General features: G+C 42.4%; 2 protein-coding genes and 1 long non-coding RNA gene across 7 annotated transcripts in view; 2 read left to right on the top strand and 1 right to left on the bottom strand.

The window, feature by feature from the left end:
• Positions 1–10,189, bottom strand: part of CALM1 (calmodulin 1) — an 11,242-nt gene extending 1,053 nt beyond the window's left edge. The window contains exons 1-5 of the mRNA XM_084631332.1: positions 10,004–10,189; positions 6,140–6,170; positions 4,932–5,075; positions 1,742–1,848; positions 138–273 (exon numbers count right to left, since the gene is read on the bottom strand). Of these exons, the coding sequence (XP_084487458.1) occupies positions 138–273; positions 1,742–1,848; positions 4,932–5,075; positions 6,140–6,170; positions 10,004–10,006 (421 nt within the window). The 5' untranslated portion in view covers positions 10,007–10,189. The remainder of the gene's footprint in view (positions 1–137; positions 274–1,741; positions 1,849–4,931; positions 5,076–6,139; positions 6,171–10,003) is intronic.
• Positions 10,190–22,377: 12,188 nt separating this feature from the next.
• LOC311522235 lies at positions 22,378–29,431 on the top strand. The gene is made up of 3 exons (XR_014712086.1): positions 22,378–22,801; positions 23,378–23,424; positions 28,178–29,431. It is a non-coding gene; the product is annotated as an uncharacterized lncRNA (long non-coding RNA).
• Positions 29,432–62,132: 32,701 nt separating this feature from the next.
• On the top strand, positions 62,133–132,563 carry NRDE2 (NRDE-2, necessary for RNA interference, domain containing). Of its 5 annotated transcripts, none has more exons than XR_014712095.1 (14): positions 62,133–62,282; positions 78,859–78,967; positions 85,347–85,577; positions 87,657–87,806; positions 95,189–95,645; positions 95,926–96,331; positions 101,608–101,741; positions 104,952–105,075; positions 110,008–110,180; positions 117,605–117,988; positions 119,187–120,115; positions 122,074–122,168; positions 129,231–129,302; positions 129,960–132,563. XR_014712095.1 is itself a non-coding variant. In XM_084631486.1 (14 exons), exons 1-14 carry the CDS (start codon positions 62,204–62,206, stop codon positions 130,083–130,085), a joined length of 3,510 nt encoding a protein of 1,169 aa, XP_084487612.1. In that variant the 5' UTR covers positions 62,133–62,203; the 3' UTR covers positions 130,086–132,563. The 5 variants fall into 5 exon arrangements, 2 of the variants coding, with proteins under 2 accessions (XP_084487612.1, XP_084487611.1); XM_084631486.1 differs by having other exon boundaries at positions 85,350–85,577; positions 122,074–122,212; XM_084631485.1 differs by having other exon boundaries at positions 122,074–122,212.
• Positions 132,564–132,965: the final 402 nt, after the last annotated feature.

Raw genomic sequence — 132,965 nt, 5'->3', positions numbered from 1 at the left:
AATGTAGATAGTTTAGTGAATTGTTAGAGTAATTCAAACTCCAAAATTATCAAGTTTTTTTTTTTTTTTTAACATCCAGCAAGCTTTACTTAAGAGTTTGTAAGTGATTGCACAAACAGAAGAGCATCTTTTTCTACCTTCATAGTTCACTTGTCCATCTCCATCGATATCTGCTTCTCTGATCATTTCATCTACTTCTTCATCTGTTAGCTTTTCTCCTAAGTTTGTCATAACATGACGTAGTTCTGCTGCACTGATATAACCATTGCCATCCTGTAAGGAAGATAGTTGCATAGGTTTGAAAATGACAATTCAGAAGATGAACATAAAGCCTAGCTGAGATGGTTCTACATTAAACTTATTCTCCCAGATGCCCTGAGGCATCAGTAACCTAGTACCCAGCCTGGAGGCCTGGTGCACTGTTCATTTTATCCAACCACAGAAAATGCTATAGTCATGCCTTCTAAAGCATAGAGGATGGAGCCATTACACAAGGAGGACTGTGTGTTCCAGAACAAAAGTGAAGTCTGCTATACTTATTTGGACCAGGTAAGTAGCCTTACCTGATTTGGTCTTTGTATGCCTCATACACATCTTTGACTCTTTCACCCAGGTAAGCACACACATCTACATTTGTATCATATTTATTAGTTTGGAGGTGTGATTCTTAGAAGTTCTGAATGCTTCCAGACACTTTCTGAAAGTCTCCAGTACCCTGGAGAACAGAATGGTAATTTATCTTTTAATTTGGGTTTCTTTAATTTCAGTATGTCAGCCCAGTGTTTTCAATAACTTAATTCCTCCTGCCAACAGAATGCAAGAGCAGCAAGTTGACCTTTTGTAGCATCACATCCTCAACCAACTGCTGGTTTCCCTAGAGTGTCTTCCTGGGCAATAAGATCTAGAGTACAAAAAGCACATTGAGAAATGATCCAAAACTCCACCTACTAGCTGCAGTACAGAACCTAGAATGGCAGAGGAGGACTTGAAGCTGGTGTTCTCCAGTGTCCCCAATACTTGAGCTAGTGGAGAGAAACTGTTCTAGTAATGCTCTAGATCTATTCTGGATTTGGGTAATTATTTCTTTTACTAGCTATGGCTATTAAGGCTGTCCTGTTAAGTCTAGTGATGTGAAGATAGTTATCTTACACAATCAAAGGGGGGGAAACCATGCCCTCTGTCAAGTAGAGGGAAGAGGATGTTCTTGTGCTTATGTCTGTCTTTTGAGAAAAAATGGAGAGCCTCTGCTTCTGGTAACAAGCTTTCCATAAGCAGAACAGAGAGACTACTAAGCTTCACCTCCTCATGCATATTAGAAGTTGAACAGGGGATCTCAACTTTATGAAAGGTCTACATACAGGTGAGCAAAGCCCTCTGCACCTGTTTTCAGGTACTTTAGGTCATGAGACTGGGGGGGGGGGGGGGGGGGAGAAAGAGTGGAGACACCTTTCATACCGAAATAGGTAACAAGTCTAATCATCCCAGTTTCTTGAGAGAATGGCTACCAGGGATTCCAGCATGAAAGAGCCTCAGCTGCCACCGTGCCTCCCCCCCCGGCCAATTCTCCTGGCGGAGCAGTTTCAGCAAGCCTACTCTATAATATCCAAAATAAGTTTTCCTCCTGCTGCTGGTAGAAGGGCTTATACCCACCTTCCAGACAAGCACAGGGCAATGCTAGGAGTAAGAGGCTCATCATTAAAAATTGTTCAAAAAAGTCTGAAGCTTTGGATTCTAGCAGTACCTTGTCAAAGACTCTGAATGCCTCACGGATTTCTTCCTCGCTGTCAGTGTCCTTCATTTTTCTGGCCATCATGGTTAAGAACTCAGGGAAATCAATAGTGCCATTGCCTTAAACACAGAAATGAATCTGTACTTTAGAGTCCCATCATTTCCCTGATACCAAAGCTAGCTTTAGAGTTAGGAAGGGACAAGTCTCATTACTGATCAAGTATTTAAGAGCTACCTTCCATTTTTACACTAAAACCAGAGAAGCTTCCAAGAACTTTGTAAGTGGTCACGCTTAGGTCACTCCTCTTCCCCTAAAATGCTAATATAGCATTTTTAGCTCTAGTATGCTCAAGCAACCACTGAAAACATGGAAGTAATGAGGACTATTGTATGGACTGCTACTTTCCCTCCAGACCCACACCCCAGAATTCATCAATTCATCATCCTAGGGGCTATATTTTTGACCATGTCCATTTACTGTTAAAAGTGTTTTAATGTGACCAGAGACATGCCTTGTAATGCTGGCAAAACAAGGCGTCAGCTCCTGCTAAGGTCCCCTTGCCTCACTGGACTATTGACAGATGGCTAACTGGGATCAGTCTGGTTCATGTGTGTCAGTATTGTTAAAATATGTATTAGAGTTAGAAAAATTTGCTTATTGTTTAATGCATGCAGCAACTTAAAAGCATTCAATAAAGTCTAATCTCACCTATAACATCTGTATCCCATATTATAAGGCAATGCTTGAGCACTTGCACTGTGAGCGCCTAACTGCACAAGTCACCAGACAGGAGAGAAACATTAACTACGACAGGTTTCAGAGTAGCAGCCATGTTAGTCTGTATTCGCAAAAAAAAAAAAAAAAAAAAAAAAAGGAGTACTAGTGGCACCTTAGAGACTAACAAATTTATCTGAGCATAAGCTTTCATGAGCTACAGCTCACTTCATCAACTTCATCCGATGAAGTGAACTGTAGCTCATGAAAGCTTATGCTCAGATAAATTTGTTAGTGGCACCTTAGAGACTAGTACTCCTTTTCTATTAACTACTATGAAATGCGAAGGTGTTTATCATGCCCAACAAAGAAGGCCCATTGATATATTCTACAATAGTTCATCCAGTGTCAAAGAGGACAAGAGACTGTCGATTGCTCACTTTCACAACTTTTGTTGATCATGAGGAGCTGAAGGGAGAAATTCTTTCATCAGATAAATTTGCAGCTCAAAGCACAAGAGAAAAGGGAATAAAAATCCCTAACAAGGAGGAACTGTATCTCTATGCTGTTGGGGCTCTGAGGGGCAAGGATTACTAAGCATAAGCAAAAGATCCCCAGCGTTTAACCTGGATTAGTTCTTAAGGACATACAGAAGTTGTTCATTACAGCTTATTTTTTTAAACAATTGAACTCATTTATATGTGTATGTGCACCTTAACCTTGTAAATAACTCTTATTAATAAGTCTTTAATTTATTATAGGATTGGCTACAAGCATGGTCTTTGGTGAGAGATCTAAGGTACAACTGACCTGAGATAAATGGACTGGGAGTAACTTGAATATTGCTGTGATCTTTGGTGTAAAGAACCATCTATCACAAAGGTAAGCTTACCTGGGTGGCCAGACAGATTGAAGTACCCAAGGCAACTATCTGTGACTACATGTTAAGGCTGTTCTACTGCCTGAGAAGTTTACACTTGGTAACTGGTTGGCGAAATCTACATATAGAACTCACAACCAATTTGGGGTTTGTGCCTCATTTCCTCACAGTCTGCCCCAATGCTGGTACCCAAAGTCTTGTGTCAAGCCATCCTGCTGTGGCACATCTATTACATCAAGGTTTGCACTCATGTTTTATTAGCCTTGTTGCTGTTCTAACAGTTTCCAATCTTGGTTTTTTAGTGTTTAAGAATTCCTTTAGAGGGCCAACAGTGTTTAGACAGCTATATTGATTTTGAAGCTTACTTTTACATCACATAACAAAAAAAGTTACCCATTTTCAATTCTTGGAAGATTCTTAATGGTTGGCACAATCTGTCAATTAAGTTGATTGCCACCCCAAAAAAAGATTAAAGTAGATTGCAAGCTTTTAAGAAGCGACCATTGCAGGGGGTTATGGCACATCATCCTAGTACAAAAAGTAGCACAAGTTAAATTTAATTAAAGGGATAGAATATGCTCACTATATTGGAGCCCTGAGATTCAGACTCATTTAATTTTCAGGCTAGATTTCATGACACTGATTAGTGACTTGTCTAATTCTTCTATTACACTTGCCTCAGCAACCAAAAGTGGAAGGTGATTCTTTGACACTTGTGCCTTAAGCAATTTGCAAGTAATTTTATCCTGCACTTCACAAGTAGTTTTGGTTTTGATTTTGAGTCTCTTCACAAAGGTCAAATAATCACTTCGCCTTTCAACACACTTTATACCCTTGTCAGAGACACTAAAGAATTTGCTATTATATTGGTAATACCATAGTAGTTAAAATTTTCCTCTCATGACAGAGCCAGTATGAAGCACCTTCCCTTTGCACATCCATGAATCTGAAGCAAGTTTTGAACACAGTTCTTGTGTTACCCTTTCTGGCATCCATTTACCCAAGTCAATCTCCCTATCAGTCTACTAAATAAAGCCTAACTCCTAACCCAGTTTAAGAGAAGAGGAAAAAGTCAGTTTTTACTACATGGCCAATACAATGGATTAAAATATATAAATTAAAGATTATGTTGCCACTGAGACCAATATGGGATGGGTAACTGAATAGATATGGGAAAGCTACTTGGTACTCCAGAGAACTATAGGTTGCAGTAATTCAAGAGGTGAAAAAAAAAAACCCCAAGTTTTTGATGCGGAAGGAAACTGAACCCTGGATAGAAGCAGCGAGCAGGACACAGATGCAGAAGCCCTGATCAGTATTATATTTTGACTCTGACTATCCCATATTCACATGCCTACTGGTATAGTTAATGACAACAACTATGTTCATATTAAACTTAATGTGAAATCAAGTGGTTGTTTTATGTTGATAGGTAAAAAAACAACCCCCCCCACCCCTACACTGTTTTTGGACCAGATTTTAATGGAATACTGTCAAAGGAAAGAGGGGGACTTTAGAGGCTGCATTACCCAGCTCAAACCCAAGCTTGTAGGGTGTGCACACTCACCATGAGTAAAACACTGCCAACTGCATCTTCCCCACACTTACCATCAGCATCTACCTCGTTGATCATATCCTGTAATTCGGCTTCTGTTGGGTTTTGACCCAATGACCTCATGACAGTCCCAAGCTCTTTTGTTGTGATGGTGCCATCTCCATCTTTGTCAAATAGGGAGAAAGCTTCCTTGAACTCTGAAGACAGAAACAGCCCAATCATTAAGTACTATGAACACCATCAAAACAGTACCAAAATAATACTTTGTGACAAGACGGACCCCAATGTCCATGCTGTAGGATTTTAAAATGCACTTTGTCTGCAGTCTGTACCAGAAGACTAGTGTTTTTAGACTTGTATTTTCTGACAAATGTCTCACAAGTCCAAGCCACTGCCCTCTAACCACACTCCCTAGCCTGTACATTACATCAGGCTGTGCAAGTTTTGGATAAGCACATGCTACCCTGTTTATGAGCAACCCAGTTGGGTCAAGTTCATTTCTCATCAATAGCAGTTATTTGTGGGGGAGTGAGTAATGAATAACACAATATTTCAAATAGTTTGTGCACAATACTCTGAGCAAAGATTAGAGAAACAAGGGAGTTAGCCAGACATGCCTGACAGAGATGCCTTTGTCATTTATCAGTTATTTTTGAATTACTAAAATGATAATAGGCTCCCAAAAGTTTAGACCCCATGCTTTACCCTCTTAACCATTTCCTCTAATTTAGAAAGGCAGTGTTAGATTAGAGATGATTTAAGAGAAAAAAGTTTCCTTACATATGTTGCCAACACAAGAGAACTCAAAAGTTTTAAAGATTCTGTTGATTTGGCTTGTGAAAGCAAATGGTAGCAAGTGAAGTTGAGTGCACACGTGTCAGTTCCACTTTCAATCTCAGGAAAGATTGAACTTTTGGAACGTTGCAATATTTGGATTCCAAACTTTGGAAGGGATTATTTAGCTTCGTTTTGAATTAAGATTTGTTTTTAAAAGTCACACCAGACCTAGGTGCTGGGCCTCAATTATCCAAAGAAGTGTTCCTTCAGCTTCTTTAAACACAATTTCTCAAGTGAAATAAGAGGGAAGAGCAATTATGTGCCAAAACTTTTAAAGACTTAATGCAGATTGCCTGTATTGCTTGTTGACTGATATTCAAACTCAGGAGAGAACATGCAGCAGTGTTTTAGAAATATTTTCCAACATTCAAAGGAGATGTTGGCTCTCTTTTGGCTCACCAATTTTCTTAATTGGGATACTTACCAGCAATTTGTTCTTCAGTCAGCTGATCAGCCTACATGAAGAGTAGAAAAGTTATTTTAGAAAATGGTTTTCCTATAGCTCTGTCAAGCAATGGAGATGCAATACAGACTTTGTAAGGAAGTTTAATGTATTACCTTTATACTGCACCTTTCAGTCCCAGAAATCCAGGAGTACTCAATACACAGAAGAATGATTTCACCCACCAATGGCATGCAGCAACATCTAAGACTCAGTGTAATAGCTAATGCTACAAAGAGACTACACATTTTAGGACTAGTTAAGAATGCCATAGCCAGATCAAGTTTATGGAGAAATCCAATATGGCCAAGTTTAAGGCACAAAGCAGAAATCCCCTAGTGATTCAACATAACCCAAGTGTTTCCTGGAGATATTCCATCACAATATTGACCTAGCAGTTTTTTAGCTTGCGATAGGATAATACCATGATTGCAAGATCTGGATTTATGCCATGTTCTTAGAATTACATGCTTTTCTGTCAACATCTCATTTGTTATGCCTTTTAACTAAAGTAACAGTTCCATTAGGTAGGAATGTTACCATGCAATGAAAGGTCTCTAAGCTATAATTTCTTAGGTTTATGCCATTTACAATATGTAAATACTGTGTCTTGAGACCACCAATACATCTGAAATCAGCAGATAACTGCATGTGTGTTTTGTTGGGCCCATAATGGAACCAAACATGTTCCTTTAACACAAGACATTTCATCCTTAGCTTCAAAAAGGGTTTTATTTTTAACCACCCCCAAAAAAGCTCTCCATCCCACAGGTTCAGAGAACAATATATAACAGAGTTCAAAACGGAACTAGGCAAGTTCATGGAGGATAGGCCCATCAGTGGCTATTAGCCAGGATGGACAGCGATGGTGTCCCTAGCCTCTGTTTGGCGGAAGCTGGGAATGGGTGACTAGGGATGGATCACATGGTGATTACCTGTTCTGTTCATTCCCTCTGGGGCACCTGGCATTGGCCACTTTCTGAAGACAGGATACTGGGCTAGATGGATCTTTGGTCTGACCCAGTATGGCCATTTTCTTATGTTCTAAGAACTGTGTAGACCCTTTATCTTCCTTTAGAGACAGGAAAAACCCACTTAATTGGTTTCAGTATTTTTAGAGGATTGCATGGTATCAGGTTAATCATATTTGTTTCCTAGCACCCTGTGCTTTTAACTCTATTGTTTTAATAAAAATAAATTTTTACACCAAATTGAGAAACAAAAACATAACAAAAAGTTTAACTGATCAGTTAGGAAGGATACCAAGATGCTTATAATTTCTCCTGTGAAACAGCAATAATTTTAAGTCTGGTGCAGTTAGCTACACTAACGTAGCTCTTTTTATGAGGAAATTGTGTCAAATGCTAGTGTGAAATAAGCTGTATATGTGTTACACTCTGTGTTGGTCTCTGGACAATGGGGTTGAAAGGTTGTGTACATTATATATACACACACATACACCCCCAAAAGCACTTCCATCTGTAGTTAGACTACTTTTATGGATAATATTACAAAAGGATAGTGATTGAAAGAAATTATTTCTACTAATTATTTAATTGGAGCCTCATATGGACAAAGCTTTTGTGTGTGTGTGTTTAAGAATATTAAAACATAACTGAGGGTATGTGGGCCAGGGCTCACTTTGTATTAACCCCACCCTCCTCACTACAGTCCCAGTAAAGAGATTCTCTTTTAGTAAGTGAAACTGAAAAGGTCATTTACATAGCATGACATATCAGAGCAATGCTCTGCAGAACAGGAAATAGAGCCACACCTCAATAGAGAGGAACTCAGATCCCCAGCACCAGTTTGAAGCCCCCCCCCCCAATTTGAAACTTACAATATTCTGGTCTTCAAGCAGCATTTATGTCTATTTTTAAAAAGCTGACCTTGCAGGTGATCCAGTTCACCCTCCTAAGCAACAGGCACAAACACTGTCTGATCACCCCAGCTACCAGGGCAAAGGTACCTACACCAGAGAAATCACCCCACCCAGCCAAGTCATAAAATCCTGTCCCAGTGATCTCAGCCTTCACCCAACAGGAAGGGGGAAGTGGAGGGGGTAGGGTGGGGAACACCCAGCATGACCCACAATCATATTTGGTAATCTGCACCCCAGCTGTCACGGCTCCTATGGGAAGCAAAAACTGCAGGGAGGGGAGACTCTCTCAACCCAGTGTCATTAAGAGTCCAGGGTTGCAGTCCAGCAACCCGATGTTCAGAGCAGACCGAACACAGCCTAGTCTATGCACAAGTGATGCACTTTTAAAGTAAACATGGATAGCACGGATGTTAAAAATCCAGGTCAGTGTGAAAGAAAACCCAAGGAAGGCGAGCCCCTCTTCTCCTAGAGCGCCACAGGCACCCCTCCCCACCAAACCACGGGATCAGCAGCCATGTACTGCAGCAGCACCGCCCGCCCCCAAACAGAAGCAGCTACTCTCGCTATTGTCCAATATCCCGTCTTCGTCCTTCGGTGAGGAGCGTGATTCAAGTGTGGAATCTCTCTGCCATCCCCAGACGCCTGCCCATCCCCTTCAGCTCCCAGGTCCCCCTGAAACCCCTCATTCAGGGAGCCAAGCAGCTACTCCTCAGGAGCCACCCGTTCCCATGCGCACCCAGAGTCCTGTCTCCAATGAGGAAGCCAGGCCCCTTCCGGAAAGATAAAGGCTCCAGAATTGTAGCAGCTGCTCTCCTCCCACTAACCCCGAGCAGAAACGGGGAAGTTTCTAATGGAAACGACGCACACTGCGGCCCTGTCTCACCCTCCTGGGGCTGGCGAGGAAGAGGAGGAGACATGATGTAATGCAGCCTGCGAAGGATTTTGGCGTTCCTGCGTTTAAGGATTGGGGGGGTAAAAGCGCAGCAGCCGCAGAGCCCTCGCCTCCCCCACCCCAGCCACCCTGCGCAGTGCAGCTGGTGCTGAAATTGGGATTGGTACCTTCATCCCTAGTGCCCCCCTCGGGAGCCCTAGTCCCAGCCCGAGCGGGGAGGGGAGCAGGGAGCCTGGGGGTGCCCTCGCCCACCCCAGCAATGGAGGGAGGGGCTCTGCTGTCCCCCGCCCCGCTAAGGAGAAGGCCACCCACGTCCGGCATCCGCCCCTTCCCACCCAGGGGCGCTGGGCAGAGCCCCGGAGCAGCCGCTGCAGCCGGCGGCACAGGGCGCCCCGCACCTCCTGCCCCAGCGGCGGCTCAGCCACTCCTCTCCCCCGGCGCTGCAGCGCAGACTGCCCGCTCCGGGGCGGCATCCCAGCCAGCCGCCCCAGGCACCCTGCTGGCACCGCCAGCTGCCCAGCGGGACCGGCCCCAGCACTCGGTAAGGGGAGGGAAGCGGGCACTGCCAGCAGCCGCGGGAGTGACAGCTTCCTAGCCACCGCGTCCCGCAGCTCCCAGCCCTCGCGGAGAGCGAGCGGCAGCGGGTCCCATCGCTGCGCGATGCAAGGAACCGCGGCCACGCGGCGCAGGGAAACAGCCTGGGGGAGGGGGGGGTCTGCAGGCTTCAGCCCGGCTGCCCAGTCTCGCCTCACACTGGGGGGGGGGGCGATCAGCCGCCCCCCTAAACCCCCGCCGCTCACCCACCCCGCTGCTGGGTCCCCTGCAGCCCCTAAGCCAGCCTCGCTCCCACCCAATTCCCCACTGCGGGTGGGCAAGCAGAGGAAGCCGGGCTCCAAGCCCAACGCCACGCGGCTGCCCCAGCCCCTCGCAGCGGCAAGGAAGCTCAGCAGCAGCTCGTCACAAGCCAGCCATCTCCACTGCGATGGCAAATCCAGATGTGTCCAGCCCCCCTCCCCCCGTCCAGGCCAGCTCCAAAGTCTGCCCTACCGGCCGCTGCACGCCAGCTACCTACCATTGCGCGGGGTGGCTGGGCTGGGGCTGCTACACTGGCTGCTCGAGCAAAGGAGCAGGAGCTGCTGCGGCTGCTACCTCCTCCGAGCGGCTCCCCCCTGACAAATGCTGTAGGTGTGAGCCTGCACCTCCCTGCTATATATGTAGGGCTGTATCCCTCCGCCGGAGCAGCGCCTCTCTCTCTTTCCTCCCAGCCTCTGCCTGTGTGAGAGTGACTGCAGCGGGCAGCCCAGCCCCCATGCTCAGCCCCTCCCCGCCAGGCTCACTCCCCTCCGCCAGCCCAGCTGGCAAGCGGGGCAGGCTTTCCCTCTCCCCAGCAGGCGCCGTGCAGGGACAGCAGCGCACGCTGCCTGCCAGGGGTGCAGCACACGCTCACCAGCGGTTAGGCATGGATTGGCCGGATTTAATTCAGCTATAGAATGATCTCTCACCAGGGCGGCCCCCGGGCAGCTGAGGACCCTGGGGGGTGGCAGGTGCCTTGCTACCCAAACCCTCAATCAGAAGTCCCACAATGGAAGCAGCGGTAAGAGCCACATTCTCGACATATTATACAGGTGGCAGCAAAGACTGAATGGTCAGGAAGGTGAAAGTGTTTTCACAATCCTGGAAAGACTGTGCAGTCCCCTATTTGATGCTCATAGGGGCTCATGTGACACCCATTCAACCCTTTCTTTGTGCCATGCTGTAAACTGGCGCGCTGCTGTTTTATTTATCCCTTTTCCCAATCTCATCAGCCTCCACTGCAATAGTTTAGTGGAGAGGAGGAGGGGCAGGGAGCACACACTTGCCAATGTCTAAATTTTAGCCATTTCCATCTGTTCACCTGTGCTCTGAATCAAAGTGTACTAGGTAGGGAAAGAGCTGCAAAATTGTGTCACCTGTGAAATGCACTAAATAGCACAAAGTGGTATATAAGGGAAAAAATGATTTCCCGCTGGAGACCATACCGTCAAAATCCTCCTTCACAGGCTTTATCCCCTCTCCTTCTCTACAAAATTAAAACCTGGAGAGGATTATAGGATTTAAAAAAAACAAGAAACAAACAGCATTACTTCTGGTTTCAGAGTAACAGCCGTGTTAGTCTGTATCCCCAAAAAGGAGGACTTGTGGCACCATAGAGACTAACAAATGTATTTGAACATAAGCTTTCGTGAGCTACAGCTGACTTCATTGGATGCATTCAGTGGAAAATACAGTGGGGAGCTTTATATACATAGAGAACATGAAACAATGGGTGTTACCATACACACTGTAAGGAGAGTGATCAGGTAAGAAGAAAAGGAGGACTTGTGGCACCTTAGAAACTAACCAATTTATTTGAGCATAAGCTTTCGTGAGCTACAGCTCATTTATGCTCAAATAAATTGGTTAGTCTCTAAGGTGCCACAAGTACTCCTTTTCTTTTTGCAAATACAGACTAACACTGCTGTTACTCTGAAACCTGATCAGGTAAGGTGAGCTATTACCAGCAGAAGAGGGGGGGTTGGGGGGGGCTGGAACCTTTTGTAGTGATAATCAAGGTGGGCCATTTCCAGCAATTGACAAGAACAAATGAGGAACAGTGGGGGAGGGGGGAAAATAAACATGGGGAAATAGTTTTACTTTGTGTAATGACCCATCCACTACCAGTCTCTATTCAAGCCTAAGTTAATTGTACCCAGTTTGCAAATTAATTCCAATTCAGCTGTCTCTCGTTGGAGTCTGTTTTTGAAGTTTTTTTGTTGAAGAATTGCCACTTTTAGGTCTGTAATCGAGTGACCAGAGAGACTGAAGTGTTCTCCGACTGGTTTTTGAATGTTATAATTCTTGATGTCTGATATGTGTCCATTTATTCTTTTACGTAGAGACTGTCCAGTTTGGCCAATGTACATGGCAGAGGGGTATTGCTGGCACATGATAGCATATATCACATTAGTAGATGTGCAGGTGAATGAGCCTCTGATAGTGTGGCTGATGTGATTAGGCCCTATGATGGTGTCCCCTGAATAGATATGTGGACACAGTTGGCAATGGGCTTTGTTGCAAGGATAGGTTTCTGGGTTAGTGGTTCTGTTGTGTAGTGTGTGGTTGCAGGTGAGTATTTGCTTCAGGTTGTGGGGCTGTCTGTAAGCAAGGGGCTGTCTGTCTCCCAAGATCTGTGAGAGTGATGCGTCGTCCTTCAGGATAGGTTGTCTGTCTGCTCTGTCTGCCACTACTCCCCTGTACTCTGTCCAATGTGCAGGAAAAGGGAACTTGGGAAAGGGCTGACTGTCCAGACAGGAATTTACATTTCTCAAGAAAACTTTTTAGGACTATTTGATTAAAAGGAGTCGGATATGCCTGGAGTTTGAAGGAGAAGGTAAAACTGGGGTGCAGGGAGTGGGCATGTCTATGATTGCCTTTTTTCAAAATAGGGTAACCAGATGTCCCGATTTTATAGGGATAGTTCTGATATTTGGGGCTTTTTCTTACATAGGCGCTTATTACTCCTCACCCCGTATCCTGATTTTTCACACTTGCTATCTGGTCACCCTATTTCAAAACCATATTTTTTTTGTCAAGAACCAACTAGATCACAATAAAGTCCTGACCCAGAATCGGATTGTCTACTAATGATTTAGCACTAGGATCCCTTCCCCACAAAGGTCCAATGTACTACAGATGAGAGGCATCACCATACTGTCCATGTCCTGATTCCAAAGTGCATGGCTTCTCTGCACTAGCCCTACATCTATTTTTTGTGGTTTGTTTCCTAATGTGGTATAAAATATCCCTGATAAATATTTTATGTGCATTCGCACCATGTATTCTGTACCTGTATGGAGACTTAAGAGTAGAGATGGGTCTAAATTAGGATGTAGGATGTTGGTTCCATTCACTAAAAGGTACCCTCTGGATTTGAGCTCATTCTCATAGCTCAAGATTTTATATCTGAGGTTTGGGTTTGGGCCCATCTTTTAAAAGGAGAGTGTCAGATACTTCCAATAAGTGTCTCAATTCTGATTTGTTTGTAATATCTTCTTAAAAGCCTTAAAATACAATTTTTCCTTATTGATTTTTGCTTTTCTTTTTGAAAAACCTCATTTGCTTCTAATGTTTTAAATAAAGGCAAAAACAGGTTGTTGTTATTGTTTAACAACACATTTTTGTTATGTAACTATTTATTTGTTAGTTTCTATGGAATGGAACAGTAGATTTGCACACACAACCTTTAGATATTTAAGATCTGGAAGACTTTCCCCAACAGATTCAACAGTAGCTTTTTAATATGTCACATTTTGGTCCCAAAACTTTAGTAACAGTCCTGTAAGATGCAGTATTTGAAATAGTGTCAAAAATCATTTGCAACTAAAGATTTCACAAATAGGGGGTGGTTTTACTTAAGCTGCAGAATATGTTTTTACTACTAATCACAAAAGTTTTATTTCTTGCAGAGGAAAAACATGAACACTGATCTTTTGTTTACAAAGCTAGAGCAACAATTTTAAACTATTATTTTCTTATTCTTCCTATGATACATAGCAGAATCTTCAATTGGCCTGGGCTGCTGGAAAATATTTTGCTTGGATAAGTGAGTCTTGGATATATGAGTCTTGTAGGATGTCTGAAAGAAGAATGTTAATGTACAAATACTGTCCTTATTCAGATAAAGTTCTCATTTATTGGATCAAGAATCATACTCAAACATTGGATTAAGGGATTTGCATGATTATCCTCTGACGTCAAATATTAAGTCCAATCCTGCAGTTTTTGGCCAAAATTTTGACATGTGGGAGCTTGAAATTAATAGCTGCAGGGTATGCTTAGGATCTCTGAAAGTCAGGCTACGTGTGTATTTGCCTAAATATAAATGTAGATGCCTAACTTTAGTCCCATATCTGTAAGTTTCCCTTTTTGTGCACATATGTTCTCCATTGATGTAAAAACTTAGTCCCATTAAAAGTGATGGGAGTGAGGTGTACACATCGATCAGGGAATGTGTGTGGAATATATGGAATTAGACAAAATGAAAATAATCTCAAAGAATATTAATATTATAATGTTTAGTACTTCTGTGAAGAAATTCAGAAATGCTATAGTAAAATACTACTAAAAGCAATACTCACTTGCCAAAGATTAAATAAAAAGACTTGGAGAGGAAGGGTTATTGTATATTTATGTATAAATCATTTCACAAATTTACTTTTTTAAATCTTTACCTTGTTCATGGCTGCTTATACTAAATATGTATGTTATATATACCAGTTTATAATAAAATAGTATTTTAAAAATAAAGTTACATTTGTGTATTTTTAATATAGGTGTCTCATTTTACTTTAGGATGGAACAGCTTCAATTTTAATAATCAAGAGTCAGTTCTGATCTGTAATAGTTTCTGCAAAATTGCATGATTCTGTATTTGAAAATCTTGCAATGTTAATCCTCAAAATAACGTTCTTACTTACTCTAAGCCCTATCATCTGTCTAGTCCTTGCAAATTTGCTTTCACCCGATTGTACAACTATTGTACAACTAAGTCTTGATCCTGTATTTCTTGTGCATCTAAAACTTAGGGCTTGTCTAGACTACCATGCGGGGTTGATCTAAGATATGCAACTTCAGCTACGTGAATAGCATAGCTGAAGTCAACGTACTTAGATCTACTTACCGCGGTGTCTTCACTGCGCTAAGTTGACAGCTGATGCTCTCCCGTCTGCTCTCCTTACACTTCTCTTTTTGGTGGAGTACCGGAGTCGACGAGAGAGCGCTTAGCAGTTGATTTATTGTGTCTATACTTACTCTGAGAGTTTGGGCATGCAAGGAATGCAGGATTATTCCCTAGTTTGACTAACATACAAGAAGGTCAAATGACTTGCCCAAGATCTTACATATAAACTGATCCAACTCCAACTGAAGCCAAAGGGAGTCCTTCCATTGCCTGCAATGGGAGCTGGATTGGGTCAGTAAGTCAGGCAATGTTTGTGTATTTTGTGTATTGTGAATTTAGTACCCCATAGCTATTAGTTTTTTTGCTCTGGACAGTAAGGTAGGCTATGACTGTTATAATGAATAAACTATTTATGACTGGGCGACATTTGCTCTTTTAAATTGTTATTACTACATGATTTAATTATCTAATACTTGTACTGATTAAAAATGTATAATTTGTAATATTAGCAAACTATTACTGTAGCTATACTAGTCAGTGTAACAGACAATTCTGAATCTATACTATCTCCTATTATATTATTTAAAATTGACTTACTATAACAGTAAGATTACAATTTTAGGTCTGCTCCTGTGAAGACTGGTGTGCCTACTTTCTCAGGGACTGGGCCAAGACTGTGGAATGGACTCCCACAGGAACTAAGGACCATCACAAAGCTCAGCACCTTCTGCTCTAAGTTCAAGGCTCCTTTCTTTGATGTTGCCTTCTCTAACATAAGCATCTAGCAAAACGTAGTATATATTATTTTTTAAAATCCAAACCAAAACATTCCACTGCACACACTACTTCCCCTGCGGAGAGGATGGGAGAACAAATATGTGACAGATGTTACTCATGTTGCTTAATTCACTACTGAAAGGCACTCAGATCCTATGGCAATGTGCACGGCATAAAAACCTATATAGAATAGAACTTTAACCATATGAATTGTCCTATTGAAGTCAATGGAATTACTTACATACTCAAAGATAAGCATATGCATTAATGATTGTGGGATTGGGGCCATGCGTTCAAATTCACTCCTGTATTCACTAATGTAAATTCATTAATATCAATTAAGTTGCACTTTTGCACGCTAGGTTTGAATTTGTTCAAGAGAAAACCATTCAGCATCCTTTTAAGTCAACTGGAGTTGTGTGGACATATCTGATAGCATAGCTGGGATCACTACATTCTTAATATTGAATACAGCTCAGAGTTTAAAAGCTAAGAGATCTGGGCACCCAATTCCCATTAAAGTTAAGGAAAAGTAAAAAAAGGAGATTAAACCTAACCCTCTCATATCTCTGATTATTTTCCTGTATTCCCCCACTGTTGCATAGGGAAAAGTATGTGCAATTATAGATCTTCACAAGGAAATAACAGCACAAAATCTTGTATATAGAAACTGATTAAGATTGTTATTATGCCGCTATTTAGTTCCATAAATAATTCTAAAATGAGTGCACATGTGTAAAACTGATTAGTCAATTGCTTGAAACTGTATTATTTTTTAATTTAAATTATTGTATGTTTGTGTGTATTGCTATGTAAATTGACCTCATTGAGGACTAACTACTTAGAAAGTTTCATCTTGTAAATCTCAGGCATTTTTGATTTACTGTTTATGCTAATGGGGCTGAAAGACCCTAATCTAACAAAGATATGTATGTGGCAGTTATGGAAATATTCACATGCACACAGCTAAGTGCATGTATACGTTGTCACAGGTTTAGGGTTACAGTCTTTTTTAATAGAAATATTTTTTCATTCTTCTACAGTTAAATGGGGTGAACAGATTTTGCTCTAACTTGAAAAAAACCCCTCACTTTATGGCTGGGATCACATATGGAAAATTCCAGATGATAGGAAGAATTTTCCAGAAAGTTATGAGCATGTGAAAACAAGGGCTTATAAGGCAAGAGTCAGCCTTCACAACCATCAAAAACTAATTCATGCTACAAACAAATGAGTCTGCTATTGAATCATATTTCTTTAAATGCTGATATACATTTTTCTTCTTGGTGGTGAGACTAGACACCAAATAATATAAATTATATTTCAGAAACCAAACACAGAGGTGGGCAGAATTTGTATCTTGTTATTAACTATGTATCTCACATTTCCATAGGTAACACTATTAAACACACTTGGTATTTCAGGCTATTTACTGTTGGTTTACATTCATTCAAATCAGATTCTCTGAGAACCATTATAAGTAATAAACCTGTCAAAAGAAATTAAGTGTTTTACCACAGACTATTTAAAAATATTTTACATAAAAAGATGCATGAGACAGCATTCACTCCAACTACTGAAAATTTTAGTTTTTAACTTTTGTAACTATGAACCACACAAAATTATAGCATATGGATACCATATAATAAACAACCAAAAAACAGATTGTCAAATTGCATTTTGAGGATGGTTTTGTATCATCTCCTCTCTCGAGAACACATCAGAAACTTTAGTGAGCCAGCAAACTGGTTTACTTTGTACTTTCAAATTTCTGTGCGGTAACCAATTTATAAAAGCTGAACCATTGTAGCTGTTAGCAAGACATTTTAAACAATTTGTAATTTAAAATAATCTAATACACAATGACAAACAAATAATGTTTCAGAATTTAAAGTCCTAAAAACAAGTTGCAGAGAAAGAGTAATTAGTTTTACTCAGTTCTTTCTTACTCATTTTTGTTTTCATCAATCAACACTGAAATAAGAAAAAAATTCAAAGTTAACTGAGATTATTTTTTTTAACCATGGAAATCCTTAAAAGTTATTTTTTTGCATTGTTTTTGCAACCCACTTTTCACACAAGTGATCCTTATTCATCTGAGTATTTCCATCCGGCCAAATTGGGAGATATAGTCCCACTTGAATTTAATGATAAGTTCTGCTGAAAAAATAGATGCTATAGCTCTCACTGACTTTAGTGGGGCTAATGGCACGTGTAAGGAATAGGCACATGAGTGAAAGGCCCCAATATCATACAAACATAAATGAAAAAGCCTTTTCATATTGTGCTTGTTTGTGATGCTTTGATAGCAATTCAGAACTCAATGAATAGAAATGACATGGAGGTGAACAACACAGGCATCAGAGTGGTAGCCATGTTAGTCTGTATCAGTAAAAAGAACGAGGAGTACTTGTGGCACTTAGAGACTAACAAATGTATTTGGGCATAAGCTTTCATGGGCTAAAACTCACTTAATCAGATGCATAGGATCACAGGCATAGATCCTATGCATAGATCACAGGCATAGGAAATCCACAGATATTGATCCCAGTGGCCAGACCTGTTGCTCTCCTCGACTTGTATCCCAATTCTATAGTAACTCTGAGTTCTATTATTTTCTGAAAAGTAGAGAGGAAGGGCTAACATAAACATAGAAGCTAAGAAACATAAGAGAACATCTAACAACATGGCATATACATTTCAATCAATACCACTTTTAAATTAGAAGTGTAATCTCTAGGGCAGCAAATCCTCAGCTAGTGTGAATTGTCACAGCTTCCTTCGTTTAAATCAATAGAGCTATGACAATTCACACCAGCTGAGGATCTATCCCTCTGTTTCTAACAAATAAGGTGTCTCTATCACAATTTGCACAAAACCACATCAATAGGCTGTGGGGTGGGGCCAGGAATGAGGAATTCAGGGTGTGGGAGGGGGTCAGGGCTCTGGGCTGGGGGTGCAGGCTCTGGGGTGGGGCCTGGGATGAGGGGTTTGGGGTACAGGAAGGGGCTCTGGGTTTGAGGGGGCTCAGGGCTGGGGCAGAGGATTGGGGTGCAGGGTTGGGGCATGGGCTTACCTCGGACAGCTCCTGGTCAGCAGTGCAGCAGGGATGCTAAGGCAGGCTTCCTGCCTGTTCTGGCACCGCAGACCACACTGCGCCCCAGAAGCGGCCAGCAGCAGGTCCGGCTCCTAGGCGAAGCGCAACCAGCTCTACGTGGCTCTCACCGGCAGGCACCACCCCCCAGCTCCCATTGGCTGGTGCTTTGAGCGGGGGCAGCACATGGAGCCCTGTGGTCCCCCCACCTAGGAGCCGGACCTGCTGCTGGCCACTTCTGGGGTGCAGCGTGGTGTCAGAACAGGTAGGGACTAGCCTGCCTTAGCAAGGCAGCACTGCCAACAGGACTTTTAATGGCCCGGTTGGCAGTGCTGACCAGAGTCGCCGCAACCCAGTGCCTTACATTCCACGACGACCTGCAGTTTGAAAACCACTGTTCTAGACAACTGATCTACTGTACCTCACTTATTCTGTTGTACTAAGTGCATGAAGAAAGTTATGCAATCATACCACTTCTCTGGGCAGCCACTTTATGGTATCTGGCCCCACAAAAAGTTACAAGCAAGTCATGCAGGAAAAGTCTGACCAAACCCTAAATTTTCTAGCAACCTGCCAGCGAAACATCTAACTCTATCAGATTGGGAAACTGTCAAAAAATACTCTGCTCTCCCTCAGTGCCACCAGCCTGTCTCTCCCTTGCCTATCTGAGATGGCAGCATCTCGGAATCATAGCACTTTAATCTTCTGAGACTTGAGGCTTTTTAGTAGAAAGGACTAAACTGGATATGACAGGAACCCCTGAAGCCTCCTAAAACCTAGTTTTAAACTCCCTATTTAAATAGTTCCTTTGTCCACCTTGGAGTCCAGTAGCTGGTTTTCTAATTGCTTGGAACCAAAAGTACTCATCCTTGAGAATTGTAGTTTGTGCACTGTCCATTCTCTTATAATAATTGTGACCCTCAGGACGTACGGTCCTTCCCATACTTAAGGACCTCCGATCACTGCTGCGGCTCTAGAGGTTGTGTACAGAAAGAGAAACTCCCGTCCTTTCTGGGAACAGGAAAAACAGAGCTGGCCCAGTTTGGCTGATTTTCCCAAATTCTTTGTGTGGGTGTTGCTGTCAATAGCTATTGTATCTCTATCTAAATCTCTATCCTGCTATCTTTATTCTGAGACTGACAAAATCTCAGCCTCTCTGGACTGAGGAAATGCCTAAAATTCAACTATGATCCAGGCATCTCACGCACTTGCAAACAGTGTGACCATCCCCTCCACAGGGCTATTTTCTTGTTATTTCTGTTGTGGCAGAAGTGAGCAATATGCTTAGGAGGCATTTATTTTCAGTAAATTTATGGCTAGTTTCTGGACTTGAGGTTAGCAGTGATAGTATTGCAGAGCACAAGCATAACACGAAGGTGCATTGCATCAAGACTGGGATTTGTATGCATTAGAGATAAATCTGATTAGTTTAGTTTGGTTAGTCTTCCGGTTTAGTCTTGGGTTTGCCTGTACTGCGATAAATTTTCCAGTCACGGAGAATCAGGTCACGCTCTTTTTTTCACTACTCTGGGCCTAACTCAGTACTTCAGATCATTTCATTTTGGCATCCACTCTGCTTCTGCTCTCTTGCCTTCTCTGTAAACTATTTTAGGTGCAGTTAGGGTACCAATCTCCTTAATGGAAACACAGGTTAACAAAAATTCAACATTGAATAAGCAAAAATGTAAAGGACTTGAAATGCACTCTTTTTTTTATTGTGGGGTTAAGCCTTTTAAACATGAATACTTTCCCTCTCTTCCTTCTTCTCTTTTTCTTCAATCTGTATCTTTTTGCTCTCTCTCATCTTCAGATACATAGTAATGCAGATACACAGGTTTTGCAAAAAGTGGGGTTTTGCACTAAACTCTCTACAGGGTTCATTATGGTAATCTAGTTTGACCTCCTGCATAACACAGGCTGTAGAACTTTATCATGGGAGTCTCGTATCAATCCCATAATTTCTGCTGGAGCTAAAAAATATCTTTTAGAACTACAACCAATCTGGGCATGACTTAGACTCAGGCTGATCCCTCCCTTCAGTTGCTCAAGAAGCTAAGAGCATGGCTACACTTGCAGATGTAGAGCGCTTTAAGTTAAACCAGCTTTCATAGAGCGTAGTAGGGAAAGCGCTACAATCTGTCCACACTAATAGCTACAAGCGCATTGGTGTGGCCACATCTGCGGCACTTGCAGCGGCATTGGGAGCGGTGCATTATGGGCAGCTATCCCAGCATGCAAGTGGCTGCAACGTGCTTTTCAAATGGGGGCGTGGGGTGGAGTGTGACAGGGAGTGTGTTGTGTGTATGTGGGGTAGAGAGAGTGGGGTTTTGGGGGGCTGAGAGCATGTCAGCATGCTGTCTTATAAGTTTAGACAGCAGCAGACTGCCCTCGCGCCCCCCCCCCCACCTCTCTCTCTCCCACACAGCATTCTACACTAATGGTTGCTTTGTCTCAGAGCAGATAAGCAGCTGGCTGTCAGAAACGGAGCTTTCAAAGGGCATTTCTGCATTCCTACAGCCGATTCCAAACAATGACAAGAATGGCCACTTGACTTAAGGGGATTATGGGATGTTTCCAGAGGCTGCATCAGAGAGCAGTAAAGCAACACCTCGTTCACACTTGCCAGTGTGGATGGGTAGTGAGCTAGTGCACCCAGGCTCCTTTGTTGCGTTGTAACTCGCAAGTGTAGCCAAGCCTTTAGACTCAGCACTGACTGAATGCCTTACTACCTAGTATTATAAATACTTCTCACCATCCCCAATGGAGGTACAGTTAGCATTAGAAATGCACTGAAGACAACCAACAGCTCCAAATTTTGTTACAAACAAATGGAATTGTGTGGCTGGGCAGTAACGGAGATGGAACTTCTCCAACATCCCTTTAAACTCTGCTTGCATCAAGATTTTCAGGGGCAAATCTCAGACTCTCATGTCTCCATAGTGGGGCACCCATTACTTTACAGTGGCAACGTGAGCTGACCTCAAGAAGCACATTTATCTTTATTCCCCAAAATTGCATTTAAGCTTGGCAAAGTTTCTGTGTGAGATTAAAAGGGAAGCAGCTTTGTAAAGAAACAGAGACTCGGCGTCCAATCAGCAAACAAGGAGGCTACAAACTGTTGGAAGTGGATTTACATGGGGGTGTGCGTGTAGGGATTGAGTTAACATCAGAAAGGGCAGGCTATAGGATTTCTATTTTTGCAAGGGGGTTTCTTTATGGCTGCTGTTGGAGTTGCAGAAATGAGCGGCATACAGAGACTTTGCCCCCAAGCACTGAAACATGCGTGCTGATCATTGCCTGCAGCTGTTTTAAATGCAGCCAACTCCCACAAAGCTGAGAGGACGGAAGCAAGTGCACCCTCAGCTGCAATGGTCTCAAAGCCAGACCTGACAACGTGCCTGGTACCGGGCAGAAGCGATCCGCTCGCACGTGAATTAATTGAAGGCAGGGATTATATCCTCCAGCGGAGGGTTACCAACCTCTCGTGCTCTGCCACAACGCATAACGTAACTGAAAGCTGCTGATGCGTCTGCGGGGAGCATTTTGTCAAGGGCTCTCCGATTGGCCGAAGGGACCCTGCAATGGTTTTTCGGAAAGAGCCGAGCCTCCTGATTGGTTGCGTTGCACCTGCAATGCGTCAAGTAATGATGCCCGAAAGTAAGGGTGCTGGGGCTTGGCTTTCCTGTGAATGGCTGTCGCGCAGCGGCGGGGGAGTGGCGCCTTTCAGACGCGGGAGCTGGCTGCAGAGCGGCTCGCGAGGGGGCAGAAGCTGGGCGCGCGCCTTTGGGGGGAGGATGCGCGTGCAGATCCAGCAAGCTCTGATACTTGCAGCGGTGGCAGGGACTGGGCTCAGGCGAAGTATCAGGTGTGGCCGGAGGGAGCTTTTCTCCTTCCAGACCCAATCCTCCCCCACCTTTAAAAAAACAAAAAACAAAAAACCTCAGCTTCTGCTTTAGAAAGCAGCCAAAAGACAGGAACAGCCTGTCGTCTGAGCGCGCCCCTGTCCAAACACACAGAGCTCCAAGAGCTGCAAACTGGGGGGATAGCTCAGTGGTTTGAGCATTGGCCTGCTAAATCTAGGGTTGTGAGTTCAATCCTTTGAGGGGGCCATTTGGGGCAAAAATTGGGGATTGGTCCTGCTTCAAGCAGGGGGTTGGACTAGATGACCTCCTGAGGTCCCTTCTAATCCTGATATTCTATGTGTATGTCTGGGCGTTAAAATCTCTCTTACTCCCCTGCTGCTGTGGGTGCAAGAAGCATTTACTGGAGGGGTTTTCAGACTGTGGCAATGGGAACGACAGGTGAGGATCTGTACACTGAAGTCAAAAGATGTACAGCCTTGTGACTATCCTATTGAAACACTGCAAAAACCTTCATCGCAAGGAGATGCTTTGGCAAAATTAGAGCCAAATTGAAACTCTCTGCAAACAAATGAGAACTTGTCATATGGTTATTTAAGACACCTAACAGCATCCAAAAATCTCAAACTCGTTGGCCCTGGCTAGAGATCATAGCTGTATATTGCCTAATAAGCTACAAGATAAGGCTGCTAACCTGTGACAGTTTGACATTAAGAAAAAAAGAAAGAGGAGCTAGTTTTTTAAATCATGTAATCCTAGTCTAATACAAATGTTTAATTAAAACACACATGCTGCAAAATATTCTTTATTATTAGAGGAAGATGCTTTTAAAAACTGGCTTAATATTGATCCAAAATGATTGAATTTCTCATCAAATAAGCAACAATTTGTTGGCATGTCTGCAAAAGCTAGCTACAGGAAAGAATCTAAACATGGGGGTAGTTTACAGAGGCTTATTATTTTATTGAAAGACTTAAGTAATTTTTGTTATTTGAGGCTTTTTTATTGCCCTTTCAGAATCCTGTTGTGGAAGGGTGAGTCAGCAACAAGTCTGTGAACACAAGGTAGGAAGTTGTATTTTAAATGAGGCTTCACTACTAATACATTAGTAAAAGCATGTTTGCATATGAAGAATCCTACTGCGTCAATTGCAACATTGAATAGGAACATGGGTCCTGACCGCCCAGTTCCTTGACTTAGTGGGAGTTTTGCCTAAGTACAGAATGCAAGGCTCGTGTTCTGCTGCAAGCATTTTAAGGTTAAATAATTTTGAATTTTTTTATTCCTTTTGCTCACTATGAAATGAATGTATTTTTATTTTAAAATTGTCATGATTTCCTTTTCACAGCTTTGCTGCTATGAACACTTTTTACTGTATTTTTTCCCCAGAAGAATTGTCTCTAAAATTTTCAAGAATCTAAGCACATTGTAGCTTCCAGCCAACTGGAACAAATAGAATGAAACCTTTATTGGAAAATGATATGCCTGTGCAATTATAATTATAATATTTGTGGGTGAAGCAAGGTTTGCTAAAATAAAACATAAAAGCAAGATTATGAGCTCATTCCTTTTCTCACTTGGCCTTTTTGAGTATGAGAGCATCGCTTGGCAATATCATATCTGAAAAACTTGGGTCTAAAACAACTATAGGGTCTTCAGCAAAGGAATCTAAGGGTATAAAATAATAGGGAACCTTGTTTCTAAGTGATCTCTTTCTTTGAGAACAACTGTGTACTAGTAATTATTTGTACTAGAAATTATTCATTTTAATAAAAATGTAATTATGCTGAATTCAATACAATGACTAAAGTATGAGTGTCAGACTGAATCTGAAAAGGTATTTATAAATTAACATTTTACTGAGGAAATAAGCATGTACATTTTAGGGTTTAAAATTATTTGTTGCTGCGGTCTCGAATACATTTAGATAAATTTTACATAACAAGAAATATTTGTTTGAAAGGAAAACACTAATGCTCTGAAGATGGAAAAAAATGATGGGTGTTGTTTTGTGATAATATATGTAAAGCAAGAGCTAGTTTACTTGGTTGTTGAAGATGAGTAAGTACAAATAATTGTAAATTATTCCTATATTAAAAATAGGTCACTGATTTAGTTAAACCCACCAGTGTTAGTTATATAGCTCAGTTTTGGATTATCTTATCAAATAATAATGTACTCTGTGATTCTGCTCCAAAAGCCGTAGTAACCATAGAAAACACCATGGATTGTAAATAATGGACTCTTATTTGCATCCTTTCTATATTTCCAAGTGTGTCATTGTAAAAAATATTCTGATTTGAAGGAAAGTTTTTCCTACGTCTGGTGTTATTAGCCACTGCATATAACATGTAGCATCTGTTTTAAAACAACCAATGTATGTTCACTGCAATGGTTATCACACTGAAAACTAATATATACAGGTCTGCCATCTTATGGACTGTGAATGGTACTACCAAAACATTGGGTACAGCATTATTTTATTAGGATCAGGAGAATACTTGTTTACAGTTTTTTCCTTTCAGATGCGTTCTTTCTACTGGAAGTTGTCCCAGCATTTTGACCAATTATTTTTATCTGCTTTTTCATAGCGATTGTACATATATCTATATATAATCACTATGAGATTTTTGTGCATGCCCACACACGCCCCCCTCCCAAACTAATTCACTACATAAGAACATTATTAAAGTTAAAGACAAGCACTCAAAAGTTAGGAAATGCTAGAATTAAGGGTGCCTGTGCAACCTTAATTTGGTCCCCTTTTGCATGTGTGTTGTGAGAGAGTCTTTAATTACATGCTTACAGACAAATTTTTTTCACAGGATCCCTATCTTATTCATTGCACAGGATGGACAGTACCTATGTAATTAGAGGTTATTCCGTGTTTTGTTTTCTCCTTACTGTTCAATGTGTGGGCCCATGCCTTATTTACTGCACTCTATTCAAACCCTGTTCTGAAGACAGAATTATTAATTTTCTCATGGGCTTTTCTGTGGTGCTCCCCTTCAGTAGACAGAGTGATTTACAAACATAAATTAATTAATCTTCATGACACCCCTGTGAGGTGAGTGGGGGGTATTATTTCCATTTTACAGATAGGGAACCAAGTTACAGATGGATGAAGGTAAAAAGTTTTCACTAATTTTTGTTGGCCAACTTGAGACACCTAGAACCTGACTTTTTCAGAGTGCTTAGCATTATGTAGCACTTCCTGTGTTCAAAGCACAGCTTTCACTGATGTCCGTTGCAGCTGTGAGTACTCAGAACATCTGCAGATCAGACCCCAGGGTATCCTGTTAGCACCCAGAAAATTAGGAACACACAGTGACCACCTGTGAAAAAGTGTGGTTTATATGACTTGAGTAGCATCACAGAGGAACTCTGCCCCAGATTTGTAAAGGGATTTAGGTGCCTAACCAGGCAGATAAGTGTCCAAATCTACCATGTAGGCACCCCTGACATTTAAAAAGTCATAGCTCAGGTACAGCTTAACCTTTCTAGGCACGTAACTTTCCTCTGGTCAGCATTTTCAAAGCAACTAAGCATTCCTGCCACCCCACTGCTGACGAGCTGTGCAGAGCCCTAGTTTAAACTGGAGGCCCCAAAGCAGGATTCTCAAATGAGGCAGGGGAATGTCTGTCTCACCAATGGGGCCCGATCCCATAGACATGCCCTAAGGGAGGTGCCTAGCTCTGGCTCATCAGCCAGGTGTACCAGATAGATACCTAAGCCCCTTTCCTCCTGTAGGCCTAGTTTGACATGAGTAATTGGACATGGGTGAGGCCTTATATTTTGGGAGTCAGGATTAGGGAGGTAAATGGATCAGCAGGCGGGAAACAGAAGTCTGTACTAGCTAAATAAGAGAACATCCAGGGAACTATTTACAATGGACAAGATAACTGGATAAAATAAGCCTGGAATGCAAGATGAGGCAAAGAGTAAGTCGTGCATGGATAGAGTATGCTGTACACAGGTTGGTTTTTACAAAGTGACCAAGCCAATCCCAAAATGTGTGATGCAATGGAATGTGTAAATGTATATAAAGGAAGAGTTTTCATGCTGTGATGCTCTAGCATGTTTCTACTGAGGATGTGCAAACTGATCTTTTTTCAGTTTACAACTTGGCCAGTGGATTTTCACAGAGATGGCAAAAGGCACATCCTTGATAAAAAGCCACGTCTGTGCCTAATTTTAAGTCTTTGCTCCAAAGCCCAGCGGTATTTGAGCTCAGAGAAAAGGTTGCAAGATTATTTTAACATGGATAAAACAACATATTTTTCCATAATCTCATTCTTGGAAATGGCTGATCTGTTTTAGCTGATTTTTTTTTTTTTTAAATCAGCTTGAGGCAGACACCTGGCATAGAAAATTTCAGCCTGAATGGTTAAAATTTGGCAAAGTTATAAGAAAGGCCCTGTGTAAATCAGGATTTACTGGCTGGGCTCTTGGAGGAAGGAGGTGTGAGTGTCTGGGCTGGAGGGGCATGACTGGGCTCTGGGGGAGAAGTGGTGTGGGTGCACAGAAATTGTGAAAATACCCCAATACTGAGATTTTTTTTTTTAGTATTCTTAAAGAAAAAAAGTGTGAAATACTTTATATTTTATTACAAAAAATCACTTTGGCAAACTGTAATGCTCAGTTGTAACGTGTCTGTGTACTGTTCTTCTGCATGTGCAACACAGAGTGCTGTGTAATACTTTATTGCTGGGGGAATTCTGTGTCACTGTGCAATACAGAATTTTGCAGAAATGAATGTTGGGCATGCAGAATCCAATTTCTGTGGGGCAGGGGAGAAAGGTACTGCAGAGATGTTGGCTGCCACTAGGGGGTCACTTGACCTGGCACAGCCCAGCTCACAAATAGAAGACAAGGCCTGGGGGAGGGTTCCCAGCCGCTGCAGTTCCTAGCATACCCTGAAGGAAGGAGGCGGCTGCATGCAGGAAACTCCATGCAAGCCCAGGACCCAGCATCATGCTGTTTGCCCCCAGAGATCCAGAGGGAGATAGTCTGTGAGTGTCTGGGCTGAGCGGACCCCACAGCTGGGCTCAAGGGGGAAAGGGATGTGAGAGTCTGGGCCGTGGGGGCATGGCTGGGCTCTGGGGGAGAAGGGGTTGTGAGTGTCTGGCCCCCCACCTGGGCTGTGGGGGGAGAGGAGGCAGAGAACCAGGAACTGAGTCGTCATAGGGGTTTCTTTAACTCTCTACTCCTGGGGGAAAATTTGTGTGTGTCTCTATTGTTACAGACATACTTGCTGATAGGTATTTTGAAATAAATTACCAAAATAATTGAAACTGGCATGATTATGTATCTATGCAAATGAAGAAGTGGGTTTTTTACCCACAAAAGCTTATTCCCAAATAAATCTGTTAGTCTTTAAGGTGTCACCAGACTCCTCATTGTTTTTGTGGATACAGACTAACACGGCTACCCCTCTGATACATGATTATATAGTGTTATTTTGACCAATAAAATTTGCAGAATTTTAAAATGTGTGCAGAATTTTTAATTTTTGGCGCAGAATTCCCCCAGGAGTAGTAATAAATCAATCTAATTGCAGTCTAGGTGGGAAACACTGAAAGGAAGCCCAGTCCCACGCCCCCCCGAAGGCTGCCATGTTGGATCAACTCAGACTTTCCCCAGAGGTGTACTAGAGGAAGTTCCATGAGGAAGTGTTCCCAAAAGGGGACTGTCCACAGGCTGTTGCTTAATGGCTCTGTGATTTAGCCACTCACTGGCTGACCCTGGAAACCAAGACGATGGGTGACCTCACGGGTAGTATTATTTTAGAACAATATTTAAAAATTCTTCCCACAGTGGTAAGACCTGACTGTCGCTTCTACCCAGCAACCATTTCAGAGACCATAGAGACAATGAAGAGGTTTTTGGAAGCAGAGGTCTGGAGCATTGGGACGATTTCCCCTCCATGAGGTTCACTGGACCCAGACTGTGTTTTGGAGCTCCCAGAACAAGGAGGTGCCTGTGGTTCTGGGCCCCTTGGAGGGACAGAACCCCTACATCCCTGTGGATCTCCAGGGCCCAGTGCTCTAAGTTTCCAGGCCTCAAGGGGGCCTTCATCGACCATTCAAGAGGGCTTAGTCTTACATTATTATTATGAGCAACTGAGACACATGCAGCGAGAATGCCATGTGTTGGAGCGTGATTATCTTAGGTGTCACTTTGTCCAATAGGATAAGACCTTATGGCGACCTTTTTTAGCGGGTTTGAGAACCTTCTTGGTTCCCACCAAGATAAGACCACACTGGGCAGAAATGTTAATGGACTCTGGCTGTGGCCAAACAGTCATACGCTAAGACTTGCTCCAACTCAAAGTCCTTGAACCCAATCAAACAATCCAAATTGCCTGCATACGTGGTATGACATTATCTGATAAAAATATGACCATATAGATCATTGTTGCAAATGCTGTTATATATTTGCAACAAATCTTGTACAAAATATGGAATGTAAGATGTCTATGAAAAGGTTATGATTTGCTGGTTATGATTATGCTATCTGTATGCATGTATCTTTTGCATTTGAAGTTATGAATATTGGCTCTATACCTGGATTTCAAATGTTTGCTCCTGGGGTAATGCCCACAAGGTACTTAGCCAGCACATCTTGGAGGGACTATTCAAATTGAGTGGCCCATCAAAAGGACACTTAACTCACAATGGACCATGGGGACGCCTATCTACAGATAATGGTCTTTCCTGCTGTGACTAAGCAGAAATATGCATGGACATGTGACTTGCCCATATGATTCCAAACCCCATCTTGTCACCTGTGATTTTCCACTGGCTGTGCTGAGAGCTTTGTTTGGAAACAATGGGTTTCCCTCCACATGGCAGAAGCTACAAAAGGCCCTGGAAACATCTCCATTTTGCCTCTTTCCTGCTCAAACCTCTGGACTTTATACTAACAGGAGCATTCTAGCCAAGGGACTGAGGTCCTTCCAATGACTTGGAAGCAACCAGACTTATTAAGCCAGCAGTTTATTCCATCACTGCTACAAGCCTGAACCAAGAACTTTGCAATTACTGTATGTATTTGATTCCTTTAACCAATTTTAACTCACTTTTCTTTCTTTTTATGAATAAACCTTTAGATTTTAGGTACTAAAGGATTGGCAACAGTGTGATTTTTGGGTAACATCTGAGTATATATTGCCTTGGGTGTGTGGCTGGTCCTTTGGGGTCAGAAGAACCTTTTATTTGATGAGGCTGGCTGTAAAGAACCACTCATCTTTAAATCCAGTGTTTTCTGGGGTGTTAGAAGAACTGGAATACCTAAGGAAACTGCTTTTATAACTTCTTGTTAGCCAGTGTGGTGAGATAAAAGTTTACTTTTGTTGCTGGTTTGGTATATCTTATGGAGGAACAATATATAGGGAAGAAGTAGATTTTTGTCTGTCCTTCCCAGGCTGCCAGAAGGTAGTCCCTAAGGGATGAGGCTGCGTTCCCTTAATTCCCCCCCCCCATAACAAAACCATTTGAAAGGGTGGGGATTGATATCATAGGCCCCTTTGAGAAAAGGGCCTTGGGCCACAAATTTATTGTAGTACTTTGTGTTCCCTTGCGGTTTACTTAGATCATGACGTTTACTGTCTGGACCAGTGATGACCAAAATAGATCTACCATGTAAACTGCTTAAGCCTTGGAGGTCTCAGGAAAACCTCTTCCCATACAGAAGAAAGAGATGAGGATTTAGGACCCAGCTCACAGAACAGAGGAGTCAGCTCACAGAACCAACTGAGGTAGGGATTAAGGGGCTCCTGCGTGGGGATGGGTTGTCCACTGGTCGGAGAGAACAATTAGAGACCTGTTGCAGATGTACCAGGACATATTTTCCCCATTTCCAGGATGAACCTCTGTAATGGCCCACCAATCCATATAAAACCTGGGACCCAACCCAGTCAAAAGTCAGTATCCCATCCCAGAGGGGTTGAAGTCCTAGTTAGTATAAGAGGTCCATAAGATGTTAAACTAACTGTGATTGAGGAACTGAGAAGTCCCTGGTGTAGTCTGGTACTCCTTGTCCCTACACTGGATGGGACTGTTTGATTCTGCATAGACTTCCACCAAATCAATGTGAACTTTGACTTTGTTGCCCAGGCAGTGCCCCGAATTAATGTCCTGTTTAATTGGCTCAGCCAGACCTGATACATCTCTACACTAGACTTAACTAATGGCAATAGGCAGATCCTGCTCTCTCCTAATTCCCGTGCTGAGACAGCCTTCTCAACCTCTGTAGGTCTTTTCCAATTTGTTAATATGCCCTTTGGTTTATACATCAGCCTGGCCACCTTTCAAAGACTCTTGGACCAGGTGATGTGGCACCATCAACCCTGAGCAACAGCCTACTTGGATGATGTGGTAGTCTACAGTCCAGATTTAGCCACAGTTCTGCAGGCCCTGTGGGATGCCGATTTAACCATAAACCGAAAGAAATGCACATTAGGGAAGTGGCAGACCACATGCTTAGGGTACCTGGTGGGGAACAGTAAAGTGGAACTCTTGATTGGTAAAATGGAAGCCATAGCCAACACTCCTGTTCTGAAATCAAAAAAGCAAGTTTGGGCATTTCTTGGTCTGGTGTGGACCAGGGTTTTATAGAAAATTTGTATCCAAGTTTGGCTCTCTATTGACTCCCCTTACTGATCTCATTAAAAAAGCTGCTCTTTGCCAGGTCACTTGGTCTTCTGAATGTGATCGGGCATTCCTAGAAACTAAAAAAGTTCTCTAACAAACCAGTACTGCGTAGCCCTGATTTTACACATGGATGCCTCACAGTGGGCACTGTGAGCAGTGTTGTCCTAGATGCTCTACAGTCCGGAACATCCTATCCTGTATATAGGAGTAGGACACTCCAGGACTGTGAAACCCAGTATTTGGTCCTCAATAAGACGTGTCTAGCAATGCACTGGGCAGGGAAAGCCCTGCACTCTTATTTGTTTGGGACTCCCTATTTTCTTGTCACCAACTACGCAGCACTCTAACAGCTCCAGAAAATGCCTGGGTGACCCATTCGTACTTCACCTTACAGCCCTTTTGGTTTTGTATAGAGCATTGGCCTACTAAGGACCACCAGAATGCAGACGTTCAGTCCAGGATGAATGAAGTTATGCAGTGAGTGCCTTGACAGGCCTATTCAAAGCTTATAGTCAAATGCTTGAGGGATTACTGCTTAACTCAGTTCATTTTACCTGCTCACATAGTAGTCCTTGCTGGTGACAGCTGGAGGACCAATGTCTGAGACATAGACAAGCTAACAGCCACAGTCAAAAAGGTTTGTAAACATTGCTTAAGCAAAACATTGCATTTTAAAGAGTATCTGCAAAGCACAAGCTGTGGGTTTGAATCGTCCTAAAAATTATCCCCGGAACTAGGTAATGTTGACTGAAACAGGAGCTAAAATTAGAAGTGGCCCAGATATCTCGGTCTCAGGTTTGCCTTCTACCCATATCTGTCACCGGGGGCTTATATTTCCACATAAAACTCGAACAAAATAAAGGTACAACAGAATTTATAGAAGGGGTGGCAAGGACTGCCAGAATAAACAAGGTAAAACAGATAACAACCAGGCAGATAATAAAAATAAGGCAGGCTGTAACAATAGGGGGACTATGTACAGAAATATCCCCTACTCAAAGTAACCCTTGTGGGGTGAATGGCCTACCCTTAATTACCTGTTCTGTCTCAACCAGACTCTACCACTCAGATGGGCAGCAGCGATCTGATCTGAACACTGCCTTATATAGACACTCGGTCACTAGGCAGATTAGATGATTGACAGCCACTGTCTTTTCCCGCCTAAACAGAAAAAGGCACCAAACTGGGATGAGGAGGGGACAAGAAGGGCTCACAAAAATGGACGACTAGTTGTCCTTTAGAGGATCCAAGATGGCCTGAGGATTTTTACCTCTACAGTAAGATGGGATGGGGAAGCTGTTACACTACTGTTGCATACCATGCACAAGACATTACTTTTTACTCAAATTTTTTGGAAGGGGAAATTAAAATTACAACCAGTATTAAAGGAGCTAAAATGTCTGCTGGACATTCAGAAATGTTACAGAAACAACTTGACTTAATTGCAGGGTCTGGCAAATAGCTTGTTGATTTAATCAGATGGTTAGAAAGCCATGAGATTCGTGTTCATCAAGTGTACAATAAAGTTGTTGACTTAATCAGCACCTATTGAGCACTTAAAGTTGAGCAAGAAGGATTCAACACCAGTGTAAAAATTTCTACTGAAATTGCAGATAAGCTTACAAACTAGTGTCTCCCTGATCATGGTGAAAGAAAACCCTATTTTACTCAGATAGCACACCAGTTCCTTAAAGCAGTAACAGTGTTTGATTACACGCAAGTTTGTATGTTAAACTTTGATGCCCTCCCACTGGATTCCATACCTGGTTTCAACAAGAGCTTCAAAATTGAATTAGAAGGATACTGGGTTTATACAAAGGAAAGGACCAGTGACCTTTTGATGACTGCCTTTTGGAGGTCTGCAGAACCACACTTTCCCAACATTGCAAAACTGGCCAACCGATATTTGTCTGTTGTCCCCAAATCTGCATGCGAAGCAAAGCATTTCAGCATATGAGTAGGTTCAGACTGTACAGAGGCAATTCATGAAAGAGGAATGAGTGAACTGGCAAACGATGCTTAACTTTAATTCAAAAATATAAACAGAAATAACTGAACAGTTAGTGGACTGTATATATTTGTGTTTACTGTTGATTTTAGTTGTAAATAGGGCTGTCAAGCAATTAAAAAAATTAATTGCGCGATTAATCACAATGTTAAACAATAATAGAATACCATTTATTTTAAATATTTTTGGATGTTTTCTACATTTTCAAATATATTGATTTAAATTATAACACAGAATGCAAAGTGTACAGTGCTCACTTTATATTTATTTTTTATTACAAATATTTGCACTGTAAAAAACAAGATACAGTATTTTTCAATTCGCTTAATATGAGTACAGTAGTGCAATCTCTTTATCGCGAAAGTTGAACCTACAAATGTAGAATTAGGTACAAAAATATAACTGCATTCAAAAATAAAACAATGTAAAACTTCATAGCCTACAAGTCCATTCAGTCCTATTTCTAGTTCAGCCAATTGCTCAGACAAACAAGTTTGTTTACATTTGCAGGAGATAATGCTGCCTGCTTCTTGTTCACAATGTCACCTGAAAGTGAGAACAGGTCTTCTTATGGCTCTTTTGTAGCCAGCGTTGCAAGATATTTACATTCCAGATGCGCTAAAGATTCATATGTCCCTTCATGCTTCAGCCACCATTGCAGAGAACATGCGTCCATGCTGATGATGGGTTCTGCTCGATAACAGTCCAAAACAGTGTGGATTGACACATGTTCGTTTTCATCATCTGAGTCAGATGCCACCAGGAGAAGGTTGATTTTCTTTTTTGGTGGTTCAGGTTCTATAGTTTCCGCATTAGAGTGTTGCTCTTTTAAGACTTCTGAAAGCATGCTCCACACCTTGTCATTCTCAGATTTTGGAAGGTATTTCAGATTCTTAAACCTTGGGTTGAGGGCTGTGGCTATCTTTAGAAATTGTACATCGGTACCTTCTTTGTGTTTTATCAAATCTGCAGTGAAAGTGTTCTTAAAATGAACATGTGCTGAGTCACCATCCAAGACTAGTCACCATCCAAGACTACTGTAACATGAAATATATGGCAGAATGCAGGTAAAAAGACATACAATTCTCCCCCAAGGAGTTAAGTCACAAATTTAATTAACACTTTTTTTTTAACAAACGTCATCTTCATGGAAGCATGTCCTCTGGAATGGTGGCCGAAGCATGAAGGGGCATACGAATGTTTAGCATATCTGGCACGTAAATACCTTGCAATGCCGGCTACAAAAGTGCCATGCAAATGCCTGTTCTCACTTTCTGGTGACATTGTAAATAAGAAGAGGGCAGCATTATCTCCTTCAAATGTAAACAAGCTTGTTTGTCTTAGCGATTGGCTGAATGAGAAGTAGGACTGAGTGGACTTGTAGGCACTAAAGTTTTGCATTGTTTTGTTTTTGGGTGCAGTTATGTAACCAAAAAAAAAAATCTACATTTGTAAGTTGCACTTTCACGATAAAGAGATTGCACTACAGTACTTGCATGAGGTGAATTGAAAAATAGTTTCTTTTGTTTATCATTTTTACAGTGCAAATATTTGTAATAAAAAATAATATAAAGTGAGCCGCATACACTTTGTATTCTGTGTTGTAATTGAAATAAATATATTTGAAAATGTAGAAAAACATCCAAAATATTTAATAAATTTCAATTGGTATTCTGTTATTTAACAGTGCAATTAAAACTGCAATAAGTTGCGATTAATTTTTTTGAGTTATTCGTGTGAATTAACTGCAATTAATCGACAGCCCTAGTTGTAAAGTTAATTAAATTTAGTTATAAAATTAGTTCCATGTGTACTCTGTGAAATTATATATTTTGCCTTTTACATTGTTGTGAATTTTTTAAACAAAATTTGTAATTTACATGAAGCCCTGTTTACAAGCAATGGAAAACAAGATCTTATAATGGGAAGTGTCAGGTTACTTTAATAATTGGCTTTGCTATCAGCGCAATCTGTTGTACATTTGGGATAGCTAAGAAGAAATGCTATTTTGGCTACTATTAGTTTCCATGTTGCATATTATAATACAATAGCTTCTTTTTTATTTTAAACTGGGGTGCAAAATTTATTTAGCCAAAAAGGCTTTTTACTTTCCACAGGAGGTGCTTATGTCTTTACTATTGAATAAGCTTGCATTAGGATGAGTAGTAGCTGTTTACAGTGATTATTATAATTGCCATTCATTATCATGCAGGTATATCTTTTTATGAAGAATATGATCAGCAACTTCTCCATCACTGAAGAAGGTAAAAAGATTTTTATCATGCATCATGAGGGGATTTTAGTATACTGTATGTGGGGTTCTTAATATTGTTGCCCCTTTTCAATCCAGGTGGCTGGTTAGTGCAGTGACTCAAGCCTTGGCTACTGTGAGAAGAGGCAGAGGCAAACCAATACAATAGAGATCACCTTAAACCTTTTAAAGGAAAAACCCAGAAATTTGACAGGAACGATAATATGAATAATATGAAGTAAGATCAAATACTTGCTTAGGAAAGTAATAAACTGTCAATTACCAGCACAATCAATTAAGTTTTTTTCAACAACATGCTGTGTTACCCCAAGAGGGAATCAATTGCTATCCCGTTTTTGCCTCTCTCCAGTTTGTGATGCTTCTTTGCTTTGATGCTGCAATGACTGCACCTCTTTCCAATAGGTCCACCTGCAAATGACAGCTCCTCTCCCAGAGGGCTACACCTGTTCCCCAGGCAACCAAACTGTATTTCCTCTGTCAGTGTGACAACAGTCAACTTCATTGGTCATATGCTCTATGCCACTCGCGGCTGGGCTCCTTGAACACTGCCCTTTGTGGTCCAGCTTCCTCTAACACAGCTTTTTCTGGCCAGTCCCCTTTTCACCCCAGCGCAGTCTCTTTTCATCTCCTTCTCTAACTGCCTTCCAGCATCAATCTTTGGGCGATTCTGGGCTCCTCCTCCCCAGCTCGAGCTGCTCTCTCACGGGCTGTCTCTCTTCCCAGGACAGCCTTCTATGCTGCCGCATCATAGCTGCAGCAGGTGCTAGTGCCAGGGTTACTACACTAGTCAAAGTTTCGGGCCTTGTGGGTATTCCAGTTAGGAACAGAAATTGGTCGTAGTCAGGTATTTCTGTGATCAAAATTTGTTTACAAAGAATGTTCAAAGTCCTGAGTCTCTGAATGCAGAAGGAAACTAGGAACAGGTAACAGATTCTTTTGCTCACAACACCAAGAGTACTGAAGTAGCAGCCCTGACCCAAAAACCTCTCCTCAGATTTCTTCCAGGGACAGCCACGTTTTCAGCATCTCCTTCAGGCTGTCTGTGTCACTCTCTCCTCCTTTATTTTCTGCCTTCCCTATCACACACACTCCTACTCAAGAAGCGGCAAAGAGTCCTGTGGCACCTTATAGACTAACAGACGTATCGGAGCATGAGCTTTTGTGGGTGAATACCCACTTCGTCGGATGCATGTACTGGAAATTTCCAGAGGCAGGTATAAATATGCAAACAAGAATCAGGCTATGGATAATGAGGTTAGTTCAATCAGGGAGGATGAGGCCCTCTTCCAGCAGCTGAGGTGTGAACACCAAGGGAGGAGAAACTGCTTTTGTAGTTGGCTAGCCATTCACAGTTTTTGTTTAATCCTGAGCTGATGGTGTCAAATTTGCAAATGAACTGAAGCTCTACAGTTTCTCTTTGAAGTCTGGTCCTGAAGTTTTTTTGCTGCAGGATGACTACCTTTAAATCTGCTATTGTGTGTCCAGCGAGATTGAAGTGTTCTCCTACAGGTTTTTGTATATTGCCATTCCTAATATCTGATTTGTGTCCATTTATCCTTTTACGTAGGGACTGTCCAGTTTGGCCGATGTACATAGCAGAGGGGCATTGCTGGCACATGATGGTGTATATTACATTGGTGAATGAACCGGTGATGGTGTGGCTGATCTGGTTAGGTCCTGTGATGGTGTCACTGGTGTAGATATGTGGGCAGAGTTGGCATCGAGGTTTGTTGCATGGATTGGTTCCTGAGTTAGAGTTACTATGGTGCGGTGTGTCGTTGCTGGGGAGAATATGCTTCAGGTTGTCTGTGGGCGAGGACCGGCCTGCCTCCCGAGGGATTGTTGTCCAGGATGGGTTGTAGATCAGTGATGATGCGTTGGAGAGATTTTAGCTGAGGACTGTATGTGATGGCCAGTGGAGTTCTGTTGGTTTCTTTCTTGAGCTTGTCTTGCAGCAGGAGGCTTCTGAGTGCACGTCTGGCTCTGTTGGTCTGTTTCCTTATTTCCTCGTGTGGGTATCATAGTTTTGAGAATGCTTGGTGAAGATCTTGTAGGTGTTGGTCTCTGTCTGAGGGGTTGGAGCAAATGCGGTTGTACTCAGTGCTTGGCTGTAGACAGTGGATTGTGTGGTGTGTCCAGGGTGGAAGCTGGAGGCATGAAGGTAGGCATAGTGGTCGGTGGGTTTTCGGTATAGGGTGGTGTTAACGTGACCGTCACTTATTTGCACCATGGAGTCTAGTAAATGGACCTCCCATGTAGATTGGTCCAGGCTGAGGTTGATGGTGGGGTGGAAGCTGTTGAAATCGTGGTGGAATTTCCTTCCCATGGTTCCAGATGATGAAGAGGTCATCAATGTAACATAGGTAGAGAAGGGGCGTGAGTGGATGAGAGCTGAGGAAGCGTTGTTCCAGGTCAGCCATAAAAATGTTGGCATATTGTGGGGCCATGCGAGTGCCCATACTGGTGCCACTGGTCTGAAGGAATATATTGTCACCAAATTTGAAATAATTTTGCGTGAGGATAAAGTTACAGAGCTCAGCAACCAGTTGTGCTGTGGCATCATCAGGGATACTGTTCCTGACAGCTGGTATTCCAGCTGTGTGTGGGATGTTTGTGTAGAGAGCCTCTACATCCATGGTGGCTAGGATGGTGTTTTCTGGAAGATCACCAATGCATTGTAGTTTTCTCAGGAAATCGGTGTCATGGAGATAGCTGGGAGTGCTGGTGGCGTAGGGTCTGAGTAGAGAGTCCAAATATCCGGACAGTCCTTCAGTGAGAGTACCAATGCCTGAGATGATGGGGCGTCCAGGGTTTCCAGGTTTGTGGATCTAGGGTAGTAGATAGAATAACCCTGGTCAGGGCTCTAAGGGTATGTTGATTTGTTCCTGTGTTAGTGTAGGGAGTGTCCTGAGGAGATGGTGCAGTTTCTTAGTGTATTCCTCAGTGGGATCTGAGGAAAGTAGCCTGTAGAATTTGGTATTGGAGAGTTGTTTGGTGGCCTCCTTTTGGTAGTTAGACCTGTTCATGATGACAACAGCACCTCCTTTATCAGCCTCTTTGATTATAATGTCAGGGTTGTATCCGAGGCTGTGGATGGCATTGTGTTCTGCACGACTTAGGTTATGAGGCAAGCAATGTTGTTTTTCCACAATTTCTGCCTGTGCACGTCGGCGGAAGCATTCTATGTATAGGTCCAGACTGTCATTTCGACCCTCAGGAGGAGTCCATGTGGAGTTCTTCTTCTTGTGCTGTTGGTGGGAGGGTATTTGTGTATTAGTGTGCTGTTCAGTGTTATCTTGAAAGTATTCTTTGAGTCGAATACGGCAAAAGTAGGCTTCCAGATCACCGCAGAACTGTATCATGTTTGTGTGGGTGGCGAGGCAGAAAGAGAGTCCCCGAGATAGGACAGACTCTTCTGCTGGGCTGAGTGTGTAGCTGGATAGATTGACGATATTAACTCCTACTCAAAACAATCCTCAGCAAAAGCTCCTGGGCAGGTTCACATACCCCTTTCTGTGTTAGGTGGGGGCTTATCCTTACAGTTATGTTAATTAAAGGGTGCATTCACTTATTCATCTCAATGAAGTTTTAACTCAGCTCAGGTTTCATCCAGCTCATAGTAATATAGTGAATATGTGGATTTTATGACAGTGAAGGTGGACATTTTCATGAATTGTTCAAGACTCCAGCCCTGGAGCACCCATGGAGTCAGCGCCTCTGCTCTGGCTGCCCTCTCCCCTTGCCCTGTTTCTCTCCATTTACTCACAGACTCTCTGTTTCTCTGTCTCTCCCCTGCCTACCTCTGCCCCTCAACTCTTCTCTTCTCCACCTTTCGTCACCTCCTTCCACATTCCCAGAGGGAGGGGCTACATCCTCTCCATAGATCTATGACAATGAGTTCACCCTGAACACACCCTAATTTATATAACCCCATAAAGGGTTGAGTCCCTTGACCATATTTACATGAGGATGAGAACCACTGGAATACTCCCTCTGGTACAGAACCTCAGTGGAAACGAAGGTTAAACCAGAAGATTAAGTTTTGACATCAAGATACCGGCCTATTGGATGAATTTGAGAAAAATCTTTTGAAGAGAAAACCAAAGTGAACAACCCTGAAGACGAAATATCAGATGAATGAAACAGATGTGAGAGTTGTGAAGGAACAATGTAAATAAAGCTGATCTCACTGAGTCATAGGCTTGAAAAGATATTCGGCATAAAGCTGTCAGTATCAAGAGAACAGATTTGTCAGGAGAGACCCTAAGAGATTCATTGATCAGATTGATGTTAAAAGCAGAATAGGAAAAAATAGAGAGCCAATAAATAATGTGGAAGAGTTTCAGCACTACTGGATGGAAACTTGGTCTGAGGATGTACAACATAATCAGACAGCGGACTGGATTAAAAATTTGAGAGAAAAATGTAAAAAACACAGAATAGAGAAATACAAAGGGATATATAAGAAAGAAATAGATGAGGTACTGAGAGGAATGAAAAATTGGAAAGCACCCAGACCAGATGGGGTACCTGGATTCTGGCTAAAATACCTAACAACTCTCAATGATTGTTTACTTGAACAACGCAGTAACTGTTTGAAGAATGGATGTCCAAGGTGGATGGTGACAAGGAGAACCATCCACAGACAAAAAAAGAAAGAAGCCTGCAATGATCCTAGGAATTATAAACTGATCACGTGTTTACCAAGTATGTGGAAACTTCTAACAGTAATTCTGGCAAAGAAGATCTGGATAGTGCTAGCTCGCAATGGAATGCTGCCTCCTGAGCATAAAAGTTGCACAGTAAACATGAAAGGGACAAAAGACCATCTCAGGCTGAATAGGAAGACCACCGAAGGTGAAAAAACAAAGAAAGAAATACGTAGAGGTGGTATGGATAAACTACCAAAAAGCATATGACAGAGTCCTACGTTCGTGGATCATTGAAACACTGAAAATGCACAAGGTTCATCCAAAGATAATTTCCTTTCTGTAGCAATTTATGATTAACTGGAACACTCAACTCTCTCTAGAAGGGGCTCTCATGGATGAGGTCCAAATTAAAAGAGGACTCTTCCAAGGTGATTCCTTATCATCAGTGCTGTTTATGGTAGTGATGGTGCTGCTGCCATGGATACTCCTTGAGATAAACTGTGGTTATCATATCAGCAAAGAGCAACAACCAGTTAACCTTTTGTTACATATGGATGATCTGAAACTATATGGATAATCATAAAAATCAGAGATTGATGACGTATAGAAAAGTTTGGTGAAGATATAAAGCTATGGGTTGGGTTGGCTAAATATGCATTGGATGTCTGTAAAGAGGGGCACACTGGTACAATCAGATGGCATACAAGTTAACAAACATAGTATCCAAGGTATCTCTCAGGTTGGCCCCTACACGTACCCTGGACTCAGGGAACTGTTGGAGTTACAACATAAGGTAAGTCAAAGACAGAGTGAGGAAAGAATATTACAGATGAATAAGAACTACTCTAAGGACAAACCTCAGAAAATTTGATCGAAGCCATTAATACATTGGCAATACCAGCAATACGGGTACACTACCAGAGAGATCAAGTGGAAGCAAGAGGCAAAGAAAAAAATTGACACCCGAACAAGAAGGCTCTAAGCAATGCATAGAATAATGAATATCAATCAAGACATGGACAGGAGATATGTCTGATGATATGATGGAGGAAAAGGTCTGCTATCTGTGCACAGTACTATTAACAATAAAGACTATAATATCAATATATACAATAAGTCAGCCAGACTAAAAGATCATCTGGTCATGATAACTAGCGATGGCTGAAATGCATCCCAGCCCAAGAAAGCATAAAAGAAAGGGAAAAGCAAATTGCCAAAGAAAGACTTGAAAGATTTACACAGAAATCAATGTACAGACCGTGGTGGGGAAGAGATTGAACCCATTAATGACCAAAGATCCTCCAGACATGAGTTTGTTAATATCTCAAAAGAGAGACAGAGAGCCTCATTATGAGTGCACAAGAACAGTCCTTAAGGCTTAATTATGTTCAAAACAAAATGGACCAATGGAACTGCTCCCCAAGTGCAGAATGTTTTCAGAACATGTGTTGAGCTCCAGCAGGAGCCTGGCTGTGAGAGAATACGTGAACAGACAAAATGTGTGTCTGTGGCAAGTACAGATTTAAATGAACCGTGTTGTCAAGGTTCCTCCCCCACTCTGAACTCTAGGGTACAGATGTGGGGACCTGCATGAAAAACCTCCTAAGCTTATCTTTACCAGCTTAGGTCAAAACTTCCCCAAGGTACAAAATATTACCCCCGTTATCCTTGGAATGGCCGCTACCACCACCAAACTAATACTGGTTACTGGGGAAGAGCTGTTTGGACGCGTCCTTCCCCCCAAAATACTTCCCAAAACCTTGCACCCCACTTCCTGGACAAGGTTTGGTAAAAAGCCTCACCAATTTGCATAGGTGACCACAGACCCAAACCCTTGGATCTGAGAACAATGAAAAAGCATTCAGTGTTTTACAAGAAGACTTTTAATAAAAAATAGAAGTAAATAGAAATAAAGAAATTCCCCCTGTAAAATCAGGATGGTATATATCTTACAGGGTAATTAGATTCAAAAACATAGAGAACCCCTCTAGGCAAAACCTTAAGTTACAAAAAAGATACACAGACAGAAATAGTTATTCTATTCAGCACAATTCTTTTCTCAGCCATTTAAAGAAATCAGAATCTAACACATACCTAGCTAGATTACTTACTAAAAGTTCTAAGACTCCATTCCTGTTCTGTCCCCGGCCAAGACGACTACAGACAGACACACAAACCCTTTGTTTCTCTCCCTCCTCCCAGCTTTTGAAAGTATCTTGTCTCCTCATTGGTCATTTTGGTCAGGTGCCAGCGAGGTTACCTTTAGCTTCTTAACCCTGTACAGGTGAGAGGAGCTTTCCCCTGGCCAGGAGGGATTTCAAAGGGGTTTACCCTTCCCTTTATATTTATGACACGCCCCCCAAATCTCAGCTAGGGTGAAACACTGGCTGGGATTTCTTCCTGGAGCTCTAGGAAAACAGAGTTAATAAGACACACGCATCTCTAAATATACTACCAAGTACATAAAGACTAACAATATTTTCCACAACTCAAGGACGATTTTAACCAGTTGATTCTGGGAAACTTTCACGGGAGAGTGCATCAGCCACTTTGTTAGAAGCTCCTGAGATGTGTTGGATGTCGAAATCAAAATCTTGGAGAGCTAAACTCCACCGAAGAAGTTTTCTGTTAGTTTCTTTGACGGTGTGAAGCCACTTTAGTGCAGCATGGTCGGTTTGCAGGTGGAAACGCCGTCCCCAAACATATGGGCGTAGCTTTTCCAGAGCGTAGACAATGGCATAACATTCTTTTTCAGTGACTGACCAGTTGCTTTCCCTCTCAGACAGTTTTTTGCTGAGAAACACTACAGGGTGGAATTCTTGATCAGGTCCTTTCTGCATTAAAACTGCTCCCACACCACGCTCGGATGCATCTGTGGTTACTAGGAACGGTTTGTCAAAGTCTGGGGCCCTTAGTACAGGGTCAGACATGAGTGTCGCTTTAAGCTTGTTAAAGGCCTTCTGACACTTTCCGGTCCACTGAACAGCATTTGGCTGTTTCTTTTTGGTTAGGTCTGTCAGTGGGGCAGCGATTTGGCTGTAGTGCGGTACAAATCGTCTGTAATAACCGGCCAAGCCTAAGAAGGATTGAACCTGTTTCTTTGACTTTGGGACAGGCCACTTTTGGATAGCATCCACTTTGGCCTGTAGGGGGCTGATAGTTCCTTGACCCACCTGGTGTCCAAGGTAAGTCACTCTGTTTAGGCCTATTTGACACTTCTTAGCCTTAACAGTTAGTCCTGCCTCCCTTATGCGCTCAAGGACTTTTTGTAGATGTTCCAGGTGGTCTGCCCAGGAATCCGAAAATATGGCCACATCGTCAAGGTAGGCGACTGCATATTCTCCTAATCCCGCTAGGAGACCATCTACAAGTCTTTGGAAAGTGGCGGGTGCATTTCGCAGCCCGAAAGGGAGTACATTAAATTCATACAGCCCGAGATGTGTGATGAAGGCTGACCTTTCCTTGGCAGATTCATCTAGCGGTACCTGCCAGTACCCCTTGCTTAAGTCCAAGGTAGAGATGAACTGGGCCCTTCCCAGTTTCTCTAATAGTTCATCTGTGCGTGGCATGGGATAGTTGTCTGGGCGAGTTACAGCATTTAGCTTACGGTAGTCCACGCAAAAACGTATTTCCCCATCTGGTTTGGGAACTAGAACCACTGGAGATGCCCATGCACTTTCAGAGGGGCGGATTACACCCATCTGTAACATATCCTGGATCTCCCGTTCTATAGCAGTTTTAGCTTGAGGAGACACCCGGTAAGGTTGGACCCTAATTGGGTGAGCATTACCTGTGTCAATGGAGTGGTATGCCCGTTCAGTCAGTCCTGGGGTGGCTGAGAACGTTGGCGCGTAGCTAGTGCACAGCTCCTGGATCTGCTGTCGCTGCATACGCCCAAGGGTCATGGAGAGGTTCACCTCTTCCACACCACCAGCACATTTCCCTTCGTAGTAGACACCTTCAGGCCACTCAGCGTCGTCTCCTCCCTGGGCTGTAAACTGACAAACCTTTAATTCTCTGGAATAAAAGGGCTTTAGAGAATTAATATGATACACCTTAGGCTTTCGGTTGGAGGTGGGGAATGCTATGAGATAATTAACAGCTCCCAGGCGCTCCTGGACCACGAATGGCCCTTCCCACGATGCTTCCATTTTATGGGCCTGGAGCGCCTTTAAGACCATGACCTGGTCTCCTACTTTGAAGGAACGCTCTCTGGCATGTTTATCATACCAGGCTTTTTGCTCTTTTTGAGCATCCTGTAAGTTTTCTCTAGCAAGGGCTAAAGAGGTTCGGAGGGTGGTTTGTAGGTTGGTTACAAAGTCCAGAATGTTAGTTCCTGGAGAAGGTGTAAATCCCTCCCATTGCTGCTTCACCAACTGCAATGGCCCCTTAACCTCACGGCCATATACAAGTTCAAATGGGGAAAACCCTAAACTGGGATGTGGTACAGCTCTGTAGGCAAAGAGCAACTGCTGCAATACTAGGTCCCAATCATTGGAGTGCTCATTTACGAATGTACGTATCATGGCCCCCAAAGTTCCATTAAACTTCTCCACCATGCCATTTGTTTGATGATGGTAAGGAGTGGCAACCAAGTGATTTACCCCATGAGCTTCCCAAAGGTTTTTCATAGTTCCTGCCAGGAAATTAGTCCCTGCATCTGTGAGGATGTTGGAGGGCCAACCTACCCTGGCAAAAATGTCTGCTAGTGCCTGGCACACACTTTTAGCCCTGGTGTTGCTTAGAGCTACTGCTTCCGGCCATCGGGTGGCAAAATCCATGAAAGTCAGTATGTACTGCTTTCCTCTGGGTGTCTTTTTCGGAAAAGGACCCAGAATATCCACAGCTACTCGCTGAAATGGAACTTCAATGATGGGGAGTGGCTGGAGAGGAGCTTTGACCTGGTCTTGGGGTTTTCCCACTCTTTGGCACACCTCACAAGACTGGACATAGGTAGAAACATCCTTGCCCATTCCCTCCCAGTGGAATGACCCCCCCAAACGGTCTTTGGTCCTGTTCACCCCAGCATGGCCACTAGGGTGATCATGGGCTAAGCTCAAGAGCTTGGCCCGGTATTTAGTTGGAACTACCAACTGTCTCTGAGGATGCCAGTCTTCCTGGTGTCCCCCAGAAAGAGTTTCCTTGTATAAAAGTCCTCTTTCTACAACAAACCTGGATCGATTAGAAGAGCTGAGAGGCGGTGGGTTGCTCCGTGCCACCGTCCAAGCTCTCTGGAGGCTTTCATCTGCTTCTTGTTCGGTCTGGAACTGTTCCCTTGATGCTGGAGACATCAGTTCCTCATGGGATTGTGGACCTAGGCTTGGTCCCTCTGGAAGCGATATAGGGGATGGAGCTGTTTCTGTTGACTGTGAACCGCTCTCCGCTGGTGTACTATGTTGGGATTCAGGCTCCGGCTGAGCCTCTTGTGTAGGGTTATCGGCTGCTGCCAGTTCAGGTTCGGTGGGGCCCTCTGGTGTTGAGGTTGCAAGTACTGGATTCAGTGCTGACACGGGGTCTGGTGTTGGTTGTTCGGCTGGTTCCGGTTCTGGGACTGGTTCCGTCTGGGTCTCTGGGACTGGATCCACTACTGCTGTTGCAGACATTGGCCTGGGGTCCAGGTCCATCACCTCTGACTGGGTCCTGATAGAAGTTTCCGGAACAGAGCTAGGCCTCACGGCTTGTTTAGCCTGGTTGCGGGTGACCATTCCCACCCTCTTGGCCTGCTTCACATGATTGGCCAAGTCTTCCCCCAACAGCATGGGGATGGGATAATCATCATAGACTGCAAAAGTCCACATTCCTGACCAGCCCTTGTACTGGACAGGCAACTTGGCTGTAGGCAAATTGAAAGAGTTGGACTTGAAGGGTTGAATCGTCACTTGGATCTCTGGGTTGATTAAATTGGGGTCCACTAAGGAAGCATGGATAGCTGACACTTGTGCTCCGGTGTCCCTCCACGCGGTGACCTTCTTCCCGCCCACACTCACAGTTTCCCTCCGCTCCAAGGGTATCTGGGAGGTATCTGGGCCTGTGGACCTCTGGTGTGATTCCGGTGCAATGAACTGTAACCTGTTGGGGTTCTTGGGGCAGTTGGCCTTTACATGCCCCAGCTCGTTACATTTAAAACATCGTCCAGCTGACGGGTCACCGGGGCGAGGTGGGTTGCTGGAGAACGGGGTGGTGGGACGATAAGGGGTCTGGAGGGTTCTTTGGGAGGTAGGTGGGGCTTTGGGCGGCCCCCGGTAATAGGGTGTGGTCTGGGGTGGTCCCTTCTGGTCTCCGCTCCAACTGCGACCAGTTTTCTTCTTCTCTGCCACCTCCACCCATCTGGCTCCAATCTCTCCTGCCTCAATTACAGTTTTGGGTTTCCCATCTAGGATGTATCTTTCTATTTCCTCAGGAACACCCTCTAAGAATTGTTCCATTTGCATTAGGAAGGGCAAATTTACTGGAGATTCAACACTTGCTCCTGATATCCAGGCATCCCAATGTTTTACAATGTGGTAGGCATGTCGGGTAAATGACATGTCTGGTTTCCACCTTAGGGCTCTGAACCTCCGACGAGACTGCTCGGGTGTTATCCCCATTCTGACTCTCGCCTTGGATTTAAACAGTTCATACTTGTTCATGTGTTCTTTAGGCATTTCAGCTGCCACCTCAGCTAAGGGTCCACTGAGCTGCGGCCTCAGCTCTACCATGTATTGGTCAGTAGAGATGTTGTACCCAAGGCAGGCCCTTTCGAAGTTTTCTAAGAAGGCCTCAGTATCATCACCTGCCTTGTAGGTGGGGAACTTTCTGGGATGGGAAGTGGTACCTGGAGAAGGATTGCTAGGGTTTGTTGGTATATTCTGCTGGGCCTTTATCCTCTCCATCTCCTCCACATGCTTCCTCTCTTTTTCCTTCTCCTCCTCCTTCAGCCGCATGAGTTCTATCTGTCTTTCATGTTCCCTTTGTTTTTCCTCAGCCTGAAATTTGGCTAATTCCAGCTGTAGTCGAGCTGAGGATTTGCCCATTCTAACCTCTCTGTTTTTAACTAACTTTACACCCGAGGTTCAGAAATAAACAAACAAAACTTGGCTGTAAAATTTTGCTGTGCTGGAATAGAATACCTATTCTCTGATAGTGATTGTCAGCCTACAGAAAAAGACAATTCCCTTGTCTCTGCTCTGGGCCCAAATTAAAGCAAAAAACCTCCAACTACTTGGAAAACTGCTTACCCAGCCCAAAGAAAAAAAAAATTTCTTTTCAACCCTGTGCTCCTTGTAAAACAAAAAAAAAATCAAAATCCTAAAAAAACCCTGCCACTTTTGTCTCCAGGCAAATGGGTAGAGCACACACCCCCTATTTACTTTTAGGAAGAAAAGAAAAAAAAACCTCTGGGTTGGAAGACTGTGAATTTCCCTGCAGGAGTTAAGTACCCTGCCTCTAGGCAAAGAAAACCTGCAATTCACAAGATAATCCCCTTTTATCTCTGCTTGGCCACAAAGCAGAGAGAAACCAAGCTGCTTTCAGTTTCAAAGCTGCCTTCTGGACTTCCTAAAAATTCCTTTTTAAAATCTGTATTTCTAGTTCAAAAAATCTCAACTGGATCTCAAAATGATTTCAGGTTAATCCCACCACTGTGCCACCATGTCAAGGTTCCTCCCCCACTCTGAACTCTAGGGTACAGATGTGGGGACCTGCATGAAAAACCTCCTAAGCTTATCTTTACCAGCTTAGGTCAAAACTTCCCCAAGGTACAAAATATTACCCCCGTTATCCTTGGAATGGCCGCTACCACCACCAAACTAATACTGGTTACTGGGGAAGAGCTGTTTGGACGCGTCCTTCCCCCCAAAATACTTCCCAAAACCTTGCACCCCACTTCCTGGACAAGGTTTGGTAAAAAGCCTCACCAATTTGCATAGGTGACCACAGACCCAAACCCTTGGATCTGAGAACAATGAAAAAGCATTCAGTGTTTTACAAGAAGACTTTTAATAAAAAATAGAAGTAAATAGAAATAAAGAAATTCCCCCTGTAAAATCAGGATGGTATATATCTTACAGGGTAATTAGATTCAAAAACATAGAGAACCCCTCTAGGCAAAACCTTAAGTTACAAAAAAGATACACAGACAGAAATAGTTATTCTATTCAGCACAATTCTTTTCTCAGCCATTTAAAGAAATCAGAATCTAACACATACCTAGCTAGATTACTTACTAAAAGTTCTAAGACTCCATTCCTGTTCTGTCCCCGGCCAAGACGACTACAGACAGACACACAAACCCTTTGTTTCTCTCCCTCCTCCCAGCTTTTGAAAGTATCTTGTCTCCTCATTGGTCATTTTGGTCAGGTGCCAGCGAGGTTACCTTTAGCTTCTTAACCCTGTACAGGTGAGAGGAGCTTTCCCCTGGCCAGGAGGGATTTCAAAGGGGTTTACCCTTCCCTTTATATTTATGACAGTGTGGTATTATGATCGCTGTAGAAAATGAAGAGGCTAAGATTATATGGAATCTGGCAACTGTCACAGACGGAACAGTACACACAAATTGGCTGGACATAGTGGTTGTAGAAAAGAAGTCAGACAAGACCATGTTAATTGATATTGCCATATCAACAGACAGAAACAAAACAAAAAAAGAAGAGAAGATGGCAATGTACGAAGAACTCTGCCACAAGATGGAACTATTATGGAAAACTAGAACAAAGATGATTCCAGTGATTACTGAATTACTTGGAGTGATCTTAAGGGTCTGAATGAGCAGCTGAAGAATATGTTAGGACTGCAAGGCATCATGATCAGTGACCTCCAGAGGATACCATCCTAGGCATTGTGAGAATTTTAAGGAAAATCAAAGGAGACTGAATGCACTTGAACACCTAAAATGCAAGAATTCTGCAGAGGGTTTAACAAAACTCCCAACTACCCAAAACTAAGGCGTTGATTTGTGGTCAGGATTTATTGGTGACTCATGCGGATAAACTTTAGACAGTGGCTTCCCCCTTTTTTATGCTTAAAGATCGTGTATGCTGCTAATGCTGTTTATTTAAAAAAATTCCCCTGATGTAATACTGAGGGATAATAATAATGTAATATATATTGCATACTTGGAAAATCTTTTACTAAATGCAAACAGGAAGCTTCCCAGGCTAATGTGACCATTTCCTTAATGTTCTGCAGAACTTAGGCTTAAAAAAAAAAAAAAAAAGCTTCTAGCCAGTATTGAAAAAAAATCTTTAAAAATGTGAACACATGCTGCAGCCCCTGGCTGGTCTGAAAGTAGATGCCATTATTACACTTTTAGGTTGGGGAGCTCTCTTCATTCTAGATCAGTTCAGCAGCAAAAGCAAGTTGAAGGGCAGCTACAATGACCCCTACTGAATCCTCTCTGGATTCTCTGTACTTTGGGCCAGACTGCCTAATTTCTTGCTTTTGGTTGGAGACTCTGGTTTACCTGGTCTGATATCTGACTGCCTTAGAATGTTTCTCCAACTTCTGGCCAGTTGCCACAGTAGGTGGGGCCAGTATATGATACTCCATCACCTCTGTGGTATTGGGAACTGTACCTTTAAGTGGCTTAGCTTTGGAAACAAGGAGTCTGAGCAGGGGTGCTGCAGAAGCCCATGATCTGTCATGCAGAGGCAGTTGGAACTGGACATGGAATAAACAGTATCTCTTTCAAACACCCTGGACCTAGAGCAATTCCCGAATATCATAATCTCCTTTTTCTGCCAGCCAGTTAGTGCCCTCCTTGTTCTCAGTTCCTCCCTTGTTTGCCAATGAGAGACAGTAGAAGGATGGTTCACTGATTCTGGTGCTCGCCTGGGACTTGTGAACTGTGAGATCACTTCCCTGCTCCACAACAGGGTGGTGTGTGACCTTAGGCCTGAGTTCCTCATCTGTAAAGTGTAGATAATAGTGAACCCTATATCACATGTGTATTGTGAGGATATAATAAACACATTTGAAATTTGTGAAGTGCTCAGATACCATGATAATGTGGGTCATAGGGGCAAGTAGGAGAGAGAATGGAATAGGACTGGAACATTAACAATTCCTCTGGGCGCTAGGCCAGGCCTATTTCCTACTCAACCACTGGATGGCTAAGCTAAGATCAGGCCCAGGGTTCTCCTGCTTTGTTGCCAGCCCCAGCCACCTCCTTCTCTTACCCAACTCCAGCTGTTCCCTCCCGACTCCTAAAGAAAGGAAGAGAATATACTTAGTTTCTTAGCCTTTTCCACGGAAGGCCACAACATCCTTGGATATCTGCCAGCCTTTCCAAAATTAGAGGACATGGCTAAAGTGGTTCATGAAGATGGTTTAAAGAAGGTGGAGGGACAATATTCTGCCAGGGCAACACAACAGACTCTGAGATTCAACAGACAATGGAGCATAATCCATCTGGAATTCACTGGGATCTCTGTGAACTGTTTGAATGAGTCATGCAAAGAACCAGACAGACTCTGGAGAATCTAACCCTTAGAAAGTCACTTGTAGAACAACCAGATGCAGTTTGCCTCAGGAACTCGTAAAGACCAAGATGATAGGCACAATGCAATGTGAACTATGTACTAGAAAATAGATTGCTAGAACTGCGTAATAGGCTGTATTACATTGATGACTATGTACTGCAGAAGAAGGATTGTTCATATTTTTTGGTTTTCTGTTACTATTGTCTCACTCAAAACCAGAGTGATGTCTAAGCGGGAACGGGAAGAGAGTAGAAAGGAAGAAACACTCTGGGTCACCTTTTGGGAAGTGGGACAGGAAGTTCCAAGAGGCAGTTGAGGAAATTAAAATAGTTGAAGCCTGCCCTGGGTGTGGAGTGATTGTGGCTATTATCTTATGTCTCCAGTAGAGCTTCAGTTCTGTTCAAACTGATATGGCTGAGACTTTCAGTTCTGTGGTTGATCCTACACAAGGAATGGGGAAGGGCAGAACCCATGAACTCCTCTTGAGGTACTGGAGAATTGATGCTGTAAATGGAGCAGTGAAGTGATGAGGTGTCTGCTGATAGAAGAGGATTTAAGGCCTCACTGGGGAGAAGGATCTGTGATGGCTGCTGCATCTGAGAGGAGGACAGATCCTGGGAGAGGGCCCGAGACAGCTGTAGCAGCTTTGAAAATCCACTGTTCAGAATTAATAGATTTAGTGGGGCAGGGGAGAAAATGATTTGCAAAACAAACAAGAAGTATGCATCGGAGAGATATTTAGATTGTAAGCTCTGTGGAGAGGAGGGACTGTTTTTTTGTTTTGCCTAGCACAATGGGTTCCTGGTCTATGATTGGAGCTCTTAGATGCCACCACAATACAAATAATAAACAAATAACAATTCCAAGGGGGTGTGAGCGTCCATGTGTGGGTGGATGAATAGAATGTCTGGCTGCATGAGAAGGTGTTCAGGGATGACACAGAGAGTGTGTGAAGGAATACTGTGGAATAGGCAGTGGTGGATTTGTGCATATTGGTGTATAAACCATATGTATGGTGTACAGTAATAGTTGGCTAGTAGATTTTTCTTGGAAATTTTGCAAGAGTGATGGAGTCATGCTCTCATGTCTGACTTTTCCTGATTATCTATATGGACATTCAAATAATTTTGCCTGGCTATCTGACAGGGCTAAGCATTAGGTGTGAAGTACAAATGCTTATGTCCCTGTGTAATGGTTTGAATGCATAGGTTACCATTTCATCCAGCCTCTGAGCTGGATGAGTTGAGTTTATGCAGTTTACTGTGAGGAGGTCAGGGAAGGAAGTGATGGTGGAATCTTTGAGGCAATATCTTAAAAAAAAGTCCAGTCTTCTCTGCATGGATATTAAATTCCCCAACATACTTTTTATAAGTTGGGGTTTGCACAGTGTCCTTGGTCACACATTTCTCTATTCTTAATGTTTTGCAGTGTATTTTATGCCACTTTACTGCTCCTCTTCACCCCAGAGGCAGTTACATTTCCATGCTGCTGCATAAGTTTCGTTTGTAAAGCACTTCAGCTGCCTTTCAGATAGGAGTTCATATAAATATAAAATATTAATGAATATTAACAAATATATTATCTTTAGGTAAGTTTAAAATTAATATTTATATGTCATGATCATCCTTTAGCAGGATCATCCGATATTTCAGTATTGTACTATTACAGTTCAGTGCATTGCAGAGGATCTCTACTGCATATGTATTGACTGGCTTCCCTCTGTCATATTGTTTAGCAACAGCAAACAGCTTTCTGCCAGAGTGATGATACTGCATATGACTTGATCATTATACCACTTGTCCAGTGTAATGAACCAAATTTTATAAACTCTGTACTAATAAAGGATACTTATGGGATATTATATGGAAGTTGGCTTCTCTAGCACTGTGGCTTGTTTGTACCTAAATTATTAGAAGTTTGGCAGAACAAAAAAAGGTGGTAATGAGAGTCTCCTACTTACATTGTGATTGATATTCTGGCTGTTGCAGGCAGAGGCACTCTGGTGGTGAATGGGTATGCAGAGGGCTAGTGCTGGTGTCTGGATATATTTTGCTTAAGTAGTATTTGAGGGGAGCATGCTGGTAAGCTATGGAACTACAAGAGAAATTATGAAACCCATGGGGAAAAGTAGTGTTAAAGGTTTTCAGATCATGGGATAACAGAACATCCTAGTTGTCATTGGGGCATTGTCTATTTATGTGTACTATGTTTTTATTTTATTTTATGATTTACATTTTGATTATTTAGACTGATTACATTTATTTGACAGGCTAAATTTTCAAAGGTTGCACAGGGATGTAGTCATTCAACTCCAATTAAATGGTCTGATCCTACAATCCCTGCCCAGGGAACACTCACTCCCATTGTGATGAATGGAAGTTTCTCTGGACAGTGTCTGCAGGATGAAGCCACAAATCAATGTGACTCTTAAGTCCCTGTGTAATGCTTTGAATGTATACCCACCATTTCTGGCTGAGCCATATACCATTCTATTCATAGTAATAAAAACACCCTTTGAAATAAGCCAAACATTTTTTTTCCCTTAAGGAGGAATTATTGCTTATTATTTTATAAAGAATGGGTGAAGGGAGACACCAAGCATACAGACAGAAGAATAAGTCAGAAGGAAGGAATGGTCCTACTTTCCTGCAGGAGACCATGAAAAGTGCCATGCTCTGTCATAGAATCATAGAAGACTAGGGTTGGAAGAGGCCTCAGGAGGTCATCTAGTCCAACCCCCTGTTCAAAGCAGGACCAACACCAACTAAATCATCCCAGCCAGGGCTTTGTCAAGCCAGGCCTTAAAACCTCTAAGGGTGGAAACTGCAAACCCTCCCTAGGTAACTCATTTCAGTGCTTCACCACCCTCCTAGTGAAATAGTTTTTCCTAATATCCAACCTAGACCTCCCCCCACTGCAACCCGAGACTATTGCTTCTTGTTCTGTCATCTCACATCACTTTGAACAGCCTAGCTCCATCCTCTTTGGAACGCCCCGTTTCGATTGTTGAAGGCTGCTATCAAATCCCCCCTCACTCTTCTCTCCTGCAGACTAAATAAGCCCAGTTTCCTCAGCCTCTCCTAATAAGTCATGTGCCCTAGCCTCCTAATAATTTTCATTGCCCTCCACTGGACTCTCTCCAATTTGCTCACATCCTTTCTGTAGTGGGGGGCGCAAAACTGGACACAATACTCCAGATGGCCTCACTAGCGCTGAACAGAGGAGAATAATCACTTCCCTTGCCCTGCTGGCAATGCTCCCACTAATGCAGCCCAATATGCTGTTAGCCTTCTTGGTAACAAGGGCACACTGTTGACTCATAGCCAGTTTCTCGTCCACTGTAATCCCTAGGTCCTTTTCTGCAGAACTGCCGCTTAGCCAGTCAGTCCCCAGCCTGTAGCAGTGCATGGGATTCTTCTGTCCTAAGTGCAGTACTCTGCACTTGTCCTTGTTGAACCTCATCAGATTTCTTTTGGCCCAATCATCCAATTTGTCTATGCCACTCTGGACCCTATCCCTACCCTTCAGCGTATTTACCTCTCCCCCCAGCTTAGTGTCATCTGCAAACTTGCTGAGGGTGTAATCCATCCCATCATCCAGATCATTAATGACGATGTTGAACAAAACGGGCCCCAGACAGACCCCTGGGGCACTCCGCTTGATACCGGCTGCCAACTAGACAGAGCCGTTGATCACTACCCATTGAGCCCGATGATCTAGCCAGCTTTCTATCCACCTTATAGTCCATTCATCCAATTCATACTTTTTTAACTTGCTGGAGAGAATAATGTGGGAGACCGTATCAAAAGCTTTGCTAAAGTCAAGGTTTATCACGTTCCCTTCTTCCCCCTTATCCACAGAACCAGTTATCTCATCATAGATGGCAGTCAGGTTGGTTAGGCCTGACTTGCCCTTAGTGAATCCATGTTGACTGTTCCTGTTCACCTTCCTCTCCTCCATGTGCTTCAAAATGGATTCCTTGAGAATCTGCTCCATGATTTTTCCAGGGACTGCTGTCCCTTTACATCAGTCAGTTGGATGGAATTGTATCCACTTCTAGATATGTAGGTCCTAGCTCCCATTAACTTTAAGGGGAGTTATGGCTGCTCAGCACTTCTAAAAATCAGGCCCAGTCCCGAAGTCTTCATTCAGCAAAACTCTCACGGAAAATTAATGGGAGCTGTATCAGAGAGAATATTGGACGATTGGATCCACCTACTTTTCATTTTGTGCCTGATCTTGCTCCCACTGAAGTCAAAAGCAAAATTCCCATGAACTTCAATGGGAGCAGCACCAAGCCCTCCAGTTTTATATACGTATGGTTTGTTGACATGACTATGTTTGTATGTCTGAGATTTATATACCTTTCCATGAGATCTTCAGCCTAAAAGGCCTATCCAGGGTATGGGCTTCCGAATGAAGGATTTTAATATTAATTTGTCCACTGTTTCTGTTTTTTATCTTTAAACGTACACAAATTTCACACATGCACAGTGAACCTGACTGTTCAAGGCCAGCACTGCCATGTAGCTTGAAAATTGCAGTATTCTTCATGTATGCAGAAGCTCACTTACACTAATGCACACTACTCTGAATCTTAAGAGATCTGTATCTGAATTGAGTCCTTTATCTTTATTACGTTTCCACCATAAAAATATCTGCTACAGGTCATCTAACTGGTAAGTGTCTAATGCAGTACTGAATGAAGTTTTGAAATTGAAAATTTAATGGATAGCATCCAGGGCAGTAGATAAATCACAAGGATCGTTAATTCAAATAACTGAAAGATAATTTGTTGAATGCTCCAACAGCCTATATAAAATAATATTAGAAGTGGTGTGGGAAGGGAAAGATTAATATTTTTTTCTATTTATTTTCACCTGCTTAGGGAAAAATGTTTTGCATTCCCATGACATATGATTTAATGTGTTTGTTTTATTAATATGTTTATTAAGCCACTGATTTCTTTATAATGTTTATAAAGTAAGAAAAATATGAAACATGCAGCCTTGAGAAATAAGTAGTATAACAGGGTTATTTAGACAAAATGAAAGTCTTCAATAAGCTATATTACTTTTATACAGAGCCTTTCAAAATGTTTAAGAAATTATACACACAAAAAATTCATCCACCTTGGAATGCAGCTACTTCTGGGGTGAAACATGGTAACTGTTTAATCTCATACCTCAGGTGTGGCCAACCTGTGGCTCTTCAGAGGTTAATATGCGGCTCCTTGCAGAGGCGCCAACTATGGGGCTGGAGCTACAGGCACCAACTTTCCAGTGTGCTACAGGGTGCTCACTGCTCAACCCTTGGCTCTGCCCCAGGCCCCAGCCCCACTCCACTCCTTCTCCCAAGACCCCCCCCCTTCCCTTGAGTCTGCTGCACCCTTGCTCCTCCCCCCCCGCCTCCTGCACACCACAAAACAGCTGATTGCGTGGGCAGGAGGCGCAGGGATGGAGGGTTAGGTGCTGATCGGTGGTGCTGCTGGCGGGTGGGAGACACGGGGAGTAGGGGGGGAGCTGACGGGGGGCTGCTGATGTGTTACTATGGCTCTTTGGCAAGGCACACTGGGAAATTCTGGCTCCTTCTCAGGCTCAGGTTGGTCACCCCTGTCATAGCTGGATAGGGCACAATAGTCTAATACATAATACAGTATATAACCACATTGTTCAAGGAGAATAACTGGAATTTGGTTATTACATGGGCTATCACCCTAACCTTAATAAATACTAAAAATACTGAGGATGCTTTTATGACCACAGCTGGTCAGAATTTGGTTTAAGTCTCATGCAAAAAGATTATGAAATGTAGTTGCTTCAGTTATAGTCACATCTATGGATAATCCCTTTAAATGATGGATTTAAAGGTCACTCGGTTACACCTTTTCATCAGACTATGTGCAGTTCTGATTTATCAAAATAGTCTTTTTGGGGAGTAAAAGCATAGTACTGCTCCTTTCTCTAGGGGTTGTTCTTGCCAATAATTTGAAAATACAGGATTCACATGTACTGTGATAGTAGCTGAAAGGCTTCATGGAACAAGTGCCTTTGGGGAAAACCTTGCAGGCAAAGTCCATAAAAGACATTGAAAAGTACAAGGTAAGACTTTTCCTGCAAGGTTTTCCCCAAAAGCTCTTGTTCCATGAAGCCTTTCAGCTACTATCACAGCACTTGGTGTTTTGCATATATGATACTTGTTTGCATGAGTTGAAAGGACTGCTAGGAAAAGTAGGGTGAGAGGTGAACCATCAGAGAAGAGATTTGACTACCAGTCCAGAGCAGCAGCCACTGAGCACTGCTTCAACTCTTCCCCATAATGATTAAGGGACCTAGGGAAAGGAGACAGGGATATAGAGAAGCCTGAAGGAAAGGGAGTGATAAGAGGAGCTTTGGAAGGGAATAGGAGGAGCCTTGGTTGAAAGGGAAACACACTGGGATGGGGAGGCAAGGGGAGCTGTGAGGGCTCCTGGACAACAGGCAGAGGTTGGTAGGAGGAAGGTCTCCAAGAGGAAGGGGTATGCTGGGAGATAGAAGAGACTGAGGAATTTCACAGTGAGAGAAGCCTGAAAAGAGACAGGGGAAAATGTAGAGGGACTATGGAAACTTGGCATGCTGTCTGAAGAATATTTCTAAGGCCTGGTATACACACAGATTTTGTTCTAAATAATTATATCAATTAGGGGATATGATTTTTTATGGACCATGTGACATATTTAGACCATGTGACAGGGTGCTAAGCAGAAAACTGCTTAGCCAACCCTCTCACTGCAGCTCCAATTAAGGGAGGTGAATTGGAGCTGGGTAGATCACCTGGCCGATTGGGGAAGCTGCAACAGCTGCTGCCTCATCAGGCTGGGGCTGGATAAAAGCCCCAGGGGAAGGAAGCCAGGGGAGGAGCTGGAAAGGCAGTGAGGGGAAGCAGGGAGCAATAGCTTGCCCCCTCTCTCCGGTTGGTGGACTGTAAGAAGGGGACTATGTGTATGGTGGAAAGGTGGTGGGAACACAACCTGTAAATAAAAGCACCAAGGTCTCTGTGTGACTTTCTCAGCCCAGCGGGGGCAGGAGCCAGGAGGGCCCTGCAGGGACCCCATTACAGACCATTTCAACCCCTAGTGTGGACATACATATTGGTCAGTCTTATTCCCCTTCCCATGCTGGAATAAGATATATTAATATAAGCATCTTTTTTGCACGTATAACTGCAATCACACTAGAATGATTGAACTTTGGGGTGTAGACAAGGCCTCAGAAGGAGAACAGGATGGAAGCCTGCTGGACTGCCCTGTAGGAGAAGTTGGCTGGGGGTAATGTTATTGGAGAGAAGAGAGAAGAACTTGTGTTATTGTGGGTTTTGCAGGTCTCATGCTGCAAGGGAGTGTATATAAATACACCCAACTATCCCCCCAGCTATGTGGGTAAAATTACTCCATTGAAGAAAACATTTCTATTCTTCCTGATACAGCTCCCAACTATTTGTGATTTTGTAGATTCTTACAATACGTACATAGTAGGGAGTTACATGATTATCTGATTTCTGGCTTCTACCCTGTTAAATATTGCCCTTAATCAAAATGGTTGCCATCTTCCATTATTGTCAGACAGATGTAATGTTAACAAGTTACTTAAAATTTCTGTGGAATGAAGAGGCTACATAGCTTATTTGATTAACAAGAGGCAGACAGAAACACATTCATACTATACATAGGTGTCATGAGGGATTTGATGACTTGCTAAAAATGAAACCATAACGAAAAGCTTACCTCCCTATGAAGCTGAAGGTGACAGCAGTGCTAATACATATTACTCCTGAGTCTCTGAAATCTCAAAGGTTTTTATGTCAACAGTTCCTGGGGTCAGATATAACTATAGCGGAGATTAAAAATCCGACTCAGGCTCTTTCTGTAGTAGTTGGGAGGAGTGCTGAACCTGATGGGCTTCCTGAGAAAACTGATTTTCAAACACCCTCTTATTAGTGTAGGCCTAACCTGAGATAAGTAACTTGACATAAGTGAGACCTTGTTTCTCAGTGGGCATGACTGAGAAGGGAATGGAAGATTAAGCTGTAAATAAGGCCGTAACAAGCCTTAGGCTGCAGTCAAGCTAGCTAAGATAAGCAGGAATACCGTGGTACTTGGGACAATGGACAAGATAAATCTGGAATGCAGCCATCATGAACAGCACAAGGACAGAGCATACTGTACAGAGATTGGTTCCTGAACAGTAATCAAGTGAATCATATGATGCAATGTATAGTTGGGAATGCAGATGTTAGTAAAGATAAAAATACAAAAAAGTTTTGCTGTGTAACTTTGGATTTGTGCTGTACCCTGCATCATCCACGTGTCTGAGTTTGGCCAGCCTGGGTGCAGTGTTGTTGTATGCCAGGGATTGGCAACCTTTGGCATGCGGCCCTTCAGGGAAATCTGCTGGCGGGCCGGGACGGTTTGTTTACCTGCAGCATCGCAGGTTCGGCCGATTGCAGCTCCCACTGGCCGTGGTTTGCTGTTCCATGTCAATCGGGGCTGTGGGAAGCGGCGCAGGCCGAGGGATGTGCTCACTTTAAGCATGTGAGCAATCCCACTGAATTCAATGGGAACATGTGCAGGCTTGGATTTAGATATAGAGTGACCAGATGTCCCAATATTACAGGCTTGTCTTGGTTATGCAACCTATTAGCACCCCACATAACTTCCCGTCCCCTCCCCTCACGATTTTTCACACTTGCTATCTGGTCATCCTATCTTGGTATTGTTGGGGACACTGGGGCATGGCCACTAGGTAACTCGAGGGGATGGAAGACCACGAGTGTCGATGAAGCCCCCTCGCACTAGGCCCAGGTGTCCATAGCCTCCCCCCCCTCCTGCCTGGAGGCACTCGCAGCAGCTCTGCGTACTAGGCCCAAGTGTCCTTGGCCCCCCCGCCTGGAGGCACACACAGCAGTTATGCTGAGAATCTGCAACAGTATGTTGCAGAGTCAGACTGCCTGAAACTAAGCAAGGCCAAACAGGGGAGATATGGAAGAACAATGCTGAATAAAGCAGCTTTATGTATAGTTTAACAAATAATACAGAGAATCAGGGAACTAGCTGGGAACTGGATTGGCTGGCTATATGGATACTTAGGGCAGCTTGCTATTGGATAAGTATGCTGGGAAAAAGGATGTATAAAAGCCTGTGTAACTTCCTGCTCTGTTGTGCAGGATTTGAGATTTTATTCTCCCTGTACCTTTTTGCAGCTGCAAATAAACTTTTCTGCTTCTCCACCCCGTTGTGATTATTGGGTGTAGCACACCGGGTAACGAACCACTCAAGCTGTTGTTCAGCCTCTCGGCACTGGGTGCCGGCAACAGTATCACCAAATAAACTGAGATGCAAAGACAGGGTGTCCTTGCATGACTCATTGACAGACTCAGATCCAAAGAGAGAGAGAGGTATGTTTGCAGTATAGTGTTTTAAAAGGTTTTAAAAATATCATATTGCAAAAAAATCTTTTTCAAAAACATTTGTCATTTGGATTCAGTGTGAGCTAAGTTTTAAAAATAAAAAACACAAAACACATAAAAATCTATATCAAAAGTTTTGCTGTTAAGATCTCTGTGCTGCTGGAATGTGTTTTTCAGGGGACCAATTAAAAGTGCCATTGGAATCAGTTAGATTTATAAGGATCTCAAGTAGTTATGTGGAAAAGATAAATTAGGCTTGATTAGAAGACTCTCCCCTCCATGAATGAGAGACCTGGGGCAGGGCAGATCTGAATGGGCAGTCTTTTCCTCTCCCAATGAGACACTTGAGGGCAGGTCTTGATGAAGAAGCCCTACCCTCTTCTAAGGAGTAAAACACCATAGGGGAGACTCAGCCCTAAATGGGGGTGTCTTTCCCTCAAACAGTGAGTTTTCTCATCTCTCTCCCAATGAATGAGGAGACCTGCAGTGGATCGTAACTAAATGGCTGCAAGTTGAAGCTAGACAAATTCAGACTGGAAATAAGATGTACCATTTTTAACAGAGTAATTAACCACTGGTTTATTTACCATGGGGTTGTAATGGATTCTCCATCCCTGACAATTTTTAAATCAAGACTGGGTGATTTTCTGAAAGATCTGGTCTAGGAATAATTTTGGGGAAGGTCTATGGCCTGTGTTATACAGGCCACAGTAGATGATCACAATGGTCCCTTCTGGGCTTGGAATCTGTGAATGAGCAAGTCTTTTCTGACCACTCCACAGAGAGGTGGTGGTGAAAGAGCTGAAGGAGAAAAAGAGTCATGTTCTCCTGCCCTACCAAATAAGTGAGAAGAAAACTAGAAGGGGGTGTCAGATCTCATCAGAATAGAATATTCTCCCTCTATCCCATAAATAGGTGGCGATTGGGAGGGGACACCACAAGTATGAATAGGGTTTGCTCTAGTGTTGCCAATTTTCTAGTCGCACGAAATGGAACACCCTAGTCCCGCCCTTTCCCCAAGGCCCCGCCCCTTCCCACTCCCTTCCCCAAGGCCCTGCCCTCTGCTCATTTCATTCCCCCTCCCTCGGTGACTTGCTCTCCCCCACCCTCACTCACTTTCACTGGGCTGGGGCAGGGGGTTGAGGTGTGGGGGGGTGAGGGCTCCAGCTGGGTGTGTGGGCTCTGGGGTGGGGCTGGGCATGAGAGGTTTGGAGTGCAGGAGGGGGCTCCAGGCTGGGGGTGTGTGTGGAGATTTGGAATGTAGGAGGGGGCTGCAGGTTGAGGCAGAGGATTGGGGTGCAGGAGGGGGTGAGGGCTCTGGGGTGGGGCCAGGGATGAGGGGTTCAGGGTGTGGGAGGAGGCTCTGGGGTGGGGCAGAGGGTTGAATTGCTGGGGGGTGAGGGCTCTGGGGTGGGGCCAGGGATGAGAGGTTTGGGATGCAGGAGGGGGCTCCGGGTTTGTGGGGGCTCAGGGCTGGGGCAGGGGGTTGAGGTGCGGGCTTACCTCAGGCGGCTCCCAGTCAGTGGTGCAGCAGGGCTAAGGCAGGCTCCCTGCCTGTCCTGGCTCTGTGTTATATCCTGGAAGCAGCCAGCGGATCTGGGTCCTTGGTGTGGGGGGCCAGGAGGCTCCACACACTGCTCTAGCCCACAGGCACCGTCCCACCCCAGCTCCCATTGGCTGGTGTGGAGCAGGTGCTTGGGACAGCGCACAGAGCCCCATGGACCCTGTGCCTAGGAGCTGGACCTGCTGGCCACTTGTGGGGTGCAATGTGGTGCCAGCCACGACATGTAGGGACTAGCCTGCCTTAGCCCCGCAGACCAGACTTCTAATGACTTGGTCAGTGGTGCTGACCGGAGCCACAAGGGTCCCTTTTCGACCAGGTGTTCTGGTAAAAAACCGGACACATGGTCACCCTCGTTTGCTTCCCCTCTGCACCTATGAGCCAGAGAAGAACTGCAGGGACAGGTGTGTGGAGACTGCACATTCATATATCAAAATAGAGCTTTTTATCCAGGCACTTAAGTGTTTTCCTAAGCAGCAGTACCCCACGGTGTGTGGAGTGGAGTCAGGGCTGAAGAGGGGAATTTCTCTCTCCAACACTGAGAGAGCCCCAGAGGGTGTCAGGCCTAAACTGTTGAGCAAACTCCTCCCTCTCCCAAAATCCAGTGGCGGGGAAGCGATTGGACGATCGCGAGGAGACTGCCCAGGCGTCTTCCCCCCGACGCCATTTTGGGAGCAGGAGCAGGCAGGACTACATTTCCCAGCATGCTGGGGCAGCGAGCAGCGCCATCTTGCCTCGTTGGGGTGGCCGGGGTCTCCTTGGGAAGCCAGAGGGGAGGAAGGTGTGGTTCAGCCCATGGCTCTTTTCCCGGCCTTTGCCGGCGCCGCAGAGCCCGGGGAGACGCCAGCCAGCGGTAGCGAGGGCTCCAGGAGAGGTAACGTCCTCCTAGGGGGCCGACATCAGCGGCCTAGTGCTCTGCCAGCCCCGGTCCCTCTGCTCACGCCCCCCTCCACCTAGAAACCCTGCTGGGTCTCCTGCTCCCCATAGAGACCCCTCCCCGCCCAGCGCTCCCCTCGCAGCAACCCCCCGGTGCCAGCCCTGCACACACGCTCCCTCCAAGGGGCGGCCCCGCTTCTGCTGCTCCGTGCGTGGAGGTGGGTGCCGGGCCCGGGCCCCTGAGGGGACGGCGAAAGCGGCGGCATCAGATACACGCAGGTGCCTGCTGCCCACGTGTGGGGGTGTCAGTTATGCCCGGCTGTCAAGGTGGCCCCCGTTTTATGCCCTGCAGTTGGTACCCGTGAGCGCACTTACTGAGCTGTAATACGCGGGTTTGCAGTGAGGCTACTGCTGGAAAGAAGCTGGCGTGTGAGAAGGCTACCAATCCTCTGGCACACCTCCCCCTAACTTGTGACTGCGCTGGGGGTATGGCGATCTAAAAACACCATGAACTTTGCCGATTTTCAGGCCCTCCCCTCGGGGTACACATCTGTTCCCCTCTGTTCTTTGTCCAGGTTGTGTTAACTTTGGACAAAGATGGTCTTTATTCCGTTTACCCAGGTCCACAACACAAATATAGTTTTATCTACAGAAACTATCATTTTTGTAAAAAGAAAAGGAGGACTTGTGGCACCTTAGAGACTAACAAATTTATTTGAGCATAAGCTTTCGTGAGCTACAGCTCACTTCATCGGATGCATTCAGTGGAAAATTGGTTAGTCTCTAAGGTGCCACAAGTACTCCTTTTCTTTTTGCGAATACAGACTAACACGGCTGCTACTCTGAAACCTATAATTTTTGTGTGAGACAGTAAGATGATTGCAGAGAGAACCTAAAATAGTGACACCTGCAATTTTTTCCACGGGAGCCCGCCCTCCTGTGTTATACAGTAGTGCAGGGATCGGCAACCTTTGGCACGCAGGCTGGTTTGTTTACCTGCCGCATCTGCATGTTCGGCCGATCGCAGCTCCCACTGGCTGCGGTTCACCCCTCCAGGCCAATGGGGGCTGCAGGAAGTGGCGCGGGTCGAGGGATGTGTTGGGGGGCTTACTAGGGCGGGCTGCATACTAAAGGTTGCTGATCCCTGCAGTAGCGGTTCTCAACCTTTTTCTTTCTGAAACCCACCCAACATGCTAGAAAAACTCAGTGGTCCACTTGTGCCACAACAATTGTTTTTTCTGCATATCCAGGAGATTAAAAGCCAAGCCGGCATTAGGGGTAGCAAGCAGGGTAATTGTCTGGGCACCATGGCGCAGGGGGCTTTGCAAAGCTAAGTTGCTCAGGATTCAGCCCTGGGCATTGGGGCTCTGCTTTCTGCCCCAGATCCCAGCAACTCTAACCCCGTCCTGCGCTTTTGTTTATTTTGGCTGACCCCCTGAAATCTGCTCGCTGCCCCCCTTGGGGCCTTGGACCTCTGTCTGAGAACTGCTGTTATACACCATGCTGTGCTTCCACTAGATGGTACTGTAACTTTTGGTGCTGCCCTCACAATGAGGGGACTTTTTAGCCACATTGGGGGACCTTGTTGGGTAATGAAACCTGGACAGGATGTATGGTACTGGTTAAAGTCCCAGTCCTGCAAATTACAATGCATGGGAAGACCTCTGTGCCCATGTGGAGATCCAGTAGGGTTTTTCATGGGTGCAGGGCTCTGCCCACACATTGTAACTTGCAGGATTGTGACCTTCGCTTAACCTTACTGTGTATGGACCTCATGTCCCCACAACAATCTTTCGTTTTATAGAGTTGAAGGCATATAGAACAAGAGGTTGAGACTGAAATTCAGATTTGGATTCTCTTTTTTAGCACTATTTCTAGACCACAATTTTGTCCACAAGTAATTTTTTAAAGAAATCATTCATTTTAGAAATATTGACACTTTAAGAGGGAATCGTTCAATTACATTGCACTTTCTGCTGTATTTTCTTTTGGTTTTTAACCCCTCCTAATTCTGAAAATTGAGTACAAATATTTTAGCTATATTTCAACCTAAGAAGCTCAGTGCTAATTCATTTTTTGTGTCTGAGCTTGGAGAGGTAGAGATAGAAAGTGATTAGCAAACTAACACATCATTACTTTTCCAGAATTTGTGGAAATATCTTCTATAAATTATCAGCTTCCACTAATTAACAGATTGAGCATATTTTAGTAATGTTATAAAACATTAAATATTAAACAGAAATAACTGTTATACCACCATAAACTGTGATCCCATCAAATTTCACAAATTTAATAGAATAAAATGAATACTTGTCTGAGAACTAGGTACTGTAGAATGTGGTGGTGATGAAAGATGGCACTCTTTCCTTGGAGCCAGTGTCCTTCCTGGGTGTAGGGGCCATTGTGCTGCTGAATGTGTCATTTTTTAGATGATACATAAAACTGAGGTGCTCTTTGTGATCATTTAATATCTCTATGCATTTTTTTTTTTGTAAGAGCTGGGGTATTAACTCTGGTACTCTGGCCAGATTTCATTTTGGGTAATTGCATTCTGCCTACCTATGCTTTCCCCTCTGTTTTATTTGGATTTTGATAGTTTGACTTCCTGTCTGAAACTTTTGCTGTGCCATTTTGTACTCTAGAGGGCACTGCGATTTAGTGGTGAGTGAAGTGAAGGGATGTTATGAGGTTTAATTAGGACCCAATTCTGCAGAAGTTTACTACTAAACATACTGCTTACTAATGTGAGCAGCCCCTTGATGGCAGTCTGTAGTACTTATAAGATTGGGCCTGTATGTTATAATGTGCCTTAAGATCCTCCAGTGAAAGGTGCTTTAAAAATGAAAAGTATCACTAGGTCCCACAATTTGTGCTAGAACCAGACTTATAGATGTTTGCAAAGCAAAAAAGCTTGATTTGAGATTCTTGAACATTGACTCTGCTGTCAGGTACTGGGAGGTTTTTTCAGGTGGGAAGGGTAGAAAGAGTCTAATGCATTATCTTTCTGGTGTTATGCCCATGAACATGGAAAACAATAGGAAAAAATAAATTTTAACACAAATTATACAGACCAACAATATGCCAGGTGTTTTAAAAAGTTGTATTAAAGTGAAGTCCCTTCCTTGAAAACCGTACAATTTTAGGTTAATGATGATGAGATATGAGGAATTAAAAGCGGTTCAAATATTTGTTCCCAGCCCAGTATTTCACTGGAGATTATTTACAAGTAGGCTTTAACTAGGTACGTGTTATGTAATGGAATAGTTGTTTAATTCTCCCCAAAGTATTAGAGCATGGTTTACCATTTTGTACAGAATAGCAAGAGAATTTTTAACATCTGGCTGGTATAAATGATGATTTAGGGGGCATCTATGCAAGTACATTGATTGTACCGGGGATGGAGTTGGAGTTTCTACCATGATTCTACAAGTTTAAAACACAATTTGGTCTTGTCTACGCAGGCAAGATTGAGCTGTGGACATAGTCAAGGAATTAATATGTTTATATAATCATTTCTAAAGGTCAAATTGCCTTTGATAAAAGGTCCTGTTACTGGAATCCCAGTGGAGGCCAACTGAGGTCACTCAATTAGGGTGAACTGCAAAGAATGAGGCAGTCAATCCCCAAAGCTGGTGGATATTTCAATACTTAGATTTACACAAAACAGCTTCTTTATTACCTCACTGATTGCCCAGAAACACAGTTCCCTTAAAGTAACCCGCCTCAGACCTCCATCCAGGTATCCAAGTCAACTAAGATGAAGATTTCTGAAAATCTTATTTCATCATATAGAAGAAAAGGTTCTACCAATCCCAAAGGATCAGACACATTACCTCCCAGGTTAATGAATATTCCAGATTTTACCCAAATATACATTTCCTGCTAATTCTTATTAAGTAAACTAAAATTTATTAAAAAAGAAAAGCGAGTATAGGTTAAAAGATCAATATACATATATACATGAGTTCAATTCTTGAGGCTCAGAGACATAGCAGAGATGGTGAGCTTTGTAGTTGTAAAGAGTTCTTTTAGAGTTTAGTCCATAGGTTATAGTCCAGTATCACATCCAGGGTGTACCGGGTTAACTGCTGTCTCATCTTGTGACTCAAACTTCCTCTGATGAAGCTTAAGCAGATCTGAGATAAACAGGATCAGGACCCAAAGAACTTTTATACAATTTCAAGTCTTCTTTGACAAGTCGGAGTCCCTCAGGGAACAATAGGAATTAGGCTGACTTTGAAGGAGGTCCATCACGGGTACTTAGCTATACAAATTAACATAAGGCAATCGCCTGTTCCTCCACCATTCATAGATGATTTGATATATATTTCAAAGAGAGATGAATACAGCGATGTCCCATGTTTACAATGAATGTAAATGCTAGGATGTTCTTTTGATCTCTGAATTATCAGAATACAGCATAGACAGGGACTGTTGATTACATTGTTGACCACTACCTATATATATATGTAAGCACACAAAACCACAAACATTATCTCCCCACATGTCTTTAAGGGTTGAATTTGAGTCATTTATTTTGCAGGATGTTTAACCTTTTCTGGCCATGAGTCACAGGCCCTAAAATGGGAATGTAAAGAATCAGAAACTGAACGATACCTGTGTCCTTTTACTTTTGTGAGCAATCCCATTGATTTTAGTGGGTGCCTTCACCTGTTCTAGGTATAACAGATCCTTCCAGTTAAAGTTCATTTCAGGTTCATGTTTTAAATGTTTTAGATCTGCTGTATTTGGAATGTTTGTTAATAATGGCTCACAGTGAGAATGCTACCTTTTTTATATTTTTCCCTAATTTTTTTGGACAGTCATCTTGAGAAATACACATGAAAAGGGAATATCAATTTCTTTTTTCTTTCCATTTTTTGTTTTTAGAGTGTGGGTCTCACCCTTTGAGCAATTTTTTAAATTTAGAAATATTAGATTTGATAACAATCTTCCACCCTCCCAAAGTGAGATGGTTTCCCTATTCCCTCCCATCTACTGAGCTTTGGTTGCACCCTTCACCCAAACTGACTGAGTAATGGATTAAGTACATTTTTGTTCCTACAGTCAATCAGTTTCCTCACTGTTTCTCTGATGACTTCTGCTTGTGATGTCATCACAACAGCTCACCAACCTCTTTCCAAACAGGAAATAGTGTTTAAAAAATGATCTATTAATGTTTTGTTTATATTAAAATCCTTTGATTTAGGGATTTACCTGACCTGATGTTCCTTCATTTAAAATGTTCTCACCACACCTAATGCTTGAGCGTATAATTCTACTGATTTCTGCAAAGAAATAAACTTGAACTGAAATAACTAAAGCAGTTTTGATTTGAAATCGCATTTTCATTCCTATTGTTGTAATCACAGACTGGCACAAAAAAATAAAATAAATAATTAAATTTGTTTTAATTTGCAATTTTAGTGCAAATTTGTGTGTTGACCAGCCCTATGCTTTTTTGTGGTTTCTATCCATTGCTGCCTTTTTTTAGTTCTCTGTGCACTGGCATCAAGAGTGATGTAGTCAATAACGTAAACAGTTCAGGGAACAGTGTTTGTAATTAACTAATTCAGAGGTAAAGAGACCCTCATGCATTGTTATTTTACGGTTTTAAGACTCAGATTTTCAGCGGTACAGCGCACCTACAACTCCCATTGTAGTCACGAGGAGCAATGGTCCCTAAAAATCAGGCCCCATATAACAGAATGGAGGGACGGTATCCCTAGCCTCTGTTTTCCAGAAGCTGGGAATGGGCGGTAGGGGATGGATCACTTGATGATTACCAGTTCTATTTATTCCCTCAGGACACTTGGCATTGGCCACTTTTGGAAGACAGGATACTGGGCTAGATGGGCCTTTGGTCTGACCCTGTATTGCTGTTCTTATGTTCTAATAATAAGATTGGTAATGCAAAAATATTTTTCCCCTTATTGGGGTACTTTTACCATTTTACATCTCAAATGGTTTTATTGTAAACTATCACTTAGCACCTATCCACGTTATTTGTTTAAGGGCCTGATTCTGTACCTATTCTAGTCAGTGACACAGATTTCCTTCACTTCAGTGGTGGTAAGATGCCTTATTTGTTTAGGAAGAATTTCTGAGGCACTGTTGTTTAACAGATTAGGAGTTGGAACACCTGGGTTCTGAACGTTGTATCAACAGTCTCTGACTTTGGACATATCACTTAGCTTCACTATGCCATTTGTAAAATGAAGCTAGTACTTTATATAATGCAAATGATCAGAACACTTTCTACTATTAAGTACAAAGTATTATTGTCAATATTTAAAATTAAAATCAGACATGAAATGTAAAAGTATTTACTGTGCAGTAATTACTTTTTATACAAACTTATGAAAAGTATTTCAGCCAAAATAAATAATGACTCAATAGTGAGTTATTACATATTTTATTATGTAGGTAAGCAATAATTTATTAATAAGGGAAGCTGTGTGGTTATACAGAAGACCTGTAATTCTCAAGTACATTGTTAGGCATATGGCCAAAAATATAAATGTGTTCAAAATATCCCGTGGGATAGGTGTAATGATTTTAAGGAGGGTGAACTGACTTATTTCCAGTCTTGTGCTGTTATGCCACATAGCTGCACAACTAGAATCTTTACCAGTCGATCAGTTTTCTCTTTCATTATGTTCATCTGGGTAATATTGCACAAGTCAAAATAGGCACTTTACAGATTCTACTGTGTGTTTGTGTGAACAAATAAATAATGAAAAGGTCATATACATGAAGGACCAAATCATTAAAATTCTGTAAATCCAGAATAATACCGTTGAAGTCAGTGCAGTTATTCTGGATTACACAAGTATAAATGAGATCAGAGTATGACCAAGGGATCAAACAACTTTTTGGGGCAGTTCCTATCTCCCTCCCCCCACTTTCCCAGAAACAAAAGCACCCCAAAAGCACATGGAAAGAACATTGATGTTATGGCAGAAGTTGATAAGAGCAGTTCCTATTTATGAATATGTATTTCAGTGATAAAAATTAGGAAATAAGGCTGTCTTTTTTTCCAGCACACTGTGTGGCATCGACTTAATTACTGCTTTAGGTCCTCATTATGCAATTGTGATGAGTGTATGTTGAAGTTCCATGGATCTTGAATGTAGAAAGACTGCAGGACTAGCCCAGAATCAACCACTCTTGATATTTCCTGGAAAACATAGGGACTGCAGCTTGAGCCTGAACGTGTACTCTATATTTTTGTAGCCCTGCAGCTTGACCCCTGCAAGTCCGAGTCAGTTGACCAGGGCCAGCTGTGGCTGCGTTGCGTGTCTTTTATCACAGCGTAGACATGCCCTAAGAAGCATTCTCTTTAGAGTTAGTTCTTCTTATATATCAGTTCTGAAGTACTTCAGTTACAGGGACTGTGTAAGACAATACTTCAGCCTGTGAAATTCCTTGTGTCAAGGTTCCTTCCCTACTCTGAACTCTAGGGTACGGATGTGGGGACCTGCATGAAAACCTCCTAAGCTTATTTTTACCAGCTTAGGTTAAAACTTCCCAAAGGTACAAACTATTTTACCTTTTGCCCTTGGACTTTATTGCTGCCACTACCAAGTGTCTAACAAATATATAACAGGGAAAGAGCCCGCTTGGAAACGTCTTTCCCCCCAAAATCCTCCCAAATCCTACACCCCCCTTCCTGGGGAAGGCTTGATAAAAATCCTCACCAATTTGCATAGGTGAACACAGACCCAAACCCTTGGATCTTAAGAACAATGAAAAAGCAATCAGGTTCTTAAAAGAAGAATTTTAATAGAAGACAAAGTAAAAGAATCATCTCTATAAAATCAGGATGGTAAATACCTTACAGAGTAATCAGTTCAAAACATAGAGAATCCCTCTCGGCAAAACCTTAAGTTACAAAAAAAAACCCCAGAAAAACGGGATTATACATTCCATTCAGCACAGCTTATTTTATCAGCCATTTAAACAAAACAGAATCTAACGCATATCTAGCTAGATTACTTACTAAGTTCTAAGACTCCATTCCTTTCCTGTTCCCAGTAAAAGCATCAAACAGACAGAGAGAACCTTTGTTTCTCCCCCACCTCCAGGTTTGAAAGTATCTTGTCTCCTCATTGGTCATTGTGGTCAGGTGCCAGCGAGGTTATCCTAGCTTCTTAACCCTTTACAGGTGAAAGGGTTTTTCCTCTGGCCAGGAGGGATTTTAAAGGCGTTTACCCTTCCCTTTATATTTATGACACCTTGTTTCCTACCTGGCTTGAGTAACATTGTTGATGGCTGAGTCAAATATCTTTAAAGGTCACTTACATGGAAATTTTCCAACATATGTCCCACCAGAGTGGATTGATTTAAATCAACTTTCAATTTGTACTTCATTTTTTTCTAAAGAAAGATTCTTTCTTATTGGTTGATATAACCATTAAAACGTTGATTAATAGCTAAATAGATCCTTTACACTAGGTTTGGTGCATTTTTTGCTTCCTAGGAGGGTATGCTATAACTATATGCATTTATTTAAGCAATTATATAGTGTAGTGTTATGATTGAGCTTTGGGGGCACTCCCAAATAATAAACTTATATGGATATGGTATTTGTAGTGTATATAGGCCTATTGGGTATATAGGTATAGTATGTATATATACATATGACACCACCTCGTATCCAAGCATAATAATCCTTTTCCAATCTGGTGGTGTAGTCTGACTGTTTTACTTTGGTACCGTAGATAGCAACAGATCCCTATTTGGGCAGTTACAGTTGCTACCTAGTAGTAGGTTGAGTGTTTTGAAATACTGGGATAGGCATTATTATTACAGTATGTCCCACAGTGCTATGTATATAAAAAGTAAAACAGAAATTTGGAGTAGTGACATTACAAATGAGGCCTTTATATATAATTTCTTGTAATTAGCTACAGTACTGTCCATCCATGATGTATGTTACCCTTACTGCTGGTTGTCACCCTCTGGGATAAGCTTTGCTGGGCAGGAAACTGGAGTGGCTAGCTTCTGTGTTCCATTCATTGCATTGCTATGTGATTTACCAGTAGCTGACATAGATTCAGTTGTTTCTTATAGCTGCTGTCTTCCAGATAACCTACTGAATGGACAGTAACCAATTTATCCAACATTGCTGTGTCAGGATTTAGTATTGGTACTCAGACACTGAACAAGATTGTTTTGAATAACATGTGCCTCAGTTAGGATGCAATGTTACTGATCCAAATTATGACTGGTACTAACAGGGAATTTGTTTACACAATTTATAGTTTCTATGTAACTTAATGATTAATTTTACCAATATGTTTTTTCCTTGGTGCCGTTCATTTGTTAATTTTTACTAGTGTGTTGGTTAAACATCTTTGCAAAGTTATTCACATTGTAAATGCTGTACAGCAATAATACAATACAGCAGTAATACTGCAATAATACAGTTGCTTTTACACAATAGCCAAATTCAAATTAAATGACAGTTTAACCTGGTCTAGCTAGTGATTTCTAGCCGATTGCCAATTTAATTGTTCATATATGGTAGACTGAGGTGTAGTTGACCAGTCTCTTACTTATAAAGCACTTCATTTTTCTTTTCTTGGGGCTTCCTTCACTGTACACTGATATCGTCTGGTGTTTTTGTGGTGTGATATCTTCTGGTGTCTTTGGTCTGTGGGATGCAACCTTAAACAGCTAGTTAGTGAACATAATAAAGTTTTTTTTGTTTTGTTTTTACATTTCTTCTTGTTTTCAGTAACCCAAATTTAATACACTTATTAACTTAGTGTGTTTACAGTGTAATAGAGACCAAGTCTTTTATAACAAAGCTATACTTTTGCAGTTGTATAGACATTCATTTTTCACTTGAGGTGCATTAGTAATATTTAATACTAAATGTAATACTTAACTTCTAAAATAGATGCTCACAATCTTCTGTGAGAAGGTGTAATGCTTTTCCCTGCTGAGCACTCTGTTTTACAAAAGAGTTAGTAACATAATTTTTACCAAGCTTTTTAGAGTTAATTTGCTTGTAATACCAATTCCACTTTTAACTATTTAGAATCATCAACTTTAACAACCACTACCTAACAAAAAAGAAGAGTATATAACAATTAAACCAAAATACATTTTAAATGCAAGTTCATGCAAACACTTTGAGGGTTCATGCAACACTTATGACACTTTATTGCAGGGGTGGGCAAACTTTTTGGCCTGAGGGTCACGTCTGGGAATAGAAATTGTATGGCGGGCCATGAATGCTCACAAAATTGGGGTTGGGGTGTAGGAGGGAGTGAGGGCTCTGGTTGGGGGTGCAGGCTCCGGGGTGCGGCCAGAAACGAGGAGTTCAGGTGCAGGAGGGGGCTCTGGGCTGGGGAGGGTGGGGCAGGGGGTTGGGACGCAGGGGGAGGCTCAGGGGTGCAGGCTCTGGGCGCCGCTTACCTCAAGCGGCTCCTGGAAGCAGCAGCATGTCCTTTCTCCAGCTCCTGTGCGGAGGTTCATCCAGGCAGCTCTGCCCTGTCCACAGGCACCACCCCTGCAGGTCCCATTGGCCGCAGTTCAATGGGAGCTGCAGGGGCGGTGCCTGGGGCGGGGGCAGCATGCAGAGCAGAGCCGTCTGGCTGCCCCTTCATGTAGGAGCTGGAGCGGGGCATGCCGCTGCTTCCGGGAGCTGTGTGGAGTGGCCTCCGACCCTGCTCTCTGGCTGGAGCGGGGCAAGCCCCGGACCCCACTCCCCAGCAGGAGCTCGAGGTCCAGATTTGCCCACCCCTGCTTTATTGTGTTTGGGAGCCAAAGGTGGAAACCTGTTGAAATTGTTTGGTTAGCTTTATGCATAAATTATTATTTATGACATTCTTATAACTATATTTAAAAGTGCAAACAAGTTTATCAATTATAAACGCAAACAAGAAATCGATATTTTGTTAATATTATCTTAACCCTTAGATTTTTTTTCTTTGAATAAAAAATAACCCTCTCCCAAAACTGGGATTAATAAAAGAGAATTCTTTTTGTTTGCAGTTGCATTATTTGTTGAGGCATATATTTATAACTGAAACCTTCTTAAATTTTGGAAAAAATAGTATAATATTATGATGGACCCCAACCATAATATTAAAATAATGTGGTACCATTTATATTTTTAAAAAAAGGTTATAAGGCATTAAGAATTTAGTTATTAAAACAATGCATTTAAAACAAAATCAAGCAGATAAAAGCGTTAAACACTTAAATAAGCAAGTTATTACCTTTTTATTTAAAACTTTTAATAAACATTGATAAAAATTCATATCATTTGCCAAATTTGTGTTATTAATTTAGTAATTTAACTTAAGCTGTATTTTAAAGAATCCTTATTGAGGTTACAGGGACAAACCATCCCGAAGCGTAGAAAGAATAGTAAATATGGCAAGCGACCAGCTTGGCTTAACAGTGAAATCCTTGCTGATCTTAAACACAAAAAAGAAGCTTACAAGAAGTGGAAGATTATACAAATGACCAGGGATGAGTATAAAAATATTGCTCGGGCATGCAGGAGTGAAATCAGGAAGGCCAAATCACACCTAGAGTTGCAGCTAGCAAGAGATGTTAAGAGTAACAAGAAGGGTTTCTTCAGGTATATTAGCAACAAGAAGAAAGTCAAGGAAAGTGTGGGCTCCTTACTGAATGAGGGAGGCAACCTAGTGACAGAGGATGTGGAAAAAGCTAATGTACTCAATGCTTTTTTTGCCTCTGTCTTCACGAACAAGGTCAGCTCCCAGACTACTGCACTGGGCAGCACAGCATGGGGAGGAGGTGACCAGGCCTCTGTGGAGAAAGAGGTGGTTCGGGACTAATTAGAAAAGCTGGACGAGCACAAGTCCATGGGGCCGGATGCGCTGCATCCAAGTTGGCGGATGTGATTGCAGAGCCACTGGCCATTATCTTTGAAAACTCATGGCAATTGGGGAAGTCCCAGATGAGTGGAAAAAGGCTAATGTAGCGCCCATCTTTAAAAAAGGGAAGAAGGAGGATCCTGGGAACTACAGGCCATTCAGCCTCACCTCAGTCCCTGGAAAAATCATGGAGCAGGTCCTCAAGGAATCCATTCTGAAGCACTTGGAGGAGAGGAAAGTGATCAGGAACAGTCAACATGGATTCACCAAGGGCAAGTCATGCCTGACTAATCGCCTTCTGTGATGAGATAACTGGCCCTGTGGATGAGGGGAAAGCAGTGGACGTGTTGTTCCTTGACTTTAGCAAAGCTTTTGACATGGTCTCCCACAGTATTCTTGCCAGCAAGTTAAAGAAGTATGGGCTGGATGAATGGACTATAAGGTGGGTAGAAAGTTGGCTAGATTGTCGGGGTCAACGGGTAGTGATTAATGGCTCCATGTCTAGTTGGCAGCCGGTATCAAGTGGAGTGCCCCAAGGGTCGGTCTTGGGGCCGGTTTTGTTCAATATCTTCATAAATGATCTGGAGGATGGTGTGGATTGCACCCTCAGCAAGTTTGCAGATGACACTAAACTGGGAGGAGATACGCTGGAGGGTAGGGATAGGATACAGAGGGCCCTAGACAAATTGGAGGATTGGGCCAAAAGAAATCTGATGAGGTTCAACAAGGACAAGTGCAGAGTCCTGCACTTAGGACGGAAGAATCCCATGCACCTCTACAGACTAGGGACCGAATGGCTCGGCAGCAGTTCTGCAGAAAAGGACCTAGGGGTTACAGTGGACGAGAAGCTGGATATGAGTCAACAGTGTGCCCTTGTTGCCAAGAAGGCCAATGGCATTTTGGGATGTATATGTAGGGGCATTGCCAGCAGATCAAGGGATGTGATCGTTTCCCTCTATTTGACATTGGTGAGGGCCTCATCTGGAGTACTGTGTCCAGTTTTGGGCCCCACACTACAAGAAGGATGTGGAAAAATTGGAAAGAGTCCAGCGGAGGGCAACAAAAATGATTAGGGGACTGGAACACATGACTTATGAGGAGAGGCTGAGGGAGCTGGGGATGTTTAGTCTGTGGAAGAGAAGAATGAGGGGGGATTTGATAGCTGCTTTCAACTACCTGAAAGGGGGTTCCAAAGAGGATGGATCTAGACTGCTCTCAGTGGTAGCAGATGACAGAACAAGGAGTAATGGTCTCAAGTTGCAGTGGGGGAGATTTAGGTTGGATATTAGGAAAAACTTTTTCACTAGGAGGGTGGTGAAACTCTGGAATGCGTTACCTAGGGAGGTGGTGGAATCTCCTTCCTTAGATATTTTTAAGGTCAGGCGTGACAAAGCCCTGGCTGGGATGATTTAGTTGGGGATTGAGCAGGGGGTTTTGAGTCCTGTTTTGAGCAGGGGGTTGGACTAGATGACCTCCTGAAGTCCCTTCCAACCCTGATATTCTGTGATTCTATGATTTTTCATTACTTTATATAAACTTTATATTAAAGCTCTGCTGTATGGAAATAAGGAATGCCCATGTTTCAAATATTAGTTAGTGCTTATGATTAGAAACAGTCTGCTTGTCTGTTGCTTTGCAACCATATCTTCAAGAAAGTTAGGAGTAATTCCAGTTGTTGCATTCCTGAAGGGTTAAAATAATTAATTTACTGGATTTATTTAAAGTAAAGTTTTTACCTTGTTTTCTCTTTGTTGTTTTTTTTTTCAGCTGCTTTATCTTTTGGAGGTTTCTTTAAAAACTTCAATTTTTAAAACAAAGAGAGAGTGGTAGTGCAGAAGAAGAGGTTGGGAGCAACCTAGGATAGTAGGGAGACCTGAGCCAAGAAAGATTAACTCTATCAAGATATATTAAGGTACAGGCAGTAGCAGCGAGTTTAGCAAACTGAGAAAAGATATAAAGGAAAACTTAACCAGTATGTAAAAATATTTGAGAAAGAAGGTTATATTTTTAGATTTGAGCGAGGAGTGTGGCTCCATAGGTTAAAGCAGTTGGGAACCTGCAGCCCTGGTTTTTATCCTGTCTCTGAGAGGAGAGCAGGCGTTGTTACTTGCTTTTGCAAAACCTGAATTTTTTCCCCCAGTGTCTGTTATTTTTGTTTGCATGCCAAATGGATTGCAGGAGTGCCCTTTTTTGCTGCAATTGACTGTTTTTGGGCAACTCCGTGTGTTAATGCATCAATTCTAAGTTTTAACCTGCTTAATCTTGCTTTTTCATTTTGAAATTCTTTTTTATTCACTCCCTTACAGCGTGGATATAAATCAATTATTTTTGTGAGTTAAATCGGATTTTTTTGATAAAATGCTTTTTGAAGAAAAAAACCAATCTAAAGATAGTTTTAATTAAGATACATTATAGCTCAAAGATCTCTCATCATGGAATAGGATTATAAATTCTAATTCTGTAGTATGAAACAATATATTCATGTAACGTTTAAGAAAAGTTTTGTAAATGAGTTCCAATAGTTCATGGATTATGGGGTTTCAGGGGCTTCTGTATAGATTATTTAGGTTAATCTTTCTATCTACCCAATGGGACTCAGTGCTCAGTCTAGAAGGGACCATCAGAGATGCTTAGTTTTGCAGTTCTCAAACTGTGGATTAGTGTCTCCAGAGAGAACATGCTTGTTAACAGCAAAAATGTTTTTAAATAAATAATATATAGAGGTGAGAAATAACAGACTTAAACCCTATTGTCCCTCTACAAATTTGTGTACACAGAGTCAATCCCTTACCTCTCTCTAAAAGTGCAAAGTTTCAAAAAGTTCAATGAATAGAAGATTGTTGGGGGCGGAATAGGATCTGGACGAGGAGAAGAAGTCTGGAGAAAAATGTGAGAAGGGAGGGACAGGCAGTAGAAATAAAAGTGAAACTGTTTGAGCAGTGTATTCTGGAAGTCTTGAGGTCTTTCTGAGTGTAGCCTTCATTGATTTGAGATCTACCATACCATTCTCTCACTAGAAGGGAAAACCTATAATAGATGCAGGCTGTAAAAGAGACCCAGTTTGGGAATAAGAACCATTCAAGAAATATATGTTTGCTGATGATGTTTTAAAGAAAGCCACACCAGTGAACTGGTGGAAGTCACTTAAGCACTTGGATTCAGAGACTGTTGAAGTGATAATCTCACTTTTAACAGCAGTAGCTTCTTCTGCTGGTGTAGAAAGAATATTTTTTTCCTTAGGACTAATTCATTCCAAATTGAGAAATCATTTGGGACCTGAGAAAGCAGGAAAGCTTTTTTTTCTTTTCCAGATTATGAGCAAACAGGAAAATGAAGGTGAATACGACTGAGTTAGCTGCAGAAGCCAGTATTTTAAAAAGAACAGGAGTACTTGTGGCACCTTAGAGACTAACAAATTTATTTGAGCATAAACTTTAAGTGAGCTGTATTTTTTGCCTCCACTAGCTATTTTTCATAATTCTGTAAAGCTGGAATAAATATTTTTTGTATTCTTCCTCATCTTTTTTACGATTTTGAATATTTATGAAAATAGGTCTTTGTTTCTGAATAGTTCCTTTCCTTCTCTTTATTTTCCAAAAGAAGTCCATATCTTCTCTCTTTTACCATTCTAATGTCGTGGAGATAATTTTGATGGCACAAGTAAAAATTATGGCAATGATTAAGTAGCCTGAACAGATGCATTTTTAAACACAAAGAATTGGTATTCATGCAGAGATCTCCAGCAATAAAATGCCTGGGAAGTGAACCACTTCCATATCCTACCATCATCCAGAAAATGTGACATAAGCAAAATTTTGGAGAAGTAATCACTTACAATGCTATATCGTATATCAGAATTAAATGTGAGTGTCTTTGATTTCACTTGATACAGGGGTAATGGTATGTTAGTTGTTAGAGGAGGGGAAGTCTAGGATTTAGGGTTCTAATTCTGGCTCTGCAATGTGAACTTGTACAAGTAACTTAAACTTGCTGAGTGTCCCTATCTGTAAAATGGGTTTAAAAACATTTTTCACACATATAGTATTATGAGGTATAATTAGTTTATATACATGAAGTGCTTTGATATACTTGAAGGAAATAAATACGAAGTGTTATTTATTTATTTACTTGTAGCACAATCTTATTATTTTTCAGAATTTTTAAGATAAAATAATTTCTGTATAGGAATGGTGGTTGAGAGTTTTGTATTGAAATATTGTCTAGGGAAAGCTCTATCTGAATAACACAGGTATTTATGCATTATAATAAACATTGTTAATATTGAGAGCAATACATTCCTTTTGAAGTCCTCTGGTATTTTTTTATTTTAGTAACTACATGTCTGTTGTTTGGGGCATTAAAACCCACGGTCAGCCTGATTTTGACATTCACCATATAGAGAGTTCTAAAGTATGTGAAACTCTTTTGCTTTTCAGTTTACACTTTTAAATGTTGTTTTGTAGCATTTTACTTAAAATTTAGATTCATGTCATGGGAGGATTCCAGGTCCTAAAAATGTTTTACAATGTGCTAAAACTCAGTGGTCTGCTAAGTGAAAATTTCATGGATTGCTTTCTACTATCCTTGCCTCTTATAAATGACTTCAGTGACATTTGCTGTGAATTAGGTTGTCTGCTGACTAGATGAATCTGCACCTTTTAAAGAGTACAACAGGCAAATTGTTGTAGATCTCACATTTTTCTCTACCTGCAGAATTGGACTGGCTTAGCAATCCAAGCTTCTCCACAGAAGATGCACTGAAACTGCACCAGCACACTGCAAAGGCTTCAGATCCTGCTCCTAAGAGATCACAATTTATAAGGTAGCAGGTTCTTTGCAACTTTTTAAATAGCCTTTTTCTAATGTCCTACTTTTCTTTTGGTGTAAGTGTGGCCAAACTCAGGAGCTTACAGTGTAGCTTTTCGTTGCACGGTTTACTGTTTATATCACCAACAGAAGTTGTTCCAATGAAAGATATTACCTTACCCACCTTGTCGCTCAGTTCACTGGTTAGAAAGCCAGAATTGTGTCATTTGGAAAACTATGAATGATTATTGCATTTTCCTTTATTTAAAGTAATGAGAAATTAGCCTTTTAAAATTACTTTTCCTTTAGCTTTTTCTCACTGGTGCATTCAAATTGCTGCTAATCTTGGTGAAAGGAGGTAGCTGAGTGATCGTGATTATGGCTACATTTTAGTCACAGGTATTTTTAGTAAAAGTCATGGATAAGTTTCGGGCAGTAAACAAAAATTTATTTATTTTTATTTTAAACAAAGATTTATTTTTGTTAATCCTTCTGTTCAGTTTGAACTGAATTGGCTCATGATCACTTGAACCAAGATTGTCCCCTATAACCATTTCTTCTATGAGGTCCTCACTACTCACCAAAACCAAATCTAAAATGGCATCCTCTCTAGTTGGTTCAGCAACTACTTGATGAAGGAATCCATCAGCTATCGCATCTAGGAAAATCTGAGCCCTATTATTATTACTAGCACTCGTCCTCCAGTCTATATCTGGGAAGTAAAGTCTCCCATGATCACACAGTTTCCATTAGTATTTACTTCATTAAAAACATTAAAGAGGGCTCTATCCATATCCAAATTAGATCCTGGTGGTCTATAGCACACCCTAAGCACTATCCCAGGGGAGGCTCTAATAATTTTCTTCCCCAGTGTAATTTTTGCCCAGATGGACTCTGTCTTATCCATTCCATCACTTCTTATTTCTTTACATTCTACCTCATCATTGATGTACAATGCTACTCCACCACCTTTACCTTTATTTCTGTCTTTCCTGTCTTTCCTAAACAGCACATACCCTTCAATACCTGTAGTCTAGTCATGACGACTATTCCACCATGTTTCTGATAAAATATCTGGTTTCACTTACTGCACCGGTAGCTCTAGTTCCTCCATTTTGTTACCGAGGCTCCTCGCATTTATGTACAAACATCTTAATTTTTGCTGTTTGGCCTCGCTCACATTCTGTACCCATTAGGCCCAGTCATTCTACAGCCAGTATATCCTATTAGACTGGTATCCACACTGCCCTTCCTCCTTATATACATTCTCCTACCCATGGCTGTATCCTTTCTTACTTCTTTTTATTCCCTCTCAATGCTAAAATCTGGCGTGGAGATTACCTGGACATCTCCCAACCATGTCCCCCAATTTCCTAGTTTAAAGCTCTCTTAATCAATTGTGCCAGCCTCCATCCTAGAAGTCTATTTCCTTCCCTACTCAGATGAAGTCCATCCTGAGAGAACGGTCCTCTGTCCATGAATGCCTCCCAGCGGTCATACATCCCAAAGCCCTCCTTATAGCACCCCTGTCTAAGCCATCTGTTGATAGTCATAATCTTGTCACACCTTTGTTGCTCTTCTCTAGGAACAGGCAGAATCCCACTAAAGATTACCTGAGCCTCGATTTCCTTAAGCATCTTCCCCAGCCTAGCAAGTCTCCCTTAATACTTTCCAGCGAGAATCTAGCTGTATCATTTGTTCCCACATGAAGGATAATCAGGGGATTCTTTCCTGCTCCCTTTAGGATCCTTTTCAACCTCAGGTCTGCATCCCGTATCTTAGCACCTGGAAGACAGCATACCCTTCTATTCTCTGGATCAGCTCTGGTTACAGGCCTGTCTATTCTTCTCAGTAAAGAGTCCCCGATCACATAGACCTGCCTTTTCCTGGTGACGGTGCTATTCTCCAGTCTATCCCCTGTTCCCTCTGGCTGCAAGTTCTTTCCATTCTTATTCTCTCTTGTAATCCTCTTCAACCCACCCTGTATCCTGCTGGGGCTCATGTTTGGTGTAGTCTCCATTGACATCTCACTCCCTCAGCTCCTAGGCGGAGGCACGACCAGGCAGCTCTGCATGCTGCAGCCACCCTGAGTGCCGACTCCCCAGGTCCCATTGGCTGCGACTCCCGGCCAATGGGAGCTGCGAGGGCAGTGCCTGCAGGCAAAAACTGCGCACAGAACCCCCTGGTCGCGCCTCCGCCTAGGACCCAAGGTATGTACCTGCTTCTGGGGAGCCCCCCAAGGTAAGTGCTGCCTAGAAGCCTCCCCCCCTCCTGCATCCCAAGCTCTAGCCTCCTCGCACACCCAAACATCTGCTGGTGCTGTGGGAGGGGGGTGCAGTGGCCCAAGACTGCCCTGGCAGTGGCTGCCCCAAGCAGCCGCCCTGGCTGCTGTAGAAGTCACAGAATCTGTGACTTTCTGTGACTTCCGTGACAAACTCACAGCCTTAATCATGATTTTTCATTTGCTTTTAAATATTCTAAGTAATCCTTGAAGGAATGCTGAGGCTTAGGTATCATCTTTGTGATTTTTTTCCCCCTTTTTTATGAAAACCAGTTCAAATAGCCACTTTCCCTACCATAGTCGAATATAGAAAATTGTCAGTTATAAACTGTGCAGAGATGTGAATTAATGAAATACTATCCTATGTAAAGTTGTGGAGTTGCAATTTAATCTTATAGATCACTTAAATAGCTGATTAAAGCTAATTTTGATTAAAAGAAATAGATCCAGTTTTATGGAATACAGGATTGTGTTTTAAACACTTTGCCCAACAGGTGCAATACTAGACATATTGATTTAAGTCTTGGGTGCATTCTGCAGTAGTTAATGGAGTGGGTGGGTTAGGTTCTGTGGCTGGCAATGTGTAGGTCACATGGGTGGGCAAACTTTTTGGCCCAATGGCCACATCAGGGTTGCGAATCGGTTTGGAGGGCCGGTTAGGGAAGGCTGTGCCTCCGCAAACAGCCTGGCTCCTGCCCCCTATCCGCCCCCTCCCACTTCCCGCCCCCTGACTGCCCTCGACTCATCCAACCCCCCCCTTCTCCTTGTCCCCTGACCACCCCCTCCCAGGACCCCTCTACCCCAACCATCTCCCTGGGACCCCACCCCCTATCCAACCCCCCTCACCCCCACTCCCTGTCCCCTGACCCCATCCACACCCGGGACCCCAGATCCATCCAACCCCCCCTGCTCCTTGTCCCCTGACTGCCCCCTCCCGGGACCCCACCCCCATCCACACCCCTGCCCCTGACAGGCCCTCCAGGATCCCAGACCCATCCAACCCCTCTCCCCCCAAGTCCTTGTCCCCTGACTGCCCCCTCCCGGGACCCCCGTCCCTAACTGTCCACCTAGGACCCCACCCCCTATCCAGCCCTCACACCTGCTCCCTGTTTCCCCCCCCCCCGGGACCCCTGACCCCCTGGGACCCCACCCCCATCCAACCCCCCCATCTCCCTGTCTCCTGACCGCCTCCCCCATCCAATCGGCCTCTGTCCCCTGACTGCCCCCTGGGACCTCCTGCCTCTTATCCAATCCCCCCTCCCACCGCCCCCTTACCATGCCGCTCAGAGTGGCAGGACAGACTTATTGGAAAATCTGGGCGGTGGGTGGGTGCAAGGTGTGCTGCCCACGCGGCAGTGTGCCTGCAGAGGAGGGGCCAGGGGCTAGCCTCCCCGGCCAGGAGCTCAGGGCCAGGCAGGACGGTCTTGCGGGCCGGATGTGGCCCACGGGCCGTAGTTTGCCCAGCTCTGGACTAGATGATCATGATGGTCCCTTCTGACCTTAAAGTCTATGAGTCAGGTTGAAGCAGGAAAGTTCTGAACTTCAGTGATGTGTATTTTGGAACAAAGTCCTCTGTTTGATGTGTTGGCTGCTCTTTGTAATGACAGAAAATGTGTTCATTACAAAAATCAAAGTTGAACCCATCTCTATTCACCAACTTATGTTGGACTTGAGTTATCACAATATAACTTCTGCAGCTAAACTTGCCAAAACTTTGTGTATTTGTCATTTTTCTTCAAGTCTTTACAGGCTTATAATGTGATAAAGTAAAAGGAATTCTTAAAATTACCTTGCAGATGACATTATGTAAACAGTGAATATTTTAAATAAAATATAATTTGTATTAAACTATCAAGAAAGAAAATATACAGAGGAATTATTTTATTAATTTGACTGCTTAACTTTTGGGTTTCGAGGGTTTTTCCTCAATGATCAGCAGTAGCCCCTTCATGGATTTTTTTTAACACCTGTTTGTTTTCCTGAAAGGTAATCTGTAGATAATTTTTAAAAGGTTGGGTTTGTGCCCTTTTTTGGGGGGGGGGGAGGGGGCATCTTTATGAAGAAGGGTGCAAAGTGTTTTTGTAGATTCCAAGGCCACAAGGAACCATTATGATTATCTAGTTTGACCTCCTGTATAACACAGGCCATAGAACTTCCCCAAAATAATTCATAGAGCATACTTTTTAGAAAAACATCCAATCTAGTTTTAAAAATGGTCAGTGATGGAGAATCCATCATGATCCCTAGAACATAAGAACGGCCATATTGGGTCAGACCAAAGGTCCATCTAGCTCAGTCTCGTCTTCTGACAGTGCCCAATCCCAGGTGCTTCAGAGGGAATGAACAGAACAGATAATCACCTACGGATTCATCTCCTGTCGCCCATTCCCAGCTTCTGGGAAACAGAGGCTAGGGATCCATAGTTCCTGGTTAGTTACTCTCACCTTATTTTCCATCTGAATTTGTCTAGCTTCAACTTCTAGCCATTGGATCATGTTTTACCTTTCTCTACTAGATTGAAGAGCACATTATTAAATATTTGTTCCCCATGTAGATACTTAAAAATTGTAATCAAGTCACCCCATAATCTTCTTTTTTTGTTAAACTATATAGATTGAGCACTTGGAGTCTATCACTGTAAGACATGTTTTCTAATCCTTTAATTCTTCTCGTGGCTCTTCTCTGGACCCTCTCCAATTTATCATCAACATTGAATTGTGGGCACGGACCTCACACAGTATTCTAGCAGTAGTCACACCAGTGCCAAATACTGAGGTAAAATAACCTCTCTACTCCTACTCGAGATTCCCCTGCTTATGCATCCTAGGATCGCGTTAGCTCTTTTGACAATAGCATCACAGTGGAAGCTCTTGTTCAGCTGATGATCAGCCATGACCCCCAAGTTTTTCAGAGTCACTGCTTCCCAGAATAGACTCCCCTTCTATAAGTACAACAAGGAGTCTGGTGGCACCTTAAAGACTAACAGATTTATTTGGGCATAAGCTTTTGTGGGTAAAACACTACTTCTTCAGATGCATCGAAGCTTATGCCCAAATAAATCTGTTAGTCTTTAAGGTGCCACCAGACTCCTTGTTGTTTTTGTGGCTAACACAGCTACCCCCGGATACTTGACATCATTCTATAAGTATCACCTACATTCTTTGTTTCTAGATGTATACCCTTATATTTAGTCATGTTAAAATGAATGCTGTTTGGTTGAGTGCAGTTTACTACGCTTCTTTTTTGCCCCTGAAAGAGTGCTTTTTCTGATGGTTTTTGATCTTCGAAATATCAAGAATGTCAAGTCTGGTCTCTCTTGCTTTTTACTGAAAGACGTCTTGAAAGTATCAGATGTTTATTGTCAACTTGTATCTTAGCTGAGAGGGTACTTATGTTGAATTCTTAACAAAGACATCCCTTCTTCCAACTGTTCATTATATACTGAAATTAACAGTGAGTATCCTCTCAGTTGCTTTCTTTATCTTCTCAATTGCTCAGCTTTCGGTTGCGTGTACTGTCAAAATTTCACTAATTCTCTGGTGATCACTGAGTCTTCCAAAATCAGCAAGAACTGTATTTCTAATCTAAAAAGCATATATATATATATATATATATTTTACAACACATCTTTCAGGTATTTCTTATGCATCAATAAAAAGCAAAAAAGAGTACTAGTCAATTTCTCCCCTCCCCTGCTTGAAGGCCCCTCCAATCATTTTAACTTGATCTAAAGTGAAAGTGGCCTTGCAAAATTGTCTTGAAAATTTATCAGCATAGGTACAAAAGCAACTCATTCGGTTTTACTCTGGGGGTGGTAATGGAAAGGACTACTGATATTTATTCACTTGTCAAAGTGTACTTACCATGGGCAAGTACAACTTTGTATGACCTGTCTCAAGTAGTAATTTCAAAACAAATTTCAATAATTTTAAAGGTAAATGGTGGCTGTTACGCAGATTTCTTTGACTTTTGTGGCAACCATTGATGTAATTCACTGTCTGAGAGCTATCCTTCCCTATAATTTGGGGGATGAGGAAAACTCTGGTTATGGACTTTCTCACTGGTGAAATTTCTTTAAAATTATTCTAACTATATAAGGAATTATGTTTCTTAGCAGGAGTCCTTCAAGGTCAGAGCTCTCAGGAGGAAGTGACACCAATGAAGATCTAAAAAAATCAACTAAGAAAAGGAAAGGGAAAAAGAAAAAGCATCATCACCACAAAAAAAGAAAAAAGAAAACCAGAGAGGAATCAAGTAACAGTGAGTCAGACTTGGACAGTGAGTGTATGAGGGATAAACCTAGAGGAAGTGACACAAACCGTGAAAGAGAAGCAGCAACATTGAAGTATGTGCATTTTACTAATATGCTTGGATATAAATATAATCCTATTCTAGTACTGTATGTGGTGTTTGAACTGGTTAGATGAGAATACTCTCACCAGTGGGTCAGTTCTGACTCTTAAAAGAATAAGTTTAAACTTCCATTGTAACCGTCTCAGAACAGAACAAGAAACACTCAAACATTTTTTATTAATTGTTGCATCTGAAAAATTATGCCGAGGAATATTTTATGAAGTATTTTTTTTTAGAGCTGAACAGAATAGCAGAGCAATGAAAATGTGGTGCTTTTTTAATGTTAATGCTCCCTGTGAATTATTGTAAATCTTTGTTTCCTTATATTAATCCTTGAGTAACCTATTGTGCTTTGAGGGGAATTGTATTAAACGATGTCCTTAGATACTGCAGAAAATTGAAGTTGTTGAATATTGAAGCAAAAATTTGTTTTTCCTAAGGGGAAGTGTTTCATTATACTGTGCATTCATAATTTCCCCTCTCAACAGTGGGCATTCATTATAGGATGTATATTGATGTTTGTATTAATTTAGTATTTTTAGTTTTATTTCTGGCCTTTAGCCATTCATTAGTATGCATCATACACTTTATTTTTTGTATATGTAAATCAAGATTTGAATGAGTGATGTTCTATTATATCAGTGGTTCTCAACCAGGGAGCACATCAGCTCATCTGGATGTTTGCCTGGTTTTACAACAGGCTACATAAAAAGCATTAGCGAAGTCAGTACAAACTAAAATTTCATACAGACAATGACTTGTTTATACTTCTCTGCATATTATACACTGAAATGTAAATATAATATTTATATTCCAATTGATTTATTTAGAATTGTATGGTAAAAATGAGAAAGGAAGCAATTTTTCAGTAATAGTGTGTTGTGACACTTTTGTGTTTTTATGTCTAATTTTGTAACCAAGTAGTTTTTAAGTGAGGTGAATCTTGGAGTATGCAAGACAAATCGGACTCCTGAAAGGGGTACAGTAGTCTGGAAAGGTTGAGAGCCACTGTATTATATCACCTTGGCTTGCTGCTTTCAGAGACACTAAAATAATGAGTAACTAGTCTATATGTAGCAAGAAAAATGTTTTAAAGTGACCAGTATGATGATTTGAATAGGAAAAAGAGCTTACATGGATACATTGGGTGCCCAGGCTCAAAAAGTGGGCCTTCCATTTCGCACTGACCACTCATTGGTCTTTGATGACTTAAATGTAATTCAGGTGCCCAAACAAAAGGATTGATGTTCTTGTACGGTACCTATACTGTGCATATAGGTTGTTTTAAGTTTTCTCAGAAAAAAAACCCTATATAAACACTCTTTAAGTATAAATCTGTGTTAAATTTTAGGTTTAAAACTCAAACTGATGTTAACATGGGACCTATGCGCAGAATTATTCCTGTTAGCATTTCCATCTGAAACATAAACTGTGAAACCCTCTTGAGTGCCTTGTCACAGGTGAATGTTGGAAACCTTGTCAAGGCGCTGAAGCTCCTTTTTTAATATTCACATTTGTAATACAAATGTGAAAGCAGAATTCACCATATCTTGCAGTTCTTAGAGGGGTAACTTAGCTGCATCTTTTAAAAAAAATATGACTTTTATGTAACTAATTCATAAAACCTTTACATTTTACTGAATTGCATTGGTATTGTTATAGAAAATTAGCACAGTATAGCACCGATTGTCCCCTTTTTGATTTACTTTTTCTTATAGAGGAAGTTACAGTTAATAGCAATGTTTCTTCTTGCAGGCTTTAGACTTAGTAAGAAACCCATTTATTAAATCCTGTTGAGCACTTTCCATGCTCTTGGAAGTCCATTTTCAAAATGCAGTGAATGATTTTCTCTTGAAAGTTCCCTGTATTGGTGGCTCCAGTGGTAAATTTCCACTTCAGTTTTCTCATCTCTTTCACCAGTATATGACTTATTTGTTAAATGGTACATGTATCATGGCCTTTTGAATGTGCATAATTTATTATAGGATCTAGAAATGTTAAATTTCCTGGTTTTGTAAATGCTTAATGTTTAACTCAGATGTTCAGAAAATGCTTCTTCCCCCTTTTTCAGTCTAGAAGACATTACATCAAATGTTGCCACCAATCGCTTTGTTTGGCTTGAGGATATTCAGGCTTTGACAGCAGAAACCTTCAGAACAGACAAGAAACCAGACCCTGCAAACTGGGAATACAAGTCACTGTATCGAGGGGACATAGCAAGGTACAATGCACTGTTTTGTTTTGATACTTAAAATGTCTCTAGACATGTTAGTGGTGAGATATTAAAAGTTTGACACTAAAAATATTTATTTATAAAACGTAAAACCATGCTCAGTAATGTCCCTAGCCTCTGTTTGCCAGAAACTGGGAATGGGCGACAGGGGATGGATCATTTGATGATTACCTGTTCTGTTCATTCCCTCTGAAGCACCTGGCATTGGCCACTATCAGAAGACTCAGTATGGCCATTCTTATGTGAAATTATCTATTCAGACTTTTGTGATTCCACACTCTTTTGTATTGAAACTCAACTTTATGGTACATGGAAATAGTTTTCACATCACAAAAGATGTCTTGGAATAATCAGAGTAAGTGATGTCATGTTTGCTCATGGATAGTCTTAACATTATGGTGTACAGTCACTCCTCAGTGTACATGTAGAACTACCATTAGAAGATGGCAGTGGAGTCTAGCAGTGCATGCAGGGGACTGGAAGTCAGGAATCCTGGGTTCTGTTCTAGCTTCTGTCTCTGACCTGTTGTGATTTTGGTTAAGTCTTAACATTTCTGTGTCTGTTTTCTCATCTGTAAAATGGGACTAATACTCAGGGCATGTACACTACAAACTTTTGCCAATGCAAGTTACATCATCATAAAGGCATTGCGGTTAGTATATTGTTTATGCACATGCACATGCAATGATGCTGGCTTTGGTGGGACCCAACTGAGAGTACCAATTCAGGACAAGCTGCTTAAAAAAGGGCAGTTACAGCCTAAGGCTGGGGTTCCTTTACACACCAAGGCAAACCAAACCAGCCAAACAACAGAAGACTTCGGTTTTACCCCACTTGCTGACCATAAGTCACACAAGCAATTCCCTTAGACACTCCAGTTTCCCAGTATCACCACCAGTGCCACTCATTATGGGGGTGAATGGTTATGAAAACCAATGCCCCAGTAAAAGAAAAAAGGTTCATCCGATCCCAAAAGACCAAGCCCCAGACCAGATCAATATATAAATCAGCTCTTACCCACAAATCACACTATTGCCAATCCTTTAGAATTTAAAATCTAAAGGTTTTATTCATAAAAGGAAAAAGATGAGAGCTAGAATTGGTTAAATGGAATCAATTACATACAGTAATGGCAAAGTTCTTGGTTCAGGCTTGTAGCAGTGATGGAATATACTGCAAGTTCAAATCAAGTCTCTGGAGTACATCCACAGCTGGGATGGGTCATTCAGTCCTTTGTTCAGAGCTTCAGTTTGTAGCAAAGTCCCTCCAGAGGCAAGAAGCAGGACTGAAGACAAAATGGAGGAGATGCAGCAGCCTTTTATAGGCTTTCTCTTGTGGGTGGAAACCCCTTGGTTCTCCTGTCCAAGATCACAGCAAGGTGGAGTTTGGAGTCACATGGGCAAGTCACATGTTCATGCATGACTCAGTTCTTTATAGGCCGACCCCATTGTTTACATGTTAGTTTGAGCGTTCCCAGGAAAGCTCAGATGTGGATTGGCGTCTCCCAAAGTTCATTGTCGCTAAGTGTTTCTTGATTGGGCACTTGCTGGAAATAGTCCCTTCTCAAGAAGCTGACCAAATGTTTCAATGAGGCCACTTAGAATCAAAACACATTAAGATACAAGTACATAGCCAATATTCATAACTTCAATTACAAAAATGATACACACATACAGCTAGCATAATCATAATTAGCAAATCATAACCTTTCCATAGACACCTTACATGACAACCCTTATACAATTTTTGCTGCAAATATATAACAGTGGTTGCAACAATGATCTATATGGTTACAGTTTATGTCAATAACGTCACAGCATACTTGGCTCTATGTGTTGGTGGTGCATGTACTCACCAGGAGTGGTTGTTTCGATGTAGTGTGTGGTGCACCACGGGTAGGTATCCCAGTGTGCAACTTGCCACCGTCCAGTGCACTGTCTTTTGGGAAGTTTTGGAAATGCATGGTGGGGCAGAAATGAGTAGTGCAAGGGAGACTGGGACTGCTGGGTCAAGTTCCCATTATGTAGTTTTCTCCACGCCATAATGCCATCTCCATCCCATAATATTCACTGCTATTTTGAAAATCCCATGAACCTGCACGGGACTTGTCACTATCTGCAATCTGTGACAGAAGCATGGAGCCTGCACAGCTCTCTGCACTATTGTCATGAGTGTTGCAACCACGGGATTCGTGATCCTCTGGTATTTGCAGAGCCACAAGAAGGTGTATGGGGAACATGACGATTTCCTGGAGGGCAGATTGCAAGAATCAGTTCCAAATTATTGGTGGTGGTCATGGAGCAGCTGCAAATAGTGGCACGCTGCTTCTGGGCCTGAGAAATGGAGCACTGAGTGGAGGGAATACATCATAATATAGGCTTGGGATGATGAGCAGTGGCTACAGAACTTTTGGATGCGCAAGGCCACATTCTTGAATCTCTGTGCCAAGCTCACCCCAGCCCTCAGTGCAGGGACACTAAAATGAGAACTGTACTGACAGTGGAGAAGTGAGTGACAGTCATATTGTGGAAACTTGCAGCGCTGGATTGCTATAGGCAAGGGGGAAATAATTTTAATGTAGCCTCACGCTCTACAAGGCAGCACGAATGGAGGGAGGAGATACAATAGACGCATGGCAATGGCTGCAAACATTCCCTGCAGAAACTGAACATAATGAACTCATGCTATCCCACTGGAGTGCACCACTGCCTCCACTTTCCAAAGTGCTAGGGGGTGCGTGTGTGTGTGCGCGCGCGTGTGTGTGTGTGTGAGAGAGAGAGACGCGCTTTGCCTCTTTAAGTACGCTGACCCCACTCTTAAGTACACAGCCTTTTTAAGTAGATCAGCAAGTTGAGACAGCAGCTGCTGCCACCAAGCTCCCTCCATCCTGAGCCCTGTCCTGTTCCCACCATGCTCTGTGGAGATGGGGTACAGGAGCAGGGGGAAGGAGAACACCCTGACATCACCACCCTTCTTCCCCCCTCCCTCCAGCAAACAGGAGGCTCCTGGGAGCAGCTCCAAGGCAGAGGGCAGGAGCAGCACATGGCAGTGGTTGGAGGGACACCTGAACTACCTGGCAATTGATAGCCTGCTGGGCGGCTGCTGCGCAGGGAACTTACAGGAGCTGATGGGGGGATGCCAGCTCACCCTGGTTCCAAGCCCCAACCAACTCGCTCCAACGGGTTGCTCTTCCTGCAAGCAGTGGACAAAGCAGGCGGCTGCCAAACAACGTTATAAGGGAGCATTGCGCAACTTTAAATGAGCATGTTCTCTAACAGAACAGCGACCTAATGAAACATTAACTGGGTGATGTTAAGTGAGGAGTTACTGTACACTACCACTGCTTTCACTGACATCAGGCATTATGCAGCATCTGTTGGGAACTAAAAGATAAATTATTTTCCAAACAAGACTTTTATTGACTAACAAAAAGCACCTCAGAAATTTTTTTTTTTTTTACAAGTTAACAGTAAATACATTAAAACCTTAATTTTAGGATACAGCACAAAGAAGAGGAAGTAACATTCATGTCCATTTAGCTATATGTACACTTACATTCACTGCAGAGGATGTGAGGGAGATTCCCACACCTCAGCCATTTTTTTTTAGGTGACAAATCTGAGGAACTGTTCCGGATTGAGGTGTCAATAGAGGAGGTTTTGAAACTAATTGATAAATTAAATAGTAGTAAGGCACCAGGACTGGGTGGTATTCACCCAAGAGTTCAAAAGGAATTCAAATACGAAATTGCAGAACTACTAAGTGGTATGTAACTGGTCACTTAAATCTAATTCTTTTCCAGATGACTGAAGAATAGCTAATATGATGCAAATTTAAAAAAAAGAAAGAAAAAAAGGTGCAAGTGATTCTGGCATTTTCAGGCCAGGAAGCCTAACTTAAGTACCAGGCAAATTGGTTGAAACTGTACAAAAGAACAGACTTACCAGACACACAAATGAATATATGTTGGGGATGAGTCAACATGGCTTTTGTAAAGGGAAATCATTGCTCACTAATCTATTAGTATTCTTTAAGGGAAGTCAACAAACATGTGGACAACAATGATCCAGTGGATATAGTGTACTTGGACTTTCAGAAAGCCTTTGACAAGGCCCCTCACCAAAGGCTCTCAAGCAAAGTAAGCAGCTCTGGGATAAGAGGGAAGGCCCTCTCATGGATCAGTAACTGGTAAGAGACAGGAAACAAAGGGTAGGAATAAATGGTTAGTTTTCAGAATGGAGAGTGGTAAATAGTGGGGTCCCCTAGGGATCCATACTGGGATCTGTGCTGTTCAGCATATTCATAAATCATCTGGAAATAGGGGTAAACAGTAAGGTAGAAAAATTTGCAGATGATACAGAATTACTCAAAATAGTTAAGTCCAAAGCAGACTGTGAAGAGTTAGAAGGGATCTCACAAAACTGGTGACCGGGCAACAAAATGGCAGGTGAAATTGTGTTGATAAATCAGAAGCAATGCACATGCAGTTATACATATAAAATGATGAGTTCTAAATTAAATGTTACTATGCAAGAAGATGACCTTGGAGTCATTGTGGATAGTTCTCTGAAAACATCTGCTTAATGTGCAGCATCGGTCAAAAAACCTAAGAGCATTAAAAATCATTAGGAAAGGGACATAATAAGACAGAAAATATCAAAATGCCACTATATAAATCTCTGGTATGCCCATCTTGAATACTGTGTACAGTTGTGGTCACCCCATCTCGAAGATATATTAGAATTGGAAATGGTACAGAGAAGGGCAACAAAAATGATTAGGGTTATGGAATAACTTCCATATGAGGAGAGATTAAAAAGACTGGAATTGTTCATCTTGGGAAAGAGATAACTAAGGGGAGATGTGATAGAGGTCTATAAAATCATGAATGGTGTGGAGAAAGTAAATAAGGAAGTGTTATTTACCCCTTAACATAATACAAGAACCGGGGGCCACCCAATGAAATTAATAGGCAGCAGATTTAAAACAAACAAAAGGAAGTACTGCTTCACACAAGATGCAGTCAGCCTGTGGAACTTAGTGCCATAGGCTGTTGTAAAGTCCAAAAGTATTACTGGGTTCAAAAAAGAATTAGATAAGTTTATGGAGAATAGGTCTGTCAGTGGCTGTTGGCCAGGATGGTCAGGGATGCAACTCCATGCTCTGGGTGTCCCTAAGCCTCTGATTGCTAGATGTTGGGACTGGATGATGGGATGGATCACTTGATTGCCTTGTTCTGTTTGTTCTCTTTGAAGCATCAAGGCATTGGTCACAGTTGGAGGATACTGGGCAAGGTGGAGCATTGGTTTGACCCAGTATGGATGTTCTTATGACCTGTGAGAGCCATGGCTGATATATGTGAAGCTGTGGTTGTCTTTACTGTACCCTTGTCTGGCGTGGTAGGGGTAGGGATGCGGTCCCTGATGCCACGTAGAATGCTGGGGGAAGGGGGTGTAGAGAAGCACTATGCTGCAGGACTGCAAAGGGAGGCGAGTCTGTGATTGTTGAACCTGTAGGTCCACAAGAATCTGCAGCATCTGTGTCCGCTTTTGGAAAAGCGCCATTATACCCTGGTGCATCTCCTTCTTTTCCTGCTAGGCCCCCTGGGCCTTTTTCCTATCCGCTCTTTCCACCTCCACATAGCCTGCAATATTCATCCTCCAGGCCATCTGTTTGTAGACTGATGCAGCACTGGCTTGCAGGATCTCTCAGAACATGTCCATCCTGAGTCCTTTTTTTCTCCTCTTTATCTGGCTCCGGTGTTCCGTGTGGGTGGAAACCCCTCAAAGCTGCTTCGGCGCAGCTACAGATAGAACACAGAGGTGCCATAGTCAGGATAGTCACAATGGAAATCAGAAGTTAAGATTCAGAACTCACTTCCCTTGCTTCCCTAAAGTTTTAAACAAGACTTGTTTATTGACGCTTCTGCTTTGCAGTGATTGTGCATAGCGCCACTCACAGCACCAACCATGGTGAGTATGGCCTGCTGTGGTGAGGGAAATGAGGAGGGAATTGCTTAATTGCATGAATCTCTGTGGGAGTATAGGGCAATGGCATTGAATACTGACACTATTTTCCACAGGCAGTGGTGATTTTAGCTGGTATCTCACTCCTGAAGGTAATAAAGGCACAGAGTACATAGCTGTGCTGGTGTCCCAAAGCTGTTCAGGCCCATATGCTGCTAGCCTGCAATGGTGCCTGTCAAAGTTATCGCTGACTGGCATGGGAAAGTGTCCTACTGAGGAGGAAGAAATGAGGCTGCCATCCATAGAAACCTTCAGGAGAGGATTGCAGTGTACCTCCATGAAAATTTCATTGAGATCACGCAGGAGGATTCAAGGGACATCCCTGTGTACATAAACTGCTCCGCATGGCCCCCTGCCCAACTCTAGAGGGAGAATGAAAAGCTGATAACATTTCTACCTTGTACATTCTTCTGGTACAAATAAATTAATGAAAAGTCAATAGCTGTGTCCTGAAAAGTTGGGGGTGCCTTTACTATAGTGACAAATTTACACAGTTACCCAGGGTTCCTTCTCCTGCATCAGGCTTGCCCATGCTTGACCGCCGGGACTGACTGGACTGCAGTGGAGTCTCAAACAGGTCCTGGTTTACAGCAGAGCAGCCTCCCTCCACCCCCGGACTTGTATTCCCCATCCTCCTCTTCCTCCTCCATCACCTCCTTGTCCTCTATGTTCACAGAAGGGGCCTGTGACACAGACTGCTTTGCAGTATGCATGTGTGGAGGTGGTCGTGGGGTCTCTGCCAAGTATGGCATGCAGCTCTTTGTAAAAGGAGCAGGTCTGTGTCTTGGCACAGTATTGATTGTTGGCCTCCCTGGCCTTCTGGTATGCCTGCCACAGTTCCTTTGCTTTCACATGGCACTGCTGCTGATCCCCATCACACCCCTTCTTCTATGAACAGATTGCACAGGGGATGTAGATGTCCATGTTTCTATGGCTGGCCCATAGTTGTGTGTGCATAGCCTCTTCTCTACACAGGCCGGGAGATCCATTATCTCCTGTCTACTCCTGGCCAGAGCGCATCAGGATCGTGAGGTGTGCTCACCAAAATGCACAATCAGGAAAAGGCATTTCAAAAATTCACAAGGTTTTAATTGGGGGTATGTGACATTAACCAGGGTACAAGCTGGACTGAAGAACAACTGCGTCCCTTGAATTCTCCAGTCTGGGGCGCCTTTTACACTGTTTTGCTCTGAGAGCTACCACTCCTTTACAAATACCTAATTTAATTAGGAAATACTGAAAAGCGAACTTCTGTCTTCTGAAAGATAAAAATACATATTTGACTAATGTGTATTTTAATAGTCACATTTTTAAAAAATGCATTGTTGTATTTTTTTCTTTAAGATACAAGCGGAAAGGTGACTCATGCCTTGGTATTGACCTAAAGAAACAATGTATAACTTGGGAAAGTTCCATGGTAGAAAAGAAACAATCCCCCAAGCGACCTGAACGCTACTTCACGAAGAATAGTGTGAAATTATTGACCACAGATGGAATTCCAGTTTACAGTAAAAGCCAAACTTCATTTGGTTCAAGCACTTTCATACCAGTTTCACAACTGGACAGTGATGCTCCTACTACAACAACCTGTGTGAATCCTCTTGGGATTTATGATCCATTGACCACACTCTGGTTGCAAGGAAAAGGTCCCCCAGAGCATGAGACTTTAAAGCAGCAGGCATCCCAAGAGACCAGTGGGAATGTTAACTCTATTCTAATGGCAAAAGTGGAAGAATATAATAGGATGGTCAGAGAAAATCCAAGAGATGTTCACACTTGGATGGAATTTGTTTCTTTTCAGGTACACAGTCTTGTATTTCTCATTGCAGTACTTTGTGATATATTTATTTTATTTGTATCTGAGTAATAATTTTCTGCTTAACATCTTGTTTCTGAGTTAAATTATATATGTGTGTATACTATTATAGTACATGAAATATTCTTGTGTGATTTAACAACTTGCACTAATAGAGAGAGATGCAGTCATTCATTGTCACTTATGTCAACCTTCTCCTTAGTGCTCCTTCAAAGCCTGAGACCCTTCTGTATTTATAACTGAGTTGATTTCCTTTTCTTTTAAGGATGAAATACTGAGAGGACCTAGCCCTTATGCCATCAAAGAGGGAGAGCAGGAAATAAGGAGAAAATCATTCAAGCTAATCCTAGAAAAGAAACTGGCCATTTTAGAGAGAGCTATTGAAAGCAACCCAAATGATGTTGATCTGAAACTTGCCAAGCTGAAGCTTTGTACAGAATTCTGGGAACCATCAACTTTGATCAAAGAATGGCAGAAGCTGGTTTTTCTGCATCCCAATAATCCACTGCTGTGGCAGAAATATCTCTTATTTTGTCAAAGTCAGTTCAGCACCTTTTCAGTTTCAAAAGTCCATAGTTTATATGGAAAATGTTTGAGCACTTTGGCAGCTGTACAGGATGGCAGCATGGTATCACATCCTATACTGCCTGGCACAGAGGAAGCTATGTTAGGTAAGAAGGTTATCTTTTTATATCTCATTTTATGGCTATTAAGATTTTCACAAAGGCTGAATATATTTTAGGAAGAGATTCTCTCTGTATTGTGCTAATTTTTTGCTTTGCAAAGAGCCTGCTGAAAATATCTGGCATCTTGCCTCTTTAGGTGATAGTAAAAGTAAATATTCAAGCCCAATATGGATACAGCAGATGCTTCCCTTCCCCAAGAGAGCTTGTGATATCACATCCAGTAATGCTCTGAAGAGTTTAAAGTACAAATTTCAAGGGAAGGGAATCTAGCCAACAGCAAATAGGTGTGTTGCTTACCTTCACAAAACAAATTCCTTTGGTTTGCGCAGCAAATAGCAGTTATATCATTTGTTAAAGATGAAACTTTTGAAGTACTCTTAATTAGGGCTGTCAATTAATCACAGTTAACTCACACGATTAACTAAAAAAAATTAATTGTGATTAATCGCACCGTTAAACAATAGAATAGCAATTGAAATTTATTAAATATTTTTGGATGTTTTTCTACATTTTCAAATATATCTATTTCAGTTACATCAAGTACTCACTTTATATTTTTTTTACAAATATTTGCACTGTAAATGATAAAATAGTATTTTTCAATTCACGCCTTATACGAGTACTGTCGTGCAATCTCTTTATCATGAAAGTGTAACTTACCAATTTTTTTTGTTACATAACTCCACTCAAAAACAAAACAATGTAAAACTTTAGAGCCTACAAGTCCACTCAGTCCTACTTCTTGTTCAGCCAATCGCTAAGAGAAACAAGTTTGTTTACATTTACGGGAGGTAATGCTGCCCACTTCTTATTTACAGTGTTACCTGAAAGTGAGAATAGGCATTCGCATGACACTGTTATAGCTGGCGTAGCAAGATATTTACTTGCCAGATGCGCTAAAGATTCATATGCCTCTTCATGCTTCGGCCATCGTTCCAGAGGACATGTTTCCATGCTGATGATGCTTGTTAAAAAAATAATGCGTTAATTAAATTTGTGACTGAATCCTTGGGAGAGAATTGCATGTCTCCTGCTCTGTTTTACCCTCTTTCTGCCATATATTTCATATTATGGCAGTCTCGGATGATGACCAAGGACATGCCGTTCATTTTATGATCACTTTCACTGCAAATTTGACAATATGCAAAGATACCAATGTGAAATTTCTTAAGATAGCTACAGCACTCGACCCAAGATTTAAGAATCTGAAGTGCCTTCCAGAATTGGAGAGGGATGAGGTGTGGAGCATGCTTTCAGAAGTCTTAAAAGAGCAACACTCCGATGTGCCAACTACAGAACCCTAACCACCAAAAAAGAAAATCAACGATCTGCAGGTGGCATCTGATTCAGATTATGAAAATGAACATGCATTGGTCTGCACTGCTTTGGATCGTTATTGAGCAGAACCTGTTATCAGCATGGACGCATGTCGTCTGGAATGGTGGTTGAAGCATCAAAGGACATAATCTTTAGCGCATTTAGCATGTAAATATCTTGCAGCGCCGGCTACAACAGTGCCATGTGAATGCCTGTTCTCACTTTTAGGTGACATTGTGAACAAGAAGCAGGCAGCATTATCTTCTGCAAATGTAAACAAACCTGTTTGTCTGAGCGAGGCTGAATAAGAAGTAGGGCTGATTGGAATTTGTAGGCTCTAAAGTTTGACATTGTAGAAAATGTAGATAACATCCAAAAATATTTAAATAAATAGTATTCTATTATTGTTTAACAGCGCAATTAATCACAAATAATTGTTGTAATTGGTTGACAGCCCTACTTTTAATTATTGGGGAAAGGATAATGGAAAGTCTCTATATTTTTTTTGTCCTGAGAATCCCTTCTAGAGAATTTGAAGTTTAAACACTGACAATATATGAATAAAATAATTTATACTGTGAGGAAGGATGGTCAGTGGCTGAGGCACTGAACTGGTGGCAGGAGAGTTGGGTTCAGTTCCCAGCTCTGACACAGGCTTCCTTTGTGGCTGTATCCCAAGTCATGTAATCTCTCATTCTTTCATCTTCCCCATCTGTAAAATTGAGGTTGTAATACTTCCCTACCTAACAGGTTTATTGTGGTGACAAATTCATAAACACTTGAGAAACAGCATGTAGATAAAATATGGATCTTTTGTCTCACAGTCAACACCATTTTTCTTTTAGATTCATGGACTTTTAAGGCCAAAAGGGAACATTTATGATCCTCTTGTCTGACCTATATTACAGGCCACAGATTCTCACCTAATAATTTCTGTATCGAGCCCCTAACTTCTGTTTGAGCTATAGTATAGCTTCTAGAAAGATATGCAGTCTTGATTTAAAGTCTTAAAGTGCTGTTTAGTGTCTACCAGTTGGTTTAGAGTGCTTCTATATTGCTTGTTCATTTAAACAGGCTTGGACAAAGCACTGGGAAATATACTATAGGAACAAATCTTGCATTGGCAGATAGATGTTGGACCACATGATAATAGCTTCTTACATCTCCAATTTCTGACAATTTAATCACATCCTACAGCAGGGGTGGGCAAACTTTTTGGCCCGAGGGCCACGTCGGGGTGCAAAACTGTATGGAGGGCTGGGTAGGGAAGGCTGTGCCCCCAAAACAGCCTGGCCCCCTCCCACTTTCCGCCCCCTGACTGCCCCCCTCAGAACCTCTGACCCATCCAACCCCCCCTCCGCTCCTTGTCCCCTGACTACCCCCTCCCGCTGTCCCCTGCCCCTAACCACCCCCCAAGAACCCCACCCCATCCAACCCCCCCTGCTCCCTGTCCCCTGACTGCCCCGACCTCTATCCACACCCCCTCCTCCTGACAGGCCCCCCAGGTCTCCCACACCTATCCAAACTCCCCTGCTCCCTATCCCCCCACACCTATCTCCACCCCCTGACAGGCCCCCTGGGACCCCACCCCCATCCAACTCCCCTGTCCCTGGACTGCCCCCCCCATCCACATCCCTGCCCCCTGACAGGACTCCCATGCCTATCCAACCGCCCCTTGCTCTCTGTCCCCTGACTGCCCCCCAGGACCTCCTACCCAACTTTTTTTCTTTCTTTTTTTTTTTTTTTTTTGGCTGCTGCCTTGCGTGCATGTGTGTGCGCCACCACCGCCGCCCCCTTACCATGCCGCTCAGAGCGGCAGGACCTCACAGCCCCACTGCCTGGACAGACCAAGCTGCGGTGCCCGTGCAGCAATGTGGGGGAGGGGGGATAGCCTCCCTGGCCAGCAGCTCAAGGGCCAGGCAGGACGGTCCCATAGGCCGTAGTTTGCTCACCTCCATCCTACAGCCATCATAGTAAGGGATGTTTCACTGGGTATGTGTATCCTTATTGGTCCTTATTTCTTAATCTGTAAATTCTTCTTCTTACCAAACACCTTTAAACTATTTTCAATGTTTGCCACTTCCTTTGAGGGGGAAAGTTTGCAAATACCTTGTGTTAAATGGACAATGATCAAATTTTTTTTTCAAATTTTTTTGAAAAACTTTTTGTTTGTTTATTGATATCTTTCTGGTTGAAATGAAAATAGACTCAATTTCACCTTTTGTTTCTGGTCATTTTTCACTTTCTGGTTCTCATGCACTAGCATGATGCTGTTATAGTTGGGTTGCAAACACTTCAGGAGAATGGTTTTGATGTCAGAATTAAAATAATACTAATGGAAATATTTCTGTGAGTTTCAGGTTTTGCGAATGCTTCTTTTAACCAAACCTAAATCTTGGGTTAAATTTGACCTGACAATGTCCCTTTACTTATTAGGAAAATTACCAAATTGTCAGTCATGATAAATGCACCAAGTTTTTTACAGGTGGCATAATCCTGTTATGAAGATAGTGGGTACTACATATGTAGGCATCCTGTTTTCAGCCTTTGACAAGTATGGATAAATGAACGGATTAAAAAACCTGGTGAATTATGCCATCTAGTGTTTAATCAGACATATTGCTAGCTGCATGAAAATAAACAAAGACAACGAGGAGTCTGGTGGAACGTTAAAGACTAAGATTTATTTGGGCATAAGCTTTCTTGGGTAAAAAAAAAACCACTTCAGATGCATGGAGTGAAAATTACAGATACAGGCATAAATATATACTGGCACATGAAAAGAAGGGCGTTACCTTACAAGTGGAGAACCAATGCTGAAGGCCCATTTAGTCAGGGTGTATGTGGCCCGCTCCCAATAATTGATGAGGAGGTGTCAGTGCCCCTCTGCCATGTACATTGGCCAAACCGGACAGTCTCTATGTAAAAGGATAAATGGACACAAATCAGACATCAGGCATGGTAACATACAAAAGCCAGTAGGAGAACACTTCAATCTCCCTGGACATTCAACAACAGATCTAAAAGTAGCCATTCTTCAACAACAAAACTTCAAAAACAGACTTCAAAGAGAAACTGCAGAGCTACAATTCATTTGCAAATTTAACACAATCAATTTGGGCTTGAATAGGGACTAGGAGTGGCTTGCTCACTACAAAAGCAATTTTCCCTCTCTTGGTATCGACACCTCTTCATCAGTTATTGGGAGTGGACCACATCCACTTGGACTAAATAGGCGAGGACTCCCTGCAGCTCTATCTCCCTGCAGCAGCACCAGGGATGGAGGGGGAGAGGTGCCTCTCCCTGTGCGGCAGCTCCGGGGCTAGGGCCGTAGGATAGGTGCCCTTCTCCCAGCCCCTGCAGGTCCGGCTGGGGCTAGGTTCAGGGAGGGGCGTCTCGGCTGCGACAGGTCTGGGCTGGGGTTGGGTTTGGAGAGGGGTGCCCCGTGATAGGGCCGGGCCGCCTTGGCCAGGTTCAGATCTGGGATGCCCTGGCCGCAGCTGGGGCCAGGTCTGGCTGGGCTGCGCTGCCCTGACCACGGCTGGGGCTGGGCTGCGCATGGTAGGGGCACCCCGGCTGTGGCAGATCCAGGCTGCTGCATAGTTGAGATTGGGGGGCTGCTGTGGCAAGTTAGGGGCAGGGCTGGGGTGCCCCTCCTCTGGCTGTAGCAGATCCCCTGGCAGGTTCCCTGAGCGCTTGGGCAGCGTTATATAGGCTGCTGCACGGCCACGCAGCTTACAGGGAACTTAGGCCTTGACATAAATCTTGGACATGCCAGTAACACTTAATAATTTTTTGGAAGGTTGTTTTGTTCCAACATAATGAGTCTCCACAGCACTGGGTAGTGGAGGAGATGTATCTCTTTATATTTGTGTTGCAATCCAATATTTCGGAACTAACTCTTCCTTTAAAGTATTATGATTTTTGTTCCCTTTGCTTTCCAGGTGTCTTTCTTCAGCAGTGCCATTTTCTTAGACAGGCGGGCCATTCTGAGAAAGCTGTGTCTTTGTTCCAAGCCCTGGTTGATTTCACCTTCTTTAAACCTGACAGCGTAAAAGATCTGCCAACAAGAGGACAGGTAGCAATTTCTATTTAGAACTGTTTTTCACTCTCTCATTGCATGATCTGTTTACGTTGGAGCTTCAGCACTGACAGAAAAATATTTGCTGATTTAAAGATGTTAATCAAAATTAAAAATTGATTCACTATTTAGCACTTCTTCAGGGTGGTCCCTGCATTCTCCCCTGATTGGGAAAGGCAGCCGTAGTGCTGAGAGCTTCTGGAACCTTCTGAAACACATACCCAACAGGGAATGTGCACTCTTATAGCAATGAATATTGGTACCTCAGGTTATATAAAGGAGGTGCAGCCCACCCCCTCCCCCCTTGTCATCTCATCTCTTCCTTCTGCCCAATTGCAAGTGGAAGAATTCAGCTGGTTGCCCAATGTCTGGTTTGCCCAACTTATAGTGAACACTTTCCTTATCCCTTTTCTATCTTTGATGTAATTAGGATTGTGTAAATAGTATTATGTAATTTTGTTATTATAGGGAAAGCGGGTAGTGACCCTATTATTTAGATTATGTAACAATTTCCATTCTAAAAGATTCTTGCAAGCTTTTCTTTGAGATGCTCTGACATTTCCATTGTTTGCAGCAGGTCTTTGACATTCAGGAGGAGGAGTGCCCTCAGGCCATAGAATCCACACCTTTGAGTAATTGAGTTATATAGGCCTAACTCCCACTGGAGACAGTGCTATGTCCATGGGAGGGCTTCTCCCATCGACATAAATACTGCCCCTTGGGGAGGTCAAGTACCTTTGCTGATGGGAGAAGCCCTCTTGTCGGCGTAGGTAGCGTCTTCACTGAAGCACTATGGCAGTGCAGCTGCGCCACTGCAGCCTTTGAAGGCCATGTCTACACTAGCAAGCTTACAGCGGCACAGCTATACTACGGCTATTACATGGTCACATATTATTTTTTCCACAGGACTGCTGCACTCCCCTCTCGCAAGCACCCCCCATCTCAGTGCATGTGCCCGCACACTCTCTCTCTCTCTGTTTGTGGGGGGTCTTCGGTGACTCAGCCCTCCGGCCGAGTCAGTCTGTATGTGAGATAAAATCAAACCCTTTCCGGGATTTAAGTCCAATGGGGGCCTATTGTAGTGCCTTCTGTAAGGTCCCTTTATTTGCAGCCCTAGCTCCTATTGCAGCATGCTGGCTTGAAATGTCTCTCATCCCCTTCTGGACTCCTTTGAATTGTCCCTGCTCTTAAAGCAGTCCTGGCCCTGATGTGGGGCCACATACCCCAGGGCTCCCTTCCTGGAGAGTCTTCGATTCTCCAGGCCTTTCTGGCTCCAGCTTTTCAGCTGGCCCACTAAGAGAGTTCTTTTCCCCTTCTGGGATGTATCACAGTCCAGACCACTTTCCCAGTGACTGCCCTCAACTCCAGGTCCCAGCCCAGGGACCCTATAGATAGCAACCATCTGCCACATCCCTTTAAATAAACTGTGTTGCAGCTACAATTCCCTGGGCTACTTCCCCGTGGCTCCAGCACATTCTTCACCTTTACTTCAGGGCCTTGTCCTGGTTGAGTCCTAGCAGCACAGAACTCCTTTGTGTTCCCCCTGGCCTCTGCCCGCACTGCTCTGTCCAAGTCCTGTAGCTCTCTCAGCTAGCTAGCTAGCCAGCCAGCCAGGCACACTATCCACACTCCCCTAGCTCCATTAAGGAACTGATCTCACTCTGGCCCTGCAGCTCCTCTTAGACTAGCCTGCTGGACCCTGATTGGCTGCTTCCCACACAGCCACTTTAGGCTGCTTGGAGGACCTCTCTACTGCCCTTTTCTGGGGCAGGGTGTGGCAGGGCTTCAAGGCCTCGAGCAGGGGGCCTCCGGACCTAGCCCACCCTGCCACAGTAAAATGTTCTCATCTCTGCTCACTTTTTCTTGTTTAACAAATGTATTGGCAGGTTGTATCAAGAACGTGCACAAACTGTTATTACAAATTGTATATCTATTTTAAGAAGAAGCACTCTCTCACAAAGTTAGTATATGCACTGTTAGGAGCTGTATAGAAATAGATTCACTGCCACCAAAAAGAAATAATGTTTTTGGGAGGTTCACAAAAAAGAAATCACTTTTGGTTCTATTTTATGGCTTTCTGTGCCACTTAGTAAAGAAAAGAGACATCTATTGAGTTGTGAAATCATAAACTTAATTTTTTTAAATTTATAAAATGCATGCAGTTACACATCACTTTGTATATAATACAAAAATACACAATGAGGACCTAAAACAAAACAAACTAACAAGTTACATGCAACACTGTATATTCACATCCTGCTGTCAGACAAAAACTTGGGAAAGGATGGACTCTGCCTCATTTCTAAAGTTTCGTCTGTGCTGGGGATTTTTTTTTTTTTTTTACACATTTCCCACCTTTGCTAACACCAGTTTAGCTCATATGGTGTTAACACCTTGGGAGCCCTGATTTAGGCAGACTGCCGCTCATGTTTTAAGCACTGTCCTCTAATCCTGCCAGCTGACATGGTTATTAAAACACCAACGGCTCATCTGCGCTTGGATTTGCATCTTTACTAATACCAGTAGAACTTTGCTGTTTTAGCAATGGTGGGAAATTTTTGTAAAATTTTTCCTAGTGTACATTACGGTCTAACTGTCCATTATAATAGCTGGTTGAATTTCTTCTTCATCTTACCACATCCTATCTTGTAGAACATATTCAGGCTTCTCATCTGCTATATATATTTCTGCTTTAAGTGTAGCTACATGGTGTTCTGGTGTCCATAACTATTTCTGTACTTATTGATTTGGTACCACAATAAGAACTTTGAGTTGTGACTCAGAATTACATGAAATTAGATGCACTATTTCTGATCAGTTTTCAGCATCCCATTCAGCTCAGTGACCCATTTAGTATTTATTTATAGAGCGGTTATTCCCACACAAATGACTCAAGTGCTTGAATGGCCAGAGGTGGATGATGAGTAGCTACTGTCCTGCTTCCACTAATTGACGTGATTTCTAGGAGCCTCATTGCCCATGTTGTATGCAGCAGCCAGCTTGCTCATCCATGTTAAAAGTATACCTACAAAACTTTTTTTTTTAAACTTGCCTATATTTCTGTGTTACTTTCTTTCTACTGTGTGCTAATTTAGTTATTCCTTTTTTTTATTAGTGATAGCTTGACAGGATGGACTGCTAAGTCATTTTTAAATGTGGCTACAACATTGAAAATGATATATAGAATGTTTCTTGCCTCAACAATAGGTAGAGTTCTTTGAACCATTTTGGGATAGTGGAGAGCCTCGGTTTGGAGAAAAAGGAGCAAAAGGCTGGAAATCATGGATGCATCAACAAGAAAAGGGAGGCTGGATTATCATCAATAAACCTGGTAAAACTGTACCCTTTCATACGTTAGTTTTTGACAAGTTTTTTCTTTGCTTTCTCCTATTTATTAACTCATAAAGGCTTCTGGTTTTATTCAGAGCCTGAGAACATTGAGAGTTTCCATAAATATCTATATGTCAGAAACAAATTAAGCCACATGGGCTGAGGGAAATATATTGTAGTTTTCTTCGTGTGCCTTTGCATGTTGCAGGCTATTCCCAGACAAAAATCTTCACCAAGATAGAGATACAGTTGAAAATATATTGCCCTTTAAAAAAAAATAATAGAGATTTATTTTAAATTAGAACAACCTAAAACTAGAAACTCCAGTTTACATTCCATTTGCAATCTTCATGCCATTCCTGCATCCTAATCCACTTTCCATGATCTACCTATAAATTGGAGACCATTGCCAGTTACTACACTCAAGTTAAGTCTGCCTTTGTGCACATATGAATTCTAACAGTTTGCTCTTCAGTCTTATACTTTATTTAAGGTTAAGATTTTGTTAGTTATTTTTAGTAAAAGTCATGGACCGGTTGCAGGCAATAAACAAAATTTCACAGGAGCTGTGACCTGTGCAAGACTCTTACTAAAAATAGTGGGGTGGGGAGAGGACTGGGGGGGGAAGAGGAAAGGGGAAGGGGAAGGAATGGCAGCTGTAGCCCTGGCTGAAGCCATGGGGGCAGAGGCATACAGAAATAGCTCCAGCCCCAGCCAAATCCGCGGAGGGCATGAGGGGCGCACAGTCCTGGCTCTGTCCAAAGTTGCGGGTCAGCGGTGCACAGCCCCGGCTCCCGCACTGATGAAAAGCGGTGCACAGCCCCGGCCGTAGCTGCGTTGTTGGGGGCACAGCCCAGGCTCCTGTTGTAGCTGCGAGGGGCGTGTGCAGCCCTGACTCTGGCTGAAGCCACGGGTTGGGGGTGCACAGCCCCAGCTTCTGCTGCAGTTGTGAGGGGGGGAGCACAGCCCCAGCTCTAGTAAAGCTGTGGGTTAGGGGTGTACATCCCCGGCTGCAGCCAAAGTTGTGGGTTGGGGGTGCACAGCCCCAGCTCCATGCCGGCTGCTGCCAGCTGAAGCGAAGTCACGGAGGTCTGGTAAAATCACAGAATCCATGACTTCCCTAACCTCTGTGACTAAATCATATCCTTAAATATGTGTAACATAGCCTGCATCGTCAATCCCAGCCAGTATCTGATGTAGGGGTCTCCATCAGATATGAAGACAGTGGCAAGGTTTATCCTTAGAATTTGAGCATGTGGATTTGGTGCCCCATAATGTTTGATATTGAAAAATGGTTCTTTTGTGTTCGTTTTAACTATGTTGAAAATCCCACTATTTCTTGACCATTTTTAATATATTTATTTGATATGGCAGGCCTAGCCCAGAGGCCAGGAAGTCAGACATGCAATGTCCCTCCTGCCTTGAATTAGAAACCATCTCCTTGTCTTGGGCTGTGATGATTCATTGCTGCAGTAGTTGCCACCTGCATTTAGTTAAGTGCTGTCGTGATTTTAAATCCCAAAGCACCCGTCTTGTGTGTTCTTTTGTTATGTTGCTCACAGAAAAATGGATTTCATGATGGTCCATCTTTCCTTGAAAATGGCCCCTCCCCAACTTTTCCAGCCCATCATTCAAGGGAGAGGGATATGAATATTCAGCTGACACCCACCTGTATCTGCATGGGTTAAAGATACTATCCTTATGAGCCCCTTTGAATATATGTGAGTGAAATTTTCTACTGGAGCAGAATGGTAGTAGCACTGATCCTGGTAGTACTTTCCGGCTTAAACTTTACGATTCTGTTGGCTTTCCCCTGCCTCACTAGGGGTTGTTGTCTGTGATGCTACTTCTGGGAGGAGGCATTGCCTCTAAAGTCAAACATCTCTCACACATCAGCATAGTAGGGCCTTGCCTCTCTCTTCAGGTGGGGCAGAGAGATTGGAGCATTTTGTCCTGGGATGACCCTACCCCCACCCCAACCCCCTTTGCTCAGCAGTGCCTGTTGGAAACCTTTCTGTTGTCCTAGGTGTGAAACAATGGTGACTTAGAAGACTAAGGAGGGAGTAAAAAGAAAAGGAGTACTTGTGGCACCTTAGAGACTAACAAATTTATTTGAGCATAAGCTTTCGTGAGCTACAGCTCACTTCATCGGATGCATACTGTGGAAAATACAGAAGACGTTTTTATACACACAAACCATGAAAAAATGGGTGATTATCACTACAAAAGGTTTTCTCTCCCCCCACCCCACTCTCCTGTTGGTAATAGCTTATGTAAAGTGATCAGTCTCCTTACAATGTGTATGATAATCAAGGTGGGCCATTTCCAGCACAAATCCAGGGTTTAACAAGAACGTCGGGGGGGGGGGGGTGTAGGAAAAAACAAGGGGAAATAGGTTACCTTGCATAATGACTTAGCCACTCCCACTCTCTATTCAAGCCTAAGTTAATTGTATCCAATTTGCAAATGAATTCCAATTCAGCAGTCTCTCGCTGGAGTCTGGATTTGAAGTTTTTCTGTTGTAATATCGCAACTTTCATGTCTGTAATCGCGTGACCAGAGAGATTGAAGTGTTCTCCGACTGGTTTATGAATGTTATAATTCTTGACATCTGATTTGTGTCCATTTATTCTTTTACGTAGAGACTGTCCAGTTTGCCCAATGTACATGGCAAAGGGGCATTGCTGGCACATGATGGCATATATCACATTGGTAGATGTGCAGGTGAACGAGCCTCTGATAGTGTGGCTGATGTTATTAGGCCCTTTGATGGTGTCCCCTGAATAGATATGTGGGCACGGTTGGCAACGGGCTTTGTTGCAAGGATAGGTTCCTGGGTTAGTGGTTCTGTTGTGTGGTATGTGGTTGCTGGTGAGTATTTGCTTCAGGTTGGGGGGCTGACTGTAGGCAAGGACTGTCCTGTCTCCCAGGATTTGTGAGAGTGTTGGGTCATCTTTCAGGATAGGTTGTAGATCCTTAATAATGCGTTGGAGGGGTTTTAGTTGGGGGCTGAAGGTGACGGCTAGTGGCGTTCTGTTATTTTCTTTGTTAGGCCTGTCCTGTAGTAGGTGACTTCTGGGAACGCTTCTGGCTCTATCCATCTGTTTGTTCACTTCTGCAGGTGGGTATTGTAGTTGTAAGAATGCTTGATAGAGATCTTGTAGGTGTTTGTCTCTGTCTGAGGGGTTGGAGCAAATGCGGTTGTATCGCAGAGCTTGGCTGCAGACGATGGATCGTGTGGTGTGGTCAGGGTGAAAGCTGGAGGCATGTAGGTAGGAATAGAGGTCAGTAGGTTTCCGGTATAGGGTGGTGTTTATGTGACCATTGTTTATTAGCACTGTAGTGTCCAGGAAGTGGATCTCTTGTGTGGACTGGACCAGGCTGAGGTTGATGGTGGGATGGAAATTGTTGAAATCATGGTGGAATTCCTCAAGGGCTTCTTTTCCATGGGTCCAGATGATGAAGATGTCATCAATATAGCGCAAGTAGAGTAGGGGTGTTAGGGGACGAGAGCTGAGGAAGCGTTGTTCTAAGTCAGCCATAAAGATGTTGGCATACTGTGGGGCCATGCGGGTACCCATAGCAGTGCCGCTGATTTGAAGGTATACATTGTCCCCAAATGTAAATGTCTGTAGGCTGCTTTTGCCGGGGACAGAACAGGAATGGAGTCTTAGAACTTTTAGTAAGTAATCTAGCTAGGTATGTGTTAGATTATGATTTCTTTAAATGGCTGAGAAAAGACTTGTGCTGAATAGAATGACTATTCTTGTCTGTGTGTCTTTTTTGTAACTTAAGGTTTTGCCTAGAGGGATTCTCTGTGTCTTGAATCTAATTACCCTGTAAGGTATCTACCATCCTGATTTTACAGAGGTGATTCCTTTACTTCTATTAAAAGTCTTCTCGTAAGAAAACGGAATGCTTTTTCATTGTTCTAAGATCCAAGGGTTTGGGTCTGTGGTCACCTATGCAAATTGGTGAGGATTTTTACCAAACCTTTCCCAGGAAGTGGGGTGCAAGGGTTGGGAGGATTTTGGGGGGAAAGATGTGTCCAAACTACGTTTCCCAGTAAACCCAGATAAAGTTTGGTGGTGGCAGTGGAAATCCAAGGGCAAAGGGTAAAATTAATTTGTACCTTGGGGAAGTTTTAACCTAAGCTGGTAAAAGTAAGCTTAGGAGGTTTTCATGCAGGTCCCCACATCTGTACCCTAGAATTCAGAGTGGGGAAAGAGAGTGGGGTGGGAGGAGAGAAAACCTTTTGTAGTGATAATCACCCATTTTTTCATGGTTTGTGTGTATAAAAACATCTTCTGTATTTTCCACAGTATGCATCCGATGAAGTGAGCTGTAGCTCACGAAAGCTTATGCTCAAATAAATTGGTTAGTCTCTAAGGTGCCACAAGTACTCCTTTTCTTTTTGCAAATACAGACTAACACGGCTGTTACTCTGAAACCTGTCATTATAAAACTGTAGTCTGATTCCAACACTGGATTTTAGGTTCAGTGAATATTTTTAATCTGAGAAGAATTTAATTGCATTGGCAAGATCTAATGCATGTAAAATTAAAGTAATTGAAAATATCAGTCAGTTTAAAACAGTGATACCAATTTTAATTTGTAATGTTTAATGCCGTAGTAATACTTTTCATACAGCTAGTGCTTTGCATTTTTAAAATACTTTCTGTACATTAATCCTCACAATGCACTAATGAAATAAGTAAGCGTGATACTCATTTTACATATGGGGTAACTAAGACAGAGCAAATTATGATTTTCTTTAGGCCACACATGGAGTTGGTGTCAGAACCAGAATGAGAACTCAGAATTTTTCAGTTCTCAATCTTGTATTTTACATATATGAAGTTTCAGGTTTTGGATGGGTGACTTTAAATTTTGGTGTCTGGGTTTTTTTTTTTTTGTTTTCTTTATTTTGTAGATGATGAGGAGGAAGATGGAGATGAAGATCAAGAAATAAAGGATAAAACTCTACCCAAATGGCAAATTTGGCTGGACATTGAATGTTCCCGTGAAACAAGGCATTGGCTGCCTTGGCGACCTGACAAAACTAAAAAGCAGACTGAAGAAGATTGTGAAGATCCGGAGAGACAGGTCATTGTGATATATAAGACAACGTGTGTGTGTGTGTGTGAGATTTCTTTACATTTAAGTTAATCTGTCAAGGACTCCATGCATAATTGTTTTAAACAAAAATAATAATGATTTTGGAAGATCTTGGACATCTCTAGGGCAGTGGTTCTGAAATTTTATTTTTTTACTTGGGTGGGACTGAAAATTCACCAGTGGTTTCTTGCTGGGAGCCATGCAAGTCCCCCCCAAAACCCACTGGTGGGCTTGAGGTAAGGTTGTTCCAGGGAGAGAGGAGGTACTGGTTGGTGAGGGTAGGCTGATGGGGCTCATGGAGATCAGCTATTATGTTGGGGGGAGGGAAGTTCCCAGGAAGAAGTGGAAGGCTAGTGGAAATAGGAAAGGGCATGGGAGTTGAGGTGATGCTTCTCCCTTTTCTCATTGTTTAGCTCCAGAACTGTGCTACTTCACAAAGCTGAAGCTGTCTTGTTGGCACCAAAGCCTATTGGACATGCTGCTTCGCCTCCCCTGGAGCTGAGCACAGTGCAGGCATCAAGAAGGGAGGAGTTGCTGTGGGTTAGAGGTGGGGGTGGAGTGTGCTGATCTTTCTCTCCTCAGACTGTCTCTGGGTCCTAGCTACTGCAAGGTTTGGCTGATTGATTTTTGTTGTTGTTGTTTTGCCCCTGCCCCCGGTTGATTGTGCCCTTCAGCTTGAAAAAAACTGCTCTAGGGATTGGAAATGGGAACCTTTGACCTGTAGGTCATTGGTTTATATCCAACCTGTGTCAGTGGTGAGAGATAGCTCTGTGGTGGCATTTCTAAAGTGTGGTAGTGTTCCCAGTCCAATCCTTTTGCAGATAAGTCCTTATTCATAAAATCACTATCACATTTGAACTGTCCCTACAGTTTTATAAGTCAAGGCTTGAAAAATTTACCAGACATCAAACCATAATCTGTATAATCAAGGTGTTGCCCTGGATTTGAGGGTTGTGCATACCCCAGAATATGATCAAGCTAATTGCAACCATATTATGTGCATTCAGCCACCGTGAATTAATGAAATAGAACACCACACAGTTAAGGGTTAATTTGTAGACAGGCTTTCAGAAGCAAGGTCAAAACTACTGTCCGTTTTGCTAATCAGAATGCGAGGAGGGGAGAGGAAAATAAACAACTGAGACTGAAAACCTTGGTGGAAGGAAGACCTTGAGTTTGGATGCCTCTGATATTAGGAAGTTTATTGAAAATTAGGAAGAGTGATGATCTAGTAGCGGTCATTATGACCTTTGTGTTTTGTAGAAGCTAGTTATAAAAAGTCTAGATAATAGAATGTACTTTGGAGCAGTCCTCTAAAGCCATCTTGAGAGACGTTTTTCCTGATACCTTTTCTCCCCGGTGGGTGAGCAACTGGCAACTGCGAACCTGCTGTTAATTACTTAATAATGTACCAGGTATTAGGTAAATATCTGGGATGTGCTAAACCTATTGCTTATGTCTGTGTGTGCTTAAATCTAATAAGCTGCTGTTTTAGATAGAGCATGCTTACTTGCATTAATCTTATCAGATGGAATTGCTGTCTTCCTATTGATTTATTCCTGACACCGCCTGGAGTGAAATAGTTAAGGTGCCCCTGCTGTGGGTCCTGAAAACCCTGGGTAACCAAGGAAGATGCAAAAGACAAGGATGGGAAGGTGGAAAAGTGCTTCTCAGCAGGATCTAGAGGCCATACTCTGCTTATGAGCTCAGTACCCTTGTCGCTTCATGTGCTTGAAAGGAAGAAGGTGCTGAGACTTCGACCCCTGCTTGAGGGCTTCCACCTTTATAGCAACCTCTCGCTAGTAGGTGTCTTACAAATTTTAAACTTCTGCTGCTGTAAGGGAAAAGAAATGTCTTCAAATTATCCTTGCTATTGGTTCTTCATGTCAGGAGATTTTTGTCAATAGTGTCTGTGATTCCATGCCTGCTCCCTACGTATCCTCTTGCTCTGGTATGAGAGTATATAGGAAGGGGCGGATGCTCTGCCACTGCAGTTCCTTCTCAACCACCTGTGGCTTGAGATGGAGCATCATTGTGTCTGGTAGCTAGCTGACCCAGCTTCCTGACTTTTTCTTTGTTTGTTTATATTACTTTTTGTTTATTTGATTATTTTCTTGTTTAATTTAGCACAGCTTTGTGCTTTTTTGGGAGGGGGGTGTCTTTGTGTCTCAGGTTTCTTTTGCCCATTCCACTCATCCCCTCTCCATCTGCGGCCTTTCTTCTTGGATTATGCCAAAGATCCTGGGCTTCAAACCTTGCCAGACCTGCCACAGGTCCTTCCCTGTCAGCAAGGGGCATTCCAGCTGCCTTGAAGAGGTGCATGTCCCCTCCATGTGTAGCATCTGAGCAGCAGCATATCCAGAAAGCTTGAGGAAGGGTTGATTGAAACTGCTTCTTATAGAATATTCCCTGAGACTTGCAAGGTCCCAGTCCCCCCTATTGTTCATCTGCCTCAACTGCTCAGAATGATCCAGTGGCTGCCCAAGCCTCTGCTCTGGTAACTGCAGACCTGGGAGGGGAGCCTTCAGAGTCTTCAGGAACATCTGATAAGAAGAGACCCCATTTCCCTGAGAAAGATACCAAGAGAAGGGGGAAAGTCCCCCTCTAATTAGAGAACAAGAAGACTTTGTGTCCCAATATGGGTACCATTAAGGCTTTTCCCTCCTCTGGTACTGAAATCCCAGTACAACTTCATAATGCGTACTGAGAAGCCTTCTGCAGTACCAGTGTTGGTACTGAAATAGGAGCCTTCTAAATAAAAGGATTCCTTGAAGACTTGGGACTCGGTCATCGTCCTTGGTGTCACTCTGCTCAGGCCACGAGAAAGAGCGCATGGCCCGTACTTCGGAACCGTTCCAGGTATCTCTTGACATGATGACTCCTGAGGAACAGTACCCAGATTCTCTGGTACCATCCAGGATCCTCTTTAATGAAGACCTTTGAATCCTGGAAAAGCCCAAATCACCTCTTCTGAGGGCTACTGAGAGGGATTTCCCACCCATATTGACATTACCGTCTGGTACTATACCACCTCACCCTTTTATGAAGGCTCGGCTGTCCTTACTGATACGGTTGCCAGTCCTTTCTTGCCCTCTGGTACTAAAATGACTCCCATTACTGACACCTGTTGCTCATCCACTAGACATGGGTAAGGACACTTTCTTGGGCTCAGCTGTGTTTGTCTAGAATTCCACCACCTTTCAGCCTTCTTTTATAAAAGGGATTAAGGGCAACCCGGAGAATTACAGACCAGTCAGCCGAACTTCAGTCCTGGAAATATGGAGCAAATAAGTAAGCAATAACTTTGCAGACACCTAGAAGATAAGGTGATAAGTAACAGTCAGCATGGATTTGTCAAGAATAAATCATGTCAAACCAACCTAATAGCTTTCTTTGACAGGGTAATAAGCCTTGTGTATGGGGGCGGAGGGAAGTGGTAGATGTGGTATATCTTGACTTTAGTAAGGCTTTTGATACTGTCTTGCATGATTCTCATCAACTAGGGAAATACAACCGAGACGGAGCTACTATTAGCTGGGTGCATAACTGGTTGGAAAACCATTCCAAGAGAGTAGTTATCAGTGTTTCACAGTCAAGCTGGAAGGGCATATCCTTGGTCCTCTCATGGGAGCTGCTCTAAACTCCCAAAACTCCAGAGGGTACCAGTCCACATAAAAAAGAGTACTTGTGGCACCTTAGAGACTTAACCAATTTATTTGAGCATAAGCTTTCGTGAGCTACAGCTCACTTCATCGGATGCATGCAGTGGAAAATACAGTGGGGAGATTTTATATACACAGAGAACATGAAACAATGGGTGTTACCAGACACACTCCTCTCGTTACAGTGTTTATGGTAACACCCATTGTTTCATGTTCTCTGTGTATATAAAATCTCCCCATTGTATTTCCCACTGCATGCATCCAATGAAGTGAGCTGTAGCTCATGGAAGCTTATGCTCAGATAAATTTGTTAGTCTCTAAGGTTCCACAAGTACTCCTTTTCTTTTTGCGAATACAGACTAACACAGCTGCTACTCTGAAACCAGTCCACATACAGGTTCTCTATGATTTCATTCCCACACTATAGCAGAGCCCACAAACAACAGCAAGGGCTTGTTTTCTACTCCTAGGCCACATGTCAGCCTGTACATTCATAACGTTTCTGATGTCCTCAAGCCTGCCTCAGGGCTGTCTACACCCCTAATAAGCATAATCTGTCCAAGCAGGTGTCAATACCTCAGAGTGTTCTTGACTCCTTCAACTGCTGGAATGATCCTCAGAAGGTCTGTGTGGGAGTTGCATTCTCTTATCCAGCCTCCACAAAGATCACCACCACGGATGCTTCCCTGATCAGCTGGGGCATCCATTTCTGGGACTTCACAGCCCAAGGCAGATGAACTCTCCAGCAGATGTGTCTCCATATTAACATTCTCCATCTCAGAGCAGTCTAGTATCCATGCCATTGCTGCCTATCCAGCATCAGAGGCCACTTGGTCAGAGTAATGCTGGACAGTGGGTCTACAGTATAATGATTGTCAAGGAGAAGCAAGATCCCAGTCCTCATAGTTAGAATCCATAAAATTATGGAGTTGGTGCATATCCTGACACATAGAGATCTCGGCAGTTTATCTGCCAGAGCCACAGAACACCACAGTGGACTCCATGAGCAGGCATTTCTGTCAAGACCTTGCATGGGAGTTGAGCGATGCAGTATTTCAGCATATTTGTCGCATCTACGGCTTCCCAGAGATCGATTTCTTCACAACACCATTCAACACAAAATACCGGTGCTTCCAACTCACTGAGAGGCACCTTCCTTACCCCTTGGCCTTACATTCTGCTAAATGCTTAATCCTTCCTCCCATGCCACTGCTTCTCAAGCTCCTGAATAAATTGAAAAAAGAGAGATTTGTGACCATCCTTACAGCGCTATCATGGCCAAGACAGGTCTGGCTCCCAGATCTGGTGCACCTATTACCTGCGACTGCCTCTTAGCCTTCCTCTGACAGTGAATATTCTGACCCAGGAATCTGGCACCATGACCCACCCCAATCTCTCATCACTTTAACTCAAGGACTGGCTCCTCAATGGCTATCTGGCATAGAACAGGATTGCCCTCCAGAAGTTCAAACCATATTGCTGAACAGTAGACAACCCACCACAAGGATAAGTTACCTGCAGAAGTGGAAACATTTCCAAGGGTGGTGTTCCCAACTGTTCCCAACTGTCCATATCTTCTCGCAAGTTGCTCCTCATGCACGTTCTGTATTACCTGCTAAATGTAAAACCATAGGTTTATCACTGAGCTCAATTAATGTTCACCTGTAGAGCCTGTTACCCCCCCACCCCGAGGGATTTCAGTGTTTGCTCACCCAATGACTGCATGATTAATTAAGGGTCTGTTTAACCTTTTTCCTCCTGTCTAAGAACCTACTCCACCATGGGATTTCAATTTAGTCCTCAATGTCCTGAGAAAATCCCCATTTGAACCTATGGGGAGCTGTTCCCATTTCATATATACTTTAAGACCACATTCCTAATAGCCATTATCCTGGCCAGAGGAGTAGGAGAACTAGGAGATCTTATGGCTGAGCCATTGTGCAGTGTTCTGTCACAGTAAAGGGACTTTACATACCCATCCTTGCTTCCTACCTAAAGTTTCATCAGAATTTCACATTAATCAGAATGTCTGCTGGTGTTTTCTTCAAGCCTCACTTCTTGAGAGAGGAAGTTAGTCTCTGCACACTTGATGTAAGGAGAGCCCTTGCTTTTTACCTTGATAGGACTAAGCCCTTCAGGGCTTCCTTCAGACCCTTTATTTCCCATGGAGAAAGAATGAAAGAGTATCCAATTTCCACTCAGTCTGTTCGAATGGGTTTTTGAGATATATTTTGACCCGTTCCAAAGCCTTTGGGGTGCATCCTCCACCAAGGGTGATTACCCATTCCATCAGGGCTCAGTCTACCTCAGTGGCGTTACTGAAGAACATATCCATCTCGCATATTTACAAGGCTGCCACCTGGTCTTCGGTGCACATGCTATATTGTAGCAGTATGTTATTGCATGTGCTTCTAGAACTGATGAAGCCTTAGAACAAACTCATCAATGATCTGTAGTGAATTTGTCTCCTCAGCACCCTCCTCCTTAATTGGGGTACTGCTCTGGAATCTTCTGACATGGAACACCCATCGGGACAAAAATATGAAGGAGAGATTACTTATCTTGTACAGTAAGTGGAGTGCTTTGAGATGTTTTGTCCATATGGGTGCTCCACTACCCACTCTCCTTCCCCTCTGCTTTGGACTTTGTGGTTGCAAAGGAACTGGAGTGGTGTGGGGGTCCACCCCTCCTTGTACCCTTATATAAGAGCATGAGAATGTGTAGGGTGCAAGTGTGGACCCATGGACTAATGATAAAAATCTCTGATCAAGAGTGCATGGGCATATGCAAATCCTCACATGGAGCACCCATAGGGATGAAACACCTTGAAGAACTCCAGTTACTGTACAGGTAAGTAATCTTTCTGTCTCTTTTCTCCTTTCCAGACCTCCCTAACTGCTGTAAGAAGTGGAGAGGGTGTCCATTACTCTGCCTCTCCCACAGCCTCTTTACCATTCTTCCAGTTGTGTTCTCATTCCTTGTGAATAGCTGAGTGCCTGCCTCTTTGTCATTCATTGCTTTTTCAAGCAGCATGAAACTGATGTGATTTTGGCAATGTTACTGTTGCCCAAAGGGTTCTAAATAGACAGTGAACTTGGCCATTGCCTTGTTAATACCATTCTTCTGCTCCTTGGTGTGCAGGTATGCAGAGACAAAGCACTAAGCAATAGTGGCTGGGGGACTCTTTGCCTGCCTAGGGAAGAAGAAGGCATAATAGCTCCATGAGTGCTGGAAGGAGTTTGCTCACTAGCAGCAATCATAATACCATACATTTTTCTTTATAGGCTGCTGCAGTCATGTCCCTCAGCACTTGCCTCCGGTACTAGCAGCACTCCATGTCCCCAGTCCCCTTGGTCATGTGCATATATTGAGGAGTGTAGAGCTGCTATCTTTGTTAGTCAGCCCTGTTCTCAAAGAGCTGCCTGCAGGATTGTGGCTGTCTTTGGAGTTGTACCAGGAGAGGGAAGGAGCTCGAGCTATTTGTGCTCTCTGTTCCCCCACCTCCCCTGCACTCTTTTCACTAATCCAGAACTGTAGAAGTCTGTTATCTGTAGATTGGGTCTGCAGCCCTCTCTGGAAGGGGGCTATTACTCATCTAATTTGCCTTGTTTTTCTTAATTTGAATCAAGTTCCATCACCATTTCATATTCATTTTTGAAAATCTTCATTTAACTCAGAAAGATGCTTGATAAATTATAGACTTATTTGGTTGAATTATAATTAAATTAACTGTTTTATTCCTTTTTCTAGGTATTGTTTGATGATCTTGGGCCATCTTTAATCAGACTTTCTAGTCCAGATCTTCAGTTTCAGCTGCTGTACTCATTTCTGCAATTCTTGGGAGTTCCATGTGGGTGTAGTCTCTTTCCTTCAAATCTCTATATCGCAATGGATGAGAACAACATCTTTGACAATGGGCAGTCTGAAAGGCCGCTGACTTCTTTTGACTCGCTGCTTTCTGGAGTCAATAGTATTGGCCATATGGACACAATGACCAGAGGGAGACAGCACATAGGACACAGTAAGGAAGGAGAGGAGTTCATACAGAATGTCTTTCATTTAATATTGCCGTTATTTTCAGGAAAGGAAAAGTCAAACCTTTCTGTCTGTTGGCTACAATATGAAATCTCAAAGGTAATTAAATATTTGTGCACTGTCTCTCAATGTGGCTTATAGTTTTATTGTGTACATTTTTATACCATTAAAATAAGCAACATTAAGATAAAATGAAGGTTGAGCACTCAAATGTCAGGAAAAGCTATAGTTAAGGTGGTGTACTCAGCTTTAACTCCATTCACTTATGCATATGTATCACAGTTGTCTATAATTACACAATAACATGTTATTCTTTGAAAAATAGTATAATTTTTCTACATTCTTAGATACATGTTACATTGTCTATTGTTGTGTAATACTTTGTGTATGCTAGAGAGAGTCCATAAGTGGTGGTTATACAAAATGCACAATTAGAGAGGCAAGAGCTCCTTGTAATAATTTTACAACCCCCTTTAAACTTATAATAAGAGTAAAAAATGTGTCAATAAGAATGATGAACCTATATAAATTGAGTATATTTTTGGGAGGTTGACAAAGAATAGTGGGGCAGAGGAAAGTAAGAGTTTCTTTGCTTTAAATTGTAATAACATTTTCATCACTTTGCAAAGTCTCCCCAAATTGCCTGTCATGAAACACTAATATGTGTGGAATGCATGTGAAGGCAGCTTGATAGGGAGTGGTATTCACCTGCAGCAAACAGATCTGACACTTGGCAAAGGATTCAGTCTTTTTAGGCCTACAAAGGGGTTTTTAGCCTTTGGTATAGCTTCACCAGTGAAGATCCCTAGCTGTAGGTATGACGCATTGGTATGTCTTATCACAGTTTTGAACCATAGTAAAGCACATTGGTAAGTAATGGGTTTACAGTCACACTCCGAGTCTACAATAGAGGCTTGCAGCAGTGTAGCTGCACTGGTGGCTAAAAATCCTGGTGTGAAGAAGGCCTCAGTTTCTCTTTGCTGATTCTCTGTTCCTTACAACCACTCCCTGCAGTATAAGTGACATATGACATCAGCTGGCTGGTGGCCCAGGATGGGGAGGGAAACAGATTAATTTTTTTGCATAAGAGCAAAGCTAAGGTGATGAGGGCATTTTTCCCTCCCATCCTCCCAGTGGTTGTGCCTATGGGAAATGCTGTTGACTCAGTAATCTTTAATGGGCTAGTGATGCTAAAGAATACAGAAATAGAATAATGAACCCAAATATAACTATGGGTTGTTGTTTTTTCTTGTTGTTTTTTTTCCTCCAAATTTTGTTCTGTCAATTTTCCATGCAGGTTGGTCAATGTCTCCAAGCAAAAAACAAGAAGAAACTGAAGTCACAGGGAAAGAAAAGCAAAAAACTAGCCAAGAATCTCCTTAAGGCATCTGAAAACCGAAACAACCTTTCCCTCTGGAAACTGTATGCCTACTTGGAATGGTTACTTGGCAACACAGAAGATGCTAGAAAAGTATTTGATACAGCTCTTTGCTTGGCAGGAACTGAAGGAATGAGAAATACCCAACTCTGTAATCTGAGCCTGCTTTATGCTTCACTGGAAGTGGAGCTACTAGAGAGTCTGGAGGAAACTGTTATGTCACGTGCTGTACATATATTGACCAAACTGGCTGAAAGTGGGCCATATGTACCTTATCCTGGGCACGTGTTATCTGTGAATATCTTGAAAGCTCGGAAGGCATATGAGCATGCGTTGCAAGATTATTTAAATGAAAGTCCAGTCTCTAATTGGGATCAGGTCAGCAGTTCTAACCAACTGGTTAGTTTAGTTGGTTGTTATGCACTTTTCCAGTATTTGACTGTTGGGATTGATGCTGCTGTATTAATATGTAGACATATTTCTGAAAAGCTTAAAGGTTCTGCTTCACGGAAGTTTGAAGGTATTGGAGAAAATCTTGGCATTCATAATTTCCCCACTGCTCTTGAAGCAGTCACACTCATGCACACAAATTTACTCAGGTACCATATGAAAGTTAGCATTTACCCTTTAAATCCACTGCGAGAGGCACTAACGGAAGCTTTGAAGCTGTATCCTAGCAACCAGTCTCTTTGGAGGTCATATATCCAGATCCAAAGCAAGTCTCACAATGCTAGCAAAGCACGAAGATTTTTTGATAGTGTCACAAGGTCTGCTAAGTCCCTAGAGCCGTGGCTGTTTGCAATCCAAGCAGAGGAGATGAGAAAGAAGCTTGTCGAGAATGTTCAGAGGTAATAGAACTCGAGACAAAAATAATACTGTCCGCTTCACTCTTCATCAGTAGCTATCAAATCACTTTACCAAGGAGGGTGGGTACTGTCATTATCTTTACAGATGAGGAAACTGAGGTTTGGAGAGAGTATTTGTTCAAGATCTCTCAGTGAATCAGTGGCAGAATCATGACTAGAATGTAAATCTCCTGACTCTTGTCCCATAGTCTTTCTGTTGGATCACACTGCCCTCAAACATTTTCTCAAACCACACAAGTGACAGTCTTGTTCTTGAGCTGTCAGTATAATGAAGTCATAAATTATAATACTTTGTGATAAAATGTAAAGGAAGACAGCATGTTGCAATTTAGAACTTGCTGTTGGTTGCAGTCTGGACACTGTATTTTGACTGTTGTAACAAGAAGTCTCTTTAAATCACCAGTTGACTATCATAAATATCAGATTAATCTTTGGTGGAAATTTGAGAATAGCCCATGCCTTCTTCCTTCAGAGGACAGGGGCAATTCTCAGGTCTTTGATAGTGAGCAAAGAATTGCCTAGTGTGCTAGTTGGACTGTTTTAATAAATGAAAAGCCCACAATGCTCATTTTACATCATCTGAACACATTAAGTGATTTAATCTGAATCACTGCCACGCAGAGGGAGATCAAGGAGACCTGGTGCTGTAATGGAGAAGAGATCAGAATATTACGAGCTTTTAAAAAATGGATGATTGCAGCTCAGTGCTGTCGGTGTTTGCCTTTTGCCTTCGGTCAGATTACTTTCCCTGCAGTATTTCATTCTTTCCTGAATGAAGTCGTCTTTAACCCAGACACCTTTGTGCAGATTGTATTATCCATTTGTATAAATTCCAGTTGACTATTACAGGACGAAGATACAAATGATTAATTAATTATGCATAAAATATGTTGAATGCCCCCACTAATGAGGAATAAGAGGAATTCAGTAAATAGAATCTCTAGTCTTTTTCAAGATTCTTTTTAGCCTCTACAAACTCTACTTGCTCTTTCAGGTTTGCTAAAGATGTATTTTGGGAAATTTCTAGAGAACGGAGAAGGAGCTAGCAAAATGGAAGGTCACTAACTTTTTTTTTTTTTTTTGTATGCTAGTATAGTTTGTTTATGTGCTAAATGCACCCCCCCCCCCCCCCAGCCTTGTTAGTTGAATGCAAACCTATTCTTAATTAAGTTTTTGTTTTGGCCTTTTAATTCACCCCCCAGACTCCATTGTGATTCGTTATGGGAACTTGCACCTACAGGTGATTGAGGCTGACTACAGTGTTGCTTCTTAAATGGTGTCAAAAATATTTCATCTCTGATCACTGATGTTTTTGTGTTGTTTTCAGCATTCTGTGTTAATTACGCTATTTTTATTAGTTACTTAAACGATTGTTATTCATTCTTCAGTATGTTTCTGAATGCAGAACAGAATGTGCAGAACACATTACGCAACATATTTAAATTGTCTAATCTTGAGAGCATATGTTGATTTTTTTTAAACGTGTTACTATTGTTGATGCTAAAAGCCTTGTTTTATTTACTTCTAACGTATAGGCTAAAATGTCTGAAGAATAGTGATATGTCATGCTGGGTGAAGACTAGAATCCGTAGGTGCCCTCAGGTTACACTGAATTAGGATATTATAACCTAGAAAAAATGATAATTTTTCTCAACTCTGAGTTTAGAGTGATAATTACTTTGATATGCCAGACGTCCTCTCCACAAAGAAAAATAAATACCTCATTGGGTCTTTTTATTGATTTATATATTAAGATGCCAGTTGGACCAGCATATATTCCAAATCAGTTTAGTCTGATAGCAGATAATGTTAACAGAGAAAGTAGCATGAAGTTCCTAATACATTTTCTGTGGAATGGAAGCAGTGAAATTACTCTTGCCTTCTTGTATAAGTACACAGTTGTTTACCTCATGTATATATTGTTTTCTTTTCTGTTTCAGAGTAGATGTTGGAGAAATATATTCAACAATTCCTGAAACTGGATTAAAAAATCGGATCAAAACTTTATTTGAACACGCAATTCAGAGTGAAAACGGTACCCATTGTCCGTTGTTGTGGAGAATGTATTTGAATTTTCTGGTGAGATTAGAATAGTGTTTGGGCTCAGTTTTATTATACTTACCATATTTGGAATTTCTGATTAACAGTGGGCACTATATGGTATGGGTGGGTTGAAAGATGCTTACATTTATCATCTTGAAGTTTGGTGGACATGTTAGTCATATCAGTTCCTACAGAAGGGACTATTTGAGGAAATGCTGTTCAGTCATTTAGTCCAGGGATTCTCAACCTTTTTCTTACTGAGGCTCCCCCCAACATGCTATAAAAACTCCACTGCCCACCTGTGTCACAATTGTTTTTCTGCATATAAAAGCTGGGGCCCGTAGCAAGCATGGCAATTGCCCGGGGCCCTGCAAAGCTCAGTTGCTCAGGCTTTTATATGCAGAAAAACAGTTGTTTTCTGCAGCTTCAGTGTTCTTCAATTTCAGCCCCAGGCAGTGGGAAAGTGGGGATCCGGGCTTCAGCTCCAGGCAGCAGGGCTTGGGTCTCTGGCCCCTGTGGGGCAGTGGGGCTCAGCAAACCCCCTGAAACCTGTTTGCAGCCCCCTAGTTTGAGAACTGCTGATTTAAACTGTCTTGGTTTAGTGAAGAGTTGTAATGTCCTTGCAACATAGTTTTAGCAAGTAAGAGATACTAAGTATTATTATTGTTTGCTTATGACAGTGGCCACAATGTGGTAGGAATTTTTCAGACATTCAGGAATGGACTGTCCCTGTTATGGGGAGCTTGCAGTTTAAAGGTAGGTGTACAGAAGTTAAGGAAAGGGGAAGAACAAACAGGAAAATTATAGAAGTCAACTCAGTTGACAGCAGATAAGGATCTTTAAGGTCTTGAAGATTAAGCTGTAGCTGCTTTACTAGCTATATGCGATAATTATGGTTATGTCTCCAGTAGAGTTTGTTTTTGTTGGTAAAGTCAAAATGGAAATGTCTGCTGAGATGGCCATAGTGGGCGGGCACTTGTTTATAAAAAGTTTAATCCCGTTTTTTATTTTGAAAGTGATCTGATCTCTGAACCCCTCTTGTATCACTTCCCTAAGTCAGGGTTTCTCAAACTGGGGTCCGCGGACCCCTGCGGGACCACAAGGGTATTCCAGGGGGTCCACAAGTCATGTCTGGGGCTGCCGGCCACACTGATCAATTCCTCCCCCTCCCTCCCAGTGCCTCCACGCCGGAGAACAGCTGTTCAGTGGTGTGCAGGAGGCACTGGAAGGGAGGGGGAGCAGTGGGGCCAGGGCACGCTCATAGGAGGGGGCAGGAAGAGGTTGGGCAGGGGTGGGGCCTTTGGGGAGTCCGTGAAAAATTTAAAGTCAAAATGGGGGTCCTCAGGTTGCTAAAGTTTGAGAACCACTGCTCTAAATGTTCCATTCCCCAACTTTTTGGTTCAAGCTTTTCAGAAAAGGAAGATAAAGGGGGGCTTTTTTATTCTGAACTTAACCCATAGGTAAGCTGGACTGGTTTCCAGCTATGTATTTGTCAGTGTTCAGTGAGGCCCGGTCTGCCAGTATCACATCCCCAACGCTAAACAAAAATTGATTTCACATTTGGACCACGTGTGTCTGAATGATAAAAATGCTAACTATGATAAAATGTGATCTTTACATTTTCATTTGTGGAAGAGTTATTGGTGTCAGATGAGAATAAGACTCAATAATAATTCTTCACCTAACATGGATGGCACCAAAAAGCTTCTTGAGGGGTAAAACCAATTATTTAGTAATGTTCAGCTCTGCAGATATTACCACTTAAAAGTAAATGTTATGTCTGTCCATTGTCACCAGAAAGTCCTGTAGATCTTGTCAGATCTTGTGATGTGTTTAGTTCATTCAGTCTTAAGTATTTTCGACAAGGTATTTCTCCATCTTTAACAGAATCAGTAATTCAGTTGGATTTTGAATCAGTATTCTCCTTCCCCTAAAATCCCATTTATTCTTTAAGAAAGAATTAGAGGCAGAATGATATTGCAAGTTGTTTGCTGAACAACAGGAGATGTAAATTTTAGTTCTCAGTTGTGACAAGTAAATGAAGTGTGTTGCTATCTAGCATTCATAAATCTCACCTCACAGTATAAAAGGTTTAGTGATCCAAAAGAGCCCAATCAGTATCTACAAATATTTCATCTATGTGAAACAGAACTCCTGCACTTCAGCACAAAACCTGTTGATCTTAATAGCATCGTTAATGTAGTGAGACCAAGTGAAAATGTTAAATCACTTACAGTTGAAGAATCTCCTGCTCCTTGAAGACCCCAAGGAACTTTTGTAAATTATTGGTGTAGGAAGGCATTGTTTAGATCTAGATTTGCCACAGATTTCCCTCTATGTAAAGTTATTTTCAAACCTGGCCAATTCAAAATATTCCCTTCACAAGAAATTATTAAAATCTTTACATATACATGATGACCGAATAAGGAGACTAGCCAACTAATGCACTCAAAGCTGAAGCCTTTTATTCTTCTGTTTTAAAGCTCTATGCTGCTGTTGTGTTCTGTACTTGCCCCATCAGATATCCAAGCTGGCATTTCTAGGAAGAGGATTTACCTTCCTTTAGCTAGATACCATCACAGGTTCTGATGAGCAGCCCCCTCTTGGCCACTCATCAGACTGCTGTGAGGGGATTCAGCTGCTAGATCCTGTTTGTTTTAAGTCTGAACAGAGCCCAGGCATAGTGAACAGGGACAGTCTTACAGCTTCTGAGCATGCTCTCAGGGTGCAGATCTTCTGTCATCCCCACTGAGATCACACAGCCCACTGCCTCATCATTGGAACCGGTGCTTAACTCTCTATCTCCCCTTGTAGTTTGAACCTACCCTCTCCCAGAATGCCACACAGAAGTGTGAGCCTTCTGGTTTACTTCTTCAAGGGGCCCCGTGGTAGGTTTAACTGTTAAATACACAGACCCTACACAGAATTCTAAAGCACTCCTTGCTAAAGCACAAGAAATACACAGAGTACAGATCATATAGAAAACAACAAACAACCTGAACATATGCTCACTTTAGTTCAGCCTTCCTTTGGGAGTTCTTGGGGACCCATCTGTGTTCAGATAGGCAGGGCTTGCCCTACCTCATCAGGTTCCTGCAGCAGCTTCTCATATCTTGTGCTGGTTATGATTGCATTTACAAAGATGTTCCAGTCATTCATTTACATAGATGTTCCAGTCTAAGTGTCTTAACCATTTAATAACTGAGGGAAGGGCATTGTGCAAGTCCATGAGGAAACCAGGCAGCTCTTGCTGACAGATGCAGCCTGCAAGTATATGATCTATATCTTCTTGGCCACGGCGCCAATGGGGGGAGTCATGAAAGCCCTACTTATGGTCACTAGAAGTATATCTTATCACTCTACATCTGAAGCAATTGAGCTTTGCTCACAGATGGTGTGGAAAGTCAAAACTAGGGAACTGGACTGTTGGATCTGTCATGAGATAGGCTATGTTGAAAGCTTGTTCTTGCCTCCTAGTATGCTGCCTGCAGGTGACATTGAGGTTCCTTAAAAGGAATTGTGCAAATTGGGTGCCTTGAGCTAAAATGGTAGATTGGTGGATTAGAGACCTCTGTAATTAGTGTTAGACCCAGATTCTGTAAGGTGACTTGTCAACTGATAGCAGAAGGCAATATAGGACAGGACCAGCAACCAGGCCAGGCTGGTTGGTCTCATGGTACCAGTTATTATATACATAATTTCATTCAGGTGCATGTCCACTAGTCCTATGTGAGAGGGGCTAAGCCACACTGGGGAGCAATATTCTGCTACAGAATAGCATGAGGAAAGCCTGGAACTTTTTAGTGACCTCGCATTGGTTCCCTAGTTTGAAATGGATAGCTAGCTGATCAGGACATTTCTTGTCTTTATTTGCAGTGGGGTCTTGATAAGGTATTCCTTGCATGTCCAGGTGTGGCCCAGTGTATCACCTAGATACACAGGCATTATGTTGTTGTTCAGTCTGAGTCCATTCAGGAAGATGTTGAGCTGTTTGTTGGCCTTATGTGTGGTTTAGATCAAACAGCCGGAAACGGTCTTTGACACTTAGTCTCCATTTTTTACAGTAGTGGGCCAACTTTCTCATATCTGCATTGAAGACTTTGTCTAGGTGACTGAAATCCTGGTCCTGCACTGCCAGACAGATGATGTCTGCATAGATAAAAGGCCTGGCTGTGGTGTAGGGAAGGTCATTTGTGAAGAGGATGAAAAGTATCTGTTTAGGCCTATTTGACACTTCTTAGCCTTAACAGTTAGTCCTGCCTCCCTTATGCGCTCAAGGACTTTTTGTAGATGTTCCAGGTGGTCTGCCCAGAAATCCAAAAATATGGCCACATCGGCAAGGTAGGTGACTGCATATTCTCCTAATCCCGCTAGGAGACCATCTACAAGTCTTTGGAAGGTGGCGGGTGCATTTCGCAGCCCGAAAGGGAGTACATTAAATTCATACAGCCCGAGATGTGTGGTGAAGGCTGACCTTTCCTTGGCAGATTCATCTAGCAGTACCTGCCAGTACCCATGGTTAAGTCCAAGGTAGAGATGAGCTGGGCCCGTCCCAGTTTCTCTAATAGTTCATCTGTGCGTGGCATTGGATAGTTATCCGATGAAGTGAGCTGTAGCTCACGAAAGCTTATGCTCAAATAAATTGGTTAGTCTCTAAGGTGCCACAAGTACTCCTTTTCTTTTTGCGAATACAGACTAACATGGCTGTTACTCTGAAACCAGTGGTAGATTCCTGAGGTATACCATTGTTTTGGGACCTCCAGGAGCTGTTTTTTTGTCCATGTGAAACTTGGAACTGGTGGCCTCTCAGCAGCAGTTCCACACCTGTGACAGCCCATCACGGTATGACCAATGACACTTTGCACCTTAAGCCTGTATGCCAGATCGTGTTATATGCAGCAGCAAAGTCTAGGACCTGTCCTCTACCTGGTCTGGAAGCCATTCGTGATGTAGGCAGTGAGTGCCAGCACTTAACCACAGATACTGTGGTTTGGTGTGAAACCTGTTTCATCTACGCTCAGGACAAGGGGTGGGAGCAATTCTCTGAAGGATAAGCCTTTCAAGTAATTTGTACACACATCGTAACAAAGAGATGGGGTTGTGGTAATATGCTGCAACTCGATTGTCTTTCTCAGGTTTTGGCAAGACTATTTATTATCTTTTGTCCTGTGCCAGATCTTAGGCTTTTTATTCTTCTAGATGACTCTTACATCGAATTCTACATGACTCTGGATAGCAAAATGGCTACTCAGTGTTTGCTAGTTTTTCCCAGGCTCTTCAGGAATTCAGCTGAGCTATTACCAAGCCCTTAGCATCATCTGTTTTCAGTGTTTTGATCGCCCTTTCTGTTTCATCTGTGGCAAAAGGCTGAAGTCTTCACTTTTAGATATGCACTGTTTCTAGTGCCGTCATTATTTCTTCATCTCTCCTTCAAACTTTTTGTCCTTATCTGCCTTTGCAACATTTATCAGGTGGGTAGCAATGCTGTTTGGATAGACTGGGTGTTGGCACTATGCTGGAGGCTGCTGAGCAGCACCAAGTTTTCTGATTAATGCCCTGGCTTTGTGGCTGGATTTTGAGGTGTTTAGTTCCATATTAACCTGCTCTCATCTTGCTCTTCTAGAAATATTCAAGCTGTCTCAAGGTGTGTGGTGATGTCTGGATCATGACTTTCTTCATACTGATTGAGGAATTCTGCATGCTCCTTATCTAGATAGAGAATGTAGACATTATAACAACCTGTTGGAATTGATGTGGTGAAAGCTTTATACATGGCTCTTGTAAATACCATATAAGATTCTTCAGTAAAGATGATGTATGATAAAACTGGGCCAGTTTGCTCTCCATAGTTCCAGCAAGGTTTTTTTGTTGACACTTTCACCAAGTATCCATACCTATTGTAAGTGACTAAAGATCTCAAATCACTCAACTCCTGTCCTTTAATCACTGTCTAGTCTCTGTCAGGTGACCTTAAACCCTTATTAGGTGACTTTGTTGCCAGGTGCCCTCCTCTGACAAACCACTTCTGGGTGGGAGCCTATCTGTTTTCAATTATATTTATATTTGCATAGAGGACCATCCCGAGTTAATGAACCTTTGTCAACCCTGTATCGCTCCCCTGTGGGATTTTTGTCCATTATGGAGGCAAAAGTACAGCAGAGGAGACAGCTACCCCCAGATATTCAAAATGGAGTTTGCAGTCTGCTAAAGATAGACTGTTCATAATCTCACACAGAATTTATAAATTGTATAGCTAGACCTGCCAAATTTATCACAGATGCAAAGTTAATTTTTGCAAACAAAAGATCTACATTTTCAAGAAGACCGCAACCCTTTCTCCTGCTGTATGTGTGAAACTATGTGCACTATCATTCCCGCACACAGTTTTTGTGGACTGTCGCTTTTGTAGGCACGTGATAGAATTATCTAACCCCTTTATAAAATGCAAATATTGTTGTGCATTTAAATATTATTACTTGCTTACAAATAGCAGTATACTAACATTGTATGGACAAATGGAGGGCACTTCTTAGCAAATTTGGAATTGAGGAAAATCTGGAAATGGAACAATTAGATATTCTAGTTTTTTAAGGAGAGAGAAAAGTTAGGATGACACATTATTTAGAGATTAGCAGGAAAAGATAGTATAGCTCAGTTGCTAATGTACTTGCCTTGGAGCCCCATGCTTCCATGCCATGAGTTGTGTTCTTGCTTAATGCTAACCTTTGACTGCAGTATTAGAGAAGTGCTGTCTTGCAAGTGAAAAGTCAAACAGGTTCTTAGTCATTCTTTGATGTTTCTGTTTCACTCCGCCACTTGTGAGTTATGAAAGGCCAACTCCTACCTCATAAAGGCATTGCTCATATCATAGTCCATTAATATAATATACCATATTACATGTATGCCTGTTATACAGTCTGTTCATAAAGGACTCCTCACCAGGGAACCTCTGTCTGAACTTTTGCATGGTTGTTTCTCTGCTTCTAAGACGACATAAAATATCACTTCAGCAGCCCCATTTTATTTGCAATATGGATATTTTTTCCCCTCACAGTTTTCTGTAGGAGATAAAGAAAGGAGCAAAGGACTGTTTTATAAAGCCCTTCAGAACTGTCCCTGGGCAAAGGTAAGTGTTTTGTTTTGTTTTTAAATTTAAATTGATCATCAAGAAATGAAGATTTTTATAGAAATAAATTTGAAAAGTTTAGGATGTAATTAGCCATGCTACATATGTGGGAAAAGAATGAAAACTGAGGGAACTCTTACTGTCAAAAGATACCAAAGATTGACTACAAATGAGAGGTAAATTTGCAGGGTAAACAATAAATAAATAAAGTGGCCAGTGCAGTTTTCAGTTTCATAAGTTGAGGAATTGTATTGTGTAAAGCATGGAGACGATCCCCCTCCCTGTGACCCCGGAGAGATGGTGTTCTGAGTACCGTGTTTAATTCTGAGTATGTCAGTAGCAGGAATATGTAGAAGACAAATTAGAAGGAATTCAGAGAATTGCAGAAAATAAATAAATAAATTGGCGAGCACCTATGACTCCCATTGAAATTAAAAGGCGCTTCAAGAGCTTCAGCACATTTCAGACCCTACATTTGGATGCTGAATAAGAGACCTAGTCATTTATAGTCCATACCCCTATCTTTATTCTTTCTTATACGTATGCTGAAATGCTGGTTGCATCTGCTAGTTGTATGTACTCCTTTCTGTCTAGTCCCTCTTTCTTGAACAGAAAAATGTCTGAGTAAATGTTCTTTTTTTAAAATTGTATTCATAGGTGCTGTATATGGATGCAATAGAGTATTTTCCAGATCAACTGCAAGAGACCCTAGATCTAATGACTGAAAAAGAATTGAGAGTAAGGGTACCTATAGAAGAACTGGAATTGCTACTGGAAGATTAAAAGAAGATGGTGCAAGAACAAACAAAAAAGGGAATTTTGATGTCCAAAAGACCAACTATAATGGTCTTCAACCATTATCTTTGACTGGGACTTCAACGGACTATGCACATATTTTTCTTACTAAGAATAATTTGTTAAAAACTTTGCTATTACTTTGCCACACCACTAGCTGTAAATACCCTAGAATTTGTTCCACATCTTGTAGTGGGCTGCTTTACCCATGTAAATACATCTGGTTTTCTGGAAAGTACAGCGAAATCCACAAAATGATACTTACCGGTAATTAATTTGCTGTTGGACCCCATCTACAACTCGTATGCTACAGTTTCATACAGCCATTCCCTTGAATTCAGTGGAATGTCAAGACATGCCTACTACAATTTGCTAGGCAGCACAGGAGGTAAACATCTGCCAAATGTACCCTTTACAATCTGCTGCTGTCAACAGGCTAAATATGTCCTGCTTGGTGTGGATGTATATATAAATATCCACGTATGTTCCAGTCTCTTGCTTTCTGTACAAAACAAGAAGATAAGTAAAACTCTTGAAAAAATATCCAAGCAACAATTAGCTCAATTGATAAACTGTTAACTTGTCAAACAAGTTTTGGCTTTTATCAGCTTTGTCTTTGCATGTGTACATGATATGACAATTCTAATGTAAATATTTATGAAAAACATACTTAAATATTTTAATTTCATTGGAACTTGGATATTTATTTTTTAAATGTTAATTTTGGTGAGGAAAATGTATACATCTTTATTTTTAATACCTAGATTTTTTCTAGCAGCAAGTTTTTGTTTTGTTTTAAATACGCAAGCTATTATAATTAACTTCCCTGTACTCCCAACATACATTGGGTAATTGTCATGAGAGAAAGAAATGGTAATTCTGTTTTGAGGTGCCGCTTGCTAAGGTGACTGCTCAGGATATTAGACTGTTTATAGCAACTCTGTACTTTACAGACTAGTCGACACTGATATAAGATGGAATATGGCAACTGTTTAACAGTGTATAGCATATTTTTTCCACTTCCCATTATAAACAAATGTGTAATGTTACTATGTTCAGATGAAAATAAATAGGGAATTTACTTATATAGAAAGTGCTAAAATATGAACAAGACACTGGATTTCGCACCCTTGTTGTTGAGACTGCAAATGATGAGGATCTGAGTTTTCATCTGTGAAAGAAATGACCTCCAACAGCAGAGCCCTTTAATATCATATGGGGTATTGGTTTTGTATCGACTCTGAAGGAAGAGTGCGAGCTACTCAATCACTTATACTTATCTCTGCCGCAATGAGATACACCATGGAGGGCTCCTGTCCAGCCCAACCCTGGTCAGCTGATGAGATCTGTTAGCATTGCAGCACAGGCTAAGTCCATTTTAGTTTGCATTGTAATTCATTTATCCATCTTGTGAACGTATTTTGAATAGAGATGGGGATGTGCAAATGTTTGACCATGTTCTTAAATTTTATAATACTTCTGTAGCAACTTTTACTGAAGATCTTAAATTGCTTTACTTAGTAAATTTAGCCTCATATTATCACTCTGATTAAGTGCAAGTATGGCCACATTTTTGTTTCAAAATTAATGGATTCAATGATATTTTTCTTTTTAAAAAATCCATTACTTCTAAAACCCCAGTTTCATGTGAGTCTGAGAGATGGCAGGAACACTCAAATTAGAGCTTGTTACTGGGTGGTGGGTGAAGAAAGAGAGGTCAGACTCTAACTTTTCTGTTTCTTTGGTGGATCAAAAATTGAGTCACTCATTCTCTGTTCCCCTTTGAGATGTGGCCAATGGTAGGGGTGTGGAAGAGGATCTGGCATGCCCACCCTTGGAGGTCTGTTTCTGCTTTGCTACATTGCTTTGCTTTTTCTCCCATGGGATGGGGAAGTTCCTGGAGCTCCTGCTCTATATTATTCTCCGCCTCTCTCCCTACATTCATCCTCTTGCTCACACTTGTCCATTTTCTCTCCTTCTAGCTCACTTTACCCTGCTCCTCCTCTTCCAGCACCAGAGCTAGAACGTTTGTGATTTCATGGGTCTCATTTCTCATGCATAAGAGCAAGTCATTGACTCCACTCCACCCTCTGAGAAGTGTAAGTGTAAGCAGGTTGGGGGTGGTGGGTGCAGGCCCATTTCCACAGACCCTTTTCTCCGCACCTGAAGACTAAGAGCAGCAACAATGGCTGGCTGGCCCCCAGTTCCATGAACTTACTGTACAGTGCTGTATGCAGATGTGATTGCCATTCCTTATTCTTACATGATATTTCTCCTGCTTATGTAGCTGTGTTAGCCCTCTTAACCACAGCTTCAACCTGGTAGCATATGTTCAGTTGGTTGTGCACCATGACCCTAAATCTATTTGAGTCACTGCTTTCCAAGATACAGTTCCTCATTGTGTAAGTGTGACCTACATTCTGTGTTCTTGGCAGTTTGGCTGTATTAAAACACATGTTCAAGTGAGCCCAGCTTATTTTGTGATCCAGATTGCTTTATAAAACTCACCTGGCCTTCATTACCATTTCACCAATTTTAGTGTCTTCTTTAACAGAAATGGTTTTATATTTTCTTTGCGATTACTGATAAAGATATTGGATGGTATTGGGCCAACAACAGATTCCTGCAGGATCCCATGTGAAATAGCCTCTTGGATGATGGTTTTCCATTTACAATTTACTTTTTGAGATTTGTCAGTTTGTAATCCATTTCATGGATTACGTTCCATTGGTATTCTTTATATTGTTAATTTTTCAATCAGAATGTTGTCCAGTTCTAAGTCAAATACCTTACAGAAGTCTTAAGCATGCCATATTCTGAATTACTTTTTATTATTCAGGCTTGTAATTTCATCAAGAAAAATGAGCT

The sequence above is a fragment of the Lepidochelys olivacea genome (assembly GCF_965140295.1).
Source record: "Lepidochelys olivacea isolate rLepOli2 genome assembly, chromosome: 6".
Lineage (NCBI taxonomy): Eukaryota > Metazoa > Chordata > Testudines > Cheloniidae > Lepidochelys > Lepidochelys olivacea.
This window is presented reverse-complemented; position numbering and strand designations above follow the sequence as displayed.

Excerpts from the sequence above, each read along its gene's own strand:
- NRDE2 (XM_084631485.1), top strand. The coding sequence starts at position 62,204 with ATGGCTCTTTTCCCGGCCTTTGCCGGCGCCGCAGAGCCCGGGGAGACG. Across the intron at positions 95,646-95,925 it reads TGGAATTTGTTTCTTTTCAG|GATGAAATACTGAGAGGACC; the intron begins GTACACAGTCTT and ends TTTTCTTTTAAG. Across the intron at positions 105,076-110,007 it reads GATTATCATCAATAAACCTG|ATGATGAGGAGGAAGATGGA; the intron begins GTAAAACTGTAC and ends TTTATTTTGTAG.